At 45.0% G+C, this 121,896-nt stretch overlaps 4 protein-coding genes across 5 annotated transcripts; 3 read left to right on the plus strand and 1 right to left on the minus strand.

The window, feature by feature from the left end:
- The first annotated feature begins 271 nt into the window (after positions 1–271).
- Positions 272–3,963, plus strand: LOC121153212 (putative alpha-1-antitrypsin-related protein). Its single transcript, XM_040975693.1, has 4 exons — positions 272–908; positions 2,166–2,439; positions 2,950–3,097; positions 3,736–3,963. Exons 1-4 carry the CDS (start codon positions 272–274, stop codon positions 3,961–3,963), a joined length of 1,287 nt encoding a protein of 428 aa, XP_040831627.1.
- An 8,107-nt stretch (positions 3,964–12,070) lies between these two features.
- LOC121153213 (putative alpha-1-antitrypsin-related protein) lies at positions 12,071–15,933 on the plus strand. Its single transcript, XM_040975694.1, has 4 exons — positions 12,071–12,470; positions 13,129–13,399; positions 14,361–14,511; positions 15,673–15,933. The coding sequence occupies exons 1-4, from the start codon at positions 12,071–12,073 to the stop codon at positions 15,931–15,933; spliced, it is 1,083 nt and encodes a 360-aa protein (XP_040831628.1).
- A 22,119-nt stretch (positions 15,934–38,052) lies between these two features.
- LOC121153109 (corticosteroid-binding globulin-like) lies at positions 38,053–44,662 on the plus strand. Its single transcript, XM_040975570.1, has 4 exons — positions 38,053–38,665; positions 41,415–41,685; positions 42,308–42,455; positions 43,687–44,662. The coding sequence occupies exons 1-4, from the start codon at positions 38,053–38,055 to the stop codon at positions 43,870–43,872; spliced, it is 1,218 nt and encodes a 405-aa protein (XP_040831504.1). The 3' UTR covers positions 43,873–44,662.
- A 4,672-nt stretch (positions 44,663–49,334) lies between these two features.
- Positions 49,335–121,350, minus strand: PPP4R4 (protein phosphatase 4 regulatory subunit 4). Of its 2 annotated transcripts, XM_040975571.1 has the most exons (25): positions 121,098–121,350; positions 119,828–119,901; positions 94,647–94,749; positions 81,665–81,812; positions 81,081–81,154; positions 79,118–79,224; positions 78,024–78,131; positions 76,331–76,452; positions 74,965–75,087; positions 73,916–74,085; positions 73,471–73,590; positions 72,189–72,266; positions 71,351–71,434; positions 70,219–70,401; positions 69,397–69,502; positions 65,705–65,852; positions 62,064–62,208; positions 59,610–59,651; positions 59,438–59,512; positions 56,087–56,156; positions 55,599–55,685; positions 55,251–55,344; positions 54,337–54,407; positions 52,459–52,606; positions 49,335–50,011 (listed from the first exon to the last, which is right to left on the minus strand). In XM_040975571.1, exons 1-25 carry the CDS (start codon positions 121,209–121,211, stop codon positions 49,987–49,989), a joined length of 2,619 nt encoding a protein of 872 aa, XP_040831505.1. In that variant the 5' UTR covers positions 121,212–121,350; the 3' UTR covers positions 49,335–49,986. The 2 variants fall into 2 exon arrangements, with proteins under 2 accessions (XP_040831505.1, XP_040831506.1); XM_040975572.1 differs by lacking the exons at positions 49,335–50,011; positions 52,459–52,606; positions 54,337–54,407; ... (17 more) ...; positions 81,081–81,154; positions 81,665–81,812 and adding an exon at positions 84,784–84,851 and having other exon boundaries at positions 94,643–94,749; positions 121,098–121,211.
- Positions 121,351–121,896: the final 546 nt, after the last annotated feature.

Below are 121,896 nucleotides of genomic sequence, written 5' to 3' on the forward strand. Positions count from 1 at the left end.
TGGGCTGCCATGTGATAGGTGTGCTGGGGTAGCAGTGCCAGGGCCCGTGAGAGCCAGGGCAGTGCTGGGCGGGTGGCGAGCTCTGCACCCATGTGGCCATGTGTCTGATGCCTTCAGTGATGAGGATGGTGGAAATGCTGAATCCTGCCTGGCGCTTGGCCGAGGGTTAATAAGATCCTGGCTGCTGTTACCTGATGTCACCACTTAGCCAGAGGACATCATCAGATGGGCCCATCTCAGGAATTGTTGGTATTTTTTGTCTTGCAAGACCATGTCATCCTCTCGTTCATGGGGCCTCCTGCTGCTCACAGTCCTGACTCACCTGCTCTCAGCACCGGCGGTAACAGGTGCCAAGGAGAAGCCCAAGCCTGCTCAGGCACACCCAGAGCATGCCGAGGAGCCTGCTTGCCAACACCTCCTCAGCCACCTCACCGACCTCTTCTTCTCCCTGTTCCGGGAGACAGCCCAGTCATCAAAGGACAGCAACGTGATGCTCTCCCCGCTGAGCCTCACGGCCGCCCTGGCCATGCTCTTGGCAGGGAGCAGAGGTGACAGCCACACCCAGATCCTGCAGAGCCTGGAGCTGCACCTCACAGAGACCAATGAGACCCTGATCCAAGCCTGCTTCCAGCACCTGCTGCAGACCTTCCAGCACGCACAGGGCCAGCTGACGGCTGGCAGCTTCCTGTTCGTGGATCAGAGCGTGACGCCCAGGGACGCATTCCTGGAGGACATCAAGCAGCTGTCCCACCCGGAAGCCATCACCATCAACCTCAATGACACCCCAGGCGCCAAGATGCAGATCAATGCTTTTTTGAGAAGAGAATCCAGAAACGAAATCAGGGACTTGGTGGGAGACCTGGAGAACGGCACAACTCTTGCCCTGGTGGCATACGCTTCCTTTCATGGTAAGGCAGGGCCAGCAGCCGGAGCTACTGTATCTGTCATGATCCAACTAGAGCCCCAAACCGCCAGCTCCTGCCCACCCTGTCCCTAACATTACAATGGAGGACACACCAGAGGCTCTTCCTCATTCCACTTGCAAAACAAGAAGGTTGGGACAACCACAGGCAAAGCAGTGTCTTCCCCAGGGGTGAGAGCTGCCCCTGCGTGAGTGCTCATTCCAAGGCCAGGGAGTAGTCCGGGGCATGCTTCTCTGCTGAGGAACCAGACAACCAAATCACCTCCACCTCTGGGACTCAAGGGGACATTTCTCAGCCCTTTCTAGACTCACACAAGGCTGCTTAGCTCTGGAGTCCACAGGACGTGGGCCCAGCCCCTGCCTCCTCGCTGCTTAGCTCTTGACCCTGGAAAAGCTATGTGGCCTCTTTAGGGTGCTACTATCTGTCTTGTCACGAACAAAAACCCTGGGTATGGGAGGATCACCCGTGCAACAAATGTGGGAGTGGGTGTGGCACCTGGCTAGTGGTCAGGTGGCATGGAGTCCCAGCTGCCTCCCTGCCTGCCTGCCCTGAGTCTGTGAAAGGTCAGGAGGACGGGGCCCCCCACCCCATCCCAGGAGGGGACCAGGGGAGGCTGTGGGAGTCTAGGCCAGGGGCTCGTCCCTGCAGGGGAGAATCCCACAGTGCAGGACACCCAGGCCGGAACTGGCACCACTGAGCTCCCAGCTCTGCTGAGACTTAGGGATCGTCTTGTCCCCTTCCCCTTCCAGGGAGAAAGGGGGGTCCTAGGGTCCCAGGGCACCTGCCGCTCTGGCTGCTTGATGGTGAGGTCCTCTCGGTGTCCCAGTCAGGGCTGGCCTGTGCCCCTACATTCCACCTTCAGCTCCCAGGATGAGGCCCCAGGAGCAGCACCCCCAGAACCTGTCCACCTGCCAGGGAGCCCCAGGGTAAGCAGCTCTGGAGCTACAAACAAGGGGAGTCTGAATCCACCCCTAATTCTCAGTAAACACCTCCAGGCCTCCATCGCAGACATTCGGCAACTGCTGGCTGTGTGAGTGTGTGTTGCCAGTTAGCCTGAGACAACTTCTAGAACCACCTGTGACCTTGGGATTCACACAGAAGTAGTTCTAAACTCTGGTGTTTGTGCCCCATTGTGCAGATGATAAAGCTGAGGCTCAGGGAGGCAGGTGTCATCTGAGAGGATCAGGGCTCCGCACTAGACACAGGTCCCTCACTTTGACCCTCACCCTGCCATGCCTTCAGGGAACCTGCAGGATGAATTCCACACAGAGAACATGGTGGAAAAGAACTTCTTTGTGAACAAGAAGACCACACTCAGAGTGCCCACCATCAACCGCCTGGGTGCATTTGACCTCCACCGTGACGCCAGCTTGTCCAGCTGGGTACTGGTGCAGCACTACATGGGCGACACTGTGGCCTTCTTCGTCCTGCCCGACCCAGAGAAGATGGAACAGCTCGAGAGAGGAATGACCAAGGAGCAGTTCAACAACCTTCTGAGATCCTCAGGTGACATCAGGTGACTGCCAGGCACATCACACAGCAGTGTAGACTTGGGCCTGGGCACAGAACAGAGACCAGGAGAGGCCGCCCCCAGAAGTGACCACAGAGCCCGAGAGCCAGTCCACCTGCTTCCCCCATACCCTGCCAGGGCCCACTCTAGCTGAGCCTTGGGCCAGCATGCCTGCTGGGCTCCTCCAGGCTGGCTGTCACTAGGCACCTGCCACTGTTACCCATGGTCCCCAGGGAATTAGGCACTGGCGAGTCCCAGGCTTTTTAAGGGGGGTGTGACTGAATATAGCAGGGCTAGATCAGGGGTGCTTCCAGGGGTATCCTGGGCCTGCCTGGATGGCTGCTCAGAGGTGATGACATTTCAGAAGCTGGCAATGCAGTTATCCTGTTGGTGCTGCCACTGACAGCTGGTGCGATGGGGCTAAGAGGAGACAACCACGTGGGTGTGGGGGAGGGGCCGTGCAGGGGTGATGTGAGACACCCCTCAGCAGCCTCCATCATCCTCCCTGTGTGACAGGCCTGCCAGCTTGTACTTCCCTAAATTTTCCATTTCTGGAACCTACCACCTGAAGCCCTTGCTGGGCAAACTAGGCATCACCAAAGTCTTCAGCAACGAGGCCGACTTCTCGGGGATCACGGAGCAGGCCCCTCTGAAGCTCTCCCAGGTGAGGTTGCCCTGAAGACTGCTGCCTGGGGGAAGGGCCCAAGCCCGAGGCTGGGGGAAGGTCAACGACACGCAGCAGGTGCAGACCTGGCTGCTCCTCGGGATGCACCTGTGTCCATGTTACCTTGACCCTGCGTTTCCCCATATTGCAGTGAGAGACTCTGGCTCAGTGAGTCCTGCCCTGCCCCCTCCACCCTAGTGGGTAGCGATGGCAGGGGCAGAGTGACAGCTGTCCCAGGAGGAGTCCAGGATGGCAGGGTCTGAGTGACACTGTCCCAGGAGGAGTCCAGCAGCACCACAGCAGTCACGAATCCCGTCCTGTCCCCGTGCAGTGTGAGCCTGGGGTGCATGCCGCCTGGGGACATCTCCTGGCCTCACCTCAAAGAATCTGGAAATCACCAAACCAAGAGCCCTGCAGAGGTTCCTGGGGAGGCTGAGGCCATCAGCTCCTGCTGAGGCTGGGGGTACAGCCTAGGGGACTGAGAGAAAGAATGGAGGATGAGAAGTGATGCAAGCAAAGGCCTGAGACACAGAGAAAGACCTGGTGTGAAGCCAGGGGTCGGGGCACAGCAGGTAAGCTGCCGTGTCCCCACTGGCCTTATCCAGGCTCCACCCTCAACTCTGTTCTCTGCCCTGTAGGCCGTGCACAGGGCAGTGCTGACCACAGAGGAACAGGTGGTTAACACGGAGAAGATGGTGCCCCTGAAGGAGGGTGAGGCCTTGATCACCGAGAGTACGTATCCAGAGGACGTGTGGTCCCCGCAGCCCATCTCCAAGTTCAACAGTCCCTTCCTGGTCATCCTCAAGGATGACAACACCAACTTCCCCATCTTCCTGGGGAAAGTGGTGAATCCTACCCAACCCTGACAGCCCCTGAGCCTCAGACTTGAGCCCGAGACCCCTACACACACACTCCCCCAATACATTAAAAGTCTGAGCCACCCTCCCCGGGTGCACATGCAAACCCCTTCCCAAGTCCCTGTGTCCCCAGAGCCTGAGATCACTCCCTGGCCCACACGAGCCCAGCGGGTGGGGAGAAGTGTAGGGAAGCCTGCACCTCAAGGCTCTGAGCCCGTGTGAACACCGTGGGGACTTTCTAGGTGTGTCGGACAATCCTGGAGGAACAACAGGGCTCAAACTCCAGCCAGGCCCAGCATTGTCCCAAGTCCTCCTGCTGACCATGCCCTGCCCCTCCAAGGGCTTCCCCGCCCACTTCCAGGCTGCCCGCCCACCCAGGCCTAAGATTCTGTTGAGTTCCTTGTGACAAATAAAACAGTAGACAATCATAACAGCAGGTGTCAAGCAAAGGGTCATGTCTATGTGCAGGAAGAGGGAGGTGGAGAGGAAGAGGCTACAATTGTTATTTTTTGATAGGCCTGTTCTCTGCAGAACTGAAGGTGTCACATGCCTCCCATGACCTAAGAATGTCCCACTAGGACACTGCTCCCCAAGGTTCAGCCACCTCCACGGAGCATCAGCGTGCAGAACAAGCCTCGGGCACCATGGCCCCTGGGAGACACTGAGACCACACCCCAACCCGACCCAAGTGTCGGAGCCAATCACAGCACACAGATGCAGCCACAGCTGAAGGCCAACCCAAACACACCGAGCAGATCAGCTCTGCGGCTCACTTCCTTTCTTTCGGTTACCAAAAAAAAAAACCTTCTTTGCCCAGGAGGTTCTGACCACATGTTGACTGGGGTCTGGTGCTGGTGGGAATGTGTAGTGGGACAAAGGGGTCACTTCCCAAAAGTAGATGGCAGGTCAGAGTCAGACATTTACAACAAATCCCCCCCACAAGAGCAAACACGGTGGTCCTAGGGGCTGCAGGACCCTCTTCAGAGAGAGAGAGGCCCAACCAGTTACAGCACGTCTCACAGGTCAGACACCTCACAGTCAGGTAAGACCCAGTCTTACAACACGTGAATCCTTGGATCGCAACCATAGAAGCTTCCCCTGTGCAGGGACCCTGTTTGCTCAGGAAGATCCAAGCAACAAGTACAACACTGAGCCAGGAAACACAGAGGTGTGACCCTGACCTCAGCCCCAAGTTGGCAGAGGATAAAATGTGTGCATCATTAGCGACACCAGGGAAAGGCACTGGCATCAGGGTGAGCTGCCCCCAGCCAGGACACAGGAGCGCGGGTGGGGAAGCAGACTCATACCAGAAACCTGGGGACAGAGATGACCCAGCGGGCTGTGTGACCCAGGGCAGGGTCCTGAGCTGCTCTGTGCCACGGGCTCCTCTTCCGGAAGATGTGGCAAAACATGCAAGTGGCAGGTGTCCAGGAGAACTCAGTGCCATAACTCCTTCGTGGCTCCCAAAGCCCTGTTCCCATGGTGGCCTTGCCATGGCCACGCCCAGCCCAGTTCTCCTGCTGGGCCCAGGTGCTGGTGCAGCCCAGGGGCCTGGGCCTCCCCTGCTGAGGAGTCTGCACCCAGCTCAGCAGGACGGCTTCTCATGGCCTGTTTCCCCAGGATAAACCTGACCCCCAACATGCCCTGTGGCAGGGGCAAAACTGGAATGTCCCTGCGTCCTCTCTGCTTGTCCTTCCTCCTCAAGGTTGGCACTGGCCAGCCTGATGTCTAGGGTGGACCAAGCCCCTGTGTGCCCCTCCAGGACCTGCAGAGAGGAGCCACACGCCCTTGCTGTGGGTGGCCATGCTGGCCTCAGCTGCCCTGTGGCTGCAGAGGAACCCTATCCCACCCAAGGGCAGCCAGCAGAGTGAGGGCTGCACTCCGTGTCCAGGTGAGGACCTGGTAGGATCAGGTCCTGGGAAAGGCCAAGGCAATCCAACAGGAAGGCCCCTAAGAATGCTCTAGTTACAAGGGGCTCAGCCAGTGTTACTGCAAGCCTGTGCAGATGGGCAGGTGGCAAGGCCAGGGGTTAGGGAGTGCAACAGCAGGTCAGCCAGCAGGGGGCGCCCCACACTGGTGGCTTTGAGCAATCCACTTGAGTGGTCAAGGGGTCCTGCCTAAGACTCCCCTGACTGAGGTCAGATGCCTTCTCAGAACCTGGGGAACAGTTCCTGCGCCACATCAAAGGCGTCAGAACCTTTCGTCTGGATCCTTTAACAGAACAGGGATCAAAGCCAGAACAGCGTGTGATGGAGAAGTGATGTGTTTCATAGCAGACAGTACCAGCCTGCAGGTACATTCCTGAGCTATCCTACAGTCCCTGGGGTCTGGCTGGAGACCAGGCTAGAGCTGAGTGAGCACAGGAACCCCAGCCCATCGTGCCCCTTGTCGATGACCTGTGCAGCCCATCTTGTTTCTCTGACCACAGGGAGCTACTGGTCAATGCAGAGGGCACACTCCTTCCCTCTGGGCAGCACAGTTCCCTATGGGGTTGCCCTTGGCAGGCCAGCAAACAGCATCCAGTTTGGTTGAATGGGAGGCGAAGCCAGTGTTCCATCACTCACACAAACAGGGAAGACAGGAGAAGTCAGACCATGTCCTCCATTTGCCAGCCAATCTGGGTTGAACTCCACCTGCTTCTGCCATGAATGTGTCCCTTAGTTGGGGACCCCCTGTCCTCGGGCACCTTGGCATTCTCAGCAGCAAAGTGTAGGGGCTGAATGCCCCTTTGGTGTCTTTCGCGTGGACTTGCCCACTCAGGAAGGTCTCGCCATTCTGTTGCCTGCCTCCTCGCTGCCTCCACACTGAGCTGCAGCTGGTCCTGAGCAGGCAGACTGGACCCACGCCTCACGGGCGCCACAGTGTGCAGACCGTGGCAGTGAGGCACTAACCCCAAGGCCCCTCTTAGCTCCAGTGGCTGCTGCCACGTTCCGGTGACAAGCCCGGGAATCCGCATGGCAAGCCTGGTCCATGAGGACTCCTGGTCTCTTCAGCTCAGCAGGCAGAGGTCCATCGGTCTCACTCCTGTAGCATGCCCTGCATCATGATTGGGGCCCTAGATAATCCAAGCCCAGTCTCAGGGGTCTCCCCTTGCTTACACCTGGGGCAACTCCTTCCAGCTTACAGGGAATCTCCCCAGATGGCACTTAGAGAAGAGCACAGCTCTGGGACCCTTGCTGAGCCGGCCACAGGCTTCCAATGTGGGATGCACAGGGCCAGGAGAGGAAGAGTAGTGGGAGACTGCAGGAATACCCAGGCCCAGCTGGAAGCCTATGGCCCACTCCAAGGAGGGGGCTAGGCGGACGGCAGAGAGCGGAGGCCCCAGCGGCTCCTCCTTCCTGACCACCCACAAAGAATGCTTCTAGAAGCAGTGAAGACAGAAGGGGGGCAGTTCGTTAGGTGGGGAAACAGGTGTTGATGGCACCGATTTGGGGAGGCAGGCAGCTACTCAAGAGGGCAGAGAGAGGGGTCCCTATGGGAGCCGAACCCTGTCTACCTGCAGGGCCCACATGGCAGCCCTCGTACAACACTCCCCCAGCCTCGTCATGCTCAATGAGACAGCATCCTCGCCAACGTGGGCGCACATGGCACTATCACCAGGGAGGGCCCGAGTCACTCCAAAGTGCTCCAGGCCCCATCATCACAGGGGAGAATTCAGACATGTGGCCTTTGCGGTGTCATGTGACTTGGAGCAGTGGAGGTCTGGACCCTATGTGCAGAGTCATGTGTTACAGGGCACGGGAGAAGCTCTGGGAAGGACAGTGTCAGGCTCAGTCCGTCCTCCAAGCACAGCTCTCACTGAGCTGAGGAGAGGGAGCCTTCTCTGACACTCAGTGCCTCCCACATCCTACCGGGCACTGCCCCCGCTCTAGGCAGATGCCAGCTTCCAAGATCAGACCTCCCAAGACAGACTCCCTTGAACATCACACAGCTGACGCTGACCGACATCTCCAAGGCTCAGGTGCATTTATGGGCCCTGGACGCATGAGGATGCATTGACTCCGGGTACGATGCCCTGAGGGCCTGGCTGATCAGGAGAGAAGCACCTGGGTCTCTAGGGCCACAGGTCTCACAGGCGACACATCCTCGTAGGTGGCAGAAACCCGCCGTTCCGCTGGACTAAGCCACTTCAGGGCAGGACACCAAGGTCCTAAAGGGTCATAAATTTCAGGCAACACAGACCAGGCCAGAGTCTGAAAGTGCCCCAGGGTTATTTGTAGGACAGGAGTCTCTGGCTCTACAGGAACCCAGTGTCCCCACGCCCCCTGGACAGGCCTTTAAAGCTCCAAAGGATGTGCTGAGTGAAGGACTCCAGCGCTGTGCACCTGCAGGCTCTGCCCAGCCCTCTCTCCATCAGCCTCCTCCTAAGCTGCCGCAAGGGTGAGTGCTGGGCCCCACCCCTCCCAGGGGAAACAGGCATATGGAATGGTGCCTCCTATGAGCAGAATCAGGACTGAGTACAGGCAGCCGGCCTCAGCCACCATGACCCCAGACCCTGTGAAGCCCCAGTAGAGCACAGTGCCAGACCTCGGTTTGTGGTTCCCAGCCATACCTTTACCTCCTGGAGAAGGAAGGGAGGCCTCTGACCTCTGATCCACCGCTACCATGCAGCCAGAATCCAACAGTACAGTCTGTCTGGACCTGCCTCCTGCCACAGGGGCTCTACTGGGGACCTCCTGGCTGCAGCTGCTGGCCCCCAAGAGAAAAGTGTTAATCCTCAGGCAACCCGGCTCCCTTGGCCATCGTCCCTCCCTCTCTCTGCCCTGCGCCGGTGCCCTGTCTTCCCCATGTCTCCCCTCACTCAACCTGCTTCAGGGAGTTTACAAACCCACCTGCCCACCCAGCCCTGCCTTTGCCCAGAACCATGCCACTGGGTCACACAAGGTTGGGCCTCCAGGGTATCTCTCTCCCTCTGCCTGCATTCCATGCTGAGAGGAGTTGAGGGGCAGCAGCCATGTTTCCGCGTTGGTCTAAGTCACACACAGCCACTGGGCTGTAAGGGCTGCACCCCAACCCAGTCATCTCTACTTAGTGAGTCACCTCCTAACTCTGCAGTGCTTCGTGCTTCCATCCTGCACATCAGAGGCAGCAAGATGCGTGTTATGACCGAAGGTGACATCTGAGAACATCGCAAGGATGAGAGCTGCCTCCCAGTATTTGCACCTGTAGACGGGCTACGGCCTGATAACTCCACGCAGGGGCACAGCGGCTGATGTTATAGGTTGATCGTATCTCTGTGTTGGCACGTCTGGCCCTGGCAGTGAGCTCTGGAACAAGGTGGATTGTGCCAAGGAACCCAGGGACCCTGCAGGCTTCCAGAGCTCCACCCTCAGCCCCACCCAGCTGCACCTTGCGCCCACTTCCCTCTGTATGCTTTCAGGAGCATGCTCAATTTCCACATATTATTATAGTTTCCATTTTTCTTTAAGCTAATGTTCAGAGGTTTTTTTTTTCCATTGTCATAAGAGAAGACACATAATATCATTTCAGTTTTTAAAATGTCTTGAAATACAATTGGGGGCCTAGCGCATATCCATATTTAAGTGTTATTGAGAAGACTGGCAGTTCTGGAGCTGTTTGATGAAATCTATAAATGTCTGTCAGATCCATATTCTTTGTAATTCTCTTTCCACGGATTCTACTTTTTCCACTGATAAAAGTGGGGTGATGAGTGCCCCCCAATAGTCACATCAAGCTCCACCCTTCCCTTCAGATCTCACAATATTTGCTTTCTAGATCTGCATGGTTCTGTTTGGATAGACACATTCACATATGGTTGGATCATCTTGCTGATTTGACTCTTTGGACAATGTATAATGACTTTATCTCTGTTTACACGCTTAGTGAATGTCTGGGTTTGTACATTTATTTGGTTGAGAGAGAGAGAAGAAGCAAAACAGGCAGACACACAGCCACAGGTTTAGTCCCCAGACACGCTCAATGGCTGGACCAGACCAGGGCGTTGGCTGGGAGCCAGGAAGGCGACCCAGGTCTCCCACATGGACAGCAGGAACGCAGACTGAGTCATCGTCATTGCCAGCCGAGCTGTACATGGGAGGGAGCAGCAGCAGGAGCCAGACAGAATTCTTTTTGTGTACTGTGACCTGAACACAAGTGTCTTAAGTACAACAAATGTGCACTCCATGTTGTATCCGACGTGGGTACAGCCACTCATGCTTACTGTTGGTGTCTGTTAGCATAGGATAGCTTTTCCCCATCCTTCTGTTTCAGGCTGTGTCTGTCCTTACCAATGAAGTAAATTTCTGCTAAGCAACAGGTATGTAGCCTTGGGTTTGTATTTCCATTTGGCCAAACTACATCTTTTACTGATTTATTTGAAAGGCAGAGTGACACAGAAAGAGAGACATCTTTAATCTGCTGGTTTACTTCCCAGATGCCAGCAACAGCCAAGGTTGGGCCAGGTCAGAGCCAAGAATCAAGCAACCTGGGCCTCCCACAGAGATGACAGTGTCCCAAGTGTAACAGCCAACACCTGCTGCCTCCCGTGATGCACATTAGCAGGTGGCTAATCCAGAGTCTAGGAGAGACTAGATCCAGTACATCAGGCACCCCAAGCAGTGGCTCAGCTTGCTGTGCTGCAAAACTTCACTCAGTCTGCATCATTTGATGGATGAATTTAATCCGTTTAATTTAAGCTTATCGATAGGTAAAATCTTACTCTTTTGTTAACTTTTTCCTAATTGCCTTTGTATATTCTGTGTTCCTTTTTATCTCTCTTGTCACTGATTGTTGATAGTCTTGTGCAGAGGTAAGTTTTTACTCTTTTTCTAATGTATGTGTCTGTTAATCAGTGAGTTTTGTTCGTTAGCAACTGTTGTTCATTTGTAGAAATCCATTAAATGTGCTTCACAAGTGCAACCCCATTGTGATACAATTCCTTCAGTTTGGGCTTTTCTGGAAGTGGCTTTCCATTCTTGGCTCTCTGCAGGACTGATTTGCCAGTAGATCCAGCCATGTTCTAGAGGGCAGGCGCGTTGACGCAGCGCTGACCATATCATGCCGTTCTGTGCTGGACTGTCCCACTTTACTGGTGGTCTGTGCTGTTCTGATGGAAATGCTGCTGCCGTGGGTGCTCTGTCTCCGCCTGACAGCTTGCGCAGAGTGTCTGGTGTAATGACATTCACTTGCAGGTGCTTGAGTACAGAATTTGGTTGACAGTATCTCGAGATCTAAAATGTATCAGTTTCTAGAACACTGAATTCCCATTGTTCAACGGGGCTTCATAAATCTCCCAGATTTCTTCATTCATCCTAATTAGTTTCCTCTCATCTGGAAAAAAAAAAAAACTAGGACTCAAGTTCAGAAATTCTTTCTTCTGTTTATTTTAGCCCATTATTGAAGCTTTCACTTCCAGCTTTCAATTCATGGGCTCAGTCGTGATCCTTTAAGATTTCAGCCCTCTGTGCAGATGTCCACGTGCCTGTTGAGCTTCTCATAGTTTTGAAGATGGTTCCTCATCACCTCGGGAAATGACCTGTGTACTTCCCTTTGCATCTTGCTCTGTTCCCTTAGGATAATCAGGCATCTCACTGGCATCTGTGTTCCTTTGCAGGTGCCATGTGTCTTGCTTTCCCATATTTTCTGATGTCCCTGTGATGGTATCTACACATCAGGTGTGGAGTGTAGAGTAGACTATATGGGGAAAAGCCTTTTATAATATGGTGGAGCACAGAGCGCCGGTTGCACAGGCAGTTTGGCTTTGGTTCTGAGCGAGTACAGATACGTGACAGCCATGATTTCTTCTGTGACAGTCAATGCTGTGATGTGTACAAGAGCCAAAGGTCCAACCTGAAGAGGTCTGTTCAGGTAAAGGTGTGACTCTGTGGGATACAAGAATGTGACGCCCTCTTCTCTCTCTTGCAGCATGATGCCACTCTCTGCCTTGCGGGGTCTCCTGCTGCTCTACTGCTTGCTGCTCGTCACCCAAAGAAAACTTTCTGAGGAGATAGACATGTCCAGTTCTGACTGTGATGATGACACACGTTCAAGGTGCCAAAAGGTTTACCGTCCCATCACAGATAATTTCTTTAAATTGTACCAAAATCCCGAATATTGGCCAGAAAACACTAATGTTTTGTTCTCACCGATAAGCCTCATGGCTGTGGTTGCAATTTTCTCCCTGGGGACCAAAGCTGACACTCAAGCTCAGATCATGAAGTGCCTAGGGCTGTCCCGTCGGGAGCTGCCCATGAATCTGATCCAACAGTGCTTACAGTGTCTGCCCTACGTTCAGCACCAGCCGGATGATGAGCTCCAGCTGACTGCCAGCAGCCACCTGTTCATCGGCAACAACCTGAAGCTCAAGCACAGAGTGTTGAAGAACCTCAAGCTGTACCACGCAGAACGCACGTCCACGAATTTCACAGACACTAAAGAGGCAGTGCAGCAGCTCAGCAAGTATGCAGAGAAGGACACCCAGAGAGAAATCATGGGCTTCATCAAAGAGCATAACAAAGATGCAAATCTAGTCCTCCTGAATTACATGAACTTTCATGGTAAGATGGTAGCTGCTCTGGTTCGATCTAATGAGTGGATTGGGAGACATTCTCCAGCTACAAGGGCCTCAGCTGTCTTGCACAATGTGGCATGCAGCATCTCGGCACGGCCTCTGCAATGGGCCACACACAAACAATGGAATATTTTCCATAAACAAATTATTCAGGACAATGACATGTTGAGGACGGTGTCAACAATCCCTCTAGACTTGCCCGAGTCTGTGTCATCCTAATCCCCATTTTAAATCCCTCAGAGGGAGGAAACAAAACACTCAGTGTTTCCCAGCACAGAGGGCTAGGACTCAGGGCTGGTGGAGACTCAGTGAAGGGAGCCAGGCTGCATGGACACAGGGTGGAGCTTGTGTCACTGAGGCCGTCAGCCCTGGAGCCTGAACGACTCGAGTTCTCCCTGCCAGCTGCATTGACCTCTGACAGTCCTTCCTGTCCTTTCCTCCCTGGCAGGTGTTGGAGAGAATTCAGCACATTAGCGAGCATGTAGGGGCACCAGCAGCTGATCAGGCATTGTGGAGCGAAGCAGCAAACGGAAAATCCCTCTCCCTTTTTTCCCTCCAGCCTCTCTCTGTAACTCTGATTTCAAATACATCTTTATGAAAGCTACAGTCATCTCTCCCTCATGTTCTCTTGGCCATCTCTCCAGGAAAACTCAATGATGAATTTCAGACAGTGAGTGTGGCGGACGAGAACTTCTACGTAGATGAGAACACCACCATCCAGGTGCCCACCTTGTACAGCTGGGGCAGGTTTTACCTGCAGCGAGACGAGCTCCTGTCCTGCTGGGTGCTGGTTCAGTTCTACGTGGGGAACATCACTGCTTTCTTCTTGCTGCCTGACCGGGGAATGATGCAAAGGCTGACAGAAAGGTTAACCATACAACACCTCGAAAATATCAGGAAATTCATCGACATAAAGTGAGTTCCCTGATGACCCCGAGCTGCCCAGAGACCTGAGCCATGTCCGGACAGAGGGCAGGGAAGGCACTGCTACTGTGCCTGACCTGTGTGTTCAGAAATAGACATGACCTTGGTTCCCAAAGGGTCAGCCAGTCCCTGGATAGGGGCAGTGAGGGTCCTGTCCTTGGTGATGTCTCTCCATGGCAAGGATGCTGTCCCTTGCTTACATCCAGTGCACATGTCAGTGATGTCAGCTCCAACACAAGTTATGATGAAACCAAGTGCAAAGGATGGAGCTTCTGGGGAACAGGGAGCATTGAGTATGACGTTCACACTGAGCTGGGCCTGCTACATGTGCACTGCCAACAAACTGAACTCAAACACAAGGGTGAGACCAAAGATACACACGCAAGGGTTCCACCTCTGCCACACCCATGCCTGCCGGAGGTCTCTGCACCCAGGGATGAGAACAGAGAACAAGAGGGGGTGAACCAATCTGCCCCCTCCCCACAGCCCTTCCAGAGTCCTCCCTGCTCCCTTCTTGGTCTGCTCTGTCCCCTTCCCGCTCCTCCCTGGGACAGCTGTCACTCAGCCCCCACTATGACTCCCTGAGAAGAATTTCAGGGAGCACCATCATTGTGTGGGTCTGAATGACAAGTGCAGATGAGACATACTCTGAGCACAACATGCTGAACTGCCCAGAGGGCTTCTGGGGGAGGTGGCACTTTGGGGACTGCCAGGACAGATGACACCCCCTCTCACCCAATCTGGTGCTGGTGCTCTCGGCCATCAGGAGCACAGAAACCCAGCTGGAACCAACCAGGGGCGCTTCTTGTCTCTGCGTAGGTGTGGAGCATGGCACCGAGTGGGAAAAACATCTGGAAAAGGAGCCTTTGACAGCACGGAGAGACTCTGCACAGCATGTGCCTCAGCGATGTCATGGTTAAGAAATGTCTTCTGTTTCTCTCCTGCCTGGTAGGATTTACCACTTACGTTTTCCCAAGCTGAACAGCATCACAATCAGCAACCTGAATACCTTTCTGAAAAAATTAAACATCACCAAGTTCTTTGAAGATGAGAATAACTTCTGGGTGTCCAAGATTCAGGAGGAACCAAAGACATTTCCTGAGGTGAGCTGGCCCCGCCGACTGTGCTGTCCCTTTGTATATGGAGGGAGGGCATGGCAGGTGCATGGTCCAGGCAGAAGGCAGGGAAAGGCCGAGGATGAGCAGCAGGGGCAGATGTGGCTCCTCATGAGGGTGCACTTGACTGGCCAGCAGCAGGAGTGTCCACTGACACAACTGGGACGGGGCTTGTAGGAATTTCCCCTGGGGATGGGCCACTGACCCTCCACTTCATCATTGTCCTTGACCTGCTAGTCTCTCCATGTCTACACAGAGAAGCTAGGAGTTGGTGGTTTCTGTGGTTTTTTTTTTTTTTAAAGATTTATTATGTTGTTTATTGGAAAGTCAGATAGAGAGGAGAGACAGAGAGGAAGATCTTTCGTTCAATTATTCACTCCCCTTGCAGCTACAATGGCTGCAGCTGTGCCAATCCAAAGCCAGGAGCCCAGAGACTCTTCTGGGTCTCCCATTCGGTTGCAGGGTCCCAAGGCTTTGGGTTGTCCTCAACTGCTTTCCCAGGTCACAAGCAGGGAGCTAGATGGGAAGCAGGACCACCAGGATTAGAACCAGCACCCATTTTGGAATCCTGGCATGTTCAATGTGAGGACTTTAGCCAGTAGACTACCGCACAGGGCCTGGAGCCAGTGGTTTCAAGGGACTCCCTGGTCTCTGTCCTGTGGAGACAGGGAGTCAATGATATCTCCGAGTCTGACCACGAGGGAGTCCAACCACAGATGATTCATAGTCAGGAAAACTCACCGAGACTAGCAAAGAACAGATTGAGTTGTGAAATGGGTTCTGGGACCCTGTGGTGCTCAAAGCCCTCTACATGTTACCTACCCAGCCCTTGTCCCCAAGGACCAGGAAATCCCATTGAGAGAGAGGACAGTCCTGTGAGGCAGGCAGGGGGGACGTGGATATGAGCCCCTGCAGAGACTGGGCATTGTAGCCAGTGGGTGAAGAGCTGTAGGTTAGGAGGGGAGGGGACTCAGGCTAAGTGATTCTGAGGCTTGAGCCCCAAAGGAAGGCATGACAACTGCTCAGCATGGAGCCAAGGATGGTGCAGGCCCAGGCAGTGGAGAACAGGCAGCCCTGGAAAGTGGCATCCAGGCCCGGATGGAGAATGGCCACAGGCTCAGCTCCCGGCCCTGCTTCTCACTCCTGCAGCTTCTGCAGCAGGCTGTGCTGACCATGAGTGAGAACGGGACAGAATTCGAAGCGAACGCTGACACACTAGTGGAATACTCCTACAGGGACCTCACTGTCCGGTTCAACAGGCCCTTTCTGGTCATCATCGGCATTTGGAACGACTTCAATGTCAACATCCCACTCTTCATGGGAAAAGTGGTGAACCCCAAAAACATCTCCAGCTCAATTCCTATGCCTCAGCCCCCACCACCCAGCCATGTTCCCACCCCACCAAAGTAAAACCAGCTTGCTAAATGGTACAGGTCAGTTCTTTGCCATGTGGTCTCTGAGTCTTGCCACAGCATCCTCTCATGTGCCCACTGCATGCCTATTCATGAAGTGTCTATGCCCATGGGAACACTAGTTCACACTCTTTTGCTACCACACCATACCTAAGGTGGGCATGCTGTAAAGCCACAAGGTCTATTCAGCTCCCAGCTTTGAAAGGAAGAGCACGGGGCCAGCCGCTCTCAGCTCTGGTGCAGGTCTGAGGGTAGAATGCCTTGCCTTGGTGGAAGCACAGTTGTGGGCTGACATATCCTGGTGAGACAGGAAGTCAGAGGGCGAGCCGGGGCCAGCCTTGCCCTTTGATCACAGCCCTCTCAGAGTGAGCCACGTGACCTCTTTCTTTGAGCAGTCCCCCAGGAACCTCCCACTGGGTTCTCCACCTGACACAGGTACCACCACCTCTCATGTCACCCCCATAGGGACCAACCTTCACAGCCTGTGAGCCTTTGGGGAACACACTCGCGTCCTAGTGGAACCACTGCAATGGCACGGGCAGGACCACTGCCAAAGCGGCTGGCCCCATGATGAGCCTCTCCATCTGCGTTCCTAGGGCAGTACTGCAAGCTTACCCACCTGGCTGGGGATCTCCTGAACTCACAGGGCTCAGACGTGGGTTCTACCAAGTGCTCCACATAACTATTCCTTCCCATAGGCCACCATCCCCTAAATGGCACATCCTAAATGGTACCCCACCACTTCGGTGGCACTCCATCACTGCGGTGCTCCCTGCCACAACTCCAGCCCTGCCCAGCTGCATCTCCAACAATAGACAGGAAGCCCTGTCCCCAGAGCGACCCCTCACCAGGTTGCCTTCTTGGGGTATTTCCTACAAACAGTTCAGGCCAGCTGGTCATCCAGCCCTTTCTCCATAGGCCTGGACCTGGACACCAATCTCTGTCCATGGCGTTCTGTCACCACCCCCAGGGACCTGCACATCCTTCCTACACACAGGTACCCCAAGGGGCAGAGTCAGCTCATGCTCCCCGGTACTCGTGTGCTCCTCCACACAGAAGAACCCAGACCACCAACAAGTGGCTTCATCTCAAGGTGAATGAGCACCCTGGAAGTCAGCCAAGGGGACAGGCACATAGCCTGGTAGAACCTAGAGGCCTGGGACAGCCTCACAAAGGGTAAGGCTGCTCTAGCAACCTGGTTCCCATGCTCAAGGCCACAGGGGAGCCTGATGCAGAGTGAAAGCAGACAGGTGCACCCCAGGGGATGGCATACTCCCATACACCAGACACTGGCTATGCTAGCTGAGGAAGGAGCCACGGGCCACATAGCCCTGGAACCTGGTAAGAGAACTCCTGGCGCAGGCTCTGCAGCTTTCCTTCTGGAAATCTCACAGTGCCAGCTTGAGAAAGGAGCTACTGCTTGAGCAGACAGAAGCCCCTGCATGTCCTCTCCTGGGGCCACCACAGATGTCACCCCACATCAGTGAAAAGGACACACCCTCACGCACCCCAGTCATTCCCAGACAAGCAACTAAGACTCCTGGGCACTAGTACTTACAAAAAACCACTTCACAGGATCAGGTGGCTGCACTCTAGATCTGAGAACACCACCTCACAGGGTCAGGTGGCTGTACCACCTGGATCTGAGAACCTGCACCTCACGGGGTCAGGTGGCTGTAGCACCTGGATCTGAGAACCAGCAGCTACTGTCCCTCAGACTGGAGACCTCTCCCCTCCAGGTCTCCCCTGCCCCCTGGAACATCTCATATGGCCATGGGAACCCACGACTGTCCCAGGGATGCTGGGCTCCAGTGCAGCAGGCCCACAGGGACTCAGGTAAGACTAGAAGAGCATCTTATAGCACGAGGACCCTATCCAGTTGCTGGTACTCAGAATTCTAAAATCTGCCAGATTAACATACCAGCTCAGTCAGGGGGACCCCACTAGAATAGCAGCAGGATCCCGGGGTGTCCTAGCTGTGCTCAGGGAGCAGCGCTGGGGTAGATGCACAGGGCGGGCTCAGCTCACCTGGCCCAGGCAGTGCATAGAACCTGGGAACCATAACTGAGCGTGTGTGCCACTCTGCCGGCATGTGCAGGCTCTGCCCTGCAGGGAGCGGTGTCGGCACCCGGAGGGATAGAGGCCGAGGGCCTGGCCCAGGCAGGACCCAGTCTGAAAGGAAAGGCCCAAAGGATGTGGCACTTGCCCTCAGATGCAATCAGAGACGGCCTGGCCAGGTTTGGAGCTACACCAGGTGGAACTGCACGATGGGTTCCTGGTCTCATGCTCAAGTGCCTGATACATGTACATGTGTGTGGGACTCCAGAACTGCTGGTGCAGCCCTGCAAGCTACCTGCACTCCTGCGGAGCATGTAGGCTCCATCAGCTGCCATCTAAGCTGCTACAGGGTAAGTGCTTGACCCCACCCCACCCAAGGGAAACTGAGGCACGTGACGCTGTGCCTTGTGTCAATAGGAGAAGGGTTTAACACATTACTGACCCCGGACCCACCTTGCAAGTGGAGTCCCTGCCCCACATTTGATCTGAGAGTTCTGTCAACAGCTCAGTGGCTTGTCCTAGTGACCACTTGTGTCCCAAACCCTGGCCCAAGCATTGACAAAGAAATTCTGGTCTCTCTAGGAAAGCATAAATGTGTGGGAAGGAATAGGCGACAATAGAATCAGGCTCTAGCGCAGTGCCTACGGAAGAGCAACTGTGTGACACACGACAAATACTGAATCCTCTCTGAATTTCGCCTTTAAATGGAAATTGCTTGGGAGGATGGGGAGAAATAAATGCAGACGTGAAACCTTGCTCGCAGATCTGACCTGCCGGGGTAGTTCTGCTGGGCAGAGGACAGGGGCTGCTGGGGGTTCCAGCCCATCACAGCTGCTAGCACAGCTCCACAGGACGTTCTAGTCCTTGTACAGCTGTTCTCTGGGCACCCCTCCTGCCACAGGGACCTTGACCTCCGAGCTGGGGCTCCTGGCCTGAGAGGAAAGGTGTACTCATTAACTCCTCAGATAACCCGGGGCTGCCTCCCCCGTTCCCACCTGCCCTTTCCTTATCTCGGTTCATGGTTCCATCCCACCTACGGCTGAGCTCACCGGCTCCCTGACCTGTCTCCAGCCCTGCAGCTCACCTGATGTAAACGTAGCTACTTCCAAGTGGAAATGTGCCAGATAAGACAAGTCAGCAGTGACAAGCAGGGACCTCCCTGGAGGTGGGTGGGGACACCCTAACTGGGTCTTTGGAGATGCCAGGGAGAGCAGTAGCAGATGAGTGGCAAGGCAAGGGGAACTAGGAGGGATCAGACCGCAGGAAGAGTCGACCTGCACACTCAGGATGAACACCACTGACATGGTGTTCGACCCTAGGGCAGGCAAGAGACTAATGTACAGAAACACATGCACTTTAGAAGAAACTATTGATTTCTGATTTTTACATGTATGTATACTCTTTCTAAATAAAATAGAAACTCCCTAAATCATAAAACTGAGAATTGATGTGTTTGAACTTACAAAAGGCAAATCATATGGCACGGGAAAAAAAACTGCTTAATTCCCCCAGAAAACATGGCATTTATAAACACATACACCCCACAGAGTGGCTAGATCCAGCGAACACACACAGGACTCTCCACCCAGCAGTGCCTGTGGGGCGCGTCCTGGGAGAGACAAGATACTAAGCCTCAAAGCAAGTCTTAATAAATTTTAAAAGATTGAAATCACAAAATAATGTTTTTTTAAAATCACATGGAATGAAATTAGTAATCAAAAGCAGAGGAGACCTGGAAAATGCACAGATTCATGAAAATTAAGCCACACACTCTGAAGCAACCAAGGAAGCTACTAGAAGGGAAATTAGAAATCACCTTCAGAATTAAAATATGTCATTTATTATAAATGAATAAGTTATGTGTGCTATGTTGTTATGTATTGTAAAGTGTAAGTTTATGGGTTATAACAAATACAGTGCTAAGAAATAAATGTGTATCCATGAACAGGTGCATTAAAACAAGCGAGCTCAGCAGTAGCCACCTGGCTGGGAGTTCACATGCCACACACACTGGAGTGCTGGGTGTGAGTCCCAGCTGGGCCTCCAGTGCTGGCTTCCGGCCACAGGACTCACACGGGGCATCGGGACTCAATGCCTGACTCCAAGCTTTGGTCCAGCCCAGCATTGCCCACTCACAGATACTTGGAAGAATGAACCTATAAAACAGGAGCACCCTTGCCATATCTCTATCTCAAATTCTAAAAAGAAGAAGAAGCACTTCCAATACACAACTTTACACTTTTAGAAACCAGGGGTAGGGGGCTGGAAGAACTGAATAAACCCACAGCTAACAGAAGACATGAAATTAAGATTAGAGATGTGCAATTAGAGATGTGCAATTTAAAGTAACAGGAACAACAATAATGGCAAGTAATAGAGAACAACAAGAGCTGCTTTTTTAAGATTAAAAAAAAGCATTTTGTTAGATTAAGACAAAAAGAAAATTTACATAAATAAAATTAGAAATGAAAAACAATATAAGAGGTTACAAAAATGATTATAAAACAACATTATAGCAATTGAGTACCAGATGATGGCATAATCTAGCTAAAACAAATTAATTCCTAGAAATACAAAATGTACTGAGACTGAATCACATAGAAATACAAACACTAAACAGACATGTAACTAGTGTGGACATTGAATCAACAATCAAAAACCTCCCAACAGAGAAGAGTCCAGAGCCAGATGGATCCACAGCTGGTTTCCACACAACACATGAGGCAGAATTCATGGCAATTGTCCTGAACCTTTAAAAACATTGTAAAGCAAGGAACACTTCTTAACTCATGTCTATGGGGCTGTAATTACCCTGGTACCAAAGCCACACAGAAACACTACTTGAAAACTACAAATCAATATTGCTTATGAAAACTGATGCAAAAATTCCCAACAAAGTACTAGCAACAGAGTTCAAGAGTACAGTAAGAGGATCAAACAGCCAACAGTGATGCTGGAATGAGGAAGCCATCTCTCTAACACACCTTGTTAAGAGCACCAAAGGGAAAAGCCACATCATCTCACTTGATGCAGAAAAAGCATTTGACAAAATCTAACACCATTTCATGATAAAAACGCCACATTCAATATACTAAGAATATAAAGAAACTCAGCATAATAAACACCAACTACAGGGAATCTCAACCATACAAGGGGTCTTCAAAAAGCTTGTAGAAAATGTGTATCCTAAAAAACTGTGCAGGCATGACACAAAACAGTTTTTACATCAAAACAAACATATTCTAATTCCATTTTTTCACTTCATACAAAAGAAAGCCTATTTTCACATCTATTTAACTTGCTACTGCAAGGTCTAGCTAAATCAATCCAGTTTTAAAAAAGGAAAAGTCATTCCCATTGGAAAGGAACTAAAATCATCTCTATTCACAAACCAAATTGGTCTTTTTGTAGAACACCCGACATTTCACAAGCCAATACACACAAAACTGTTTCGAACTGCTGAGCAAATTCAGAAAGTGACAGAAAGCAAAATCAACAGACGAAAATCAATTGTGCTTCCATATCTCAACAATGATCAATCCTAAGGGAAAATTAAGAAAAATGTCATCTATACCAGCATCAAAAGGATAAAATACTTCAGGATCAACTTTCCCCCAGGAGGTGCAAGGAGAGCGTGGAGATCTCACATTCCCTGATTCCAACGATACAAGTAATTGCAGCAGTGTGAAACTGGCATAGAAGTGTATAAATTAACTGAATAGAATAAAACCCCTAATATAAACTCTCACACACGTTCAGTCAACTTTGAACATAGATGCAAAGTGTAGGCAGAGGAGGAAAGGATAGAGTTTTTGGCAAATCATGTTGAAAAACCCAGACATTCACACTGCTAAAACATGTTGAATCTTTTCTTTCTTCCATGTACAAATCTAAGTTAAAATGAATTTAAAAAAAAACGAAATATGAGAGTTCAAACTGCAATGCTCTTAGAAGAAAACATAGGAGGAATCTTGACATTGGAATTGGCAATGATTTCTTGGATTTGATACCAAAGCACTGGCTTAAAATAAACTGAACCACATCAGAACAGATAGCTCCTACAGGTCAAAGAAAATACTCAACAAAGTGAAAAAGAAGCCATGGAGTAGGAGGAAACGTTTGCAAATCCAGTGCCTCATAAGTAATGATTTCTAGAGTACATGCCTAGGTATACATACACAATCCTACAACCCAACACTTAAAAAAAAACCCAATTAAGAAATAGTCAAAGGACTTGCTTACAGTTTCTCCAAAAATACATAACTGACCAATAAACGCAAGAAAGGAGGCTCAACATTAATAATCATTCAGGGAAATCTAATTCTACAATGAGATAATAGCTCACACCTGTGAGTGTTGGGTGCCTATTAAAAAAAAAAAAAGCACTCAGAAAATAGCAAGTACTGGCAAAGTTGTGGAGAAATTGGAATCATCGTGCACTGTCAGTGGGTTTGGCCAGAGGCGGCAGGTCTGTCCACCTCGGGTGGGCGGCAGGTCTGTCTACCTCGGGTGGGTGGCACTGCTACCTTGTACACCCACCATGCCTCCAGCCAGTCCTCTTGGATTTGAGAGACCTGCACTCCAAAAGACGCCATCCAGCTGAGGCCCATGTGACCAACATTTCAACAAAGCTGCCTTCAAAAAAATTTTAAAAAGAAAAAGTGGATGAGGCTAGCCTGGTAACATAGGAAATTAATCTTCCACTTGTGGAGCTGGCTTCCCTTCTGGTCTGTTAGTTATTTTTAAAAAGGTTAGAGTTCTAGTTCATACGTTATTACGATATTGCATGCAGCTAATTCCCGCAACCTGGTTCCTTACTGTGAGCTGAAAACACCAGACGCAACGAGGTATCTTAGGAGGTTTATTCCAGCGTGGGCAGGAATGGGATGAGGTGGTGGGGAGGCGAGGGGGAAGGAGGAGGAAGGGGTGGCAGGCCGGAAGGAGAAGAGAGACAGAGTCACACCTGGGGGCCCTTTTGTCACTCAGGTGAGCCTGCAAGGTGTGGGGGGCGGGGATTGGGAGGGATTGAGGGCAGGCCCCAGCGGATTGGTGCCTGAGCCTGTCACAGGTGATTGCCTAGGAATGATTAGTAAGTGGACGGAGCTGGGGAAGGGGCTGGGGGATGGGAGATGGGATTCTCAGGTGAAATGGCTGATTGGTGGACAGCTGGACTGGCACAAATTTTGTGAGCTCTGAGGAAGAGGAAATGGCTCCAGGTCCAGGGTGGGATATTCGAGTAACTCCTTAATGGTCTCTGATTCAAGTCCTGGCTGCTCCACTTCAGACCCTGATTTCTGCAAATGTCCTGGGAAAGCAGCCAAGGGTTTCTCAAGGTCTTGGGACCCTGCACCCATATGGGAGACCCAAAGAAAGCTCCTGGCTCCCAGCTTTGGACCAGCCCAGCTCTGACTGGATGCGCCATTTGGGGAGTGAACCAGCAGATGGATAATGTCTTTCTGTTTTTAAAGCATACCAGAGATTAACTTCAGAATTAAACAGAGAGATGTGCTGGGAGATGAGGAATGCTGAATGGGCACGTGGAATGTTTTTGAGGCAGGCAGTTCCAGACAGGTCAAGGGCCTGTGTGGGAAGCCTGCCCTGGAGCATTAGTTTGTGCTGAGGGAAGGTCGCTCGTGCAAGTGCACTTGGGAAATTAAAACTCTGGGAAAAGTCTTCACGGTAAGGCTTCACACTCCAGTGACAGAAAGGGGTGCAGTGTCTCCCAAACCTGTCTGACCATGCAGTCCATCTAGTACATGTCATCCCAGCCTTCCACCCGAAAACACTGCTCAGTGGACTTTCAGCGGGGCCACTCAAGGGCGAGTTTGCAACGAGGCGGCTAGCCCCAGCACTGAGAGGGAATATGCCAGGCACACAGGTGCTAGGAGATCCGTGAGCTGACTTTCCCAGCATGCCTCTCTCTGGCTGCTACTAGGCTGATGGTTCTGGAGCCCCAGGACAGTAAGACAGAGGCCCTAAAGCAGCCCTGATTTTCCGGTGGCTCAGCAGCATCAACTGACAAAATGCCGATGTGTCAGCATGACATTTGATGTTCTGGGATAGGAGTGTTGTCACCACCTTCTGCTGATCAGAGTCCCAGGCCACCTGTTTCTTTTTTGGGTATTACCCAGAGGGTAGCTGAAGTACAGGCATTGGGGTGAATGCACAAGATCATCTGTTGGGGTGAGATTGCAGATCCACAATTGCACAAGCCCATATCACCTTGGGTCCATTAATATTAACTCAGTTTGCAGCCTGGGGGAGCATCGGCAGGCCCCAGAGTCACTGCCCTGACAAACACAGTTCTGATCCTCCTGTTGGCTGAACCTTCTAGGCTTTTCCCTTGGCCAGGGTCAGGTTCTGCTGACCCTGCAGAGTCTCCCCTAAACATGCAACTATATTCCCTGTGTCTCTGAGTTTGGGGGAGACTCCTCCCTGCTATAGGACAAGGAAGAAACAGGAGAGGGACAGAATGGGAGGACAAACTCAGCAGAAGCAACCTGAATTATTATCTCAAGGCTTCATGAGCATCATCACCATTTCAATTTAACTGTACCATAGGCTACTTTTTGTTCCCTGGTAGGCATTTCTTTCATGTAGGAGCTGAACATTTTTGGTTGCTAGTCATTTTCACCTAAACAAGGCTTATGAAAAATAGATTCAGCCAACCCAGCATGTATCCATTCAACTGTCTTGTGTGGAGTAAATTCATTCAACCATCTTGTCATGCTATGTCCCATCACATATCCTGAGTCACACATTGCTGTACATGAGTTCTGTGTCAGTTCAGAAAACAATTTTGAATAGCACATTTCTTTGGGTTTTGTTTTAACTTTATTATTTTTTTTTAGTTATTTTTGAATTTTATGGTACAATTCCCTAGGGTCTGGGATTTCCCCCAGCAAATCCCACCCTCTATTGATTTTCCCCATGTTATTACAATAGTATAGTCCTTCATAAGCAGTCATAAATTCATCATTCTGTTATTTAAATGTGCTGGTACAGACAATGTCAGATAGTTCAGCATCCCATTGTCTAGATATGTCCAACAGTTTCATTGGGAGTCCATCTTTGATTTGGAAGTAGGGATGCATACTGCATTGTATCTTCACATCTGGATATGACAGTCTCTACTATGCCATCACTATACATTCCCTTAAATGAAAAGCCACGGAACAAAGTCAACCACAGGTATGAAGTTAAGACAAACAAAAAAAATTTACAGCACCATGGAGTCAAAAAGCCACTGAATAACCAACACATGGGTGATGAAAAGAAAACACATACATAAAAAGCCCCTTGGGTACAATGATGCCACCATGCAATCCAGGAGCCAGTGATGAATTTAACAAGAGAAAAGAAACCATTTGGAAGAAATGAAAGTGAAATTTAAAAAATCAAAACTCATGGGATGCAGCAAAAACAGTATCGAAAGTGTTATTGAACTTACAATTTGCATGATGGCTTCCTTATATTAGAGAGAGCATATGCTATTTGTCCTTTTGGGATTGACTTATTTGGGATGACATTTTATTGACTTATTTCACTGAGAATAATGGTCTCTAATTGGGACACCTAGTTGCGAATGATATAATTCCATTCTTTTTAACCACTGAGTAATATTCCATGGAGTAGATGTACCACAGTTTCTTTAATCACTCCTCTTTGGATGGGCGTCAGGATTGTTTCCATGTCTTTGTTATTATAGATTGTGCTGCTATAAATATAGGATTACAGATCCCCTTCTCATATGCAATTTTCATTTCCTTTGGATATATTATTAGGAGTGGGATAGCTGAGTCATATGGCAGGTTTATTTTCAATTCTCTAAGCACTCTCCATACTGATTTCCATAGAGGTGGTACCAGCCTACACTCCCACCAACTGTGAAGGAGAGCACATTTCTCCCCACATCCACACCCACAGGTGTTGTTAGTAGAGTTCTGAATGAAGGCCAACTTCATTGAGTTAGGTAGAACCTCAATATGGTTTTCATTTGTATTTCCCTGATGGCTAGGGAGCCTGAGCATCTTCTCATATGTCTATTAGCCATTCAAATCTGTTCTTTTGAAAAGTGTTCACTTCCTTTGCCTATATATTTCTCTGTTTAAAAGCAAAGACTTTGTGGCTGTTCTATTGCTCACTCAAAAGACTCTTCAGGGTCATTGTGGACACTGTGGACACTGGCACAGGTCGTGCACTGCTCGTGGGGAGGCTCTGGGCCAAGGGAGCTTCAGGCATGAAACCCACCCAGGCTCTACTTGCCAGATGTTGGATGTGCTACACCAACCTACACCCGCCTAGTCAAAGAGTGGTTTATTTCTTTGCACCAAGATGTCATCACTCCAGAGAAATCTGTGATAAAGTAAATACAGCAAAAATGCTAACAGTAGAATGCAGGGAGTACACTTGGGGCATTCACTGTAAAAAACAAGCAAACAAATACTTTAATTCTGTTAGGTCTGCAAATTTTCACAATAAACTGGGATTCAGAATGCCTTCCTTAGTCAGATTATGTGGGGTCAAAAGAAATGCTGTTCTAGGTTGAAATGCATCTCCCCACAAGTTTATATGCTAGAGTTTTAACTGCCAACAACCTCACAATGTGGCCCTATTTTAGAGACAGGAACCTCACAAAGATGATCAAATTGAAATGGGACTTTTGGGGTAGGTGCTAATCCCATCTGACTGGGATGAGAAGCGGCACACAGGCGCAGTCCTGTTGAGGGAATACACTGTGACAACGCACAATGAGCATCATGCGACCGTGTGACTCTGAAGCCAGCCCTGGTAGCTCAGGAGAGAAGCCTGCAACAGATCCTTCACTCGGCACTCCAAGGAGGAACTCCCCTCCAAACACACACACCAGCACCCAGCTGCACTTCTGTCTCCGGGCCTGCAGCCTGGCCATTGTTTGTAGTGTTCAGTTACTGCCACCCTCACAAAAGCTGAGCAAGATGCTTTGTTTTCCAATATGCACAAAGGGAGGGTTGTTCTGGGGGATGGGGGGGGGGCACCAGTGGTCTCAACACCTGCTTGAGCTCCAAAGATGAATACAAACAGAAGGAAGACTCAGGCAAAGTTTTAGGAGCAAGAATTCCCATTGCAGGGTATCAGGACCTGGGAACCTGGTGCTGACTGGTTTCCTTAGGAAGGAGTGAGTAAGCACAGAGAAGCCACTGCCCACTGGGCCTTCAAGACCAGTTAAGGGTTACAGAGAGAAGAGACGGGTAGGGGGAAAAATAGAAATTGTTCAGCTGCTGGTTCACTCCCCAAGTGGCTGCAAAGTAAGGGCCAGGCTGAAACCTGCAGTCAGGAGCTTCAGGCATTGGGGTCTGGATCAGAAATGGAACAGCTGGGATTTTAACCGGTGACCACATGGGATGCCAGCCTCACAGGTAGTGGCTTACCTGCTATGCCACAATGCTGACCCCTATGAATTGTTTGGCATCCTAAGCTATTCGACAGATAAAGCTGCTTAAGTCCATGGAAACCCAAACAGTCCCAGGTGGCTAAAGAATGATTGGTGCTGGGGTTGGGTTGGGTTCCATCCCTCTGTGTTAGTAAGCCACTTGACCTCCACCTTCTCATTCCCAAAACTCCAGGTAATTGTAGCTTCCTTCTAAGGTTGCTTGGAGGATTGAGGCTGATATTACGTATCAGTCAAGCCTGGGCACATGGTAGATGCCCAAGAAATGAGGGCCAAAAATCCAGAGAAGGGGCTAAGCCTCATGAGGGCTAGTAAACAGGCTCAAAGGCTTGTTTGTTCAATAAGCAAGTGGCCACAGGTGGACGTCAGCTGAACCATGGAGGTCAGAATCGATACTCCTCTGATACCAAGTGTTTATCCCCATTTGACACTGTGAGAATCTGGCTTGGATTCCTGCCTAGTCCCAGAAGAATACACAGGCAGTGGGAATGGTGCCTGCTGGGGGGGCAGGAGGCAGCAATGTGAAGTTCCTCTTTGCCTCCTGCTGTTTTACCATTGTATGTCCCCAGCATGTCTTCCAGGCTCTACTTGTTCATACACAACATGAGAGCCCCGGACTAGACAAACAGTGGCACACATGTGTCCTTTGGCTCACCTCTTCTGCTCTCACCACCCAAGCCAGATGTCAGTCATCATCATAACCCTATTTCAGAATCCTTCCCAGGCAGCCCCCCAGGGACTGCCACAACAGATCCCAAATGGCAGCTTAGACAGGGGTCTACAGGACATCCTACCCCCCCCCCCCTATTTTCTGAGTCTTGACCCTTTTCTAGGCCAGAGAGGATTCTTTCCTCTTCTAAGCAGTTGTGCAGGATGTATTTTTCACTGCCTGGGATCCAACATCATCAATTCCCCTGTTGTTCCACATCCCCATCTCCCAAATAGACAGCTAGCATCCTCACTGGGTGCCGCATGTTGGTAGCTCCATTTCCTTTCTGATTTTATATGAAAAAGAGAGGGAGGGAGGGAGGGAGGGAGGGAGGGAGGAAGAGAGGGAGGGAGAGAGGGAGGGAGAAGGAAGGAAGGAAGGAAGGAAGGAAGGAAGGAAGGAAGGAAGGAAGGAAGGAAGGAAGGAAGGAAGGAGGAACGGGCTCTGTCCTATCCCCTGGTTCATTTCCCAGTGGGACTGGAACCAGGCCAAAATCAGGAGTCCCGAACATACTCCAGGTCTACCATGTGGGTGACAGGGACACAGGTCTTCTGCAGCTTCCCAGGAAGTTGGGATAAGAGGCAGAGCCAGGGCTTGAACCCAAGCATCACGATATGGGATACAGATATTCCAAGCAGCATGCTAACCGCTGGGATGCTGTGCCCAATACCCACCCCTGGGAACAGCATTATTTTAACAAACTTGGCTTCTAGTAACCTTTCGCGCTGTCTCTTCATTGGGGGAAGCTCCTAAGCATCCCAGATCAAGATGAATTCCAGCCAGATTATACATTTCACTACTTCCTGTGTCCGGAGAGTGGGTGAGAGCAGAGGAAGAGGGTCGTGGCTAGCAGAGGCCGGTGCTGTCCCTGAGGCAGAATCCCTTTGTGACCATGTAGCTCAGGCAGCCCCCACCATTTCCAGGTGATTGATGTTTCAGATAGAAGTATTGATCATTGCATTCTAAGAATGTGCATCCAAAGACACTGCAGGGAAATTAGTGAATCAAGAAAACTCGTGTGTGTGTGTATGTGTGTGTGTGTGTGTGTGTGTGTGTATGTTCATTAAAATCATCTTCAAGCCAGTGTTACATGGATTAGTCTCTTCTCCAAACCCTTTTGTTATCTTCCCTCCTCTGCAGCAATTTAAACTTGTGCCTTTTCCAAAAAAAAGTCACCTGTTAGGGTAGGGAGAATTAAGACCTGGATGTGACACAACTCAACAGAGCAAGCCCACCACAATCAACAGCTGGCTTTTGAACTAGTTGCTCAGCCTTTCCTGAGCTCACCTGCCAAGCAGAACGAAGACCCCTTTCAGAAGTGGTTATAGCATGGGGTCTCAGTTCATAAAGAAATAAGAGCAGTCAACTCCCGCATGTGCTATTGCTATCAGCACCAGAGCTGTCTCTACATTGTCCAATCAGTCCTTGGGGTTTTGCACAGAGCCCTGGACTCAGCTTCTACACTTTTTCTAAGGGCTTGAGGTCTGTCTTGGTTCTTCATCCTTGCCTTCCTCTGTGACTTGATGGGAAGTACATGCCCTCAGGCCCTGTCCCACGGCATGCCTTCTGAGTCGGAATTTTCCCAAGTCCCCAGTGATTCACGTCCACTAAGGACTGAGAAGGCTAGACCCCAGGTGAGCCCTAATGTTTCAATGCTTCAGAACGGCTTATCCAGAATTCCCGTCACAACCTATCACCACATGGTGGCCTGGGTACTGTGTGCCAAGGAGCTTCTCTTCACCCCTCCTCTGTCACCCTCTGCACACTGTGATCCTGAGAATTCCCCATAGAGCAGGTGCTGTCTTCACATTACAGGTGTTTTGCTACCTCTGCAGTTGCTAGCCTACCTGCCCAAGGACAGTTGTGACAATCAAAAACGTCTCAGACAGTTCATGGAGGCCACATCACTGCTCTTCAAAGCTGTGAATCTGTGGGAACCGTGGGCTCCAGGCACTTTTCTTGAGCTGTCATTGCCCCCTCCCCCAAGGTCTGACTGATGGCACGCAGAACGAATACCATTGAGCTGGAATTGGGTTCATTGCCAGGAGACTTTCTCCTGTGCCCTGCCTGCCTGGGGCAGGCTAAGGATCTCCCACTAGACCCGGAGCTGCTGGGTCTGCTCAGCAGAGCCCTGAGCTGTAAGGAGGCTCTGACCTGCCTGGGGACCTGCCTGGTGCTGGTGGTGGAGGGATGGAGGAGGGGAGGGAGGGAGGGAGAGAGAGAGGAGAGGACCCAGCCTACCCTGGCAGTCACGTTCTGGTAGCCAGGCAGGGAGACCCCTGGGTTATCTGTTTTTGGTTTTGGTTTTGCTGTATATCTTTGATTTGCCCCAGATTGATTGATGTGTCATTGACAGAAATTGCGTATTGAAAGTGTGTAGCAAGATGATGCAATCAGACTAATCAGATGCTGTCCTGTGAGAACGCCAACATACAGGATGAAGACGCTTGAAAGTGGAGAACTAGCCTATGGAGGCATGGCACCAGCGCCGACATCGACCAGTGTTGGATCCACCTGAAGCCAAGAATCAGGAGCTTCTTCTGGGTCTCCCACATGAGTGGCAGGGACCTGAATATTCTGGTCTTCCTCTGTTGCTTTCCCAGGTCCTGGCAGTTAGCTGCATTGGAAATGGAGCAACCAGGACATGAACCAGTGCCATATGGGCTGTCGCAGTTGTGGGTGATGGCTTTTCCAGCTATGCCACAATACTGGCCCCCCAAAAGCAATTTTATGTGCAGAATAGATACCAGAAAAATTAGTGGAACAAGAGAAATATAATTATTGAAAAAATATATATATACACCTTAGCATACGGTCCCAAAATGTACCTGGCAGCAACTAATAAAGAGGTAAATAAATGAGCAGTTCTGACGGAAGATTTGAACAGTCCCTGCTAAGAATTTGGAAAACCCAAATAAATAAGGAGTCAACTTTATAAACAAGGCATGAAGAATTGAGTAGCATGATAAGCTGGCCACAGACATGAGAACACACCTGTCGTGGATAACAGATAGAATAAACACAAAGACAGGCTGGCAGTCATTCAGAAAGCCTCAATGACAATCAAAGGTTCAAGATCATCTTCGACAACACACTTCAACCAAAGCGAAACAAAATTAGAAGCTAATATCACAAGAGTTGTTGCTGAGGTTCACACCCAAGAGTGCGTGGGGGCACAGGTGGTGCAATCGTCAAGGGGCGGGGCCCAGTGGGAGGGGACGAGGCCATGGGAGTGCTCCTTTGGAGGGGATTCAGGTGGTTCTCGAGAGAGCTGGCATTTATAAGAGCAAGTCCGGAGCTCCAGCCTGGACCCGAGCCGCTCTCTGGAGCCAGGTCCTGTTCGCTGGAGCTGGGTCCTGTGGTGGGTTCCCGTCCTCCCCTACCTGGTCTCACAGGGAGGCCCACTCTACAAGGACCTCGTGGGAGGCCTGTCAATGCGACTGCTGAATCTGGGACTTACAGGCTCCAGCACCACAAGCTAAGTGAACTGCTTTTCTTCATGAAGACACAGTGCCAGGCTCTTCATCATAGTAACGGAATTCTAAATACATTAGATGACATAGGACTAAATTATCATCGGGTTAAAAAGGGAATTGGGGGTGGGGGAGGGCCAGTATGATTGGCTAATCTTCTGCCTTTCAAATGGGCATTGGTTTGAGTTCCAACTGCTCCACTTTCCATTCAGCTCTCTGCTTATGGTCTGAGAAACCAGTGGAAGGTGGCCCAAAGCCTGGGGACCCTGCACCCACATGGGAGACCTAGGGAAAGCTCTTGGCTCCTGGCTGCAGATTGGCTCAATTCTAGCCATTGTGAACATTAGGGAAGTGAACCAGCAAATGAAATATCTTTCTATCTCTCCTTCTCACTATAAATCAGCCCTTCTAATAAAAACAAATAAGTTTTTTTTTAAGGGGGGAGGGGACTGAGAAATAGCAAAAATAGTAGTTGTCAAACATATTTCTAAGATGTGGTAAATCAGTGGATGAGGATCTCAAATGTGTTTATATGGAGATTGGAAATGCTAAAAAGTAAGGAAGCTAGGCATTAATCTCAATAAAATATCAAAAGAGCCACAAATTAAACCTCAGAGAATGTTTTTAAACAGTAAAAACACAAAGATAAAAATGGAAATTAATTAAATATAATTTTTTAAAGTAACTATGACACAGAAATTTTTTCCAGTGCCTCTGGAAAAATTTACTAGCTGGACAGATTGTCCTTACAAGACTTATCAAAGAGGCAAAAAAGAGAGAAAATGGTTAAGTACAATATAGAACCCAAAATAGAAAAACATATTAGGTTAAAAATCAGAATGAGGAGGAGTTACAAATACTCTTTGAGGTTCCGTTAGAAAACTTAGGTTGAAATAGATACATCTCTAGATAAAAATTCCAGAATCTACTGCAGGAATAGAAAACTGAGCCTATGTTGCAGAGACAGCACAGCAGGGCACTCCGAGCTGCAGGCCTGCTCGCTGCGGCCCCTCTGCTCTCCTCCCTGGGTGACCTGGTCCTTGGCTGGCAAGGCTGGTGGTGCCAGTCAGGCCGAGCACAGGCCTCAGGCTGGCCACTCTCAAGGCTGCGTCCTCCTGGCCTTTCTCATCAGGCCAAGGATGGGTCAGGAGGCGCATCTGGTGGGAGGCTGGCGTGAACACTGAGACGGAGGCTGTCTTCCTTCAATAGCAAATCACCAAGTGGAATGAATCAGCCTGGAGACGCAGCACGAGAAAGCAGGAGAGAAGAAACAAGAGCGAGAGAAAAGAGAGAGCAGCTAGGGTGTCCCTGGCTCCAGCTGTTCCTGAAACCCATCCCACCCTCTGAGATCCAGAAAGTCCTTTAGGTTTGAGAACCCTTCGGGCTTGATTTCTGTCCCTTAAGATCAGGAGAACTGACAGACAAAACCATGGGGAAGTGGGGCAGCTGTGAGGCCTCAGAGTGAAGTAAAGTTCAGCTGGGAGAGCAGGCTTGTCACCCCCAGGGCACCAGGCTGCTCGGTTTCCTTAGCTACAGAGGCCCATTGTGGGAGCGCTCTCACCAAGTTGGGCCCAAGCTTCTGCGAGCTAGAGGTCAGCCACATCTCTCTCTCCCTCCAAATTGGGGCCTCCTAAAGATAGGTCCCCAGCAGCTTCACCCCCAGCTGGAGCTGAGAATCTGGGTGGATGCTGATGAAGGGCACCCAGGAATTCTCTGCCAGCTGCTACTAGGTGCCCCGCAAACCGTGATGCAACATCAACCCCGATTTGATGTCAAAAATAGCATTCCAAGGAACTGCCTGCAGAGGGGTGTTAATTCACAGTAGAAGCACCTTATTGACTCAAGTTTCCGGGAAACGCCTCCCATTGGTTAATGGCTGGGAGAGGGGGCCATTGGATGGTAAAGGCCATGGCCCCCTCTAACCATTAACCAGCAGGGGATTTAGCAGCTGCAGGCTCCTGGGGCTTGCTGTATGCACCCTGGGCTCCAGGACTCAGCCCTGACCCAGCAGAAGAGCCCCAGTGCCCTGCACACAGTAACACCAAGAAGCAGACACAGTGCCTCCTGCTTCTACCCACCCCCCAGAGTCATCCTGTGAGTAGCACTTGCTTGTTTGCTTCAGCTGGATGTTTTTATCAGGGGGTTGAACATCAGGGCAGCCAGCAGTGGGTATGAGGCAATCCCAGGGACGGTGTCTCAAATCCCAGACTCTGTGGGCCATGCGTGGGCTCCCGCCTCACAGCCAGGAGTCAGGGCCACAGGCCTCCACAGCCAGTGCTGCAAAGCCCTGGCTGAACAGTGGCTGCAGCTGCAGAACAGGAGTGGGAAGGCAGGGCTGAGCCAGTGCCAGGCAGGACCCCTGACGGAGGGGGAGGCCAGCCTGGGCAGGGGGTTGGGGGGATGGCCCACTAGCACAGCGCATGAGGCATCTATAGAGTCCACTCCTGCCTGTCACAGCTCTTGGCTCAGTGACCTGGGGCAAGGATAACACACACAGCAGAACCAGCCATGTCACCCAAATCCAGGAGAGTCCAGAACTGCACCTGCTTGCAAGTCCACCTGCAAGAACCGAGGGAGGGCACAGTCGGCATTTTTTCCATGAGCAGCTTCAGGGATGGAGGACTGGGAAGATGTGATTGAAATTGCAGCACCCTGCTTTCTTAGAAGCCTGGGAACTTCTAAGAGCTGTTGGATTCATCATTGTGCTTTCTGTAGAGAGGCAGCAGCCATGGGCTCTGAGACCAGATGACTGGATCCTTAGCTCTGCCAGGGTTACTCTGTCTCCCTGGGCCTCAGTTTTCTTGTCTGTGAAATGGCCCCTAAGATGACCAAGGAAGGGAGAGCACAGAAGCCAAGCATTGACCAGCACAGCCATGACCAACCCTCATGACAGTCACATAAAACAGGTAGCATTTCATCTCCCCAGAGCCTGCAGGAAGGAGGGGCGGGAAGCCCTCCCTGCTCTGGGCCCAGGAGTTGTATGGGGCCAAGGGTGGGGGGGTCCTTGCCCATTAGGGGCTCACAGTATGGCAGCGACCCCTGCCTCAGCGCAGATTAGGAGGCAGGGGAGAATGGGGGTGGAGAAGGACAGAGGACTTCCTGGAGGTGGGGACCTGTGACCTGAGTATCAAAGGCCAGGCACAGCGGACAGGCTCACATGGCGGAGACATGGCACAGACCCGGGGCAGATGCGTTTCTCACCCCCCCTTCCCCCCAGCTCTCAGTAGAGAGCTGTTCTCAGCAAATACAGGGGAATGCCCTGCCTTGCCCTGCCTGCTCTGGCCCACTCTGCCACAGTTGGGAGGAGCCTCTGATACTGACAGCTGCTGGGAATCCAGGGAGCCGGATTTGAGGCTGGTGGCTGGGATTGTCAGCAGAGATCGGGCCACGAGGACCTCCTAGGCTGTGTTAGTGACACGCAGCCCCTTCCGCAGGCAGCGGGCAGCCATTGGACGCTCACCAGCCCAGGCTCTTGAGAAACATGCAGCAGGCTGCCAAGGGAGACAGGGACCCTGCTCAGCCCTGGTCCACTTAGGCTGCACCCTGGAACAGGGTCAGGATGCTGAGTCAGGCAAACGGGTAAACCTGGAGTTTGGTATCAGCTCTAATATTTTTTGATATATTTATTTCTTTTTTATTAGAAAGGCAGATTTACAGAGAGAAGGCGAGACAGGGGGAAATTTTTTCCATCTGCTAGTTCACTCTCCAGCCTCAACAGCTGGAGCTGAGCTGATCTGAAGCCAGGAGCCAGAAGCTTCTTCCGGGTCTCCCTCATGGGTGTAGAGGCCCAAAGACCTGGGCTATCATCTGCTGCTTTCACAGGCCACAGGCAGGGAGTTGGATTGAAACTAGAGCAGCCAGGACCCAAATGGGATGCTGGCACTGGGCACGCAGAGGATTATCCAATTGAGCCATTGTGTCGGCCCCTCAGCTCTATTTTATACCAAAGAAATTGAGTTTCAAGTCTCACTTCCCCCTCCCGATCTCAGATACTGACTGTGGGTTGCTCTTACCATATTCCTTCTATCGGAATAATGTGGACATTTTCCCCAGACTTATTGCAGCAAAACGTCTTAACATTTACCATTTTGAGCACACGATACTAAAGCACTAAGTAATTCATGTCGCTGTGAAATCTTACTATCCTCCATTTCCAGAATGTTTGCAGCACCGTATCCACTAACGTGACCCTCCGTCCCCTCTGCCCCAGCAGCCCGTCACCTCTCCTCCACTTTCTGGCCCCATGTGTTCTACTTGTCTGGGAGTGGAACCACACTTCGTTTGTCCTCTTGCATCTGGCTTATTTTACTCGGCACAATGTCTTCAGGGTTCATCCATTTGTCCCATGGTCCCAATCTCGCCTTGTGTGCGATGTCACATTTGCTCTGTTCATTCCATGAGCATCTGGGCACAAAACGTTAAGGAAGGCTGCTGTGACATTTGTGTACAAATACCTGTTTGAGCCCCTGCTTCTGGTTTTTTCGTAAATCAAAATAATGTTACTTGTTCAACTGCAATTCTAGGTTTAACTTTTTAAGCTTATTTACTTTTTAAAGATTTATTTGTTTTTATTGAAAAGGCAGATTTACAGAGAGAAAGAGAGGCACGGAGAAAGATTTTCTATTCACTGGTTCACTTCCCAAATGACCGCAATGGCCAGAGCTGAGCTGATCCCATGTAGGTGCAGGGTCTAAGGCTTTGGGCCATCCTCCGCAGTTTTCCCACTCCATAAGCAGGGAGCTACATGGGAAGTGGAGCAGCTGGGACACAAACTGGTGCCCATATGGGATGCCAATGCTTGCAAACAGGGGATTAGCCAACTGAGCCATCAGACTAGTCTCAGGATTTATTTGAATGGCAAAGTAACAGGGAGAGACAGGAGAGAGAGATCTTTCATCTGCTGGGTCCCTCCCTAAAGGAGCACAACAGCTAGGCCAGGGCAAGGCCAGGAGCCAGAAACGCCTTCCTGATCTCCAATGTGGGTGGCAGGAGTCTAAGTGCTTGGGTCAGTTTCCAGTGACTTCCCAGCCGCATTAGCAGGCAGCCTGATGGGAAGTGGAGTAACCAACATGAGATGACATGGTTGCAAGCAATGCACTTAACCCACTGTTCCACATGCTGGCCTAGGTTTAAGTGGGTTTTTTGTTTTGTGTTTTAAATACATGTTAGTGTCCAAATTCCTGCCAGGATTCTCTTTTGCCCACATTCATGCACAGGGGGATTCTTTTGTCCCCATCCATGTCAACACAGTGCTGTTTGCTTGCTTGTAGTAGCCATCCCCACAGGAGGGAGCGGCCTCTTACTGTGGGTTTGACTTGCGCTTGTCTAATCATTGAGCAACCTCTCCTGTTCCGCTCACAGGATTTTTATAGCAACTCTGGGTCCATTCTCGAATTAGGTTTCTTTGCTTGGATTTGGTTTGGTTCTTCAGTTGTAGTTGTTCTTTACAGATTCTAGATAAAATATTGTATCAGATACATGATTTGCAAGAGTAGTTTCCCATCCTATGTGTTGCCTTATTACTCTATTTTGTGGTTGATCTTTTTTTTTTTTTTCAGTTTTGGGGCACAGCTGTGGTTTCAACTGGGGAATGTGTGAATGTCTTCCTCATTTTTGAAGTATAGTTTTGCAGAATGTAGGATTCTTGGTTGGCAGTGCCCACTGAGCAGATATTTGACATAAATTCAGGTCAAATACCTTCTTCCTGCCTAAAATCATGTCAATAATTAAAAATTATTTTTGTTGGGCCCGGCGCAGTGGCGCAGTGGTTAAGGTCCTTGCCTTGCACGCCCGGGATCCCATATGGGCACCAGTTCTATCCCGGCAGCCCCGCTTTCCTTCCAGCTCCCTGCCTGTGGCCCGGGAAAGCAGTTGAGGACAGTCCAAGGCTTTGGGACCCTGCACCCGCATGGGAGACTCGGAAGAGGCTCCTGGCTTCGGATTGGCATAGCATCGACCATTGCGCTCACTTGGGGAGTGAATCATCGGACAGAAGATCTTCCTCTCTGTCTCTCCTCTATGTATATCCGCCTTTCCAATAAACAAAATAATAAAAATAAATCTTTAAAAAAATTTTTTTTTGTTTTATGATACAATTGAATAGGCACTGGGGTCTCTCCTCCCCCTCCTCAAGCTCACTCCCCTCCCCCACTGATCTCCCCTCCAGTTTTACAATGGGTGTCTTTCGTGAACTTTGGTATTTTGGTGAGGATTAGATAAAAGAATGTAGGTAAAATAATATCAGGACTGGGTGTCTAGTAGGCAATTGGTCACAGCGGGTCCTTAAATGAGGACACTGAGGCTGTCCCAGCTGGGCTTGGCCCTGGAGCAAGGCACTTCAGGGGGGTTTCTTGCCAGCCTCCTAGGACACCAGCTCCCATTGAATCAGGGGCTACCACGTCTCCTAACAAGTATTTCTGATTTGGCAGGGCCTGGCCACACTGGACAATGCCTCTTGCCACATACACCTGTCTCCTCTGGCTGTTAACAAGTGGCCTCTGGACCACTCAGGCTGAGGACCCCCCAGATGACGGCATCTGTACCAGGAGCCCGCACCGGGGCCTGGCTCCAGCCAACGTAGACTTCGCCTTCAGTCTCTTCCGGCAGCTCGTGGCCTCAGCTCCAGACAAGAACATGTTCATCTCTCCCGTGAGCATCTCCATGGCCTTGGCCATGCTGTCCCTGGGCGCCTCTGGCCACACCCGGACCCAGCTTCTCCAGGGCCTGGGCTTCAACCTCACTGACACCCCTGAGGCTGAAATCCACCAGGGCTTCCAGCACCTCCACCGTCTCCTTGGGGAGTTGGGTACCAGCTTGGACATGACCCTTGGCAATGCCTTGTTCCTTGACCACAGCCTGGAGCTGCTGGAGTCATTCTCAGCAAATATCAAGCTTTACTATGAGTCCAAGTCCTTGGCCACAGATTTCCAGGACTGGGATGGAGCCAGCAGGCAGATCAACAAATACATAGAGAATAAGACACAGGGGAAGATTGTGCACCTGTTCTCGGGCGTGGAGAGCCCAGCCACCCTCATTCTGGTCAACTATATCTTCTTCAAAGGTAGCCCTGCCCTCTCTGCTCTGCCGGGACCCCTCCACCATTGCCAAGGGTAGCACCAGCTGTCCATACCCATGGCACATACTCCAGCTGGGGTTTCAGTTTCACATATGGGAGACTTGGTCTTCACCATGGTCCTGCCAGGAGGGTGGAATTGCTAAAGTTCATAAAAAGCAAAATGATGCCCAGGGCTTTGCCCATATCCTAGTAGGTTGGCTCAAGGCCTGCCCCATCACTGTGGCCAGTCTGGCTGCCTTATGGTCTAGAATATTGACAAGGCACTGGCTCATGGCCCCAGAGACTAGACACACAGCCAAGAACCTGCAAGCTCTGCTTGCATCCACGGGGCACACGCTGCCCGAGATGTCCCACTCAGCTCCGACCAGACTCTGTCCCATCCAACTGCAGTCCCACTCACCCCAGACCTACTGAAAGCCCTAGAATTTGTGTTTTTAAAAGCAATTTTGTTTGAAAGACAGAGAGAGAGACAGCAGACATCCACTGGTTCATTCCCCCAAAATCTACAACAGCTTGATGTCTACAACAAGCCATCTACAACAGCCGAAAGTCTAGTACATAATCTAAGCCTTCTGTGGTGAGTGATGGGACCCAGTTACTTGGGCCCTCACCTGTTACCTCCCAGAGTATGTTATCCAGATGCAGAAATCCGTAACATGGCCAGGACTCAATCCTATTCACTCCATCATGGACTATTGGACACTCCAGCAGATGGCTTAACCGCTATGCCAACCACCACACCCACCAGTACTACCACCACCCTCCAGTGTCACTAGGGCCACCCAGGATCTGGCTACCCCCACCACCTGCCCTCCTGCAGCTCCCCACCCCCCGGGTCCTCCTAGCACCTGTTAGTGCTTCTCTACCTTACCCATCTCTGGCACCAGGCTGGGCTCCCCCAGCAGAGACTGCCCTCTGGGAAGGTGTGTTAACTTCATACTCTTATTTCCAGCATCCGTGTCCCTCTGAGGGCCCAGGACCTTTGCATGGTGCTTGGTGCCTGGCAGGAGCCCAGGATGGGTTCCAGAGGTTTTGGCAGCATAGCCTTGTGTCCCAGGATCAGGGGACAGGAGAGAGTGAGCCTGCTGAGAATGAGGGAGGTCTATGCCCTGCTAGGCAGGCTGGCGGCACAGGGGAAGGCAGGTGTGGCTCTGCACACATTTTCTTAGCCCTCTCAGCACCACAGCAGGTCTCTGTCAGACCAAAGAAACTTGGCAGATCTGAACATGGGACCAGTCACTGGCAGCGGGGAGGGACCTCGCTGCACACAGATCTGTGGAACCACAGAACTCTGCAGCAAGGCCTTGGTTCAACTGGGGGAAATAGCAATACTTCCCGCAAGCCAGGAGTGATACCACTACAGTCCCTGGAGTTAGAACATGTAGCATCATGGCCCTGGCATGTTTCTTATTTAAGTACATATATTTGAAAGGCAAAGTGACAGAAAGGGAGAGATTTTTCCACATGCTGTCCTGCTCCCCAGGTGGTGGCAGTAGCTCCCTAGAGTTCCTTCCTAGTCTCCCTTATGGCTGCAGGGGCTAAGCACTTAGGACATCTTCATCTGCCTGTCTAGGTGCATTAGTAGGGGGCTGGATTAAAAGTAGAGTAGCCAGCACTCAATCAGCACCCCAACATGGGATGCTGGCAACACAAGCAGCAGTTTAACACACTTCACCAGTGACAGCCCGAGGGTTCATTCCTTAGTGGATTGTCTCAACAACTCTTTTTTAACAGAACACTAAAATCTTGCTAAAAGATTGTCCAGGGGAATCAGCTTTGCTCTCCCCAACTCCCTCCCCTCCCCTAAATGCTTCCATTTCTCCGCCACCATATTCCTAAGAATGTTCAAGCAGGTGTCCTGGAGTGGTTGCTAACTATGCTATGCCTTGTTTTATGCTGAGCTCATTTGGGGTGGGCACAATAGCTCAAATTGCTAATTTGCCTGAGCTGGCATCCCATATAGGCACCGGTTCAAGTCCCGGCTGCTCTAATTCCAATCCTGCTCCCTGTTTGTAGCCTAGAAAAGCAATGGATAACTTGCAAGTGACTCCAGCTCATGTGCCGTGAGGAGGCAGAGGCAGGCAGGGAGTTCACGCTCAGGACCTGCAGGCACCAAGGGTGAAAGTGTTTGCAGCTGCTGAGGCCCTCAGCCCGCTTCTGGACTTCCTTCAGCCCTTCCCCACAATCAGTGGACAGGACAGGGGTTCTTACACTGACAGTGTAGAAGTTGCCTAGACAAGGGTCTCCCAGAAGCTCTGTCCTGGCCACCTGGCAACAGCCTCACAGGGGCTTCTGGGCTCAAGGTCAGGTGAGCTGAGTTGTAGGGGAAATCCTGGCTTCCGCTAGGGCATCCTGAAATCTCACTCCGACTCTATATTGGGACATGGAACTTGGAAGGCAGGACCATGGAAGTCAGGGGAGTGAGCAATTTCCACTGGGCCTGCCAGGCCACCAGGTGGAGGTGGACGGAATGCTCCAGCCCCCAAATTGCCCCTCCCTGCCCCTGACCAGGGACCTAGGGTTTGGCAGCCAAAACTGCCAAATCTTGTTCCAGAGCCATGACCCAGCTTCCCCCTTGCCGCCTCTGGGAGCTTTCCCTTCTTCCTGGAAAACCCTGGCACTCAATGCAGGACCTGCCTGGTTACCAGCTACGCCTGGCACCCTGCTGCACCTCTCCCCACCCCCAGCATGAGGTCACCTGCCCTACCAGGCTATGTCCTGCTTTCCCTCACAGGCACATGGGCACACTCCTTTGACCAGGAAGGCACCAGGGAAAAGAACTTTTATGTGAATGAGACGACCACAGTGCTGGTGCCCATGATGTTCCAGTCCAGCACCATCAAGTACCTGCACGACTCAGTGCTGCCCTGCCAGCTGGTCCAGCTGGACTACATGGGCAATGGCACCGCATTCTTCATCCTTCCTGATGAAGGCAAGATGGACACGGTGATCGCTGCCCTGAGCCGGGACACCATTCAGCGGTGGTCCAACCTCCTAACCAGCAGGTAAGCCTGGGCAGCTGCGGCAGCTTCTCAATTCATGTGACTTCAGAAATGGAAGGGCGGCTGGCCCTCCTGCCGTCCCCTCGGCTTCAGTTCCAGGCACTCTCGCTCCTTCTGGGATGTTTAAGAACAAAACTCTTCATCTGGTGTCAAGTGTAGATTCCCAGCCCAGCTGTGGAGTCCACCCCCTTCACCTTTCTAGAAAAACATTGGTGCTAGCCCGAGCCAGGTGCCAGCTGCATCAGCCCAAGCATATGCTAATTTCCTGCGGGATCCCAGAGCTTAGCCCCAGAGGCCCTGAGCTGCCGTGACCCACTACCTTGTTCACAAGGGTACATGGCTCACAGAATGCAGTGGTGTCCGCCAGGCTGGCCAGCTACTCCTTCCACTCCTCTGCTGCTGGTGGGGGCTGACTGGTCTCTGGGGGCACCATCAACCCTGAATGCCCCCTTGGTCCAGCTGTGTCACAGGTAGAATCAGCTTGTTAGCCTGAAGAGGAAGCTGTCTGCGGGCTGCCTCCTGCCCATCCCCTCCCCTGGGTCCAGGAATACATCAATGTAAGAGGGTGGGGGCAGGAAGGATCCCAGTGGCCCCGGGACTGAGTCCACCTGCCGGTCCCATGCAGCTGGGTGCACCTGTACATCCCGAAGGCCTCCATAACCGGGGACCACAAGCTCAGAGGTGTGCTGGCAGCCATGGGCATCTCAGACCTGTTCACCAACCGGGCGAATTTCTCCAACCTTGCCAAAGAGGCCCAGCTGAAGGTATCAGAGGTAAGCATCTGGCGAACCCAGCTTTATTTTTTGCCTCCAAATTTCACCATGAAAAGATAACAGCCAATGCTGAGTCCATTCATGTACAGCTCCCTAGTTCTGAGGCTAAGAGCCCAGGGTCTGCCCAGGCCCTTCATCACACAACAGGGTAGAGAGGCTTGGCAAAATAGTATGTTGTCCCCTGATCACCCAAGAAGCTATCAACAAGGGTGGCAGTCACAGCCCAGGCACCTGCCAGCCCTGCTCCCCACCAAAGGGCCCTGTGGTTTCGGGGCAAAGTGCAAACAGTCCCTGGCCAGAAGGACGAGAGAACATGGTAACTGTCCAACTGGGCTCACACTGAGCCTTCTAGCCAATGCACCCCTCACCCTTGCTGTCAGCTTGATGTTGCATCTTTCATTGATTCCAAACACTCGGACACAGCGCCGCCTCCTGCCAGCAGCTGTGCTGAGTTCTGGGTCTCCCTTCATGACTTGGGTGCCCCTCTGTCTCTGGGACCCATGTGGGGCTGTGTAAACAGGCTGGTTTGTGGGTATTGTCCAGTTTCGCCAAGGGGGACCTCCCATACAGAAGCACAAAGAGCTCACCAGTGCTCACTGAGCTGATAAAGGGTGAGGTGGCATTGAACCTCACATCTCTTGACTCGCAACTGCTTACTGTCACGAGGCAGAACTGCCCTCAGCTGCAGCTATAACACCAGATATCACCGGCTCCTTCATTAGCCAGGTAGCAAGTTGCCAAAGGCTTCTGTGTGAGCCATCAGATCTTTTATTCATTTCAAAATTTCTTCTCATTTTGAAACCAACCAGGGGATACATCAAGAAAAATTCACCTGTTAGCTAGTGGGCTTTGCTGGACAGAACAGGGGCGCCTTACATAAATCCCATCCCGGTATCTCCCTAGCAGAGTGAAAGGTGGGGGCTGTGGGGGATGAAGTCGCCCTCTACTAACCTGGGATCCAGAAGCCGAGTTGAATCCATGGAGCCTTAAGCTCTGCATGTGTGCTCATCCTGCCTTTTCTGGAAGGAGGTAACAAAGATGCAGCTGAGTTCTGGAGGGCACTAGAGCTGTGCTCTACACCTGGGGCTGCTGGTTAGATAAGGAGGCAGCAAGGGACTCTCTGAGCCTCAGCTTCCCCATCCATCAAGCAAAGGATGTAAGCAATCCTTTGCCATGGGAAGTGCCTGACATGCAGAGGTGCCCACCATCATCCCTGGTGCACTCCTAACAGGTGGTCCATAAAGCTGTTCTACAACTGGACGAGAAGGGAGCAGAGGCTGCTGTCAGCCCTGGAAGGACTCTGCAGCTTGTTTCTGAACCCCTCACCATCAGCTTCAACCGGCCCTTCCTCATCATGATCTTCGACCACTTCACCTGGAGTAGCCTGTTCCTGGGCAAGATTGTGAGCCCAGCCTAAGGACGGGTCCAGCCTGGGGCCACTGCTCCATCTGACTTTGGACACCTGCAGAAGTGGGAGGTTTCTGCCAATTTCTCTCAGTTTTCCTCCCACAAGCCAGAGTTGCCCACCTCTGTGCATCTTGTAATAAATACCCATCACTGTGAGTCTGCCCGCAAGTACAGCAGAAGGAGAAGACATGGGGACACGGAGGACAAACCCCCAGACCCTGTGTCTCAGACTCTCCAGGTTATTGTAACAAATCCCACAGGTGAGGTAGCTGATAGACAACAGGGATTAGTGTCTCACCATTGAGGAAGTTGGAAGCCCAGAGGGCACCTGCCTGGCCAGGTTCTGATGACAGTCCGCTTGCTGGCTTTCATGCAGTTGACTCCTTGGTGTGTTGTCACACATCAAATAAAGTTCAGATCTGGACAGGACTCTTCGATGAGGGCACAAAATCTGTCACCAGCCTCCACTGTGGCCTCATGACCTCCCACCTGTTCATGTTTTCATCTGGGGGTTGAGTGTCAGTGGAGGATTTAGGGGGGATGGGAGGACACAGACCTTCAGGTCATGATGTCTTGGCTCCCGTAAGATCCCAGCCCTCATGGCACTTGTTACACTGTCTGCTTGGCAGGTGATAGAATTCAATCGGTTGGGTTTTGCTTTGGTAGTATGGTTTTTATGGTGCTCATTTTTACAAGGCAAACAACATGGCATTATCAGCTCCTCTACTCTGGTTCCTCCCTGCTAAAAACAATTCACATCTTAGTATTGGATGTGTGTGTTCCCAAATATAAGAGTATTTCCAAAAGTTTGTGGAAAATGTACCTTCTGACTCCAACCCACCCTCTTTGTTGCCTCCAGCTCCTGGAGAAAGAGACCTGTCCTTGCCCCTCTGGGAGAGATCAGAACAGATAGGAAATCAGAGACTATGAGCCATCCAGGCCTGGAGGGGCTAGGGGATGGAGGCTGACCTGCTCTGGAACCCAATGGGACACTGCTTGTTGCAGGTCTTGCTGGGGCTGAGTTCAGCCACAGCAGGTCCCCACACCTGGGTGACTGGTGCAATGTGGACGGTTGGGAGGACAGGGCTGAGGGGTAAAGTTTATCAAATTTCCTTATCTTTCTGTCGCATCTCTGCATCTCCATGCCAACTGATGTCATGGTAACCAACAGGCTCACTGACTTGGCTAGCTGCCCCTATCATTGTCTATGAGCTTGTGTAAGTAACTGGGGGACATGGTTAGGGCAGCTGTGGGTGGCTGTGCAAATGTGTGCCTGTTGGCAGATGGACGTGGTGTCTCCAAGAGGTGCCACAGCAATGCAGTCTTCTCCCTGCTTGGTGTGTCCTTGGCCATGGCAGGCTCAGTGCTGGATACCAGAGGGCAGGCAGAAGCCCCCAGCTTGACAGCTGCTCCACCCACAGGCCAAGAACCCATCCAAGCCTCCCTCCCTTGCTGGTGCTTTTTAAGCCACTCCAGGCTGCACCAGGGGCGAGGATTCTGAGGCTGGAGATCTTGATCAGTCTCACCAAGAGCTATTTGGACAATGTGTACACCTGCCTATGGGTGCTCGCAATACCTCACACACCAAAGCATGCATCAATCATTGCATTAAGAGAAGTCAGAGAGAACCAAGCTCTTTGATGAGCTTGACCCCAAAGCTGATTAACTCTCGCAGATCCCACTCTGTTCAAAGACACTCTAATCACCCCAAGCCAATCCCCTCTACCTTCACCACCACCAACTCACTCTTCCTCCCCTCCCATTTGGCCAGCATGGGCCTAGTGCTTGGAGATTTTCTAGGCATCCCTCACCAGGTTCCACCCACAGATGGAATCAGGTACCGAGAAGGGCTGGTCAGGTTCCCTTAAGGCCCAGCCGTGCAGCCCCATGGGTTTGGAGTCCTTAGAGTTTCTAGATTGCACCACCCTCTTTCAACCTCTGAGGGAGGTGTCAGCATCAGAAATGCTCCAGACACATGTGCATTCTCTGAGGGTAGGGCTGCATCAAAGCTCTTCTATTCTCCACTTTTGTGACCTGAGACAAGTGACATTTCTGCCCTTGGATCCTTAGCACGGAAAACGGGGACACTCCCACCTGCTGCATAGTTAGGAGGCTAAATGACATAGCAAACATACGCTGTCCGGTGGTGTTTGGCACACTGCTATCTAACATGTGCATCGGATAGAGCAGAAGTCGCTATGACCTGTATAAAGGAGATGAGAATGAAATAGAGAGTTGCTTGATCCAGGTCACAGTGACAGAGGCCAGACAACAAACATCACCTGACTCCCGATCCCAGTTCCTCGTGGCCCAGCCCGTCTAGAGCAGCACTGGGTGTGATGTGGAAGCCACTGGCAAGAGAGCTGCCACCACGAGATGTGTAAAGCCCCAGCGGGCAGGGGAGTCACCTCCAGGCCACCCCCAGGGCCGCCATCCAGGTGCAGTCATGTGCCCACATGCCGGAGGCCTCCTCTGCACTGAGGGGGCTGCTTCTCTCAGAACCCTGCCCAAGCAGTGGCTGACCCTGCAGGCCATTTCTGCTGCGCTCCATGGGTGCCTGGATGCATGCTAGACAAAGTGGCAGCCAGAGGGGACCCTGCTGCCAGTACACAGCACCATGAGAAGGCTTCTCTAGGTGAGGGTAACCTCAGGGAAGCAGAGTGAATAATGTGCAAGTTTAGAACAAGGCAGGGAAAGGGGACTGTGACATTATCTTGCTCTCATGCTGCTCCCGGGGACTTCAAGTGGATCTGACTTTTGCCAGCTGGGAAAGAAGTCTAGAAAAAGTTGCTCCCCAAGGCTCGCTTCTCTCATCCTTCACCTTGTCTGAGACAGCCAATGGCATATTCTTACACAGGCAGCATCGCTCTCCCAACCATCTCGGTTACACAGAATTTAACATGCATCTCATCCCATGGAAAAGCAGCAAATGCACCTGAAACATCCTTGGGCAGCTGATTTCTGACACAGAGACAAGGAATTAGGAGTGAACTCAGAGAATCATGAGAACTAACTGGTCCTGGGAGGTCAAGTGTGTAGACTGCATGCCTAATTAGATTCTGATCAAGCTACTAAGTGTACTTAACATCACTTATTGATTAGTTCACTTGAATACTTGACGTTAATTCCCTCCTGCATTCTCTCCAAGACAACCACTGATGCCCATGAAGGGGCAGCCCATCCTCAGCTCCTGGGGGGGGGGGAGAGAACTCCACATGACAACCACTGATGCCCATGAAGGGCCAGCCCATCCTCAGCTCCTGGGGGGAGAAGTGAACTCCACATGACAACATCAGTGGCTTGCTGTGTTTGTCATATATTTGTGAAAAAACAGTGGAAAAAGGAATAAAAGAGGTTCTAAATTCCCCACTTAGAAAAGGTAAAATCTCAGGAACAAAGTCTAGGAGAACCTGATGTCCCTTAAATGAAGCAGGGCCAGACCCAGTTATGACGAGGCTCGTGATGGAAAGGCACGCAGCACCAAGCACGCAAAGCCACAGCATGACGACTCCATCTCACACTACTCCGTGGGCCTCTTCTTGAAGAGAGATTTAGCATGTCCTCACATTCTCTTCAAGTTCCCAAGATACTGGGTTTCACATTTTCCCAGGTACACGCCAATGATGGAAAAAATGCAGAAGGATGACGCAGTTGATCTCTCTCACATACATGAGTCAGAGTTCCAGCTGAGGGTGTGGGATCTGAACACTGCATGAGGCCCGAGTGTCACGTGTTAGAAGTTACGACTACACAGACACACTCATCCATACACGCACAGAATCATGCCGGGGCAACTGGGAGCAGGTGACTAGATTCATCTTGTTATAAAATTCCACTCAAGCTGAAGAGACCATTTCAGTTTGTTCAGACATTGCCCAACGGCTCACCCTTTCAGAACACAATGCCCAAGTTCAGAGAGAGAAAGCATCTTTGAAATGTGCGTGAGGTCACAGGAGAAAATTTCTGCACATGCCTTGCTTTTTGCCCTGCATCCACTTCCGCCATAAATCTGAGCTCTCTGGGCCTGGTTTTGATTTACTGAAATTCTAAACTTAACTATGCAAAGTTTTAATCATTCACAGAAAAATGAAGGCGAAGTCTGCTTGTGGCTCCAGATGGAGAGAGATCGTTATCACCCAAACATTAAAGGATCCATCTGATAAGCTGTTAAACTGGAAAATCCTGAAAGACTGGCAGTCTAGTTTCTGATGTGAGTTGACAGCATGGGTGGAACTTCATAGCTATCCCCAGTTTCTATTAATTAGACATGTATGCTCTTGGAAGAATAATTTTAATAAGTATTTCAAAAATCCTAGAAATTATGTTTTGTGGGAAAAAAAAAAAAAGCTTCCAGAGGAACTCTGCCAGCTGGTTTTACTGGTAAGCCAGCGCCTGGAATAAGACCATCACACAAGTCTCTGCACACCTGATTTTTCATAAGCATCAGGTAGGTTTCCCCAAGTAACTTTCACCATCTCCCAGTGCATCATGGGAAAATAAAAGCTTCTAACTACTGAGGGTGTTACTTAACAGGTGACGGGAAAGTAAGAGAGTCAGTACTGTGAGTCAACGGGGGAGAACTTAGGAGGCCTCCTATGTGCCATCGCACACAGATCTAACATGCCAGATTCCACCACACGGAGGCTGCTGGGATACATGATCCAAACAGTGCCACAAAATCCACAAAGAATGAACTGGGTTCCTTTAGGCAGCTCATGATGCTTCTCCTGTCTACTGGATTTTCACAACTGACAGAATGAGTTGAACAATTCCATTTACCTGTCTGTCCTTTGAGGAAGTATATTAAGAATAATTTAAGATAGCCACAAAGAGCCTATGTGGAAGGAGAAGGGGAAAGAAACAGCTTAGGGAAGTCTCGTACTGAACGCTGTATCCTGAGTCATTTCCAGCAGGCACTGTGACGCTTCTCTTACTCAGTACTTACAAAGGAACTGCTTTACTCACCAGTTACAGAATAAAAACTGCAAGAAAGTGTTTAAAACTTTTTTCACCAGCACAGGTATCTCATTGACCTATGTTTTATTTTGCTTAAATTCATTATTTATTATTTCACATTATAAAAAGTAACCACACACGCATATGCATTCACAAATTAGAACATCTTTATCATACATCAGTATATTTAAAAAAACAAATATTTTCTAATACCAATATAGATATATGCTGATTGCATCTTAAAATATAGAAGCTGACAATAGCTTCATACAGTATTCTCAAGAACTGACATTTTTAAAATTAAGAACTGCATATGTTCCACAGGCAAATTGTAATGGACATATTTGTATTAATACAAATAAATGCTGTTGACATAGCTTAAGCATGATGGCTTGGAATAACAGCTGATTCAAACTAGACACATCATTTTAAATTAAATGAGGACAAATACAACCTAAAGTGCAAACAAATTATTTATAAAATAAATTCTAAGAAATAAAGAAAATCACCCGACTATCATTTTTAAGGTATTTATAGCTCAAAGTTTTCAGAAATCCTGGTAGAATTTTCATTGTCAAATTCAAATTTGGGAATGGCCAGGTACAATAGGTCATGACAATGGCAGGGCTGATCATACCACATGCATCGCTTGCACCCTTTTTAGGGAGGACTTTCCCAGTGGGCTTGGAGGGTCCTGAGAGAACACAGTACCTTTCTGACCTCCTCCGTGCCAAGACCCCCTTCAAATGATTATCCTGTCACAGTAATTTCAGCTAACTGGGACTTTTATACAATCGTAAAAAGGCAAAAACTACAGGACTGTTGTTAACTGGCTGGTTTCCTGCATAGGCAGACCACTCGTCTCTTCTGCCGCCGTATTAAGCACATACTTGAAACGGTTTCACACTGCACTTCACTCTGACGTGGGGATTCTGTAACCACATTATTTTTTGAGAAATATATATTACACCTCCTAGGGAATCTAATCTCAAATATGGAAAGTTTAACATCAGATGCCATTCTTTTCCCATTCATTAAAAAAAAAAGGAAGAAAGAAATGTTAAAGAAAATAAAGAACAAGAAAACAGAGGGCCCCGCGTCATTTCTGTTTTAGTCCTTCAGTCACCTCGTCAGCTCTTGGCTTCACCTCCTTCATCGAGCAGCTGATCTAAGGGTTGGATTTTCTGGATTTTCTTCAGGAAGGAAGGACAGACATTGTGGGAGGAGGAAGAGAAAGAACAAGAAAATGGAGAAATATGGAAAGAATTGGTGGGGGAGGGGACAGAGGAAAAGAGAAAGAAAAAAGAAAACAAAACAATAAATTTTACACATTTAATGTTTACAAAGTAAATAAGCACAGACATATGCTTTGAAGAAATCTAATATCTAACAATGATGATCGAGGAAAAAATAAATTATACATGAAAACAACATGAAATGACCTTGAATTACCAAAAAGCCTGTGTGCTCCTTATCATTTAATTCACACAATTTTCCTACAATTTTAACTCTTTATAACCATAACAGAAATGACACAGGCCTAAGCTACATAGCTGTCCAATCCTAGAGAGCTGATAAGTGATATCCACCCGTTCTTCCTGAAGACCCCAGCATTTACTTGTAAGTACCAGACGTGTCTTTCTCCAAAGCTGCAGGATGCACTGCACACAATTTCTCTGATTAGCAACAACTAACATGATACTCTCTGAAATCACATCAGAAACTGATTTGTGTAAGATTGGACATTTTCACCTGGACATGGCATGCCTGGGAACTGCGGAGAAGGCTTTGCACAACAAAAGGCCGTTTCTCACGGCTCAGGGGCAGGGCACACTCAGAAGGGATGGGATGAGAGCCGCAGCAGAGGGACATGTGGTCAGGCACTGGCATCTCCAGTCCCAGGGACGAACCACAGGGTCTGTGGAATACTCACAAAATAAGAAGCAAGCCAGGGGCGATTTGCTATCAGAGCAGGTCTAGATTCATTTTTCAACCATCAATTACACATACCCCTCAGATTACATATTTATATTGAGAAAGAAAAATCTTGTCTTAAAAATAAATTAAAAAAATGTGGGGGGTGCGAGGGACAGACACCCTCCTGGTTCCAGCTGCCGAGACACTGAAGCAGTAGATAGGAGCTCTCCCGATCCCTCTCCCTCCCTGCCTCTCTAGCTTTTAAAACACATGAAGTAACATAAAAAGGAAACCCATCTTCAACAATGAAAACAGATCAAGAGAGTAAGCAGAGAAGGGAATGCTTCTGAAGCTACAAACTACATTCTTCAACGAAGACATGGCAGGGCAAGGCTCTGAGAGCAGCAGGGTTCCAGGCAGCAGAGGGGGCGCTCAGGATGGGGAGCCCCACATATCCACATCTCAGAAGAGAAACCTTGAGCTGGGTGCACACACGAGGCCCCAGTGCTGAACTGAAGGACAGCCGCTCCTCAGCGGCTGCTGAAAGGGGGGCCCGAGGATCAAGCTCGGAGCTCCCCAGAGACCACTGCCAAGTCCTCAGAACACGGAACTTCGTAGAATAACCACCACAGCAGTATCTGTGTGAGGAAAGGAGACCTAGCAGTACCCACCTCGGGCACCCCTCCAGGACCTCTGTGCCCTGCTCTGTTCACACTCTAACAGAAGGCTCTCGGCAGGCTCAGATCTTTCCAAACTTCCAGGCTCGGTCTCTGGACCCCATTGCCTGTCTCTGGACAAGCTGCCCTGGCTGCCGCTTCCAGCACAGCATGCTCTCCCTGTTCTGGCTTCCTGTTCCAATATTTAACACGAAGGAAAAGCATGCCCTATGCGGTTACCAAGCTTTATTCTGTTACTGCTACTTTTTCCCCATAATGCAGTCCACTCTTTCTTCAAGAAGCATATCCCTAAATCTGGAAGATACCTGTCTATGCTTGCACACCTGCAGTGGCAAATTAAAACCGAGAATCACAATTCAATTGGGTACTTATATGAAGTTCCAATAAAAAAATACATATGAGCAAATTTATTTGAAAATGTTCATGCAGTGAGATAGGATTAAAAGAAAAATCTGAATTTTTATTCTGTTTGGTCAGAAGATGCAGTGTCCTACATGAAGGAGCAAGCCTGTCACTACAGGTGTCTTCATAGGTCAATCACTCATGTAGAGTCTCTCACGGTGCTCTTTAAGCAAAACCACATGCTTCAATCCCAACAAGAAGCAAACAACATGTGTAAAGGAAGACAGGAAGAAGACAAGGACAGAGGTCCCCCAGATCCTCAACTCAAAGTGACGCAAGGTTTTGCTGTAAATCACCTCAGTATGTAGCACCCGAAGCTGGAGTCTCAAGAGACACAGCTGTACCCATGTTTCTGAGTCGTGGGTAGTTAGACACCATGTTCAAGCCTGGTGTTTGAAGGGACGTCACGATAAGCAGCATCTTTACAGAGATAGAGTCTCTGCCTGCAGACAAGTACTTCCCAAGAGAACAAAGCACATCTCACATATTAGTGGGAGCCAGTGAAAGGTTTCATGCTGATTCCCTAACATCAGAGCGTGCTATATAAACTATCCTACCGGCCCGTGACAGCCCCTGGCTTCAGACTCTCACGGGAAGGCAAGCACACTGAGCAAAAGGAGGGGCACCAGCACCTCACTACTTACAAGGTGGCCTTCCGCGCCTGCGTGTCTTTACTTCCAGTGCTCTTTGGGTCAACCGGGTTAGCTGTCCCACGGGAGGTACTTGGTAGGGGAGGATTAGGAGAAAAGGAACTTGGAACAGTACTGGCATTACGAGTCCGGAATGAATCATCTGGAAGAAAAGCAAGTAGTCAGACCTGGCAGGAACGCCAAGATGCTAACTGAAGAAGGAAAAGATTAATGACAGCCAAGTGCTTCTCCCTGAAAATCTTCTGTGACAGACTAATTCGTACAGAGGAAACTGCCCAGAATTAAGGCTTTGAAAACTGTCAACCCTGTGAAGCCATCAGCACAGCTCCCAGGAAGGGACCTATCACCATCTAACAAGTCCTCACAACCCCTGACCTCTCCTGTCCCCTCCCACCTTCTCCAAGCCATCTGCTTGTTCCTATCATTATAAGCTAATTTGCATTTTCTAGAATTTTAGGTAAATGAATGATACAAGCATATGCTCTTTTTTAGCAGTCTTCCTTCATTCTGTATAATTACTTAGAGGTTCATTCATATTGCATACATCAAGACTCCATCGCTTTCATTTGTCTGGTACTGAATGAATATGCCAAAGTTACTGGCAGCTATAATTATATGTGCATTAGCACCAAGTTGAGCTGACTGCAACTCATTCTCCATATACACTTACAATTTTTAAAAGAACTCTGTATCAAAGATCTCAAATGCTGAATGTTCCTTAGTCCTTCCTAAAAATTCATTCCTTTGTTGAGATCAAATAAACAGTTTTTGTATTTTTGTCCTAACTACATCTTGACTCTGGTTCAACAGCTTTGTTGCTGTCTCACTATGCTTTATCTTGTCATGTTAGATGTCTTATAATATTAGTCTGCTTTGTAGAGCTAGTGCACATACTGTACGTGGATGGCCGTGATTTCATTTTAGAAAGATTATTCTGGAAAATAATTTTGGAAATTTGGAAAAAGATTATTTTGGAAATCCTGTTTACAGTATGGCCAAATATATAAATGTATTTTTTGATAATAATAAAAACAACAAAGTAATTAATAAGGGGAAGATAACAATACTCAAAATGTAACCTAACAAAGGAAAAAGAAACTAAGCTCTTGAAATATTCAGATCTTATATCAGATTCCTTTATACATATTTTTAAATTACCATGGATCGATATTATCATTTCTCAACTAATATTCCCAAAGCAGAAAGTTAAAAATAGAGCCACTGGTAAATGTTTTAGCAACATTCCTAGTAGAGTCCTCTGGTCTACTCAGTAGAACCCAGCCTGCAGGAAAGTCCTCCCTGCCACCTGATTGTGGAAATTATGTCCTGTCACAGGGAGCCACTTCCCCTAGCTGCAGGTTAGCAACTGCGTCCTGCCAGAGGGTGGCCACACCCACTGGCTGCTCCCCACCTGTGGCCCTGGACCCCTCCACAGTACATGTGAGTAACTGTAACAGCCTGGGCAGGGATGAAGACCAGGAGGACAAAGCTTATTCACTCTCTGTCACTTCACAGCTTGTTGGCCCCTGGAACAAATTTTCCAATATGTAACACCAAACCCCTGCTGCTTTTCACATTCTTAAAACTTATGGTGAAAACTTTCTATTACTCAACAGGCCCTCAGACTATGAAAAACCCCGTCCCATCATTTTGTCTTTTAGCTCTTTCCAAATGATTAAATTCTGGTTGTTAACACAGTGAAGACAAAGCACTATCATCAAACATTTTCTCTAAGAAAAAGTGTAATTTCACAGAGATCTGACAAATTTGGTGTGGAGAGAACCACTGATTCTATGAGTAAATAGGCCGTTTTTACAAAATCTTATTTTATTAAGTTCAGTGACTTTTGTTTGTTTTGTTTTTGTTACTTACCAGTTAAGGAAAGTATAGCAGTTTTTGCTAGCCCTGAGGCAGAAGGTGTGTATGCTGCTGGGGAACTCTTACTGGAAAAGAACACAACTTAGATGAACACCAAGAACAAGCTCTTCTGGATGCTGCCCGTCTGGTACCCGGCACCCTCTGGATGCCGCCCGTCTGGTACCCAGCACCCTCTGGATGCCGCCCGTCTGGTACCCGGCACCCTCTGGATGCCGCCCGTCTGGTACCCGGCACCCTCTGGATGCCGCCCATCTGGTACCCGGCACCCTCTGGATGCCTCCCGTCTGGTACTTGGTACCCTCTGGGTGCTGCCTGTCTGATACTTGGCACATGAGTCTCAGTAAAAGCCGCCTTCCCCGTCTAGAGAACATGCTTGCTCTTTTTCTCCTCCCTTGTCTTTTCACGCCATGCCTCAAGACACTTCATATGTCTAGAACGTAAAAGCGTTTCCTAGAGTTTTCATGTCATCAGAATTACGGTTTTTCCTTCGATGCTCAGCAGATCTTCATTGTTGCGAGAATTCTGCTGTGACCACTTGGCCACGTGAATGTGCCAGGGGCAGCTGTACTCTATGCGACCAACATAGAAGCTGCCCACACCCTCTGAGCACGGGTGCGTTCCCCTAGCAGCGAAGCGGAGTTGGGCCCGTGGCCCTCCCCACAGGATGACACGCGGACTCTGTGCGAGACAGTGTAGGCACTGTGCTTCCAAGAATGCCAGGCCACCAATTGTTATGCAAACCATATCTCTTTTTTAAAAACAAAGCTTTACAAGAAAAGAGAATGACAAATTATCACCCTCTCACAAAACTCAACATTAATTCTAAATTTGATAACTATGTAACTATTTCACATAACAAAGTTTGATTGCAAAATTAAAAATTTAGTTAAAAAGCTGACAGATCATACCTAGCACACTTGTCTAAGCTGCCATATTTTGCCTGAAAAGCTTGATTATTAAAAGACTGGCTTCGAATCAATTTGGATTTCTTGATTTCTTTGCCTAGAGAAGCAAAAGAAAGAAAATGAGAACGTGCAGTTGTTTGGTTCATTCATCCCATGCTCCCCAACCACCACCATGGTGAGCCTGGCAGAGGCAGGTCTGGGTGCACCATCCCTTCCTGATGGGAGCTGCCTGGCATCTCACCACACGGTCCATTAAGAACCCGCAAAACTCTGGTAAAGGGCCCCAGAGACGTCTGGTAACGGAGCAGGCTTTGGCTGAAGTGCTGGTAAGACATGAAAAGAAGCTCTTACTTGTTGATGGGTTGCCAGAAGAAGGTCCAGGCACGGAAACTGGGATGCTCTTGGGCAGATTTGGCATGGGTGTTTTAGTGTCTCTACCTAAAATAGACTCTGTTTTAGGAAGGGTCATTTTCTCTGAGTCCCTATTCATGTGCAAAGAAATCCACCGCAATGCTGAGAACACCTCTCCCTGCCTCAGCACTGCAGACAGCCTTACCTTGTGCCCATATTTCAGTCGCTGCTACACACTGGCCCACTCCACTGGCTCCCGCTGCCCTTACACACTAAGTTTTCCTTCTGAAAGCTCTGACCCTCCCCATCCCCAACACGTGTACCACACAATCCTCAAAAACAACCTTGGAAACATAAAGAAAGTGAAGCAATTTGAAAATTAAGCAATTTTAAATACCAAATTACAAACTCAGCATGGTCTTTGAGAATACTAAGGGGAAGCATTAATTAATAGAAGTAAGTGGTAAAAGCAGAGGAAAGTTACTTACGTTTCTTTTCAAAGATTTGATCACTCATGGGCCTTCCATCATTCTGTTGCTTCTCCTTTTCCAACTGCTCCTGTTATTAGAATATCAGCTTAGTATTTAGGAAACAGATTCAGGAAACTGTTCCAATGAGACATTATGCTAAGCTTTAGAAATAAATACAAGTATGATTCACAAAAATTGTCAGAAGAAAGTATGCCTTTCCACAGCAGCGTCCAGAGAATTCACACTGGGTCCAGGCCTGTGCTCTTTGAAAAGCTGCAGGACAGTGCAGGGGATGGGTCAGACTAAAACAACAAATGTGGTATCTCTGTCACAGAGGGCCTTTAAGTTCTGTTCACTGATTCTCGTCAGAAAAATATTTTGTTGCCACTGGTTATTTTGATTTCTGCTTGGTAAAAGGCAAAATGCTATTTTTCTGTGAAAAGAGAAAACAGTGTATTGGATTTGTGTCTTACTGATATAAAATATATAAAAAAGAAATTTTGTAAGTGTTTTAACTCGATGAATTTTCCCAAACTAAACCAGCTCTACTATGGTAAAATATAACATCACCAAAATTTGGAGGCCCATTTTCCCTCAGGTTAAAAAAAAATTGGTGGATAAAATATATTCTGATCAAATCTGCCATAAGTGACATGGATGCAAATGGGGAACATTCTTACAACAGCTCATGGAAAAAAGAGAAAATTGACAAGGCAGAGAATTTCCACAAAGGTCTGGATTATATAAACGCATAAATTAGAAACGTTTAGGTGGGCTTAGCAAGGAATCGTCTGTTTGCTCCAGCTTTTCCCCTACTAGCTTCATCCTATTAACTACAGTCACCTTTAAGTCCCTGCTTACTAATTCCTGTGGTAAAATCAGCCTGATTTCTGCCTTGTGTTTAGGTCATTCAGTCCTAAAAATGTCTTGAGTTCTTCTTCTCAACCCCTTCCAACACTGACACTGTGAACCCTAACTTAGCCCTAGGATGCACCTTGCCTCCAGAGGATTTCCACTAGTCTTCAATCTCACAGCACATGGATTCTCAGTAGAGGAATAAAGATACACAACATGTAAATGGACCACATGAAAATCTGAGAAGCAACAAGTACCACATGGAAGATGTAAGCCCCTAGAGAGGCTCAGCAGACAAATGGAGGGGACAGAGAAAGACCTGGTGACACCGAAGATGGCGCAACAGACATGACTCACTTCAACATGGGTGCTATTGCTTTTTGAAGTTTTCACTTATTTTTCAAAGATGTACATATTTTTACTTGAAAGTCAGAGCTGCAAGGAGAGAGAGAATATGAGAGGTCTCCTATCCATGGATCACTCTCCAAATTGTCACAGCAGTGGCGGCAGGAGTTGGGCCAATCCAAAGCCAGGAGCTAGGAGCCTCCTCTAGGTCTCCCACATGGGTGCAGGGGTCTAATGCTTTGCACCATCCTCCACTGCTTTTCCAGGCCCTAGCTGGCAGAGCTGGATGAGAAGTGGACATGAACCAGTGCCCATATGGGATGCCAGCACCACAGACTGGAGAATTTGCATACTATACCACTGCGCCAGCCACAGAGGGGCATAGGCTTTAAAACACTGGCCTGAGGGATAATGACAGAGGATCTAACATGAGTCAAGAGAGAGAAATCGGAACAGGACGTGCATTTAAATAGCAATGGCTCAAATCTTTCCAAATTTGGGGGTGAGTTGGGGTGAGGAATATTTATAGATTTAATAAAATCAGCAAAGCCACAACAGTACAAACCTAGTCAGTCATACCAACACACATCCAAGCAAATTGCTCAAAGTAAAAGAGAAAAGAAAAAAGTCCTCAAGAAAGCCAGAAGAAAACCTCCATGTACAACAGAACAACAAACTCAAATGCCAGCAGATTTTCCACTGGATGTTACTGCGCAGGAAGAAGAAGCTGCCAGCCCAGAATTTTATATCCAATAAAGATATTCTTCAAGAAAGTAGGTAAAAACAAGATATTTTCAGATAAAGGAAAAAGAAAAGAAATCAGTCACCAGAAAGCCTGCACTCAAAAATTTGCTAAGGAAAATTCTTCAGCCTGAAGGGGAAAAGATGTGGCTCTCCCGCAGCGTAGGGAGAGGGCCCGGACTAGCAAGCACCGAGTAAAACAGCAATGCTCATTCTCCTGCATTCCGCTCAACACACAGCAAATCAGGAGAAAACACTGAGCGCTGTGTGACACAGGTGCAATCAGGTGGAGTGCATCTGACTACTGTAACACGGAGCAAGGTGTGGAGTGGGGACAGGGACCTACAGCACTAAGTGAGGCGGTATGAGATTAACGGTCATTTACACAAGAGAAACTGTCAAAAATAATTCCTCAAAAAACTACAAATCATTATTATAAGAATCAGAAGGAGGTTATCACCTTACATTCTAAAGAGAATATGAGAATATCACAAACAACTTTAGACCAACAAATTTGACAGGATGTATAACATGGATATGTCTATCAGAGGTCTATTAGGAGGTGACAGATAAACACGTTATGATATATCCACAATATGAATATTATTCAAAAATAAAAAGGAGTGACCTAGTGACATATGTAACAACACAGATGAGTCTTTAATTATACTGATGGAAAGAAGCATTAAAAAAAGACAGAGCTCCTTTTTATAAAAAATAAAGGAAAGATGCAAATCTACAGTGAAAGAAACAAGATCAGTGGATGTTGGGGCCTGGAGTAGACAATACAGGGAACTTTCAGAAGAGTAAAAATGTTTGATATTTTGATTGTGGTGCTGGGTCCATGAATACGTTCCAGTGTCAGAAGCCATCCAATTGAGGCTCCGATGGCAGGACGGCGCTGAGCAAACCTGCAGCCCATACCACAGTGCCTGGCTTTGGGTACTGGCTCTGCTTCTAAATCTTTCTTCCTACTTTCGCGCACCTGTGAGGCAGCAAGTGCCGGCCCAAGGTCCTGGATCATTGATACCCCTGTGGGAGACCCAGAGAAAGTTCTAGAATTCTGACTGGCTCGAGTCAATCCTGGCTGTTAAGGACATTTCAGGAGTAAAACAGCTGACGAAGCTATCCCTCTCTCTGTCTCTCACCACCTTTCAAACAGGTAAAAATTTAAACAAATTACACTGTACGTTTAAAATATAGTTCATTTTCTAACAATTTTACTTTAGCATATCAGGTTTTTGCAGTGATGTTTTCAAATACAGTTTGTATTCCTCTTTCATATCAAATTTCAGAAATCAGTACTCTTTAGTATTTAAGAAGAAATACAGGGACGCAAACTTGTAAAGGGTTTTTAAGTTTAACAGCAGAGCCCAGCTAACTGTGGTCAGAAAAAAGAATTTGTGTGCGCATGTCAAAGCAACGTACCATTTCCAAAAGAAGTAGTTCTTCTCTTTCTTTCTCTTGGTCCAACAAATCTTTTTCATAAAACTTTTTTTGAAACTGTTTAAAAATTTAGAACAAAAGTTGTGACATGTTAATGATGAGTTTCTGCCAACTTTTAAGTACCTCTTCAATGTCAGGTAGAGAGTCTACTCACAGCATCCATAGACATTTCCATTCTGTCCAATTCTAAGACGGTCTACAAAGAAAAATGTTTCCATCACTCAATCAAATCAGCCAGTAATTGTTAAAGGAGATACTTTTCCAGAGGAAAGTGCAAGGAAGACTACACCGGACAACTCTCCGGCTTTGTCCCACGGTAGATTACACTGATGATCAACCTCTACAGATCAGCACAGGATGCATTTTAACTTCCTAGGCGTGAAAACAGCAAGCCCAGAAATAACGGCAAATATGTAATACACGTAATTTAACTTCTAGTAAACTCAGTGCCAATATTTTCTGACTTTTTAAAATTTTTAATTTTAAAATTCTTAATTTAACAATTCAAATGGAGCAAGCTATGATTTGGCTTAAAATCCAGCTGTGCTAAATTCTCCTGCACTGTCCTTTTACAGTAACAGCTTCTTCCATCTTGACATGTTGGCTCCACACCTCCTCTGCACCCTCCCTTAAGAGTAACAGTAAGGTCTATGAAAAATGTATAATGTATGCCATGAAATATTCTCTTTAAAAATAATTTTTCATACTGAAAAACTGATTAGGTCAGTTATTCTATTTTTTAAAGATTTTGTTCACTTGAAAGTCAGAATTACAGAGAGATGGAGAAAGAGGGAGACAAAGAGACATATCTTCCATTCACTGCACACTCCCCAGATAGTTTCAAGAGCCAGGACTGGACCAAGACGAAGCCAGGAGTCAGAAGCTTCACCCAAGTCTCCCACGTGAGCGCCAGGGCCAAGCACTTGGTCCATTCTCTGCTTCTTTTTCATGCAAATTAGCAGGGAGGCAAATCAGAAGTGAGACTCAAACCTGTACCAATATGGCATCGCAAGGCAGCAGCTTAATGTGCTATACTACACAATGCTCACACCAGCTGTTCTATTTTAATCTGAGATTTATACAGCTTCCTCGTGAGTCCCTGTACTGACACCTCAGTTTGGTAATCATACTACAGAATTCTTATGGGACACATGGACATCATTATGGGAAACATACTTGAGAGCTGTACTCCAGAGCCTGGTGTGATGACTCAATGGCTAAATCCTCACTTTACAAGTGCTGGCATCCCATATGGGTGCCAGTTCATTCCCTGGCAGTTCCACTTTCCGTCCAGATCCCTGCTTGTGGCCTGGGAAAACAGTAAAGGATGGCCCATGGCCTTGGCATCCTGGACCCTAAAGAAGCCCCTGGTTCCTGGCTCCTAGCTTTGGATAGTCTGAGCTCCAGCCATTGCAGCCATGTGGGAAGTGAACCAGCACAGCAGATGAAAGATCTTTCTCTCTCTCTCCTCTGTGTAAATCAGATCTTTACTTTCCAGTAAAAGTAAATAGATTTTTTTTTAAAAAAAAGCTATACTCCAGAATATCCCATTGCAGATTAACAATCCAATAATTTAGTTGTATCGTGTTAGATCTATTTATGGTGCTACTCTGTATTATATCTTGAATTAACAAATTGTCTTTAGAAAAGCAAATAAGCTTGTGATTACTATCTTAACAACTGAACTGCCACATAAACTTCTTATTTAAAAATAATAACAGAAATATTTGATAAAACAATTGTATGTGAGTGATGGTATGTGGTGGAGGGGTGGGGTGGTGTTTAGATTCCAATGGATGTCCAGCACTGAGCATTTCTTGATATTTCATCCATGAAAGAGGAATTCATATTTCAGGAAAATAAAATCATACTAATTAGTATCAAGTTATCAAGTCAATTAAAAATTTTTTCAGGGCCTATGACAAAGATCTGTAGATAAAATATTTGATGCTAATTTATATAACATAATTAATTTCTCTCACTAGAAGTAAATGTTCAAAGACTATTCTGAAATTCAGAGATTTACAAAAGTGATCACTTTTAAGTGACTTGCTCTTATAAAAATATTAATTATAGCTCCACTGTAGCAGCTTTTGAAGGCTATAAAGCATATTAAGATTTTATCTTATGAACCCAAATTTTCACTGTTTTCAGTTTTCCATGATTCCCAAAAAGTCATAGAACATCTCATGCTAAAACAAAATAAAACAAAACCATAAGCAATGTCGTATCACTATAAAAGACTGTGCTCTAGGCTAGGAAAGAGATCTTTACCCCAGTTCACGCTGCCCCTTGCTGAGCCTCCTAAGAGCTGTGTTAGTAAGCCCTGTGGAGCAAAGCTTTCCTGGGGTGCAGTGACTTGTGAACAGAGCCTGGTGAACACAGCTTGAAGGTCATTACCAGCACTTCCCACCCCGTGCCAGCTAGTCCTGGTGGGCATTAGACTTGGACACCTTAGAGTCCTTTGAAAGCAGCTTCCACATTCACTCATGTACTGGTACAACTCCAGCAAGCACTGCCCCACACTGCTGCCCCTCGGCTGAGGCAGGAAAGCAAGGATGAACACCATCTCGCAAGCAATGCAGCTCTGTGGCATCGGGCTACTTACCCGCTTCACAATAGCCAGGACATCCTTGTCTTTCTCTTGACACAGGAGCTTCCTCACACACATTTCTAGCTGCTGAAGGAGATGCTTGTCTGCAGGGATCTTCAGAGTAGATTTTACTTTGGGCAACAGGTAGCAAAGCTTCATTCTATAACAAATCATTAACTTTAGAGTAAATTCAGTAACTATGAAGAATGGTAACAAGAAGCTTAAAAAAAAGTTTTAGGTAGCCTTCAAGTTCATTTACTCCCATTACAGATATTTCTGGAATGCCTGTGATGTGTCAAACTGACACCACAGGGAATCCTCTCTGCACAGGAGCTGGGACCAGGGGCTCAAGCATAAGTAAGTACAATGTCACCATGTGGGGGCAAGCGATGTGGGGAGGAAGATGAGAGAGTGCTAGAGGAGGAGGATTCAACCATTTCAAAGTAGGTGGCCAGAGAGGGCCGATAAAGGTTCCACCAAGACAGCCTTGAAGTGGCAACCCAAAGACAGGAAACGAGCAGTGTAGATACCAGGAAAGGAAGAGCACAGGCAGAGGGAGGGTTGCCTCCAGTGACACTTCACCTGTGATGGACTGCTGTCTGCGCAGTCCTAAGCACAGTGAGCACATGGTGCTGTGCTGGCAGCTGCCTAGCCTGGACAGTGAGAACCGATTCAAACTGGGACACAACGGTCTCAGGCCCCTTCTAGTCCCCAAAATTCCTGGCATGATATTCAGTTAATCTTCACTGGATTTCTCTATGTAGCTACTCAGATGGATCAGAGTAGAAATGACTTCATCTTCTTCTAGTTACTTCTGTCAACTACTCAGCAAGTGATGATCACCACACTAGAAGTATCTCAACAGCAGCAGCGGGAAGCCACACTAGCTCACCACCTCACCAGCTACTCCGACTTAAAAATATCAGTGTTTTACATATTGCTTGCTACTCATGCCAGTCATCTAGAAAAGATGAGCATATGCTACATGTACAAACAACTAGATATGATTAACATGGGAAGACGGCAGGGAGCTCTAGAAGGTTGCCAAAGAAAGGCACTAGCCAACTCAATCTAACTGTTGCAGATCTGACTTCAAGTTCAGAATGGAGTCATCAAGCTTCAAACACAAACTAACAGCTGAGGGTTTAGAATTCCCACTACCAAAGGTATAAGTATTAGTCCACATGTACTTAATGCTATTGAACTACACATTTAAAAAGCACTAAAATGGTAAATTTTATGTTAAAATTATTTTACAATGAAAAACAGGAAACAAAATGCTTGTTTGGTGGAAAAGAAAGACTATCTATCTATACATATATATATATGTATATATATATATATATATATATATATTTTTAATTTCCAAGCACCTCATTTTCAGGCCTGTTCCAACTAATTTAACAGTCAACCAAATTCAATTATCATCCACTGGATTTCAGAAACACAAAGTAGCAAAAACAAGAGAAAGACTTCAAGGCACGACTCCTCTGAATAAATGGGTCCCTCATATGGACAAATGCTTATCCCCCACTGTGAAATGAAAAGAACGCTGGATATTTCATCTCCATCCTTACTATGAGATGAATTAATAATGTCTACTCCTCCTGCTTCTGATGCTATGTGCATATCCAAAGCCTGCCAATCCATCTGGCTTTTACTACTATTTCAACCCAATAAAACTGAAGATCTGAGACAGAACTGAAAGACTGTGCTGCCAAGGCCTATTGGTACACAGTGATTAAGACCACTGAGCTCTATTGATAATACCCAAAATACAAAGTCAACCAAGATATGATGTATGTACAAGTGAATACCGATTGTTCAGCCACAAACATGGGATAAAATTCTGTCATTTGCTACAACAAGGACAGGAGGAAAGACATTGTGTTCAGCAAAATAAGTCAGACACAGAAAGCCAAATACTGAATATTCTCACTTAAAAAGATAATCTCACAGGAAGCGAGAGTAGTAGGACAGCACAGGGTAGAGAAAAGGGGAGATAATGGATCCCAAAATACCCATTTCTAGTATTCTTCAATAAAGTGGAGTGAGGAGTTTACATTTTATAAATCATATACACAACTAGAAAAGAGAAACTGGAAAGCTTCCAACATGAGTAAATAAGGAAATAGAAATATTAATTATCCCGATTTGAAGAGTATACATTAAGTACAGGTAATAAGTTATACTATACTTCATAAACATGCATAATTGTTATGTGGCAATTTTTTAAAAGGCTACTTACTAAGAATTTCAAAGCAACTATAAATGTTTCACCTGATTTTTTTAATTGATCAGGAAACATATTTTAAAAGAAGTTACTATAGAACAGACTGGGCTGGGTCTTGGTTCCCACTGAACCAAGTGAGATTGTCTGGACCAGGTATGGCTGGGTTGTAACACCCAACAGTAAGAACTGGCTGGGCAAAGCCACTGGCTACTGGCTACTGTTCCTGCCAGAACAAGAGGTGGAAAGTCAACCTGGGCCAAGGACCCTCTGGTGTATGCAAGATCTGCCACTGGGAGGAGACCTGATAGAGGAGCTTAGGAAATTTCTTTGTCTGACACAGTCCCTGCAGGTGAGCTCAAGAACCAAGGCAAGGAGCCGCCCAGATTAGGCCAGGTTACAGAATCCATTGGCATTCATGTGGATCAGGTCTGGGGGCGGGCCAGGCTGAACCAGTTCTTAACACCCATAGGCAGATCTGAAAACCAGGACGGGGTATAGGAGGGACTGGGTGGGGCTGCAACACCAGCTAGTTCGCATTAGTGCCAAAACTGGGGGTCAACTGGGCTGGGCTAGGCTGCAGCATGCACCAGCAGGAGCTGGGAGTAGGGGCAGGCTGGACCAAGCCAGGCCACAGCACTCTCTGGTGAATGCCAGGGTGAGGCAAGCTAGCCAATCAGGGGACAGTGGGTGCCAGGTTCATAAGCCCCAGGGGCAGGGTTTCCTGGCTGTGGTCCTTGGGCCTGCCTGCGTGATGTGTGCCAGGTTCATGAGCCACGGGTTAGGGGTCTGGTGGGTCCCAGGTGACCTGGCTCGGGCCCTTAGGCCCACCTATGAGAACCAGTCTCCTCAGTGGAAAAAATGGAGCAGTGGATGCCAGGCCCTGATGTACATGGAGGTTATGGCAGCCTACCGGGGCCTGCAGAGCACATCTGGTACCATAGCAGAGGAAGTAGAACAGAACAAGTTGGACAACTGCCCCAGCAAAACACTGACAGCAAATATCTGGGCCGATGGACACTCTAAGGTCAACTATGTCAGCGAACAGATATTGGAAGGGTTTCCCTATCCTTGGATCAGCCAAGATCGACAGCTTTTCAGAACTATCAAAACCACCAGGGCAAAACACTTGCAGAATACTCCACATCAGGACCCTGGGTTGATACTGGGTGGCTGTTCCCCATCCCAGGGTACTTGGCAGTTGGGAGGCTATGTATGGCTCCTCCCCTTATCTCCCCGCTTCTTCCAGTAACAGGAAGAAGAAATAGAAAAGTTGAAAACAATGATTACATCCACTTTACCCTAACCTTCAATCTGTCCCGCCCTGATCAACCGTGTAAAGATCACCTAAAATAAAGCCAAACAATTTTTATAAAAGAAGATATATAAGAAATGGTTTCAAGTGTTTGTTTAGACCAATACATACCTCACATTTGCTACTGGATCATGTGTCAGTTCAATAGCAGGTAGAAAGAAATATTTACAGAAAAATGATTTGGAAAATATATCTATAATAAATTCACAGGTGTCCAAAAATCGAAGTCTATTCCAATAACTTTTTCCTTGACCCAGTTCTAGAAACAATTACAAAAATGATCAAGTTAAATTTTCCTACATGAAACTACATGTGAGAAAATTAAATACACAAAGTCCATCACAAGTTTCTTTATATGAACATAAATAAAAGAAAAAAGAAAACGGTACCCCAGATGGCAACTCCAAAATGATTAGCATCTTTTAAAAAACAACAAAAAGTGTTAGTAAACATTTGTTGGTTCCATATAAATTTATGAACTATTGAATGGCTACACCTTGTACTTTCAGTCACTCACTATATATGGTAAGTGCTGAACGCGTAAAATCTCATTTAATGGTAAAAGGCAATCTAAGCAAATAGATACATTTATCCCTCCTAAGAGAGAAGCCTGGGATTCTGGGGTGGGAGCCAAGAGGCTGGCAAAGCACAGAGACAGAATTCAAAGGCAGAGATGCATCACTCCAAAACAGTTTAATCAATTAATGTTATTCCTTTGTAGTGGACAAAGTCATAAACAAACAGTATTATGACAATATTTCACTCAATACTGGAAGGATAATTTTCTCCTTTTCATATAAGCGATCAAAAGCAAAATTCTTAATATTTTAAGCCACACAAAATCTTTTTCCAATGCAAAACTTATTCTGTATGTAAGGTCCTTCCATCAGAAAATGAAAAACTCAGAGTAGCTTACAAAAAGCAATCCAGTTAAGTCTCGTGAACATCATTTTTCTTAAATGGATTTTTTAAAGTACTCTGATGCTTTGAAAATGGCAATCCAAACTTAAAAGGTTAAACTCCAGTAGCAAGAAAATCTGATTATCTGCTCTGCTGGGTAACAGAGTCCAATGAAAAGTTACATTCAAAAAGTTGTATTAAAAGCAATTGTGTAAAATTAACAAATTCACTAAGTACAAGGTTCTTCAAAAGTTAGTGGGAAATGGAATTAAAAGGCAATGTGCATCTTCCATAAACTTTTTGATGTTTACAGTATGCCACTACTTCTGAAATTAAACCTTAATTTGTTGTAAATCATGTTTTTGCCTTCCTGCTCCTGCAGAGCTTGGGAAGACAACAGTGATGGTTCAAATCACGAGATTCCTGCGCCTGCTGAGGAGTCCTAGACAACACTCCTGGCTGCCATCCTCGGAGAGAACTCACAAATGGGAGTATTTTTTCTTTCTGTTTCTCAAATGAATAAACAATTCAAAATAAAAAATGCTTGGGGTGGTGTGTCAGACTAAGCCTCTGCCTATTGTGCCAGAATAGATCTCTAAATAAATCCACCTCTCTGATAAAAATAAATAAATTTTAAAATCAAGACAATATCAATATCCATATAAGCACTTCATATTTGGGAACTGAGTAGTAACACTGTATTCTTAATAGGACTTAAGACACTAAACGGTGGTAAAATTAACAAATGTATGATGTTTAATAATGTTTTTAGAATTCCCAAAAAAAAAGTTTCGAATGATATTAGTATATCCTTTTCACAAACAAAAAGGCATCCTGTAGGCAAGCACAAATAAAACACAAGGTCATCTTAAACCAGGCCTATTATACTTAAAAGTTCAGTAAACCAGCAAGGAATTGAGGGTAACTGGGACTTAGTTTAAGAATAAAACATTTCCATTATACTATTGGGTGAATAATGAGTATCTGAATTAAATCTACATACTTATTTATAATGGTTATCTTACTAAAAGCAATCTTTAATATGTGTACTTGCCATTAAACAAAAAAGTACTCACTAATGAAGTTTCTCTCAAAGATAAAATGTATGTCTCAAAGATTCTTTAACCTATTTGGGCAGCTTATTTTGAAAACAAAAGTGCCCTATTGGATTCCTTTGGCCCAACTCTGTGAGAGGAGCAGAGACTATGGACAACAGGAGCGTCAGGAAATGAACTTTTCCAGTGCAGAAGGGCAGGGAGCGGCCATGATGCTTTTGGATAGAATTGACTCTGGACAAAATTGGTTTCTTTCATTTTTACAGTGCAGAGTAGGGGACTGATTTATTAATGTTATGTTGCAATTACATCTTTCCATTGCTCCCCAACTTACTTCCCTGAATCACAGATGATGTAACTATTTTTGAAATAACGGCCACGCTTCATGACAAATCCCATGGAAAACAAAGATGTTAATCTTGTATCCTGCTACAACAACAACAAAAAACAAAACACAACTACTTCCTTTCAAAGTGCAGTTACCCTCAAAACTGTTTACAGTTGTGTTCCTTTTGGGTGATAAAACAAGTGTTTTCATACTCTTGGACCAGATCCTATGTTACTGCCTTGGAGAAACCCTGTGGTTTATGTGCATAATCACCTCTCTTTGATCCAGACAACAAAGGCACAAAATACCAACCTTGGGTCTTAGAGAAACACGCACTATTACCACTATCCATCTGTGAGTCCTCTCCTTGTCTGAACTAGATAAATACCTAGCTGGTCAGCACTCGCATTCCTTGCAAGGGGGCTTGAAATGTTTAATACAGAAATAACTTTAGGTTGGAGATAAAGAACTAAAGCACATGCTACCACAACCCAGGAAAATATTAAGAAAGATTGGATTTTCTTACGTATAAAGAATTGAATATCATTCAACGAAAAAAAAATCATTTTGTGATGATATTTATCACTAGTTCAGATGAGTGGTTAAGGAAGGGGCCTCCTTGTCATTTTCATTATAACTTAATTCCCTTTTACTTGATCCTTTAATTGAGTCATAAATTTATAATAATTAATTATCACAGTAAGCCAACACTAGTAACTACCCACCTTCTTTTTTTTTTTTAATTGTTAATAACATTGTATTATGTGATACAGTTTTTTTTTTAATTGTTAACTACCCACCTTCTGGTACCCTGTCAAATATCAAACAATGGAAAGATGGAAAAAATATCTTATTTTAAAACGGGTTATAAATTGTAAAATTCTAAATTTATTTAACTTTCTAAAACATAAAAATAAATATATAAGTGAATCATTCATTGGACTGTTTCCAAATCTCCCCTCACGTTTCTTAAGGGGTAATTTTCCTCTATTTATTTTCTTTAAAGCAACTGTTTTCGACCTGTGGCTTTGAAGACAGACTCACAAAACCAACACAGCAGCAGGGGTGTGAAGCAGCTTTCCCAAAAGCTGCTTGAGATGTGTATGTAAGCTGTGAGTTTTATTGAATTTGTAGGATACAAGTTTTGTTTTTAAATTGCATTTCCAACTGTTTCACAAAACTAGAGCAAAATATTCCAGAATAAAAGCTGTGTCAGTTGCACTTGACACATTAAATGCACAAATGAACAAGGTACACTATCGGCTGTATGTTAACTTACATGTACAACTTTTGGCCTCACAAATGTATGTTTTTATAAATCGCTTTTATTTATAAGTGGCAGTAAGTTAACAATACAAAGAAACCTGCACTTGTAGTCCAGACAACTGGTCTATCATGCAACATATGGAAATATGAAGGACAGTTTTGTGCATTTGTTTGCTACTAACTCAGATTATTAAAATTAAAACAATTTTTAAATAATGAAATCAATAATAATATTTAAAACAATAATTACTTACGTTCAATTAACTTTTGAATGACCTCGTGTCTCTGTTCCTGCTTGCGGTTATAACGTAGAAAAATGCATAGAGTTCGTGAAGCTGCCTTCTGGACAGGTAAGACATTCTTAGAGAAACATAAAGGAAAAGCAATTACAGCCAAACATTATGTATTTTGGGAAAATTGGCCCAACCAAACCAACTTTGTTGGTTAAAAATAGAATGTTTGTTGCTCATCAATCTCTGAACTTAGATCCTTCAAGAAATGTCTTCATAACTTAATGTTAATGTCACCCTGCTAGTGTAGTTCATCTCCAACTCCCTTAAAATCAATCCTGCTGTCACTTCTACAGAGTGTAAGTGCAAGCTCGAGTTCTCCACCTCTTACAACAGTGCCCGACACATAGTAGCTACTCAGTTCGGTAATTGCTGAAACAAATCACCAGTATTTTCTGCTTGACATTAAGCAAAACATTCTGCTTGGTTCATTCACGCAAATGCAAAATTCATAAGGATGCTATTGTCAGAAATTATTTGCTGTCCAGATCCCTGGGTCCTATCAACCTTCTCTTTCACCTGCTTGCACTCTCCCGGCCAACAGCGCATGAACAAGGGCAAGCGGAAGCACCACCTGTTCTGGCTCCACCTAGGAAGGAGTTGACCAAACAGAGGACCAGAGGAGGAGCACAGAGGGGGCCGAGCTCCCCGCTCCGCAGGCTGGGAAAATGTGGTCCTCCTACAGAACGGGATGAACCCATGTGCTGCACCACCGTGAGACTGTGCAGAATCGGGCAACCTCCAAAGCAACCACGAGCTGAGAGGACAGGCAGCAGCGGGACTTACATTTGTCATCATGATTGTGAACATTCTTTGCAAGAAACGATAATAAATCTGATCACTTGATATGACGTGTGGCAGACAGGCGTATTTCTGCAGTAGTTTCTCATGAGTTCTCCATTTTAGAGAGGCTGCTGCTCGCTGTTCAGCGGCAGCCAGTGCTGGAATCAAGTCCGGCAGAGCCGACAGCTGAAAAAAGGGGCAACGATAATTAAGTAAACCACACCTGCAACATTCAGTCAAGTTATTAATTCTCATAATACACTGAGGAGGAGACGAATTCTGCTCATTTCTGAGGTTAAAAGGCTTCTGAGATATTACAAATCACTTTCTAAAACTCGGTGAGCAAAATTTATGGAAACCAAATTTTGAACTAGAAACTGGGACTCATTATTTCTTTTTTTTTTTTTTTTTTTTTTTTTTAAAGATTTATTTTTATTATTTTTTCATTGGAAAGGCGGATATACAGAGAGGAGATACAGAGAGGAAGATCTTCCATCCGATGATTCACTCCCCAAGTGAGCCGCAACGGGTCGATACTATGCCGATCCGAAGCCAGGAGCCTCTTCCGGGTCTCCCACGCGGGTGCAGGGTCCCAAAGCTTTGGGCCGTCCTCAACTGCCTTCCCAGGCCACAGGCAGGGAGCTGGAAGGGAAGCGGGGCTGCCGGGATTAGAACCGGCGCCCATATGGGATCCCGGGCGTGCAAGGCGAGGACTTAACCACTTGCGCCACCGCGCCGGGCCCCATTATTTCTTTTATTACTTTTTATTTCTTTTTATTACTTTTCATAGCAACTCTTTTGATCATTGCTAAATACATTACATGTTGCTCTCAGCAAGCTCTGACCTGACAAAATTCAGGCCCTCTGTCCTCATTTTTTGTTCTGGGATAATCATTACTGCAATGAAAACCAAAGATGTGAACATGAATTTCCAAGAATGCTGGTGCCAGAAGAATCATGATGAACTACAGAGGAAATCCAAGCTGTACAAACCCCTAGGGACTTGCACTGGGCGCCTGCCACATGGCTGGCACCATCTCAACCGTCTTCCACACATTCCTTCACTGACTGCACCACTGCCCTACAGGGCAGGAAAAAACAACGTTGTAAAGCTTTTGGATGACAAGGTGTTTACCTTATTTTCCTGCACACTGCTTTCCCCACCAGTAGACATAAGCTCCAAGATTTCCGGAAGATGGTCTATCAGAGCATCTAGTACCTTTTAATAGAGATATTGATTACTCTTATGTTGACTATTGTGTTCTTCTAGGTTAGCCAACCCAACATGGCAGTTTTTACAAAGAAATAGTGCTGTGTACCAAGACACATTTTACATTTTGTTAACTCCTGCTTCCCTATTCTATAATCTCCTTACTAGAAAAGTCTTGATCAAGCTACCATTAAAAAGTGCATCCATCTCGATATGGTTCAGTCTAATCTGACACTGCTGCTTCTATAACTAATATACTCTAAAACTAGTTCCTGACTTTCAAAAGGTGACTTAAATCAGATAATACAATCAACAATATCAAAATATTGATGAGCTGAACTTCACTTGAGTCACTCAAGTGAATGGTATATACTAAATACAGTGTCAAAATGAAGTATCTCAAGAAGTCTTCACAGTTACACAGTAGATGGTAAAGTAATCCCCAAACAATACCAAGGTGTACACATGGACATACATTTACACTTATAAAGAAACAGAAAAGATTTACACAGAAATATAAAATGGAAAGATTGCAGAACAGTAACGGTGATAGGAATTAAAGGTACTCTTTTACCTGTTTGTATATAGAGATGTATATACATACATTTTTAATTGAATATTTTAAGTCCTAATTTTTTAAAAGACCTTTCCAGTATTCTGTCACAGCTGAAAGAATATGCAACTACCAGGAGTTGAGGAAAATGGCCCTGACCTATTTGAACTTAACATGAAAGAAGTATAAAGCAGAGTAAGAAGATATTACCTCCAGTGATTCATCTTGTAATAATGCTATTAGTTCTTTATGTATTAAATATACTCCAGAATTCAGAAGTTTAGATACCTGAAATGTAGCGATAAAATCCCTCAGACTTGAGACAACTAAAATGTAAAGTTGAAATATTAATTTGAAAAAAAATACATCCTTTTCAGACAATAAAACTAGGTTATAACACATGTATAAAACCAGACTTCTAAAAAAATAGTTGCATATATAACCATTTTTTTAGTTTACTTCATATCATACTAGGGGAGCAGAGTATTAGTGAAGAGATGAAATCTACTGAAAATAAGAATTTATGATGCTTCTCAGAGAAAAGGTGGAGATTTTATTATTCCACTTAAAGAGTTACTCTGTGACAGCTTTAAAACTGGCAAGTAATGGCTGCCATGTTTACCACAACTATAATACATGTATGCTTATTAGAATTGCATAAAAAACATGTTCTACATTTCAACCTCAAGAGCTTAACAGCTAACTATACTCATCACAAAAGTTTTAATTCACTTTTGCTCTTATCTGATGAAGAGCTATAATAGCTGAAGCTAAGAGCTATACTCAACTATATGCAATCCATTTGCAACAAAAATACATTTAAAGAATTCATCTCAATTTTCCATTTGTTTTATTTATTTTTTAGGGTAATATCATATGCACCATTTATTAAAAACTGGTAAAATGGAGAAAAGTATATTCTATATGCTGTAACAGACCACTGACATCCACTTGTAGCACCTCCAGGAATATCGGATTCTATGAAACCATTCAGAAGTTAATTGACAAGCAAAACATTTTTTACAGATGATTAATTTACACGTTAATTTACCAGTTGCTCTTTCATTGGTGCCTGGCTTCTTAAGTTAACCAATCCCATTCCGCCATCTTGATTCTTACCCATTTGTTTTAAAGTGCTTAGATTTAAATGCAAAGTGTAATTAAACAAAACACATGAAAGCTGACCTTACAAATCTGAAACACCCATACAGATACAACATCCAGCTTAAACGCTTAATATAGATATGCTAAACAAATGCATTCATAAATAAATGAACATAATGTATTATGTAATGAATTCTGCAAACATACTAAAAAGAGAAGACAAATGTAGGAATTTTAAAATAAGATTTAGCACCAGAACATGCAAGAGATATGGAGTCGATCCCTTACAATAAATCTGTAAACAGAAGCATACAAAATACCAAAATAGCATCTAGCACACTATGAAAATAACAACAAATGAAAAGGGATATCAGTTCTTCAGACTTACTTCATAAAAGCAAATAGCAATAGTGTATCTGACTGGCACTTCAGGGTCATGACAAAGGCAGAAGAATGTAGAATAGAGTTCCATGTGGAAGTTTTTGGGATCAACAAAAACAATCATGGCCTGGTGAAGGTGGAGAGGAGATGAATGGGAGAAGAAAACATGCATCAATACCGAGTAGGAGAATCATTTCATTTAAACGTGAATCATGTTCTCTGAATTGTAAATTAATTGGAAATAAAATCTTGAAGATATCAACACATGCACATCATTTCAATTTATACAGAGAAATATATTTTTCACAAATAGTTACTCCGAACCTGCTGCTTGTACCAGACACAGTGATAAGCAGCTAGAGTCACACTGGACGATATATTTAATGCTATTCAATCACGTTATAAAGCTGTAGTTAAGCTGCCCAGTAAATGGAGATATATATAGTCATTACCGGAAAGTTATAAGCACAATTCTTCCGTACTGATACATATTTCTTTTCCTGTTCTAGGACTTGCGTGGGAATCTGGTTTTCATTGTGTCCATTTTCTTCTTGCAAACCCAGTGTACAAAGTTTCTTATAAAATTCCAAAAATCGCAAGTGTTGATCTGGAGTAAAAATTCCTAAAACAAATATGAAACTCTTGTTTCATTTGAAAACAAAAATTAAGAAAAGAACATGAAAGTACAATAAAAGCATAGTGAAACCAAACAGTTAAATAAATTGTTACATGTTGCTAATAAATACAGAAATTAAGCCTATATTAATCTCTGTAACAGGCCTGATACTGTAAACCACCAAGTCACTATAATTATCATGTGTGGCAATTTATATACATAACTAATTACCTCTAGTAAGTATTATAAAATTGCTTGAAAAAAATACATGTATGCATCAGCAGAGAAGGAGCTTACAACTTGAATGTGGACGACGGCCGAGCGGGTTCAAAACAATGGAATGGTTACACATCCCTTAACTACCTCCAGGAGCTAACAACTCATAAACATTGAAATGCAATATTTAGAGTCTACTAATGTCTACAATTCACATCTATAAAATATTTTACTATCCTAGATAGCTTATAACTTAAGTTTCACTTTATTGTAGCAAGGGCAGAACTAAGTAATGTACTCAAAATACTGAGAGTTACAGGCATTTTTCTATATTCTGAGTTAAATTTCTCTTATATTGATTGTCCAACAAATGGTTAAATAGTACACTTGCTACTGATCAATACCTGAACTTCTACTAACACATACCAGCTAGTACATAAATATTCAAAAATTCAAGAGGCAATAATTAATTTCCTTCAAATAGGTTTAACTGGTAAAAATATTATTCCTAAACGTAATCTAAATTACTCCATCCAAGTTCCAAGACCTTGTAAGATTTTATACACTTAAAGAATAGGCTTTACAACTAAGAGCTAAAGTCTATTTGCTAACATAGAAGAAAAAGGGGGAAAATGAGCACAACCTTAAATTTTTTAGGATATATCATACCATATAATCCATGGCATAGTTTTCCTAAATGGAAAGATAAGGAAATAAGAATTGATTCATCTGCTTTGAAAGATTTTTCACAAAATGATTTCACTAAGGGAAGTATAGTTTGATTTCTGTCATCTGGAAAATAAAACAAATGACACATAATTTAGATTGAGCTGTCTACATTGCACAGGTAGAAACTAATACACAAATAGATTTCACAAAGAGTAATTACTAGGTAGCCCCAGGGAACCAGGAAATATCTACCAACAACGATGACGGAGATGGGTGGCAAGGAAGGGGTAGGAAGGGGGTGGGAACTGTCAGAAACGTCAGTGTCTGGTTAAGGGGCCTGCACTTCATATGGGGCCACAGGAAATCAAGAGTATTGCAAATCAAAAACCTAACATGACAGAATCTGATCTGAATAAATGGAAGAAAATTTAACTCCTACTAGAAGTAGAGAAGTAGGGCGTGGGTGAAATGCTGGTTCTCATACCATGCTGTGGCTTAAGCTCATGCTATTGTTTCAGTGAGCTCATGGTATGTTCTCTACCTTGAACTTGATCATGTTTTCCTGTTTGATGACTCCTCCTTCAGAAGCTAATTCTTTGACTACATCAGCTCAGCTCATAAGTACCTGACATACTAGCAATATTTAAAACTTATTTATAAATATGCTCTAAATTTTCCACAGAGCGATTAAACATCCCAAATGAATCACTACTTTATCAAGTGTCTTAATAAATACTGAGGAAGGCTTTGCAACAGGCGGATTAAAGCTGCCGTTACTATTCACTCTCATCATCACCTTTCAGAGCGAGATCTGTGTCATCATTTGTTCATCCTGCAGTGAATGTCTCACCAAAAAGTGTTATACAAAGTCACAGGAGTAACAAGATCAGTAATAAATGGATCACTGAAACTCAGAAACCTAAACCAGCAGAGCGACCCAGCAGCAAAAGAAAAGGCAATGTCACTGTTGGAACAGTTGGTATAAGACAGGAATCTGCAAACTTTTTTTCCCCCAAAGTTCTACACTTTGCAGAGGAAATTCATTTAGACATTTTTTTATTCATGGCAAACAATTGAGAAAGTTAAAAGGTAACTCCCAAACCAAGTTCTTAGTCCTAAACATAAGTCAGTTAAATTTTGACAAGAGAAAAGAGAGGTACATAAGATGTGGCAACACTATATATCATGAGAGTGAAAGTAGGAACAGAGAAGATACCCCCCAAAAAAAAAGAATCATGGAGACAGAGAGGAATGGAAGCTTAAGACTTTATCATAAAACTTAACACAACCTAAGTTTCTTCTTATAATACAAAACATATGCGGACACTGCTTGAAGCTGCGAAGAGGCATCCCTGTGAGCATTTACCTGCGTCAAAAATGTCGAGCAGATTAACCAAAGTTTCAAAAGCTGCAAGTCGCACACTGCTGCCTTCGTCCCTAGAGAGTTCTATTAATTCAGGGAGCACTACACTTTTTGTAAGTTCTGTCCTGCACAATAAGCAACAGAAAAAAAAAATAAACCAAATCAATACATTTCCAACCAAAACTTGCTGGGAGCTGCAGAAAATGTTAGAAGTCACAGAGGCAATGGTTCCAGCTCTCCAGGATCTTGCTCGGGTTAGGAAAGCATGACATCAACACAAAGATAGTGAATGGATAATTGCTGACACAGATTCTATTCCTCCCTGCATAATACTGCTGCCCACAAAGATCTTAAGGACCAGGTGTCTAAACTGTATGAACTGGCATGCAATTTTTAATTTTAAGCAATTTTAATTAATGATTTGGATTACTTGGGCCTAGTGCAATAGCCTAGTGGCTGAAATACTCGCCTCGCATCTGCCAGGATCCCATTTGGGTGCCGGTTCGTGTCCCAGCTGCCCCACTTCCCATCTAGCTCCCTGCTTGTGGCCTGGGAAAGCAGTCAAGGAAAGCCCAAAGTTTGGGACCCTGAACCCGCGTGGGAGACCCGGAAGAAGCTCCAAACTCCTTGCTTCGGATGGGCTCAGATCTAGACTTTGGCAGCCACTTGGGAAGTGGATCAGCAGATGAAGATCATTCTTCTTTATCTGACTTTCCAATAAAAGTAAATAAATCTTTTTTTAATTAAAAACGAAAACAAAGCATATACTTATTAGGGTGGGCATCTGGGGCCGTAGACAAATTCCTACTTGGGATGCCTGCATCCCTCGTTGGAATGGTTCAATGGTTCAATGCCTGGGCTTCTAATACAGCTTCTTTTTTTTTTTTTAAAGATTTATTTTTATTATTTTTTATTGGAAAGGCGGATATACAGAGAGGAGAGACAGAGAGGAAGATCTTCCATCCGATGATTCACTCCCCAAGTGAGCGCAACGGCCGATGCTATGCTGATCCGAAGCCAGGAGCCTCTTCCACCTTAACCACTTGCGCCACCTTGCCGGGCCCTCTAATACAGCTTCTTGTTAACACATACACTGGCAGGAAGCGGATGATGGCTCAAGCACTTGGGCCTCTACACCACAGAGGAGACCTGAGTTCCAGTTTTCTAGCTGATGGAGCCATTAGGAAATACACAAAAGATCTCTCTCCATATTTCTCTTTCTCTACGTCTATCTCTACCCTTCACATTGAGAAAAGAGATAACAAAGCACCATTTACTGATGAATTCCGGCAGCTGTGAAATGCTTGGGACAATACCACCAAGATCAAGTCAGAGCGTTTCCATCACCTTGCCATGTTCCACAGCCTTCTCTAACAGGTCAGCTTTTAGCCACTACTTATGGGCTTGCACATGTCGTGCAGTAAATGGTCTCTCGTGTTTGACTTCTTTCCTTTAACGTACTGAATCTGAGATTCACACAAAGCACCTTCTATGCACAGTGTTCCACTAAGTGGACATACCACTGGTTTCTCCACTCGCAGGCGGACAGCCGTGCGGACTGCTCATAGAGCTGCTGCAGGTCTGTGTGTACAGTGAGCTTGGTGCTGTGAATGCACTTCCACTTCTTGCAGAACACAGGGAGAAGACATGCCTGTTTGACAGCCTGCATGTAAAGCAATGGCATCAGTGCACTCACCCAATGCCCTGCGCTATATTCTCCAATTGCCGACACATGCAAGATCGGACTTCATGTTCTACATCTTGACAGAGTGACTTTACCAGGGGCAGGATTTCTCTCTTGATGCTGAGTGAAGGCAAAAAAGAAAAATGCAACTGAGTGTTTTAAATCAACATCAAAAACCTTACCTTAACAATAACAAATTTTAACAACAGCCTATTTATAGCTTACAACGTATTTTTACACATTACTAAATGTAGATGCTATCATCATCCACTTATAAATTGCACATGTCTCTTAAAAACAACAGTTAACTTCGGATTGGCACTTAAATCTACAACTAAAATGAAAGGCTATCTTTGTGGAATATTTAATTCTATCAACCATCAATCAAAAAATCTTCAATTCTGTACTTTATTCTCATAAAACACAACCTTCTGTTAAATCCATCTAACATTAGTCACCTGAGAGGAGCATGCAAACTTTAAACATGCTCCATAAAACCTCAAAAAGATAAGTTAGTAGGAATAATGAACTTATAACAATAACATGGGAAAAAACAGACTTCTACCTTTATGCTATTTTAACTAATCTGGAAAGCCTATATGATTATCATATTTTATCTTCAAAAATACACTGGGTAGGGATGGGAAGAAAAAAAATGTTTGGTAATTCTGAAAAGCCATGAGATTGAGAAAAAAATGCCTTTTTAAAGATGTATTTATTTATTTAAAGGGCAGAGTTGCAGAAAGGGAGAATCAGAGTGAGGAAGCTCTTCTATCCATTGTTTCCCTCCCCAAAGGACCCCAACAGGCAGGCCTTTTTTCAAGTTTTCCCAGCAGGAAACTAGATCAGAAGTGGAGCAGCTGGAACATGAACCGTGGTTCCCATATGGGATGTCAGCGTCACAGGTGGCAGCTCAACCTACCACACCATAACACTGGCTCCAAAATGCATCTTAGCAAACTTCTGAGAATTCTATAAAGTTAAAACAGCTAAACTTGTGTACATTATGCAATAATGCAAATCTAATACAACTGATAATTGCAAAGTAATTATACACTTACAAAAAAGAACAAAAAATAAGCCAAATATTAAGTACAAATACTCACGTATGGGCATCAAATTTGTTGGTCAATTTTCCTAAAATTTTACAGCTAACTAAACGGGACTGGATTGTTTGAGAAAGTTGTGCCTTGGAAACAAGTGGATTCAAAATCTAAAGGGAAAACAGCCAGAGAGCACATTACACAAGTGTACACTTTCTTGCCATAGATGTGCACTATTTTAAATAATTTAATGTTACAAATATTTTTTAAAGAACCTGAACTAGAATTGCAGGTGCATGGATATTTGTAACCCGGATCACTTAAGGTCAAGATGATGATACATCATGCAATTCACAACAAACAAGAACAACAACAACAACAAAACATAGATAGGGGTGGGCATTGTGGTAAAGTGGGTTAAACACCTGCTTGGGATGCTCCCAACCCATATCGGAGTGCCTCCATCAAGTCTTGGCTATTCTGTGCTCATTAATACACCTGAGTTGAGGCAGTAGCCAGGCAACTTAAAAAGAATTAGCAGAACTAACATAAACACATGGAAAAATACTCCACAGTATAATAATTTAATTCCCAGTAAAATGTAATCCCACATGTGGACCATTAAAAATTAACTTGGAACACTGTTGTTGGTAGATATCCAGAGAAACAACATTTTCAATACTATTATTAATCAAAAACTTAAGAATATCAATGCTGTCTGACTCAGTAATTGCATTTTTTCAGGGAAATCGCACAGAAGAAATCCCCTGAAAAACAGGAAAAGCTCTATAGAGATGTTCATTAATGCCTTAGTCTTAGAGTAAAATTTCAAACTGAAAACAGGCTTGAAAAAAACAAAACAAACAAAAGAATAAAATAAAATAAACAGGCTTGAACATTCAACAAGTATTTTGAGTGAGTTTAAAATATAGGAAAATGACTCCTAGAGAAAAATAATCACATGTAAATTGAAATATGATCACTAATCTGGCAAGAAGCAACCATATATATGGAAAAATTTGAAAGGCAGTATATCAGAATCTTAAAATAACAAATTATTGTTCTTCCTTCTAGTTTCTGTATTACTCAAATTTTCCACAATGAATATGCATTGTTTTCAAAATGGAAAACTCTATTCCTTATAAAAAAAAAACTTAAAAGATTACTAACATATCCTTGCACATTTTTATGGGGTACAGTACAGTGCAATACTTCAACAAATACACAAACCATATACCAACTGAACCAGTCAACCTTATCTTTTTCCATTTCCTTATCTTTTGCTTGTATTTGCAGCTAACTGTCCTCCAGTTCTTTAGACAGAACAGAAAGCTCTGCTGTGGACTGCAGTCGCCACGCCAGGCTAAGGAGCAATCTACAGAGGGACTACACCCACCACGTTTTGGCACTCAACATTCAACCTCCCCCCAATCTTCCTTTCCTGCCCCATGCCTTTCCCAGATGCCGCTAATCACTATTCTAAGTTCAGGTGGAGTTCTTTAAATTTCCACGTGAGAGGACAATAAGTTGAACTTGTTTCTGTGTGTCTGGCTTACTTTACAAAATATAATCACCTCCAATTCTATCCATTTCATTATGGGTGCCGGGATTTCACACTACTCATGACCGACTCACTCCACTGTGTGGTTTCTTCGTCCATTGGTTTACTGTTGGACACCTGGGTTGACTCCCTAACCTGGCGACTTCGGATCCTGCTGCAGGAAACAAGGAATGCAAACAGGGGTCTCCTTGATGTGCTGCCCAGAAAAGCAGGAGTTGGGTCTCCTTTTCTGTTCCCAGACAACCTCCACATGGATACCCCAATTTGCACCCCCACTAATAATAAAGGGGTTTCTACTTTTGTTTATAATAGCCATTCTAACTATAGTGAGGCAATATTTCCTAGTGGTGTGGATTAATGTGTTTCCCTGAAGGCTGATGATATTAAGCAGTATTTTTATATTAAAAAAAAATTTTTTTGGCAACAACCTTACACCTTCTCAGTGATGGAGTGAGGGGACCTTACCTCATGCCTTAGGGTTTCTTTTGGCAAAACATCTACTACAGACAGGAGAGTTTCCAGCCATGCATTGCTGACACCTGATTGACCAAATGAGAACATGCCGGATTAAATCTCACAAATCTCACCAATTCAGTCATTAATAGTTACGACAGCATTTAATTATAAAATAAGAACAATTATTTTATTACCACTCTAAGAAGACTTTATTTTTTTGTCTTAGCTAACATCTAGGAAGTTTTTATATTTTTAAAAGTAATATTAGAAACATCATTAAGTGATGCTTTCTTACTAATAATAGAATCACAAAAATTGTTTCAGAAAAAAGGATCTAAAGGTATAATCATAAGATGAATGAGTGGGTCTTCAACTCTGATGGACTCTGACTTCACGTTTTCACACTTTTTTTTAAGCAGATAGAGTGACCCCCTGGGAATTCTCTCACTGCCACTGAACTGCTTGCAGCAAAGCTCCACTTGGACAGTCACCCAACCAACGACCAACGGGACGAGGCGGCCCCCCAGCCCGCCACCCAGTCTCGTGACCAATGACCAACGGGGTGGGGCAGCCTCCCAGCCTGCCACCCTGACCTGCATCCCTGTGCTCCAGATGCAGCAGAATGATCTGCAGGAAGGAGTGGGCGTAGGTATGAGCCGACACTGATTCTTCCTGCAGGATGGTCAGGAACGACACGGCAGCCGTCAGCTGCATGTCCACTCCTGCGACGTGGAGCACTTCCTGTGCAATCAGAAAGAGTTTGCTGTTCACTCAGAGGAGGGTCAGAAACTGCAATTTTTAAATCCACGGCTATTGAAATAGTCCATAAAATTACTATACGTGAACTTTTAAAATATGTACTTCTTCTCAAGAGAACTGTATTGTAATAATCTGTTCCTGGTCATTTAACTCATTTGATCACATAAAATTTAAATGTTTTGAAATTCATAAACTAAGTAACATTCCATTGCTTTACTGAATACAAACCATAAATAGCACACAAACCTTTCAACACAGCAGTTTTGACAGTTCTCAATTTGTACTTTGCTATCGGCATTGTATAATTTGCTATCCCACCTAGAGTATGGATGTCAACTCAGACGATCATGTGTTTTCCAACACTTGTATATCTACTTCAAAAACAAACATTGTGTATTCTACTGTAAAAATAAACACGCTTAGCAGTGTGTGGACAAATTTTCCCTTAAACAACTGCTAAGAGCATAAATTACTTTATGAAGTGTTTCTACAAGAATTTCTTAAATATATAAGAATTTCATGTAAAACTAATGATGTGGATACCATCTTCATTCACCATTTAAAGAATTCAAACTATATTTTCAAAAATAGTACCTGCATTAGAATATTTCCAGTACACTGAGGCAAAGCTGTATAAAGGTATTACTGCACCTTTCATGAAGAGTGCACGTGAGTGTGCATGCGCACGTCTGTGTGTATGCATAATAAAAAGGGAGTAAAACACTTCTGTGCAATTACGGAAATTACTGCAATTCTCCCTGCATGACTACTGTATAAACAACACAGCAAGATTAATTGAAAGACATCCATAGTCAGAAAACTTTCATATATGTGATCTTAGAAACCTAATCCCTTTATATTATTTCCTGATGCACAAAATGTGTTTGTAGTGTCTTCAAAGAGATTTAAATGATTTAAACAGAACTTCTATGACTTAACCAACTTAGTGTGCAAAATGAACATTTAAAAGTGACCACTATACATCCAATTGTCTCCCCTCTATCTAACCATTGAATTATCCAGTAGGAATGTCATCTGACTCAGCCCTAACTCAGTGTTCCCCAAACCCCTGACGCTTAATGGTCCTCCTTACTTCCAAAAACAGATCCTGAGTCTTGGACTCCTTCCATTGCTCAGCCTAGACCCCTGGGGTCATCCTGCCTCCTCTCACTGCTCAGCCTAGTCCCCTGGCTGAGGTCATCCTGACTCCTCCACTGCTTAGTCTCGATCACTGGGGTCATCCCAGAAGCCTCTCATTGCCATACTCACCTCAGCATATCTGAAGGAGCTTCCTCCAAGGCAGATACAGAATCTGGCCACTTATTATCTCAGCTGCTACCACTTTGCTACAACTCACCATTATCTCTAGCCCATCTTATTAGAATTAAGTGGTTGGTTCCACTATTGCCTCAACTATATTTTTGTGATAGAGCCCTCAAAGGGATTCTTTCAGTAAATCGGATCATACTACTTATCAGCTCGAAAACTCCAGATCTCCAAGGAAATGTCTTAAGTCCTAATGACTTCAGGGACCATTCTGCCCATCCCCATACTCCAGGTTTCCTTATGCCTGGATCCCTGATCCCTTTTCAAGAAGCCTTTCCTTGGTGGCTCTTTTTTAAACTGACACTCACCCCATTCTCACCACTCCTTTTTAGATGTATTCACCACCCTCACCAACGTTCATTCTATTCACCCATTGATGGTGTGTCTCACACATCTGGTCCATCAACTTTAGGACAACAAGGCTTCCCAACCGCTGGCAGGCAAACAGGAAGGAACAGCCCAATACCTTCCTCTTACCTGCCATCCAATGTTTCTACTCCCCCCACTCCGCCCCCCTGCAACTTCTCACATGTTTTCACACACTCCAAACGCTCCTGATTTCCTTCTAGCCCAGCACATGTGTGACCATAATCTGCAGCAGTTTCCAGGCACTTTGACACAGCACAGTGAGGCCACTGCCACTCATCGGGCTGGGAAATGATGTGTTTCTACAGCACAAGAAATAGGCTCAGAGCAATGACACAGTTCCCTGAAGGCCAGTGAGCTCATAATCAGCAACTGAAAAACTTAGTCCTTGTCTGTCCTTGTCCAAGCCCTCCCAGGCACTGAACACTCCCTCAAGGATCTCACCCACTCGCTCCTCCTTCACCTGCCATTGTGCACCTGCTGTGCCAAATGCTTTTGTGCTGTGCTTAATTCTTTGAAAAACCCATCACCTCTTAGGATGGAGTTTTTGCTCTGGTTAGTCCTAATCTTTTGTAACACAGGCACATTTTACAAGGTTTTCCAGCCCACAGTTGAGCCATGAAGCAGAAGCAGCAACTGGCCTCTTGAATCAACCTCTCCCACACACCCTCTTTCTGCCCACTTCTGGAGGCAGACATTTGTTCCACACTAACACTGGGGGATCTGGAAAATGCTTTTGAAAGATTGGATGTGTCCAATATACATCACTTAAAAGTTTCAAGAAATACAGCTTTTATTTAGAAACTGAAAGTACTTTGCAAAGAAATAGGAAATTGCCAGGGCCACAGTGCACATTGCCATTCATATGGGTCTGCTGCTTTGTGGTCCAAGAGATGTGACCAGGTCCTGACTGAATGGCATTAAGGTCCTGGGTTTTGAACCATAATGCAAACATTATGCGTAAGAACATTAGAAGCTCCCCAACTCCAGATTCTCCTCCTGTATTGGTCTTAATTCTTACAGCAAAATTTGCCCCAACTAGTTTGCATTTAATTTTTGAAAACTCCTCAAGTCCAATCAGGATTTGAGTTTTTCTCTTGGGCTGACTTCAACATCTGGGACTGGCCATTGTTAAGAAACCAGCATGGACTAAGAGATTTTATCACTACTTGAAAAAAAGATCAACTGATTTCTAAATCTGTATTTCTGAAACATAATACAGTAAGAGTTTGATACTTACCAGCAAGTGTTCTCCACAGAGTCACACCCTCTGGACAAACCACAGTGAGATCCATAGTCTCTGGATCATTAAGTGTGTGTCCTCAAGGGCTTTGGAAGACACTGAAAAGTCACTTCCTCCATGGCTGAAGTGCATGCCTCAGTGCTGGGTACCACTCCTCTGACTACACTGCTAAAGCTGGCATCCCAACTTGAATTCCTCAAACATGAAATGAGACATCTGAGAAACGAGTTAATGGTACGCTTCCAGAATTTGAAAAAAAAAAAACTATTCCCATTCAAGGCAGTCAAGTGTGCAGCACACTTGTACCTTTAAATTCATTCTTTAGTTAACATGAATGGTATCCCCCACCCCAAAAATGACTTAGTAAAATAATGCAATACATTCCTTGCAGATTGCAGAGAGGGAAACAGTTTTGTCTCCAGCAACTCTGCACTGCATCCATGATTTAACACAGCAGAGAGGAGCATTCAGGAGATCACGGGCTTATCCCAACAGATATTTTGAATTGACACATTTGAAAACTAATCTTACTGGAGAAAACTGGAAAATACATTTACCAAAGGGTGCTGATGGAAGATACAGAACTCTAAAATGAGAAGGCATCACTGCACAGTTTTAGAGTCAATATTTCATATTACTTTGAATAGAATAATAAGAATTTAAATATTAAAACTGTAGGATATATTAAGTTTCTGAGGGATCAGGGGTAAAAAATTAGAAATTTTCAAGAATTAACAGTGACAGTGAACAATTTTTTTCACTTTACAACACTTCTAAAAGACCTTAACATGAATAACTGGAACTCTAAGATTCCTTTAACAATTCACTGCAATACTACACTCCTTCTCCTTCTCCTGACTGCCAGATTCCACACCAAAATAAAAGGTTAAGGGACTAGCTGGGGCGGGGAAGGGGAATAAAGTGGAAAACAGCAAGTAGCAATAAAATAGGGGTATGCTTTCCCCTGTTTGACATCTGTATCTCAGTGATTCAACACAAGGCTCCTGAGGAGGCACATTTGCTTTGCTTTCAGTCCTTTTAATAGGACATTCTCTAACCCTCTAGACTACAGTTTCTGACACGATTGCCTTAATTTTCCCCTTTGTTTTTCCATACGCAATGCTTCTTCCTTCACCAGCTGTACCCAAGACTGCCTCTTTCTAAGCAGGGTGAGCATGCTGTACTGGGCAGACAGAGAATGTGTGAGTGTCTATGCATATTTACCCTCCTGCAGTCCTCCAAGCTTATTGTATTTCCAAACTGTTCTTTCATTCATTTCAGAAAACTCCTACTCTTCAAGCAGTTTTTCCCTATCCTCACTTTTCTGAGAGTCCAATTTACATGTATATCACTTCGCACAGTTTGAAAGCACTAAATGCTCTCTTTTGGGGTTTTTTTTTCCCCTCATTTTTATCTTTGCTTCAATTTGAATAATTTCAGTCTTCTAGTTCACTGATTCTTCCCCAGCTGTGTCTAAACTGATATGCTTCATCTCACCATTATCATCCTTTTTCTTTCTAGCCATTTTATTTAATTGCCTTACAGAACTCTTTTTCTTGGAATAGAAGTGAGTATATACCCATGTATGTTGCTTTTTAACTTATTAATCATAGTTATTTTAAATCCCTTAATACTTACAACATCTGAGTCATCTCTGATACTACAGCAAATGTGTGCTGTAAGTCTTTGTATATCTGTCCTTATTTTGGGTGCCTGGGAATCTGAGTGCTGGATCTTCCGTGAAGACGGCAGCAACAGTATGCTCAGCTGTTAGTGTGTGGGAGGCTGAATCAGCCTACTCAGTAATCAAGCTGGGCTGAAGTTTTGCTGTTGCTATGGTAACTTCCAAAGCACCCCATTTGCAAACTTCTCAGCAGCGGGCCACTCTATCTTGTGCTCCACCTGCAGCCAGAGGAGATGCCACAGGGTTTTCTCCGGATTAGGCTCGATCCTCGGTTGTCAGCAGGGGGCTCCCTCCACACTCTGGTTGATTCCTATCAGCAGACTTCTGTCCCTCGTTACTATGTGATGGGCTGGTGAAGAAGGTATGAAAGACTCTATTTTAATCTTGGTCCAGTCTCACTGCAGGCAGGGCCTTTGAGTCTGGGTCTGGGAGACGAGCTTTCTCAGGGTTCTCATCCTGTGACCTTCTATCTTAGGGAGCAGGAGATCTTTGGAAAGCTCAAATTTCTTGCCCACTGATGACAAACCTCTGCCCTCTTAGCAGTTCAGGGTCTAACATTTCCTGCTCCTCCCCTAGGCTCTGCTAGGCGTGGACCGCGGGAGTAAGGATCTCCCACCTCTCTTCCACAGGCATGGGGGTCTTGCATCTGTGGAAGGAATGGATCCCCTGGGCTCTGGAAGCAGGAAGGGTCACTGCTGTCCTAGAAGATTAGCGTTCTCCTTCACAAGAGAAAAGGCTCTGATGAAGGACAGAGCTGGTTCCAGTGCCTCAGCAACAGCCAATCACCATTGTACCCTTAGGTCACCAAGGGACACTCTTTGCAGTCTCCTCTGCCTCCCAGCCTTTCCGGTGACCCAACCTGCAGAGAAGGGCTCACAGGAGTGTGCAAAGCACCTGTGTGTGGAGAACTCCAAGTTACTATACACTAACATAGACTTGCTATACCAGTCAACCCACAAAGCTGTTAAAATTTTAGCTGATCTTTCTCTTACCTGGCAGCCATCTCTGCTTCAAGCCAGTGTCCTGGGCCCCATCTTTCCTCAGAGGACTTTGTTCCCCTTTTGAATTCAATTCACTCAGTTGCCTTGCGATGGGATATAATTGTGTGGACTTCGTGGACTAGAATGAGAGTCACGTTCCCTTCTAGCTCTTCATAGCTCAAGTGAATATAGAACTGATTGTTTCAGTTTTGTCCCCTAAAATTATCCCATACTCTCCTCAAGCTTTACCACACATTTAAAAGCCAGTAAGAAATTATACTTCATTTTTATTACAAGTACGTAAAACAACAAATGACTTGATGACTAAAAAGCATATGTAGTAACACAGATCTCTACAAGAATTTGTGGAAAGGTAAAGATGGGGTTTGTTGGGCATATTAGTTCCTATTAACTACATAGAAAAACTTACACATTCAGTAAGTGTTTTCATAGAGCTTAGATCATCATTGTAAAGCAATTAGCAATGTCTATTTAATTTGTCCTTAAATACAAACATATATATATGTATATATATATATATACACACATAGAAAAGAATTCCATGACTATTACTAATCTCTGAGTGCTGTGTGGTCACTCTACTCCTATTTTAAGAAGAGCTTCACATCATAGAAGAAGATAATCTGAATGCCCTGTCACACTCACTAATTCCTTTGGTTAATGCTATTTTCCTTTTTCTTTTGTTTAGTAAACTAGAAGAATACATTATATACATTATATAATTACATTCCTTCCAGACCATAAAACCATCTAATGAAGTCAACTCTGACCCTGGGAACTATTTCCCACCAAACTTACATAATAGGAATTACTCCACCTTCCCTGTTACCTTTCTGGAAGTATCCCTGTCAACAGACTACTGGACTGGGTGTTTTTTTACAATCTGTCAGGAGGCTGGAATATCATGTCCTGCTTATTATGTGTAACTGTGCTGCTTTCACAACCCCTTCTGCTTTTCACAAAATTTAACTTTTAGCTTAGAAAATGTCATCTACCGGGAGGGATATCAGGGCTTCCCATTATCTGCAAACAAAAGAAAGTAATGTGTGCCATTTGGTGATGATCTTTCATTTCATAAGACTATTTCCTGGGACAGGCACTGTAGTGTAGCAAGTAAGTCTTCACCTGTGACCCTGGCATCCCAAATGATCACCAGTTCAAGTACCAGCAGCTCCACTTTCCATCTAGCTCCTTGCTAATGGCCTGGGAAGCAGCAGAGGAAAACCTAAGTGCTTGGGATCCCATCACTATATGGGAGACCCGGAAGAAGCTCCTGGCTTCTGCTTGGCCCAGTGGCCTTTAGGGGAGTGAACCAGTGGAAGAAAGATCTCTCTTGTACTCTTGCTCTGTCTTCCCTTCTTTCTCTCAACTCCTCTGCCTTTCAAATAAAAATAAATAAATCTTCTTTAAATGACTATTTGTTAAAGAACTGTTAAGGATAAATTGTATAATGTTATGCTTCCTGGAGACCTCCCAACAAATTATGTACAACCATTAAATTTTGAAGGCTCTACCATAAAATGAAGGTCATAAGTATAGAGTTACAGAGAATTCTGAAAAGATACCTCTACAACATTAAACCCAGCACCCACCCCACAGTGTCACCACGTTAGAACTGCCGGTCCATTTAACTACACCACTCATAACAGGACTTTAAAAAGTATACAGTTAAGCTTTTCATTCACAAATATGTTTATTGACAAAGTAAATCACAACAGCGGCCCACTGTCCGGAAGCCCAACATTCTTAACCATGGTCACTTGGCCCCAGGCAAAATGCTGGCAGGACCACATTCCCTTCAGCGGCTCTCCAACCCTCAGCTCCTTGCGTCTTCTACCTTCTAGTGTTGCTATCAGTCCATCGCTGTGGCCACATCACTCCAATCTTTGCACACTACCTTCTTCTCGGGGTGTCACAGCCCCCTCTGCTGTCTTTGAAGAATACGTGTGACAGCATTCACGCTTCACTCTTTACCAGAGAGAATCCCCCTATCTCAAGATCCTTAATCACATTTAGAGTCTTTTTCCAAATAATGTAAAATTCATCGTTCCTATAACTAATGCTTGATATTAAATTCACTGAACTAGGGGATCCTTAATCTTCATGTCATATTGTTTAAGTAATTCAGATGTAAAAGAGCAAGAAGATATAATTGATGTACTTAAAAGACCTCTCATATACTACTGTTGTGCTCCAGTATGTCAACATCATACCGGCATCTCATATAAGAGCCTGAGTTCAAGTTCTGCCACCCATGTGGGAGACACTGATGTACTTCCTTGCTGCTTATCCATTTCAGTCTTTTGGGAAAGAAACCAGCAGATGGAAAATCTCTTTTTGTCTCTGTCTCTCCCTGTCTTCCAAATAAATAAATCTTGGAAAAGAAAAAAAGAAAAAGATCTGAGTGAGAAGGGTCCAAAGAGGCCAAGCAGCAGCAGTGGGTAAAGAGAGGAAGATGTGGCAATGACCAGCTGGCGGACGACTATGGCTTGAGAGGTGAGCTATGCATTCATGGATCTTTTGTAACCATGATGAGTTAGTGAAATGCTGAATAGTAGCTCAAAGGGAGGGCTCAGGAATCAGACTTCCTGCTCAAACAGTTACTTGCTGGTTGGTTGGTTTGAAAGGCAGAGTGATGGACAGGGCGGGAGGACAAGTGTGTGGAGAACCAGAGTGTGAGATCTTTCATCTACTATTTCACTCCCCCAATGACTGCAATGCCCAGGGCTGGGCAGACTAAAGCTTGGAGCCAGAAACTCCCACGTGGGTGGCAGGGACCCAGGCATTTGTGTCATCATCCACTGCCTTCCCAGGTGCATTAGCAGAGCAGAGAGCGCCCAGAACTTGAAGGAGTGCGCTGTTGCAGGATAACAGAGGCATAAGCAGCAGCTTAGCACGCGGCATCACACCATCAGGCCCCTGTTCAAGCTGCTTCGTGACATGGGCAAGTTTAATGAAGCTGTTTCTTCCTTTATTAAGTGACCCTACATGGTGTAATTATATCATTACAATTTTATATTTTATAAAAGACTACAGAATTCTATAAACTTACCTTGTCAACTACGATTCTTTCACTTTTATATAATTAGAAACTCAAATTGTAAAAAATGAAATTTAACATCTCAGATTTTAATTGAATAAATGTAGAAAAAGACTTTAACCTTAAGGGAGCTGTGGGATAGCACATTAGGCTCCTCCTACAGCTGCAGCTCAAGTCCAGGCTGGTCCACCTCCAGCCCGGCTCCCTCCTAAAGCCTCGGTAGAGGCAGCGAAAACTGATGACGTTCTCTGCCTCCTTTCTCTCTCTCTCCCTCTCTAATTCTGCCTTTCAAAGCAATAATTCTTAAAAAGAGTAGAAGAAAAGAAATTCAACCCTGTTCTTTAAAAGAGAGAATTAAAACCTAATTAGAAAGACTCATGGGAAAACAATTCTCTCTCTTTCAAAATACACCTTAGGGTTAAATCATGTAACACGAATACATAAGCACTATAGTAATTATATTTTAAAATATCCCCACACTTAGGGAATTTAAGTTGGAGGTCAAAATATTTCTTCTCCAGATTCTTACTTAAATTTAACCCTACGATGAGTTTACCTAATTATACCATTCATTGTCCCTAAGGCTACATCTTAGACAGGAAAGCACAGAAATACACAGAATTGTTCAATTCCTATCTTAACTGTTTCTATCATTTTATTTTTAACCTTAAATCCCTTCATCTCCAAAACTATGAAAATAGCAATCTATTTTAAAATAATTTTAGTTCATTAATATAAGAATTAAGTAAAATGAAAATGCAATAAAAAGAAAATATCAGTAGGAAGAATTTACAATATTTAAAATAAGAAAACTCTCCATCACTTTATCTGGTGTTCTTTAAGGTAGACGCAAGGTAAAAGGAGAACAGTCTAAAAGCTGCTTATGCGTCTGTTATAAATGTAGCAGAAATCATAGGACTTCTTCTTGAATGAATTACTCCCCGTTCACAGTTTCAGCTCCTCTAAATCAGCCATGGAAGACGAGGACTAGCTGGTAGATCTCAGACCGTCTCCCCCTGACTTGGGCAGACTGTCACCAAGACACTGAAAACCAGCAGAAACACGTGGCTACGCCAGCTGCAAACCTGAAATCATCCCCCTTTCCCAAGTGCAACCTGTTCCAATAAGTTCTGTTCATTGCACCTCAAAGTGTGTTCCCTGCTCTCCACTGTTCTAACTAGTTGGCTTGATCTAAAGCACCATCAGATATCATAAAGTCAGTGCTGGAAGTTTCCAGATTGTTCTATTCAATCCACTCCTCACTGTCCTGCTCGAAGGCTTCCATTGCATTCTACTATTCTAAGAATGAAAACCAACTCTTGGATGATCTCTCACTGACAATTTCTCTCATCTCTTTTCACGCACAGGACCCCCACACTCACCCGTTAAATTCCCACCATGCTAGCCTCCTCTCTAGTTCCTCGAGGCTCTCACTCTGGCAGCTATCCGCTGCTCTGATGGACTGGTCACTGCCCACACTCGGGCGGTTACTTCTTCATCCCCTCGGCCATCACCCCCACAACCAGCCTCTCCTAGAGCTCGCCACTCACACCGGGTCACCTTGTTATTTATGACTCTTCTTTGCCATTCCCAAAGTCCTCTTCACAAACTACAGGTATTTTTTTTTTATTCCTTCTTTTTTTTTTCTTTTCTCATGTAATGTCTACTTACCTCTCTGGACTAAAGCTCCCTTTTAGTCACCTCTATTTTGCCAGTGCTTTCAACAATGCCTGCCCCATGCAAAATAGTAGATATTTCTGAACCAGTAAGAATGCCATTACTGCTAAATGCTCACCTTGGGACACAATATTGCTTTTGTACAAAATTAAGCTGTGGCTAAGTGAAAGGTGAATAACCAAGTGACTGAGATTTTTGTCATGGTTTTATGGCTAGGAAGTAACCACTTGCAGATGCAAGGCAGAAGAGAAGTCCTAGCCAGAAACTCTGGCTATGCTAACATCCTAAACCAACTTTCTCGCTTTTTTTCCCTAAAACCCAGTCCTCTGAGTTTCTGACTTTACTCCAGCCTCAATCACATCACTACAAGTACTTCTTCTTTATTTCTCATAGTCCTCACCTTAATCCAGGCCACTTATATTTTTTTGTAATTCTTTCAAAGTTAGTATAGATCAAGGTCTATGATGACCCTAATAAACAGCTGCTTGTTGATGAGCAAGAGAAATGGAAAAAAATATCATTCAACAAAAGGATTTTTTGGTGTATATTCCTTAGTACACATTTTACACATTTTCTTAATCCTTAGTCTTATGAATTAATTTTAATTACATTAGAAGCTTATTAAAACCATATTGGTTATAACTCAGCCATATCTTATAGTTTCCAATGACACATTTGATTATTTGTATAAATCTGACAAATTTATAGGAATATTAAGATGCTTTATACAGGCTTATGAAATTAAGGTTTTTGGTTATCTAATCTCTTTTATTGTAAAACAAAGAGCAAAAGGTATTTTGCAAAACAACATGGAGACCACTAAAGATCAGTCATTCCCTATGTTACACTTTTTTTATTCTAGCTTTCTGAGTCCATTTGCTCTCTGTGTACCAGGTTTACCTGGCTCAACAAGGATGCAGCCTACTCAATATCTTTGGCTTTGAATCTAACTTGCTTGTTTGCATCGACTGCAGTCATGATACCTAAACACCCACCAGTATTGATTAACTGGCACCTCACAGGTGTCATTCTAACAAGCTGAGGTCTTCTAAGTCACAGACATCGAGTGTGAAAATCAATGAGGTCTGTGTAGGTTCAATTCCTTGGAAATTATGACATGTATTTTGGAAAAATAGATATGAAAAAGTTTTATTCACTTGTGAATCATGTGATGTCAAAACAAACATGAGCATCTCAATCCACTGTTGTAACCATTTAAGAAAATCAAATGGCCTGCACAGAAACATGAGCACCTCACAGGAAGACATATATCCCTGATTCAAAGGCAGTGACTGGAGCCAGGCTACATAATAAAACATGAAGGAATTCTAATGATTTTAAGCAAGTGTAAATCCATGAAAAACTATGAAAAAATTAAAAGCCAAACAGAAAGCCAAAGCAAAGTGTACAAATCTCCCCCGTTAGCAATCTTGATCAGCACATAATCTGCTTGACCCCAGTGGTTGCTAAGTTTCTGTTTTCTTCATTTAGGCTTTAAAATAAAATAGCATTGTGCACAAAGGTGCAAATGAAAAACATTTCATTTATTAAATATTGAGTATAATAAATTAACCAACATGGAAGCAACCGAAATGCCCATCAGCAGAAGATTGGATAAGAAAGCTTTGGTTCACCTACTCCATGGAATACTACTCAGCTATTTAAAAAAACAAAATGCAGTTCTTTGTGGCTAAATGGGCCCAACTGGAAACTATAATGCTAAGGGAAATGAACGAATCCCAAAAGGTTAGACACCACATGTTTGCCTTGATTTAACCTGTGATTTTTGTTTGTTTGTTTATTTGTTTGTTTTTGACCCTGTCATTGATACTGTCTCAACCCATGTGTTTGAAAGAATTGAACTAGCATTATTTTTAACATATTGTTTACTCAATACCATGTCAATTAATTCCATAACATTGTAAAAAAAAATAATCCAAAAGAATTAACCAATAAATATTAAATAGACTGTGATAGCAGATCAAACACTTTTGTTCACAGCAGGAAAAGCAATTTTAAGCTCATTTAGCAAACAATAAAATAAGTACATACAAAATTCAAGCTGCTGTGGCTTTAATTCAGTCTTCATTGGCTGATTCCTCAGAAGTCACTACAGGGTCTTTATATAAAGATTGTATTTTGATTCCATTATTGATGTTGTATAAACAGAGACTGATATATTAATACGGATTTTAGTCAACAGAATACCAAATAAGATACCCATGACTTTCTAAGAATAATTAAGATTTTTTACATTACTAGAAAGCTAACCAGATTAAAGTGTTTATATTGAGAAAATGACTAAAGAAATCTTTACATCTCATCTCCTTAAATATCTTCATTGTTATTAAAAAATACATAATATTTCCTCCAATCAACTATTAGGTGTAATAATCAATCAACAAAACCCTAAAAGTTTCTACCAACCACATGATATGGGGGAAATGGAAAATTCAAATCTTAATTCATACCAACTTACTCTAATTTTTGGCAAGACTCTCCGAAGTGTCTCAGCAGGATTTTGTCGCATCAAAAATGGAAGATTTGCAATCACACTTGTTCCCTGGATGTCTTGACCAGCACTTTACAAAGAAAACACAAACTTATAAGTATGATTTCTCAGCTTATGATAATAGCTGCTCTTAATAACTTCTTACAAAGTCTTAAGAACATCCCTGAAGTATTTTAAAATTTCAAAGCTGAAATTTCATTAAGTAAATCTTATAACAAATGCATCAAGGTAATTATGCTTGTGGTAAAACAATGCTCATTTTAAATACATGTTTAAGTCTAAAAGTCTTGAGATAAACAAACACTTTTAAATTGTATCCTTCTTTTGCCTATAACCTACCAATTTGCTGTGGCTTATGAAAAATAAATAATGCACTGCAATAAAACACTGCAATAAAACAAGCATGGCAATAATAGAACAGCAATAAAGTCAACCACAACAGATTACACAGCAACGTCAGTTTGGTTCAGTGAGAGCACTGCTGTTCTCGCTGACTGCATGACTTGTCAGACCTCTACAAACTCAACACTCTTACACGGCATAGGGTACATTTATACAATTTTTTTCTTTTGACAAACCATTCATTAAGGTTTTCCCAAAACAATCTCTGTCGTACTAAAGCAGTGTAAATATCTTGGGAAAAGTATATTCCTTTGAGAAATGATTTCTATGATCCACAAAAAAGTGTTTGTTTTTAAGATAAGTTCTGTAAACATTTGACATATATCTCAAAAACATGCTAGTGAGTGAGTGACGCCAAAGGAAAGTTAGACCCATTATTAATTGATATCAACTTACACACTGACTGCTGACAATATATTTACTCATTTACTTGGTCTAAATCATTTTACTTATCTCTTCAGATGTACAACCATTTGTAGTTACATATACATAAAACTTTATTATATATATTTTAAAATAATATATTTTTGCCTCAAAGTTTTCAAGTTCAGTTAATAAGAAGCATATTCTGAGGTCAGCCCTGGAGTGTAGAAGGTCAAGCCACCACCTGCAATTCAGACATCACATATCAACACAGGTTTGAATCCTGGCTCTGTGTGTGTGTGTGTGTGTGTGTGTGTGTGTGTGTGTGTGTACTCCAACTCTAAAAGAAGCTGTCTTGCAGAGAAGAAAGGCTTCCTCTAGGCCTGGCATGGTATCCTAGTGGCTAAATCTTGGCCTTTCATGCCCCGAAATCCCATACAAGTGCCAGTTCATGATCCAGATACTCCACTTCCCATCCAGCTCTCTGCTTGTGGCATGGGAAAGAAGTCAAGAACAACCCAAAGGTTTTGGGCCCAGCGGCGTGGCCTAGCAGCTAAAGTCCTTGCCTTGAACGTGCCAGGATCCCATATGGGCACTGGTTCTAATCCCGGCAGCTCCACTTCTCATCCAGCTCCCTGCGTGTGGCCTGGGAAAGCAGTCGAGGACAGCCCAAAGCTTTGGGACCTTGCACCCATGTGTGGGAGACCCAGAAGAAGTTCCTGGACCCTGGCTTCGGATCGGCATAACATTGGCTGTTGCACTCACTTGGGGAGTGAATCATCAGATGGAAGATCTTCCTCTGTGTCTCTCCTCCTCTTTGTATATCTGACTTTCCAATAAATAAATAAAAATCTTAAAAAAAAAAAAAAAAAAAACCAAAGCCTTGGGACCCAACACCCATGTGGGAGAACCAGAAGAAGCTCCTGGCTCCTGGTCCATATAAATTCAGCTCTGGCCATTGCGGCCACTTGGGGAGTGAACCAGCGTACGGAAGATCTCTCTGTCTTTCCTACTCTCTTTCCAATAAAAATTTTAAAAATTTAAAAACTTCTTTGTTATTGAGTGCAGCAGGCTGTGAAACATAACACCATAACCATTTCACTGTGTCCACCATTCCAAGTGAATTATTTGAAGAGAAAAACCAGAATGAAAGAGAAGGACATGTTATAGGGCACTATGTCAAAAGGGAAGAAAATCACAAAGGAAATTAAAGCTAAAAACAAAAATACAACCTGTGGGGGTGGAATGGTGGCCCATAAGAGATGTGTACATCCTAATCCTGGAACCTGGAGGAAAATGGTCTTAACTGTAAAAAGAATGTCACGATGTAGAGGTCATTCTGGGTTAGCCAAGCAGGCCTCAAATCCAGTAACGAGTGTCCTCAAAGCAAACACTGGGAGAAGACAGAAGAGGAGAAGAAGGTTGGGCACACCTGAAGAGATATGAGCCAAGTGGCCCCAGGCCAAGGGAAGCTGGGATTATCCTCCAAGGCTCTGCTGGCGTCTCCACGTCAGACTCTGGTGGCCAGAACTGTGAGAGTGAATTTTTGTTGTTTGAAGCTGCCTACTGCAGCCCAAAATAAATAAATATACTAGGAGAACATTGACAGAAAAGAGAATTATCTGAAAAAGCTTAATATGACACATCTAGCCCAGAGGGGAGGTTCAGTAATATCTCTGGAAAGAACTGAAGAATAAATGGCTAGCTGGAAGAATGTATGTCAAGAGTATGTAATACCAAACATTTATTCTCTGAATCTTACTAACATACAACCAGAAAAAAGAAAGAACATGATCTTAAATATCTCATAGACATGTAGACAAAACATTTCAGAGGAAAGCAATAAAAAACAAAGGAATATAAAACATAAACTGCCAGATTTTAGTCATAAAATGCTAACAATTACATTCAGTACAAATAGCCTAAGAACATTAACTAAAAGGAAAGATGAGTAGAATGGATTTTTAAAAAGGATAAATCAATTACATACAGCCTAGAAGCTGACCTCAAATTCATATCCTCAGGGTGAGAGTGAAAAATGGAAAATGATACATCATGGAAAAAGTGAGTCAAAAGGAAGCAGGAGCGGCCATGCCAACATCAGATACAGTAAAGCTCAGAGAAAAGAACATCTACACAAATAGAACATCACATAATGATACAAGGGGCGGTCACCCAAAGAAGTAACCATTTTCAATGCACAGACACCAAACAGGATTGCAACCAGTCTGAAGCCCAAATGATAGAACTGAAAGGAGAAACAAGGAGAACCAGATGGAGATTTTAACATCACTCTCTTAACAATTTTCACAATAACTTCAAAGAAAAACTCAACAAGAACATTCAAGGGTCCTTTAAAAAATTTCAGAGGAAATGAAATGAAGATAAATTTGTGGTATAAAAAACTTGCCGTAAGTCCATGCATGTAAGGAGTCTTCAAAAGGTGAGAAAAGTGAGCATTAATAAAGACCAAAGATACGCACAGATTTCAAATGTTTTGAGTGCCAGAATAAACATCCTATAATTCAATTTTCCATGTACTTTTTAAAAATGTTCTTAGTTTAGGACTCGCCAGTATCCTCATTCACCAAGATAAAATAGACATTTCTGAAATACCAACAACAGCAGAGTACACATTCCATTAAAATACCCAAAGAACACTTACAAAGAAAATCCATATTGTTCCATAAACTTCAACAAATTTCTAGAAGCTGAATTTATGCAAAGATAGTTCTCCAACTGTATGGTATCAAACCAGAAATCAACAAGAAAGGTAACAGAAACTCATGAAAACTAAACCACACAATTTGATATTCTCCAAAGAAGGTCAAAGAAAAAGTCTCAACAAATTTTTAAAGACAGTGAGCTGAACTGTCAACAGGAATCTGTGTTCACAGTAAGTGCAGGGCAGAGGGGCAATGACGCATATGGAAGAACAGAGTGACGGCAGTAAGCCATCCGATCATGAACAGAGCCAGGACTGGTGCAGTGCTCCTCTTCCTTCCTCCTGGGTCCCTCTGCTTTTCCCAGAGCTCCCAATGGGGGCCTGTGGGGATGGAGCATCCGGAGGTTACAACCTCTGGGGTCTGCAGGAGTCACTAGGAAGGGCCCAGGAAAGAATTTATCATTTTCAATGGAAAACAAGTGGAGATTGGTAATGACAATGACTTTCTACCTTGAATCTGGATTTGCCACACCTTTCTTCAGCTGACACAGCTGCTTCAGGAGTAAGGACCTTTTAGTTCATCCACTTTACAGGTAACACACAGCATTTCAAGCGATGTAGTGTCTTTGAAAAAGGGACCAAATCCAACAACTCATGCCATATTAGACATACCTGTAAATAAATTTATGACACGAAAAAAAGAGAAAAATCCCAAACCAATAATATAACCGTCCACTTCAAAAACCTAGAAAAATAATCATAAGACAAGCTGGAGGAAGTGTAACACAGTGATATATAAAAGGAATAGTTACGCACCATGATCAATTAAGGTTTATACCAAGGTTGCAAGGCCTCTTCATTAGTCAAAGTGAATAAAACCCATTATCATACCAAACTAAAGGAATTAAAGGTCATGTGATCATATCAATGCAGAAAAAAATCAGACAAAATTCAATATGGACAGTAAACTTAAAATTCACTATCACAAGCACTCAAAAATATTAAAATATGTAAAAGACTTGCGGGCTAATAATTATACAACAGTGATAAAAGAAATCTAAACAATGAGAAAGACTTGCTATGTTCATTGGTCGGGCAATTCAACACAATGAATATGTCAATCCAAAATGGTTTATAGCTTTAACACAATCCTATCAAAATCCCAACAAGAATTTTGGGAGATTCAGGTAATATTTTTCTATAATTAGTATGGTAAATCAAAGAATGATAATACATGTAACAACTTTGAAAAAGAAGAATGAAGTGGAGGAATCCATTAACTCAATTTAAAGATTTATTCTACAGTTACAGTATTCAAAACTGCATAGTATTGGTGGGCAGAGAAAGACACAAATCAGCCAAACACAAGAGAGCCTGGAAATAGAATTCCCAAAATGATGCCCAACTTATTTTTGCTTGGCAAAGGTAGAAAGGCATTTCAATGCAGAAAGAGAGTATTTATGGCAAAGGATGTTGCAGCAACTGAATACCCATTGGCAAAAAAAAAAAAAGAAGAAGAAGAAGAAAAAGAAAAAGAAAAAGGAAGGAAGGAAGGAAGGAAGGAAGGAAAGAAAAAGAAAGAAAGAAAGAAAGAAAGAAAGAAAGAAAGAAAGAAAGAAAGAAAGAAAGAAAGAAAGAAAGAAAGAAAGAAAGAAAGAAAGGAAAGGAAAGGAAAGGAAAGGAAAGGAAAGGAAAGGAAAGGAAAGGAAAGGAAAGGAAAGGAAAGGAAAGGAAAGGAAAGGAAAGGAAAGGAAAGGAAAGGAAAGGAAAGGAAAGGAAAGGAAAGGAAGGAAAGGAAAGGAAAGGAAGGAAAAGAAAAGAAAAGAGAAGAAAGGAAAAGAAAAGAGAAGAGAAGAAAAGAAAAGAAAAGAAAAGAGAAGAAAAGAAAGGAAAGGAAAAGAAAAGAAAAGAGAAGAAAAGAAAAAGAGAGGGATGAACATTAGCCTAAGTCTCACGCTAACTCAAAAGGAATTACAGACTTAAATATAAAACATAAAACTGTCACTTGTGAAGTCAGTATCCCATCCTGGGGTACAGGTCTGAGTCTCTGCTACTCATTTCCAGTACCGCCCTGCTAACCCATCCAGGAAAACAGTAACAAGGCTCAACTAAGGCCAGCACACTCCCACAGAAGACCCAATGGAATGCCTCTCTCCTGGCTCTGTGCCATGTGGAGAAGGAACCAGCAGTTGAAAGAGATCTTATCTCTGCTTTGGTTTCTGTCATTCAGCCTTTCAAATAAAAAATAAATGTCTCATTAAAAAGAAAATGTCACATCACCTACTGTGGACTCTGTGGTCTCCGTGGTCCATGCTACCATCAGCCCCGTCCTGTGGACTCTGTGGTCTCTGTGACCTACGCTACCATCACTAGCCGGGAACAATCAGCACAGAATCACTAACCCAAAAACAATCCGCATAGATAGAAGTGTAAATAATAAACACAATTTGATGCAGTACCTGCCATTTCTAAATAAATTCTTTATCAATGTTACATTTTTATTTTAATGAAGGAGGTTTCCCAGACTTCAAATCCTAAACTTTTCAAGAAAAACCCAGGCACAAGAAGCAATTATCATGGACACAACTCTTCGCCCTAATTGTGAAAGTCTTTGGTCTATGTTCCTTTTCTAGGATACTTAGTCCAAAACATAAAGGACACAAACCCACTCAGCAAACCATTCTTTTAAAGTGAAAAAGAACTGGGTTAATCATCTGATATGTGCACTCATGGCTAAAAGGGAAAGGGAGGAAAAAAATCAGACTAGTTAAATAAATGAATTTAGGACAGCTACCGTTCAAATTCTAAATTAATGTTACTAATTATTTTATTCCCATTGGGAGATGCACTTATTTTAAAGAGCCATTTATGGTAACAGATTAAACCAATGAAAAACAAGTGAATTCGCTCAAGCATCCTTTATTGTAACAAAGTATTTCACAGTCTTCCTCATTGTTCCAGCTTCTACCACTATCAGGCAATCAAAAGTGAGTTTCTGACCCGCTGCAAGCCAAGGATGTCTTGCCCAGATTTCATATTTCCCAATGCCTAGCACAGTAACATACGGCAGGCGTCCAGAAATATTTGCAGATTGAAGTTTGAATTTGTTTACTTTTCACATCACCAACTCATTCCTATTATCTTATTACCTGGGAATCTATCCTATATTTTTAACCCGTTGTGCTCTCCAGGCTCTAACCTTTCTCCCAGTTTGACTGGCTTGAGTATCAGCCTGAGCTTCCCTATTGCTTCAGTTAGGCTCTCGTCAATTGCCTTACATCTTCAATGCTCTCCCTCCTAACAACAAAATTTTTAAAAAGTACCCTATCACTATATGCCAGGCATTGTGATAATAAGTACCTTGCCTGAATCCTTTTTTTTCTCCTCACAATAATCTTGTAATGTGGGTAGATATTATTATTAGCCCCATTTTACACAGGCAGGGATTTGGGAACAGAGAAAAGGTATTTGCCCTTAGAAAGAAGAGATACAGCCTACACACACCCATGCTGCTACTACACTGTCCTACCTCCCTTCCGAATCACACACTCAGCTGCTTCTCCGCCCTACTCCTGCTCCTCAGTTATGCCTAACACTCTCCAAAGCATGCAGTGAGGGGAGCGGAAAACTGGTCCTTAACAGTGCTGGGGTAGAATACAAAATGATAACCAATTTGTGGGCAATCAAGAAAGGGACGGAAATACAGTATGTGAAGCTGCCTTAAACATTTTCAAATGTTAGGGCCCGGCGCGGTGGCGCAAGTGGTTAAGGTCCTCGCCTTGCATGCCTGGGATCCCATATGGGCTCCGGTTCTATCCCGGCAGCCCCGCTTCCCTTCCAGCTCCCTGCCTGTGGCCCGGGAAAGCAGTCGAGGACGGCTCAAAGCTTTGGGACCCTGCACCCGCGTGGGAGACCAAGAAGAGGCTCCTGGCTTCGGATCGGCATAGCATCGGCCGTAGCACTCACTTAGGGAGTGAATCATCGGACGGAAGATCTTCCTCTCTGTCTCTCCTCTCTGTATATCCTCCTTTCCAATAAAAATAAATAAATAAAAATAAATCTTAAAAAAAAACATTTTCAAATGTTAGCTTTCAAAATGAAGCTATCTGTGGTAGTTGATGAAATTCTTGTTATTCCCCAGAAAGAATAAGCTATACGTTAGGACAGCTCCAGCAGCCAACACCATCTTCCATTGTACCTCGCTCCTACCATCTAAGAACACAAACACTAAGTAAGAAGATTCACACAATAAGAATTCTGACTGTGCAACAGAAAGCTCTAGTTCTCTTCCAATCTTCAATGTAGTTTAATAAATCTTAAACCAAATGGAGAAGGAGCAGATGTTACTCAAAAAAGATGCTAATGAGGCCAGCCACCCCTGCACCTGAGAATCCAGCATTGCTACAGTTTGGCATGTGCAAGATATTAGATAATGTGCATTTATTTCCACAGAACCAGCCATTCTAGCCCCAGCTGCTCCCATAGAAGATCCCAAGGCACACATAATATTCAGACTGCCAACACTGGGCTATAATATACAACCATGGGGCAGATGTCACACAGACTTGCCTTTGAGTTCATGATGAAAACTAAACTTCATGTAGTTCATATTTAAGTATTTATTTATTCAAGTATCTTGCTTTAACGAACAGGATGAAAAAGAGAGCAACCTTAGTATATGAACCTTCCACAAAAGGCAAAGCCGCCTTGTTGGGTAGGAGCCATCCAATGGTGGGCTGCCCAAGGACCGTGAAATTATTTCATCTGGCCCTGCCAGGGCAGTCACAGGCAGGACTCAGAATTCAATCAAAGCACAGCAGGCTCATTTTTAAGTTGATAATTTTGTATAGGCTGCAAATGATGTTATAAATATCTGAACAGCCCTTGACACAAATAAAAGCTTCCCACCCAAAGCAAAGCTGACTGATAGAGTCAGGAACCTAAAGCTGAAGACCCTGAACAGCAATCCCCAGCAGCAGAGGCAAGTGTTCAAATACAAAACACTGCCACATGAGTACCAGGAACCCAAGCCCAGTGTGACATCTTCACAACACCGCCTTCAAAGTCAGTAAGGTTAGAGACCCATTCAAAACCTGACTATATTCATCATGCTTAGGATCACAAAGGAATAAATTACATTTTTTTAAAAAAAGATTTTATTTCTTTTTATCAGAAAGGCAGAATTAGAGAGAAGGAGAGACAGAGAAGATCTTCCATCCACAGGTTCACTCTCCAAAGAGTCACAAGAGCCAGGGCCAACCCAAAGCCAGGAGCCAGGAGCTTCTCCAAGGTCTCCCAAGCAGATGCAGGGTCCCAAAGCTTTGGGGCATCCTCTGCTGCTTTTCCAGGACACAAACAGGGAGCTGGATGGGAAGTGGGGCTGTCAGGACACAAACTAAAGCTTCTAATGGGAGGGTTAGCCAATTAAGCCAACACACCAGGTCCACAAATTATACTTTTCATCAGGTCCAAAGGAGAGTAAAAGAAAAATAACATTTAATGGCCTGCTATTTACCAAGAAAGACACTTTATATACATTAGAACATTAATTTTTACAGAATATGAGCAATGTCTTTCCATGTTTACTTTACAACTGAGGAGGCAGAGTCTCAGAAGAGGGAAAAAGGTAACTCATCCCATCAGCCACGCAGTAAGAATGAGAGCTGGGACTCCAGCTCACCATCTCTACGTCCAGAGCCTTGCAGCCACGAGGCCGCCTTGGACTACTGTCTCATCCCAAGGACTCGAACCTCGTCCTCACTGGTTCTGGAGAATTACCACGCTGGGGTGGTGTGCACAGGTGCCATCCATGACATTTCCTTGTTTTAGTCTGCACTGCTCATTTGGAATTTATCATACTACAATTTGATATTCACAAGATTAATGTTAACTTTAATATATTTTTGCTTTATTAGACATACAAGGATAATTAACATTAAATTTTAGCTTCCATTACAAACATTAATATGCATGCATATTAACACCTATATATATGCCAGATCACATTTTTAAATGTATTTGTTACTGTGAGTTATACACACACACACAAAAAAAAAAGGTTGACAATCACTATTCTACAGTGTTAGTGCAAAGCGTAAAAGGAAAGATTGCCAAGGTCTGTCCTAAATACACAAGGATCAGTAGGAAGAAGGAAGGTATGTCAAAATGAGGCAAGAAGTAATTATGTAAATGTCTGGAAGACTTCTGAAAACACTGTAAGCCCATCTGCTATTTTTTTCAACTACCCTTTCTATTTACCCAATGACAAAAAAAAAGTTTTAAAAAACCATTTAAAAATATAAAAAGATATGGAGGTCCTAGTGCAGTAGCCTAGCAGCTAAAGTCCTTACCTTGCACACACTGGGATCCCATATGGGTGCCAGTTCTAATCCTGTGACCCCACTTTCCATCCAGCTCCCTGCCTGTGGCCTGGGAAAGCAGTTGAGGACGGACCAAAGCCTTGGGACCCTGCACCTGCTTGGGAAACTCGGAAGAGGCTCCGGGCTTCAGATTGGCGCAGCTCTAGCCACTACAGCCGTTTGGGGAGTGAATCAGTGGACAAAGGATCTTGCTCTCTGTCTCTCCTCCTCCCTGTATAACTGACTTTCCAATAAAAATAAAATAAATTAAAAAAAAAAAGATATAGAGCTGCATTGGAATATGGTAGGGGAATAGGACTAGAAACTTGGGAGGGAAAATAGTAAACAACACCTATAAAAGAGATAAAAGCAGGCCAAGTGCTTGGCGCCCCAAAGGACAGCATTAAAGAGCCATCACAGCAGGGAAGACCCAGTTAACTATCCCACAGAAAACAGGTGGATTAGCAAGCTCAGCCATTCGGTACAAGGACTGCCTGGTGCAGGGCAACAGGTCCAGATTCTCCAGCAAATCTACTAATGCCTCATGCCAGACACAGGATGTGTCAGACAACAAATACTGGGCAAGTACTTAAGAATACTGAGGAGAAAAAGAAAAGAAAAACAATACTGAGAATAAAGATTATGAAATTATTCCCAGGTTTTCCTCCAGAATGATTTCAGGTTTCTCAAGAAGTAGAGGGTTACTGATACCAAAAACGACGGTTTCTGTCCCAGGCCCACTGGATCTGAACGCCCAGTGCAGGTATCTGGTCTGCAGCTCAGGAGGCGGCCAACTGCAGCCAGACTGGGAAATCGCAGCACAGAGCTGGGGACTGACACTGGGAATAGATAACGTGACCCAGAAGGAGTCCCAGAGCGCTGCCTATCTGCTCACTTGACGGATATTACCATAAGAGAGGCACTGACTCAGAAGAAACAGAATACAAATAAATCAATTATAATACATAAAAGCTTATTAGTCACCCAAAAAAACCAATCTGGAAAAGCTGTGTACAATAAAAAACAAGCTGTGTACAATATGACTCCTTTTCTCCAATGCTCAAGAGAGACTACTATGCACTGTAGGGGTAGAGAGCTTCAGGGACGTCCCTGGCCTCCTGTGCACTGCGGAAATGAAGAAATCAACCTCTGCAGACACCAAAACCTGCTCCAGGTCAACCCAATACTACTGTCGGGGGGAAACATAACCTCCGGGGCCCAGTGCGATAGCTCAGCAGTGCTGGGATCCCATATGGGTGCCGGTTCTAATCCCAGCTGCCCCACTTCCCATCCAGCTCCCTGCTTGTGGCCTGGAAAAGCAGTTGAGGACGGTCCAAAGCCTTGGGACCCTGCACCCATGTGGGAAATCCAGAAGAGACTCTGGGCTCCTGGCTTCGGATCAGTGTAGTTCCGGCCGTTGCGGCCACTTGGGGAGCGAATCAGCAGACAGAACATCTTCCTCTCCTCCTCTCTGTATATCTGACTTTGCAACAAAAAATAAATATTTTTAAAAATAACCTCCACAAACAATATGGAAAAAATACTAGTCTTACCCACTTTCCTGTAGCCCTTGAACCTTTTTACCCTAATTAACTATGTAAAGATTGTCAAAATAAAAAAATAAATAAATAACCTCCACAAAGCAAGACACTGATTTTTAAATACCTATTTATCCTATAAGATCTCTCATGGATTTCAAAACAACAATCATGAAAATTAACTTTTTAGACATTCCCATTATTCCTTTTCAAAATATATGAATTAGAAGACCTCTAAATATCCTAAAAGAAAAGTTTTACCAAGTTTTATTAACAAAAGTTGTATATATTCAATTATATACAATCTGATTTTTAGTAAATTGCAAATTGATGAATTCTAAATATGTACATATTTATGAATACAAAGTGATCATGATATTTTGGTGTATGTATACATTAAAAATGCTTATCACAACCAAGCTACTTGAGTTTTTCTATGACATACATGTCATGTGCCATGTCGAGCACTACAGACACCGAAACAATTGAACTGTCTGTTGGTCATCTCTGTAAGCATACTGATGCCAACAGCCAAACGACACATTCCTTGGGACATGCCCATTAGTAAGCAACACATGACTACTCAACAGATTTACTCTCTCGGGAGATTTTGAGGATACAAGTATCTAAGGATATATCACCTCATATACAATCCAAAGAGTAAATAATTCAAGTGGGATACTCAGACCTAGGGATACAGATGTATCCCTTCGTAACCACATATACACCTGCCTACATATTCTAGGTAAGACACACACACCCTGAAATGCCAAGAGTCTAATACACTGTCCACAACACGAGGTCCTCACACTATATGTGTGAATCAAGATGAAACTAAGCACAATATCAGATTTTCTAAATCATAATAGGTTTTGATCTTTACAACAAAATAAATATGTTTTGATAAAACAAGTCATTCTATTATGTATATATTGACCTGAACAAAGCAAAGATTCAGAAATGCACACATTAAGCACACAAATAACTGAAAATGGTGCAGTATTTTTTAAGAGATAGTGGTCAAAAGAATCAGAGATGTCCCGTTCCCCCTGAGCTCTTTCTGGGACTGGAGAAAGCAAGTATTTCTGAAGGGATGGGAAACTGATGTACTAATGATATGAAGATCATTTATAATTGGGATAACAGTCACAATACCAAGAAGAAATCTTTGCTTCACTAATAGCTCATTCTCTTTCTCTCACTCACTGTATTGACACAATACAGTGAGGCTAAATGATGTGCCCCAGGTCACACAGCTGGCTGGTGGCCATGCTCCGCATTTCTTAGCAACAAGAACGAAAAGAACACCAGCTTATAATTCCCACCACCTAATAAAAGAAACAAAAATGGTAATGTTGCTCATAGTAAACATGAGACTAGAGGTAAGTCAAAAAATACAAATTATTTTGGTATATTGATGTGTGTCCTGAAAAAAAAAAAAAAACAGCCACATCTATGATCCTACTAGTACACACACACACACACACACACACACACACACACACAAACACAGTTTTCGAAAGTAAAAATACTAAAATTTTGAAGACCCAAATGAATCTCCTCTCTCCTGGCTTCAGCTTGGCCCAGTGCTGGCTTCAACCTGGCCAAGTCCCAGCTGTTGCAACCATCTGGGGAATGAGCCAGTGAGCCAGCAGATGTAGCTCTCTCTCTCCGCCCCCTCTGTGTGTGTAACTTTCAAGTAAATAAACCTGAGGAGACCAGCTATTAGCATCAGAAGAAACCAGCAACAGCATATAAGAACTGTCTATACCTGGGGCTGCCAGGATTAGAACCGGCATCCATACGGGATCCTGGCACATGCAAGGCAAGGACACTGGTTAGTCCCTACTGCTCTGCTTTCAACCCAGCTTCCTGCTAACATGCCTAGGAAAGCAGCAGAAGATGGCCCACATATTTAGGTCCCTGCCATCCCCATGGAAGACCTAGAGGAGGCCCAGATTCCTGGCTTTGGCTTGGCCAGTCCTGGCTGTTGTAGCCATTTGGGGAGTGAACCAGCAGATGAAAGGTGTCTCTCTGTAATTATTTTTAAGTAAGTAAACAAATCTTAAAAATATATATATAAGCTGAAACATTAATATGAGATATAGTACATTTCAAAGTAAAGAACAATTCAAGAGATAAACATTACATGCATTCAAATATGAAGTTTCATCATACATGAACTCACAATAAAGATGACAGATTTGAAAGGAGAAATAGATAAATTCACAATTAGAGTCTTGACTACTTTTCCATAACCAACAGAACAAGCAGACAGGAGACACACAGAAAACTTAAACAACACCATAACCAACTTGTCCAAAATGCCACCTATAGAAAATTCTATCCAGCACCAGAACACACCTTTCTTTTCCAGCGTTCACAGAATATTCACCAAGATCAATGACATTCGGGGCCATAAAACCTCCGCAAAAACTAAAGTCAGGCAAAGTAGGTTTGGTGACCTTTCTGTACAGTACTGAGCTTTCTGGAAGCCAATTAAAAAAAAAAAAGATTTCTAAGAACTGTCAAACAACTACAGGAAGAAAAGCATATATACACTGTGTCCACATGTGTCCTCCTGTGCCTCATAGCATCCCAGCCACAGCGAGCAGAACTCTCCCTGAACACACTGCTTCCCTCCACAGGCTTGCAAATACACTTCATGGATTTACAACTGATAGAATTTCCAAGCAAATACACTTATGAACATGATTTAGAAAACTTGCACCCTTACTGCCATGCAAACATAGCTTATAAATATACTACACAGAAACTATGAATCCTGAGTGTATTAGACTTCTCAGATTCACTTTTAAAACCTGAACATACATTTTTATGCAGCTAAAACCTTGTCCTGCCCAAACCATTCACAACCCAATTACAACGTGTAAAACTCTTTATCCGAAGAAAAGAATACATTGTTCAATTCCAATTCTTTTTTCAGTTTGGCAAAATGAAAGATATTTTTGCTTTATTATCTATTATTGCAGCCAATCCTTAATGAAATATGCAAGCTTTTTACATATGATTTTTTAAAGGCTCTGAACAATTAACTACCCAAACACCAAAAAAAAAAGGAAAAAAGGAAATGAGCCAAATTTCCATCCACCAATGAATAAATAAATAAAATGTGCTATATGCACAAAATGGAAGAGTTATCAATAATAAATAGGAGTAAATTATTGATTCATGCAACATTATAGATGAATTTCAAAATAATGATGTTGAGTGAATGAGAATGGACGGAATAGACACTGTGGGAATCATTTCTATAGATTTCCAGAAGCTGCAAGCTCATCTATGGCTAACGGCAGACCTGCCATTCTGAACCAGGACAGGCTCATCTATGGCTAACGGCAGACCTGCCATTCTGAACCAGGACAAGCTCATCTATGGCTAACGGTGGATCTGTCATTCTGAACCAGGACAAGCTCATCTATGGTTAACGGCGGATCTGTCATTCTGAACCAGGACAAGCTCATCTATGGCTAATGGCAGACCTGCCATTCTGAACCAGGACAAGCTCATCTATGGTTAACGGCGGATCTGTCATTCTGAACCAGGAAGAAACTCAGAGAGGAGGTGAGGTATGACACAGGGACACAAAGTCACTTTTTCAGATGATGAGTATGTTCATTATATGAATGATGATGGTTTTACATGTGTGTACATATGTCAATATTCATCAAATTGCCCGGTTTATATGTCATTTATTGAATGCCAATTATGCCTCAACAAAGCTGCAAAGTAGGGGAAAAGCATACCATTTGACCCTGCATTCTATTCTTAAACATTTACACAAAAGATATGAAAACATGTGTCTACATTCTAACACAGGCAGAATCAATCCATAGTAGCACAGAGGAGATCAGGGGTCCCTAAGGGCCAGGGGGAACGGGTCATTTTTTCCAGTGGAATGGGAAAATTCTACATTCTTACTAGAGTGCTGGTCATACCACTGGATACATTTGACAGAACTCATAAAACCACAAATTATTTAAATTAAACCTCAATAAAATAATTTTCAAAAAACTGGACGGTGGAGTAGGTAGGGGAGGCTTTGATGACCCAATCCAGAAAACTAATACCTGGAGAGAAACCTTGATAGCCTCATGAAGTTGCTGAACGAGAAATGTCCTATACATCCAGAGTCAATTATGCTTTGAACCGCAAACAGATGATTCAAAAAATACCAGCTATCCTCAGTGCACATAACTTGGAGTCCTCCACATGCATTCCCTCCACTTGTCTCAAGAACCCAAAGACAGAAACCTTGGCATATGCATTTCAGATATGAGATCTGGGCTTAAAGAAGTTAAGCAACTTGCCCGAGATCTGTAAAAAGGGGGAGTGCTTCCACCTCCAAGGAAAATTCTGGGTCTTTCTCAATATAAAGCACTTTCAGCTCAACATTTAGATTCTCAATGTCCAGGGTACTTGTTAACCGGGATTGATCACTATTCTACTGAGAGCTAATAAAATGCATTTTTCCTTAAATTATTTTCTGGACTACTAATACATGCTGCTACAACATCATTAATTTTCTGGTAAACTCCTAACACACAAGCACTTCCAAATATTTTCTATATTGTAACTGTTTTTGTAACATAAGGATTTAACATTTTTAATGTAAACATATGCTTATATAGAATTCAAAGTAAAATATTACAAACAATTTCCATTTCTGACCATTATGGCCATTTGGGGAGTGAACTGTGGTTGGAAGACCTCTCTGTGTGTCTGTCTCTCATGCGCCCTCTTGTTCTCTCTCTCTGTAACTCTTTCAAATAAAATGAATAAATCTTTTCTAAAGAAATTTAAGGTTAGAGTCAAGCAATACAATTCCAACTTTTTAACTGGGAATTAATTAGATACAATTAGGATAAGACTCACCCTCCCTGCGTTGGTATGAATTACCTGTTCATCAATTGCCCATGAACTTCCTGAAGTATCCTTACATTTCCTATCATAAGTACATTATACTTATATAACTTACCCCATAACTTAGTCAAACCTATATAATTATTCATTTTAATTTTATTATAGAAGTATAAAGATATTATAAATAAGTAACTCAGTAATTCTGGGTCAGCCTTGTGGTGTGGCAAGTAACCCATGAGCTGCAATGCTGGCATCCCATTTGGGTGCCAACTCATGTCCTGGCTGCTCTGTTTCTGATCCAGCTCCTTAACGGCCTGCCAAAGTACTAAAAAAAAAAAGGACCCACATGCAGGGCTCCTGCTACTCATGTGCAAGACCCGAAGAAGCTCCCAGCTCCTGGCCTCAGCCTGGCCCCACGCTGGCACGGAAGCCATCTGGGGAAAGAATCTGTGGATGGAATCGCTCTCTCCTTCTCTGAGTCTCTCTCTGTAACTCTTTCCAAAATAAATAAATCTTTATAAGCAGGTATCCTTACAACATGAAACCTTCGCTCCACTCTCCAAAATCTCTAGGTGCCTTCAATGACATTATATGGGTCACTTCTACATGGATGAAAATAGTTTACTTTTTATTTCTAAGCTTTGGGTACAGATCTTCACAAAATAGTCTGCTTTCTACTGATGTCACAGAGAGAACCTTCTGGAGTGTCAGTAAATGGGGAAAAGAAACAGATGCCTCCCAGGGCTGTTCTCCTAACAAAAGACCAGGAAAAGGAGACAGGAAACAATCCCCACGCCCCTGATATTCCAAGACCTGGTATTTTTCCAAAACATAGAATTTATAGCTTCAGTCATATGTCCCTATCGGTAATGGAAGATAACTGGCTGAAATCCACTATATATTCCTCTTAATACGTGAAACAGTGATCCCTCTGTCTAAAACACTGAAAAATGAAGATGCCTGCATTTTGACATAGAAAGGCAAGTCATTCATACATCACTGTCACAGAGAATGACAACTTGAGCAATTACGTTAACATAAGATCTCTTGAGACCAGCATCGTAGCACACTGAGTTAGGCCAGTGCCCATGATGCCAGCATCCTATATCACATCACAACCTGGTTTCTCTCCCTCGGACCCAGCTCCCTGCTAAGGCACCTGGCAAGGCAGCGGAACATGGCACAAACTCTTGCACCTCTGATACTAATGTACAGGAGACCCATGTGGAGTTGCCGGCTCTGGCCTTCAGTCTGGCATAACCTTGGCCATTACAGCTACTTGAACAGTGAATCAATAAATGGAAGACTATTTTTCTCTTTGTCCCTGTTCCTGCCACTCTCCCCTACCTCTGGCTCTGTCACTCTGACTTTTAAGTAAAACCAAGTAAGTCTTAAAAGAAATGATAAAATAAAATGACCCTTTGAATCATTAAAAGTGCAGGGTCTAGGATGGTTCTAGAAAGAGATCAAGACTCCAGCATCCACTTTATCTCTCTTTCTTAGAGAAAATGTAATAAAACAACCCAACTCCTAAAAGACAACCTTACCACCAAGCTAACCAACACTGACTGTAAAAACTTAAGAAACTTTCTGTCCTGCAAAGAAAAAAGTTAGAAAATATAAGTAAATTGTGCACAGAAAAAGAGAAATGCCTAAAAGCTATTAATTAGCTTTGCCTACCTAGCAGGTAGCTCATTACCAATATGCTACAAATTACGTACCGGGAAGTTGGCCATTTTGCTCCTTTAAAATAGAAGCTGGGACCACTATTAAAAATATTGGCAGAAGTAGAAATTGGCAAAAGTAATTTAGATAGCTATTTAGCACTATCATTTAAGATGGTTTATATGTATATTTTATAACCCTTAATTCTATTTCAAGGAGAATCCTTTAAAAGAACACATACATGTATATTTCAAGAGACTTTGTACAGAAATGTTTATAATGGCATGAGTCCATAAAAGCCAAAAACTGGAAATTAGCTAAATAACCTTCACAAAGAAATAAACTGTAGCATATTCATCTAACAGAACAACATACAGCAATGGGAATGCATCATCAGGGTCAGCACGGTGGCACATCAGGTTAGTTCATCCTCCACCAGTGGCACCAGCATCCCATATCAACACCAGTTTGAGCACTGACCACTCCACTTCTACTCCAACTCCCTGCTAATGGCCTGGGAAATCAGCAGAGGACAACCTAAGTGTCCCTGGGTCCCTGCACCCATATGAGAGGCCCAGAAAAAGCTCCTGGCCCCTAACTTTGGATGGGCCTTGTTCCAGCCATTACAGCCATTTGGGGAGTAAGCCAATGGATACAGAATCTCTCTCTCTCCCTCCCTCCCTCCCTTTCTAATAGAAATGAATCTTAAAAATAAAAAAGGAAAAAAGAAAATGTGCAATCTATTGTTCCATACAAGGCAGATAAATCTTTTTTTAAAATGTTGAATAAAAGAAGCTGAGCCTGGGATCACACTAAGGTTCCTGGGATCACACTAAGAACTTCAGAGTTCTAGCGCAAACCAACCATGGACGAGGTTCTAAGTCAGGAGAGTGGCTGCCCTTGGATGGGAGTGGGGGGTGGGAATGGGGCTGTCACAGAGGAGCTCAATGAAAACTGTTTCTTAAACCGGATGCTAGCTACATGAGCAAATCACCCGGGAAAAGTTGACACACTGTGTATTGGCAATTTGTGTTCATATTCATGTATATTCAAAATTTACTTAAAAAAAAAAGAAAGAAAGAAACCACATGTTTATGAGAGCACCTAGCTGAGATCCCACATTCACAAGTTTCTTTTTTAAATAAACCAAGACAAGGAAGAGGCCACGGGACCAAACTCAATGAAGAAATGAGAGAAGACTACCGTGGACAAAGCAAGGTCATCACAGGGCAGTTGGAAAGAAAGACAGCATCTCTCTCAAAAGAACGCCTCACCCCAGGACACAACACTCTCCCGGCCTGGCTGAGGGAAGCCTCAAAGTCCACAAGCAGGTTCCTCCGAGAATATCCAGATTTCTATCACTCGCTGAGTTACAACCAGGAGTGAGCCACAGTCTAAATTCAGCTTACATGGCAAAAACCTGTGAACCTGAAAAAGACTTGCTTCTGTGAGAACTCGGTTGAAGGTTCCAGAAAAACTCAATAAAGATAACAGCAAAGAAAACTATCATATCAGAAAAACTAACTTGCAAAAGACACGAAAAAAAAAATCAGAAAAATCCAGGACCATGCTTTCAGTTTCATAAGCATTAGCACTCAACTAAGCTTGACATTATAAATGCACTGGGGGAAGGGGTGCAGGGAGGGTGGGGGCAGCGACTTACTAAAAAAAGCAGATTCTGACCCACAATCAGCTGACCTACACTCAAAGAAAAGGTCATAGCTCAATGTCAAAATATTGGCAAAAGAACATGCCTAAGATAGGCATTGTTTGAGTGAGTTTACTTGTTATCATTTGGGTAACAGTTTGCATGTGCCCCAAAGGCCTACGCACAGGGAGGGGTCTTGGTCCCCCAAGGTCAGTGGGATAACTTTAACGATTAATGATCACAGTGTTCAGGAGGTGACCCCGATAGAAGGTCTTTAGGGTGCTAGGGGTTTATCCAGCTCTTCTAAGAGAGGTGCTTTGGTAACCCAATCCAGCCCAGCTGCCCCCCTGCCTACTGAGTCACCATAGGACCACTTCACACGAGCTCTGCCATTGCCAGCCTCCCAAGCACCACAACAACAGGGCGCCCTGATCCTGGGCTGTGAATCTCCAAACTCTGAGACCAGCCTTCTTCCTCCTCAGTTACTCCTCAAGGATTTCAGTGAAAGTATCACAATCGCACAAATACAACACTTTAACCAACTTACGGGATGAGCTAACCAGCTAGCTAGCCATCCTAACGGAGAGATTCCTCAAAGTCCCTATTGCTCACCAAAGAAAACTGGCCAAGCGATACTGACCACACATACACATATACATACATGTGAGTGTCCTCTTGGTCTCTCACAAACACACCATATACACACCCCTCATTCACCCACTGAAACAGAAAAATTGCCAAAGGCATCAAAACTAGTAAGAAAATGAGTCTAAAATATAAGCACATATACATAAGCTTTACACACAGCGCTTCACTCCTGAACTAGCTAATGGGATAGGTATTTTCAAAAGACAAAAAGCGAGCTGAGTTAGCAAAGCTGACTTCTGGAAGTCTCCCTTACTGCCTCGTTGCTACCCTCTGGTCCTGACACAGAAGAGGCATGCCAGGGCAGGGCTCTCAGCTGCCACCAGTGTGGGCACAATGATATGGCTGCAGGAATCTGTTATATCACTAGGGGGAGTACTTACACCTTAAAATTAAAACACACACACACACACACACACACACACACACACACACACACACGATCCCAGTTACAGATATACTTCAAAATATAAGCTGCTTTACCACTCACAGCACAAAGTGAGACTGTAAAGGCCACATGGAACTTCAGGAGCAACAGCAAATACTGCTTCAGACAAGGACATGTGTAAGAAAACGCAAACCTGTAAAACAGGTTGATCTTACTCAGGCTCAACATAAAATGCTTAGTTACAATTTATGAAGATTTTAGCTTTTGATAAACACTAACAGCAAATGAAATGAGAGAATACCTCTCATAATCTTCACTTGATAATTTCCTGACCTGTTACCTTATGAATTTCCTGGAAGACAGAATCAATGCCATTTCTCTTTAAAAAGTCTGAGATGTACCTTAGCCACCTAAGCAGCTTGGAAATGGGGCGACATGGGAGGGAACTAGCATTGATGGGGTATCATTTTTGTATGTGGCAGGTGCCTAACTTATAAGGCAAACACCACAAGTAACTCACTCACAGTCACATAGATGGCAAACAGCAGAATGAGATCTAACCTAAGCCTGCTTGATTCTATTGCCCACAATAAAAAAAAAAAAGTTCTTGATTGAGCATTTTCATCATCTTACATACATTGCATTCCATTACAAGACATATATTTACATCCCAGCCAAGAACAAGAGTGAGATAAGAAAAGAAGCAACATAAAACATGGCTTATCTGGGCTGGCACAGTAGCCTAATGGCTGAATCTTTGCTTGCAACCACCAGGATTCCATATGGGCACCAGTTTGTGTTCCAATTGCTCCACTTCCCATCCAGCTCTCTGCTTATGGCCTGGGAAAACAGTTGAGGACGACCCAAGTCTTGGGACCCTGCACCTGTATGGGAGACCTGGAAGAAACTCCGGGTTCCTGGCTTTGGATTGGCTCAGCTCCAGCTGTTGCAGCCACTTGGGGAGTGAACCAGCAGACAGAAGATCCTCCTCTCTGTATCTCCTTCCTGTAAAGCTGCCTTTCCCATTTAAAAAAAAATATTTAAAAATATATACACATGGCTTATCTTCCAAGACCTCTTACAGTCTATTCAGGCAAACATATGCACAAAAGCACAGGGTTGAGCCTAGAGTAACAATGAACTACCAGCTATGCAGCGCAGTCACAGTGACAGGCAAGCTCAGAGCAGCCCAGAATCCATGTGTGGTGAGCAGCTGGAGAGGACCTGGTGACAGAAACAGGGTTACATGTGGTTCTTGGGGGCAGTAAATCCTGCCAGGACAGTGAATACAGGCAAGACTGCTTGCCAAAGTGAGCACCAACAGTTACAACAGTTACCAGCATGTGGAAACACGACTGACCCAGGCTATAGCATGGATGAATCTTACACACAGTCAAGACCAAGCCAGAAAGCAGGTGAGAACTGCCAGAAGATGGGAGGGTTGGGAAATGAGGCAGGATTACTAACAGTACAGGAGTTCTTGGGGGGGGGGGGGGGCAATTAGAAGTCTTTTGAAATTGACTACAGAAACGTTCTACAATTTCATGACTATGGAGTCTGTCTGTGGCTCAGCGCGGTAAGCTTCTGTCTACAATGCCAGCATCCCGTGGGAACGCCTGTTCAACTCCCAGTTGCTCCACTTCTGATCCAGCTCCCTACTAACGTACCTGGGAAGGCATCAGATAACAGCCCACGCATTTGGATTCCTACCATCCCTGTGGGATGTGAATGTTCCAGGCTCCTGGCTTCTACTTGGCCCAAACCTGGCCATGGAAGTCAGTTAGGAAGTGAACCAGTAATGGAAGATCTCGTTCCCCTTTCTGCATAACTCTGCCTTTAAAATCGTTTTTTTTAATTTTACAAATATACTCTAAACCACTAACTTGTACAATTTAAATGAGTGTACTAGATGTAATGTGAATCCTATTTCAACTAAAGCCATTTAGGAAGTGAAGGACTCTTGGGATGTCACAGTGTCCAGCTGGAATGCAGTCACGCAGGCAGTATGCTGAATGCCAGGCTTAGGAATCAGAGCTTATCTGGCAATAAAGGTTTACGTAATTAAAGGTTACGTAATTAAAACACAATATACATACGTAGGACTCTAATACAATTTTTTGACATATTTTTAAGTACATTCTTAAAATATATGCCAAAATCAGAGAGAGAACAGAGAAAAAAATGCCATGCTATGATTTTGACTAAGACACAAGCTGTGACTATTAGGAAAGCTGTTTTGCTTCAGTGCTAAATGCCACAGCTGGGTATATCAGCATCCTATTTATGCAAAACCACAATTTCATCTGTGTCAAATCTCCAAATATCATAATGTTCTAAACTTAATTGTGAAAACAGCATTAACAACTGACCTGTTATGTCCTGGTCAGTTTGGTGCTCAGCAGGTAGCAGGGCTCTGTACATCACTCCTTCCACAGACACTTGGAACCAATTTAAACTGTAGCCACCAGCACCCCACTGACATGAAGTACTCCCTATCAATGCTTCACATTTGGCTCTGGGTTCTAATCTAACATAGTGGCCCCGAGTAGTTTTTCACATTCCAAATAAGAAAACAAACAAACAAAAATCAAACCCAAAGCAGAAACGCAGACAGCAAATACACCCATGGATGTCTGTGTGAATATTAAATATTCAAAAAAAAAATTTTAATGCCAAAATAAACCTGAAAATCACCAACAGAAGAAAGAACAAACTAGATTTGGGATCAGGTTCCATGGAACCAAACAAAACAAGAAAGGGGGTGGGTGAAGACTAAGTGACACCGAAAAGAGCTGAAGCCGCAGATGGGGAGGCCTTCAGAGCAGCCCCGCTCCCCGAATCCAAGGAAAGAAAGACGCTTTCACCCAGTTTTGGCATCGTCCCCCAGAAGCTGGCCTCCAGGTGAAGTTCCACATCCCTGCCCCGCCAGCCCCGCTGCGAGGCCACACACAACCAAACCAGTGTTCCCCTTCCAAGTCGTGCAGGGTGAGCCCCAAGAAACGCCAGGAGCCAGCGGATCTCTTTCAAAGCTCTGGTCTGAGATGGCCTATCTGTCTCCCCAAAGGTTCTGTGAGTGAGAACTATGCTCTCGCTCTGGGAAACAAAGCCCACTCGGACAACTCACCCCACTCACAGACAATAAAAGGAAAATGAAAAACAAAGAAGCTCTCCTCCACTAGAAACCTTAGCACTGCTATCTGGAGTAAGGTGTAAGCAGAACAAGATCCTCCATTTCCTCAGCGTAAGCAGGGCTTACACTACAGAGAATACGGCGGGATGAGGAAGTGCTGACTGTCCATCATTAACCCCCCACCGTGCTTCACTGGCCTATCTCCTTCAGCTCAGAGAATCACGGGAAAAGGCAAATGTTGGCAATTGTTGGAAACATGCTCATGATTAAGGGATAATAATTAATCAATAAAATGTCAAGATGGGCTAAAAGGTGCGAGTAAACAGCTCTAAGCAAACAGCAAAAATACATTCCGTTGGTACTAAAGAGTTTATTAAACAGGTGGAAACACTAAGCAAAAAGAGAAGATGAGAAACCACTTGAACGTGAAGCCCGAGACCCGAGATCACCGGGGAATGGTCTCCAGGAGAAGCATGCTCACATGCCAACCAGGCCACCAGCTGGCTAAAGAAGTAAGAAAACAGGAGAGGGATTTTTTTTTTAAACAGTATCATTCGTGACTATCACGGGACTGGAAACATGATCTGTGAACCAGAAAGGAAACTTGCCAGTACTTCAAACAGGCAAAGTCGACCTGAGCTGAGGAAACAAGGAGGATAAACGAGCCCAGTATTCAAAATCTGGTCCTGAGCCGAGAGTGGCACGGGGAGGGGGCACCATCACTTGCCACCAGCTGGGGGTGGGGCAGGCGGAGGCTGTGCAGGTTAAGGAAAGTTTCAAAGTAATTATACACAAAATGCCCTAGGCGATTTTCTATGTCCGAAGTATATTCAGTTACACACTGTTACTGCATTAATTTCTAAGAAACTAAATCTACAGCATAATTTTTAAGTGATTCAGAAAAATACCTTGCAAAGCTTTGCGATAATCATTTGCTGCAAGCAATTGTACGGAGCCTGTGAGCCGGCTTTAAACTTCAGTGACAGTTTAAACTTCAGTGACAGACAACACAGAAACCCGTCTCAGGCACACTTCCAGAGCCCGGGGTAAGAAGCCATCCCAACAGGACGCCCTGGGCAGCCGGCTGAACCACCACATCGTGGACGCCTTTTCCACACCGTAAAGGAGCCTACAATGCTCGCATTCTACAACGGACTTAAAAAAATAGTCCCTGGATACTCAGACCTTGTTTAAATGTCCTGAATCTTAAGTGAGAAAAGCCAACGCTGGGAAACGGGGAAGGGTGAACGTGAACAGAAGCCGTGTTCTGTAAATATTTATAAATTAAGACGTTTTCTTCGAGCTCAGTTGTGAAACCTCTTCAAGCCATACTTAAGTCTACTTTGCGACACAGGTGAGCTAGTGCTCACGCCCCCTGCTGAAGTGGGCTAAGCACACTCAGCCCGAGCAGGCACTGCGCCCTGTGTGCGCGCCGCGGAGGGGAAGGGCGGCAGGGAATACCTGAGCAGGTAAACAGCCCTCTCGATGTCACTGAGGTCTTCGTCAACTGTCAGCTTTTCTATTTCTTCTGGTGTCTGTCAAGTGAAAAATTTAAATATATATATACACACACACACACGCATATACATATGTGTGCATGTAAACATCGAGTCTGTGCACGCCCCTCCCCCATCTTCCCAGGGCGAGTCCAGAGGAATCAGAAAGTTTCACAATTCATCATTGCAAAGGAATCAAGGGCCCCAGGATTCTGGGCGACATCCGTCGCGGAGGTCGCTAAACGGGTGGGCAAGTTTGGGGGTGCGTTTCTGCTGGTTTCTCGGGTTCGTGCGGTTGCGGCTCGCAGACTGCAGCGCACACACTCCATCCCTCAAGCCCCGCGCCGGCTTCTCCCGCGCCTTCCACTGCAGGGGATGCTCCCGGGGCTGGGGGCGGACGGATGAAGATTGAAAACGGATGGGGATGAAAACGACCCGGACCAGCGGGGGTGGCGGGGACAGATTCTGGGGCTGGCAGGAAATCCAAGAAGCCAGGCATTGCGGCAGGTGGGAGTGGGGCAGGCTATCGGAGCCGGTAGGGGTCGGCAGGCAGAGGAGGGGTCGGGGAGCCAGAGTCGGCGAGGGGCGCAAGCTGGAGGCGGACTCCCCCCAAGGGGTAGGGCGCAGGTCCTGGGGCAGCGGTGGGGGCTGGGAGGAAAGGACGAGCGGTGACTCAGGATGGGCCCGAGGAGCCCAGAGGGCTTTGAAAAACCACCCCGGGAACGGAGGCTGACTGGGCAGGACGAGGAAAGCCGCGCTGGGGCCAGGGGGGCCGAGTTTGGCCTGACTTGGGGTGGATGGGACCTGGGGCCTTTCACGGAGTGGTGGGGGGCGCAGTGTGGACAGAGGGGTGAGCCCGGGACCCCGACTCCAGGGTCCAGAGAGACCCGGGATACCCCGGCAGAGGCGGGCTGAGGGGACAGCTCCCGGAGCGGGCTGAGGAGAGCAAGCCCCGAGGGCCGCGGCTGCCCGGAGAGGGAGGTCGCCGGGGTCGCCCCGAGGACAGCAGCTCGGCCGTTCCCGGCGTGGGCCGGGGGTCGGGCGACCACGAGTCGCCCACCGGCAGGAGCCCGCCTCTCGGGGAGCCGGGACCACGCCGAGGAAGGGGCCCCCGGGAGAGCCGGCTTAAGGTGACCGGCGCCGGGGCTGGCGAGAACCCTACCCTCCTCGACCCGCCCGACTCGGGAGGCGCCGGCCGGCCGGGCGCCCACGGGGCGTTTCTCGGCGGGGCGCACCTTGAGGCTCCGGCGGACCGGCCTCTCGATGATGGTGAGCTCCTGCAGGTCATCCATGTAGCCGAACAGGCTGTTCTGACTGAAATCCATGGCGGCGGGCGGCGGCGGATGCATGGACCGCCGGGCCCCCCTCGCCGCCCGGGCCCGAGCGGCCCCGGGATGCCGGACGCGCGCAGCCCCGCGGCCGCCCGCCCACCGGCCAGGACTTCGCGAAGCCGCTCTTGGCCGCCGCCGCCGCCGCGGGAGCCGAGCGGGGAGGCGGGCGCAGCGGCGCGGCCCGCCGAGGGGGCGGGGCCGGGGCGGGGCGACGCAGCCACGCCCGCCTCGGCCCCGCCCCCTCCGGGCGCCCGAGGCCGAACGCAACTGCCGCGCAACGTCGCTCCGGGCTCCCGCTCGGCCCCGCCCCGCCCCCTCGGCGCATGCGCGGCGCCCTCGCCCGGCGGCCCCGGAGCGAGGCCCTGAGGAAGGCGTTCGGAGACGCGGGCGGCGGGCTGGGCTCTCCCAAGCAGGTTATAAATCAAGCGGAATCTTATGTGTGAGTCTTTGGAAACAACCTAGCGTATATAGAATTGGATACTGACTGAGGTTTCAAACCTCCCCTCTGGCTCTTAAACCCTGAGGATAAGGGCGCTGAACGTCCTAACAATACGGTCGATCTCCCCACACTTTGCTTTCTCCAGTATTGCCTTTGGCATTGAAAGTGAAAAATAGCCCGTGGCGTACGCTTGCACTCTGACGGGCCAGTGGAAGGAGTAGAGCTGTGTGGGGTGAGGATGGGAAACAGGCCAGGACACGGGGA

This window comes from Ochotona curzoniae, unplaced genomic scaffold (genome assembly GCF_017591425.1).
Source record: "Ochotona curzoniae isolate NIBS_2020 unplaced genomic scaffold, NIBS_Ocur_1.0 contig_2688, whole genome shotgun sequence".
Classification (NCBI taxonomy): domain Eukaryota; kingdom Metazoa; phylum Chordata; class Mammalia; order Lagomorpha; family Ochotonidae; genus Ochotona; species Ochotona curzoniae.

Excerpts from the sequence above, each read along its gene's own strand:
- LOC121153212 (XM_040975693.1), top strand. The coding sequence starts at position 272 with ATGTCATCCTCTCGTTCATGGGGCCTCCTGCTGCTCACAGTCCTGACT. Across the intron at positions 909-2,165 it reads GGCATACGCTTCCTTTCATG|GGAACCTGCAGGATGAATTC; the intron begins GTAAGGCAGGGC and ends CCATGCCTTCAG. Across the intron at positions 2,440-2,949 it reads AGATCCTCAGGTGACATCAG|GCCTGCCAGCTTGTACTTCC; the intron begins GTGACTGCCAGG and ends CCTGTGTGACAG.
- LOC121153213 (XM_040975694.1), top strand. The coding sequence starts at position 12,071 with ATGGCTGTGGTTGCAATTTTCTCCCTGGGGACCAAAGCTGACACTCAA. Across the intron at positions 13,400-14,360 it reads AGGAAATTCATCGACATAAA|GATTTACCACTTACGTTTTC; the intron begins GTGAGTTCCCTG and ends CCTGCCTGGTAG. Across the intron at positions 14,512-15,672 it reads AACCAAAGACATTTCCTGAG|CTTCTGCAGCAGGCTGTGCT; the intron begins GTGAGCTGGCCC and ends TCACTCCTGCAG.
- LOC121153109 (XM_040975570.1), top strand. The coding sequence starts at position 38,053 with ATGCCTCTTGCCACATACACCTGTCTCCTCTGGCTGTTAACAAGTGGC. Across the intron at positions 38,666-41,414 it reads CAACTATATCTTCTTCAAAG|GCACATGGGCACACTCCTTT; the intron begins GTAGCCCTGCCC and ends TTTCCCTCACAG. Across the intron at positions 42,456-43,686 it reads CCCAGCTGAAGGTATCAGAG|GTGGTCCATAAAGCTGTTCT; the intron begins GTAAGCATCTGG and ends CACTCCTAACAG.
- PPP4R4 (XM_040975571.1), bottom strand. The coding sequence starts at position 121,211 with ATGCATCCGCCGCCGCCCGCCGCCATGGATTTCAGTCAGAACAGCCTG. Across the intron at positions 94,750-119,827 it reads AGGGCTGTTTACCTGCTCAG|TGCTGGTCAAGACATCCAGG; the intron begins GTATTCCCTGCC and ends TTCTTTGTAAAG. Across the intron at positions 74,086-74,964 it reads ACTATGCCATGGATTATATG|GAATTTTTACTCCAGATCAA; the intron begins GTATGATATATC and ends TATTTGTTTTAG.